The 124621-nt window shown below is 35.3% G+C and overlaps 5 protein-coding genes across 8 annotated transcripts; 2 read left to right on the top strand and 3 right to left on the bottom strand.

Annotated features, from left to right (window-relative positions):
- Window positions 1–13691: 13691 nt before the first annotated feature.
- On the top strand, window positions 13692–41838 carry LOC108995241 (peptide-N(4)-(N-acetyl-beta-glucosaminyl)asparagine amidase). Its single transcript, XM_018970765.2, is given in 18 exon segments — window positions 13692–13862; window positions 13932–13985; window positions 14071–14259; window positions 14367–14465; window positions 22246–22332; window positions 23038–23120; window positions 29285–29398; window positions 30295–30349; window positions 30427–30513; window positions 31204–31259; window positions 31330–31389; window positions 31504–31591; window positions 31743–32386; window positions 32388–32469; window positions 32581–32641; window positions 40382–40484; window positions 41292–41426; window positions 41506–41838. Coding segments are annotated over 18 exon segments (2169 nt in total). The 5' UTR covers window positions 13692–13784; the 3' UTR covers window positions 41600–41838.
- A 4651-nt stretch (window positions 41839–46489) lies between these two features.
- On the bottom strand, window positions 46490–47846 carry LOC108999587 (probable ribose-5-phosphate isomerase 3, chloroplastic). Its single transcript, XM_035695377.1, has one exon. It carries the CDS (start codon window positions 47575–47577, stop codon window positions 46726–46728), a length of 852 nt encoding a protein of 283 aa, XP_035551270.1. The 5' UTR covers window positions 47578–47846; the 3' UTR covers window positions 46490–46725.
- Window positions 47847–69950: 22104 nt separating this feature from the next.
- Window positions 69951–72641, bottom strand: LOC108995230. The gene is made up of 6 exons (XM_018970754.2): window positions 72453–72641; window positions 72039–72191; window positions 71817–71897; window positions 71574–71699; window positions 71380–71463; window positions 69951–70346 (listed from the first exon to the last, which is right to left on the bottom strand). Exons 1-6 carry the CDS (start codon window positions 72553–72555, stop codon window positions 70270–70272), a joined length of 624 nt encoding a protein of 207 aa, XP_018826299.1. The 5' UTR covers window positions 72556–72641; the 3' UTR covers window positions 69951–70269.
- A 22921-nt stretch (window positions 72642–95562) lies between these two features.
- On the top strand, window positions 95563–97285 carry LOC108995249 (protein IQ-DOMAIN 14-like). Its single transcript, XM_035695376.1, has 3 exons — window positions 95563–95974; window positions 96071–96310; window positions 96544–97285. The coding sequence occupies exons 1-3, from the start codon at window positions 95639–95641 to the stop codon at window positions 97165–97167; spliced, it is 1200 nt and encodes a 399-aa protein (XP_035551269.1). The 5' UTR covers window positions 95563–95638; the 3' UTR covers window positions 97168–97285.
- Window positions 97286–98226: 941 nt separating this feature from the next.
- Window positions 98227–108766, bottom strand: LOC108995248 (serine/threonine-protein kinase Nek2-like). 4 transcript variants are annotated; one of them, XM_035695375.1, is made up of 16 exons: window positions 108399–108766; window positions 108175–108263; window positions 107528–107639; window positions 107317–107383; window positions 106751–106816; window positions 104390–104436; window positions 104252–104297; window positions 104037–104117; window positions 103920–103962; window positions 103794–103843; window positions 103445–103526; window positions 103264–103313; window positions 102459–102532; window positions 102173–102224; window positions 99493–99918; window positions 98227–99279 (listed from the first exon to the last, which is right to left on the bottom strand). In XM_035695375.1, exons 3-16 carry the CDS (start codon window positions 107611–107613, stop codon window positions 98614–98616), a joined length of 1836 nt encoding a protein of 611 aa, XP_035551268.1. In that variant the 5' UTR covers window positions 107614–107639; window positions 108175–108263; window positions 108399–108766; the 3' UTR covers window positions 98227–98613. The 4 variants fall into 4 exon arrangements, with proteins under 4 accessions (XP_035551268.1, XP_018826316.2, XP_018826318.2 ...); XM_018970771.2 differs by lacking the exon at window positions 108175–108263 and having other exon boundaries at window positions 107528–107644; XM_018970773.2 differs by lacking the exon at window positions 108175–108263 and having other exon boundaries at window positions 98227–99264; window positions 107528–107644.
- Between the last annotated feature and the right edge of the window lie 15855 nt (window positions 108767–124621).

The following is a 124621-nucleotide window of genomic DNA, read 5'->3' as shown; positions in this document are numbered from 1 at the left end:
AAACAGTTCTCACCAATCCTATATTTCCCCATAATCAATCCAAAATGGTGTCTTTAAGTATGGATTAGACCATCAATTTCAATTACTTTGATATAATATCCATGCAGGGAATTGGACTTTAGTCTTCCATAAAAACAAGGTGGCAACATAACTAGTATAAGACCAATCCCTAATGTGCTTAAGCAGGTTTGTAGCAAAAATATAATTATTAGTACAATGCGTAACCATTATGTCATAGACCAATATGCCTTCAAAACGAAATGATAACAAAAAACAAACTTATCCTTGTTATGAAAAGCAAAATAATGTCAAGAGAGAATTATGACACTTATAAAACAACAGTAAAGTGATGTATAATTGACAACTGAGCAGTAGGACTAACTTATCATTGTTAACCTCCAACGAATTCTTAATATCAGGAATTGTAGCTTTCTTAGATGCTGGCATTGTAAACATATCAAATTCATAGCCTTGACCATGAAATACAAACCCTCAAAGGGATGCAGCGATAGCAGCCTCAATTCAACTGATAAGCCCCCAACTAATGAGCCCCAACCATGTAGGGCTGCAATAGGCATGAGAGTTTTGGGCTACGATGGCTTGAGGGGGAAGAGACTAAGGGGTGCAGCTTGAGGAGGGAGGGAAGGGGAGAGAGAGAGAGAGAGAGAGAGAGATAGAGAAGAAAGGGACACAAGTCATATGGCTTGAGAGAGGGGGGAGAAAGAGAGACGAGGGTTTGATGTGATTACCTATGACTAGTTACATTCTAATTTTCTTGGGATGGTGACGTGTCATCCAGCAATTGAAGGGTGTAAACCCCCACTTTACATACATTTAGCTTGAAGTTATTCTCTTTCTTGAAAGCCATTCAATCTTGATTATCTCTGGAAAAGTTCTATTTTGAGAGTCAACAATTTGCTTGATATTATTTTTTCCTCTCCTCTGGTTTGCACAAGTATGAAAGAACTTGATATTTCTGTCTCCAAGTTGGTACTAATTTCTTTTTGCTCTCTATCTTTTTTTTAGATATTCTTATTCAAGCATAATACCCAACTCCCCTTGGATTCTCTTTATCATTATGAGACCCCTCCATAACTTCAGTTGCTTAAGTCCTACAGTTTTTTCTCTGATATCCTTCTCACTATCCTCTAGATTTGTTTGCTCCATCTATTCAGTGCACCTCTGCATAGGCTTAGGAGATCCTACACTCATGTTAAGGGTTCATGAATTTCTATATCATTTGACCACTATGCATCTATTATCCTAACACATTCTTTTCAATAGCCCAACTTGCTTCATACTTTAATGTCTTTTCTTATACCTTGACCTTTGACTTAACTTATTGAACAAGACGATTATTGGTTTGTAATATGAACTCCTAGTTGCCAATCCTTACACCCAAAATTCTTTATACATTTCAAACCACAGTGGATTGGCTATTGTCCTGTCTAATCTTTCTTTTGTAAAGGACTCACCACCATTTTTGTTGCTCCATGTAAACTTTCCCCCTCTCCAACCAAGATCATGTAAATTGTCTTCTTCCAAAGCCTCTCTTAAATTACCTAGTTGGGTTTCAATTCTTGGTCTACCCCCTACTTTCTCTTTTTAAGAAATGAATTCATTATAATCCCCAATCATACACCAACCCTGATGATCTAGAGGTTTGAAATAAGACATGAGATCCCACACCTCTTTTGTCTTACTAACTTTAGGATGTCCATAAGATCTATTAAGTAACCATTTTATTCTTTCATCTGCATTAGTTATCCAAGCATTTATATGCTTTTGTGAATAATTTACTATTTCAATCTCCACCTCAATTCTCCATAATAAAACAAGGCCACCACTTCTCTCCATAGGTTCTACCACAAAACAACCAACAAAATCCAAAACTTTCTTCAAATAAACCAATCTCACTGATTTTATCTTAGTCTCCAAAAGGAACACTACAATGGATTTCTTTTCCTTCACTATAAACCAAAGGTCTTGAGCTGTTCAGGGGTTCACAAGTTGTTCGCTTAAAAATATAATCTGCAAGTGCACAGAATCATAACAAGTAGTAAAGTGTTTTAAAGAAAACGGTTATCGATCCCACAAGGAATAATTATGCTATTGAGTATTGAAATTGACTAAATTAATTACTATTTAGAAAACCGAAATTTGAAGAATTGTTTATTTAAATTAAACTGAATAAAAGAACATTAAAATCAAGATTTTAAAAATAATAAAATAGATATAGAGTGTTTGATTTCACCTAGCAAATCTCACACAATTTATTCTTCCTTATTATAGAATTTCAAGTATCCCAAGTTGATGATAAAAACTCCTTAACTATTCAATATTTTCTCTCGAACAATACCAAAAATATTTTTAACTAATAACTTCATATCTCTATGTGAATTTAACTAATTAGAGACTCATTAAGTTTTTTGAATTTTTTGAAAATCATACTAGCAGCGGTAAAGCACCTCTGCTTTCGCTCAACTTATGATGTTTGATCCTAGAACTTTAATTGCAAATCACCTCTCAGTCTCATTGCAATCTAAAAGATCGAACAATAGTTAGTTAGAAAATTGTAAGCATTAAGAATAAGGAATAAACACTAAATCATGGAAATATTGAAAATAAAATGACTTGGAATATAAACTGTATGTTCAATACTAGGCTATATCAAAACTCTAGAAAATAAAATTTATTCATAATGAAATTAAAAAAAAACAAGAATAAAACTAGTGTTCTTCGTTAGAGTCAGTTCATGAAATATGCAGCTCTCGCCTCTGCTCCCCAAATTTGTCTCCTTGAAAGAAACTCATTTAATAAACTCTGAACTATCAAATCCTAAACTCCAGACTCTCTAAAACTCAAAACTAAAACTAAGATTACTAACCCAGACTCCCTATTCATCCCATAAGACAGGATTAAATAGATGTCAAAACTCAAACTCGGAAACAAAATAAATGCGGCTACAATCTAGCCTAAAAATATGAAAAAAATAGTTTCTGAAGATAGATGTTAACATAAAATGAAATTATCTAAAAAATATCGGAATTATCTCAAATGGAAGATTCAGTGATATGCGGCTTGATTTGTGAAGATCAGGAGGATTTGATAGTCAGTAAATTGATTACAGAACTCAGGAAAATCCCATCAGGTAGATGTTGTGTGTGCTGAATAATACTGACGAGTGTGGAGGTCACAATGACCACACTACCCTCTCCTCGCCTATTCTAATCCCCATTGGGTCTCCTCGCCCAGATCTCATCGGCTTTCTTCAGATCTCACTGTCTCTCATGTGTCTAGATCCATAGTCTCTTCTTTTGTACTAAAATGCTCTCATTTTGCTCTAAATCTTCTCATTCCTTCAAATCCAAGAAAATAAATGAAATCAATAGTATTGAAGGGAAAATTATATTTTTCATAAATAAAATAGTGATAAAAATCACATAAAAATAACACTTATCAAATTCCTCAAACTAAAGCTTTGCTCTCTCTCGAGCAAGGAAGAAAGAAAGACAACTAAAACAAGTATTAGTTTGATTCACAAAATTTATTGCCTCAAAGATTTTCTAAAGTCTATAATTCAAGAAATCATTCAAGATCAATAAAATCTAAAAGTTAATTCAAAACTCAATTCAACCGCATTATCCATCCCCACATTCATATTTACCTATCATTCTCACTTCATCATTAACTCGTAGGATAGTTTTATGCAAACAAGTAAATAAATAATGGATATCTAAAACCTTCATAGACTTGCTTTTCAAATCACACTCCACTAATGTAGAACAGAAACTATCATCAGGGATCAATAGGTCTTTATTAAGCTTGTAATATAAGGGTAGGGTGAAGGCTACAAAGAAAACGTAGGATTCAAACAAAGCAAGAGAATTTAAGTTGAACACTAACAGAATAAATAGAGCATTCTCACAAACATCTCTTCTCAATTATTATAAATCTCTCAACATACCTCTCTTTATTGTACTTTCAAGTATCTTTCTCTTTACCCCTCTATTCGGTAGGTTAGACATCTTTTTTTTTTTAATGGAAATATTCCATACTTTTTCGACTGCCTTTTTGGATGACTCTCGTCGGCCTTTTCTTGTTGGCCACATAGTAGACGGGTTGACTCTTCATACCCTCAAACTTATGGTTTTGATAATCTAGCTATAATTAATTTACTTGTAGACATTCTACCTCTCTTGCCTTTCATGCATTTGTGAGTCTATGACTTTGTGTAAACTTAGTTCTTTTGAAAGGTAAGAATATCAATGTTTAAGCTCAAATAGGGTAGGGAATACGAAGTTTACAATAAAAGAAAATATAAAACCAAAATATATTTCAATAAAATTCAAATGGGCGACCTAGAGATAAAGATAATAAACAAGTAAGCTTGAAAGACTCAATCGGTCCAAAGAATGCCTTAATCATTTCCCTAATAATATTATGTCAATGATTTTGCCTCAAGTATAATCAAACAATTTCTAGAGTAAGTTGAGACTATATAGATTCACAAAATTCACATAAAATTTCTCTAGGTACTTAAAACAATTAATGATCATAAGAAGCATTCATTGAACATAGAAAATATCAAATTAAGTAAGATCAAGTAAAGAATTAACAACTAGACTTAAGTAATGAGAATTTTTCCTAGAAGTTATAATCAATTTCAATCATATTCTTATCATAGGCTTTTTATTCATCAAACCATACTGTTTTTATCATCATCATCATTATTATTATTATTTATTTTATTTTAGAAAATAATATCATTTCCCCCCAAACTGAAATATCACATTGTCCTCAATGGGAAAAAGGAAGAGAAACTAAAGCAGAGAATGAGAGAAGGTAAGAGATGCTCCCCTGAATTTGTCTAGTTATGTTATTTGAATATTTTCCTTGAAGGCGCAGCCGTGTACTTCTTGGAGATCTCTTCGCCTCTTTGTTCCTGCAAAATGAAAGAACATGAATAATATTAAGAAAAAAGTAAAAATTAATAAATAAATAAAACTTGGGTTGCCTCCTAAAAACGCTTTATTTAAAGTTTGTAACTAGAGATTGTCTGCTCAGCATGTATTACTGGCGAGATCGATAGAACACTTTTCCGAGTTAAAGTCTCCATCCATATAGGGTTTTAATCTCTGTCCATTTACTTTAAATGTGCCTTTTGTCTTGTGATGGACTTCAACCGCCCTATAGGGGAAGGCACAGGTTACTACAAATGGTCCCGACCACCGAGATCGCAACTTCCCTGGAAAGAGTCGAAATCTTGAGTTAAATAATAGAACTTTCTCCTCAACTTCAAATTTCTTTCTCAGAATATGCTTATCATGCCATCTTTTAGTTTTATCTTTGTAAATTCGAGCATTCTCATAAGCATCATTTCGGAACTCATCAATCTCATTAATTTGCAGTATTCTCTTCTCGCCAGTTGCTTGTAAATCAAAGTTCAATGTCCTCGTCGCCCAATAGGCTATGTGTTCTAGCTCCACTGGTAGATGACAGGCTTTTCCATAAACGAGCCGATAAGGTGACATCTCGATCGATGTTTTGAATGTTGTCTGATAGGCCCATAACTCATCATCTAACATTCTCGCCCAACCTGTCCAAGAGATACTCACGATTTTTTCCAGTATGCGCTTTAAATCCCAATTAGACACCTCGACCTGGCATGCAAAAAATTCACCACGACCTTCACATCATTGGTTGGCAAGACGATCGCTTCAACCCATTTGAAGACATAATCTACAACCACTAGAATAAATTTGTTAGAATATGAGGATGGAAAATGACCCATTAAATCTATACCCCAAGTATCAAATAATTCAATCACTAAAATATTGTTTAAAGGTATTTCATGTTTTCTAGAAATGTTGCCAACTCTTTGACAATGATCACATAGATTAACAAAATTAAAAGAGTCTTTGAAGATAGTCGGCTAATAAAAGCCGCATTGTAAAACATTTCCTGCTATTTTTGCTCCACCAAAGTGGCCACCCGCTTCCAAAGAGTGGTAGTGTTTGAGTATGCTCTTCATCTCTTCCTAGGGCACACATCTTCTGATTATCTTATCTGTACAGTGCTGATCTAGAAATGGTTCCTCCAAAAAATAGTATTTCAAGTCGGAGAAGAACTTCTTCCTTTGTTGATATGTCATCTCGGTTGGAAGAATTTTGGACACCAAATAATTAACCATATTAGCATACCATAGGACAACTTATATAGCCATTAATTGCTCGTCCGAGAAGGTCTAATTAATTGAAAAATTATCCTCATCAGCCGCCTCTTTAAGCTCAAGGCGAGATAAATGGTCAGCCACTATATTCTTAGTACCTTTCTTATTTCTTATTTTCAAATCAAACTCTCATAGTAACAGAATCCATCGTAACAGTCTTGGTTTGGCATCCCTCTTAGTCAGCAAATATTTAAGAGCTGAATGATCAGTGTAGACAACCACCTTTGAACCTATCAAATTAGAACGAAATTTGTCAAAGGCAAACACAGCTACTAACAATTCTTTTCAAGTAGTAGCATAATTCAATTGAGCTTATGTTAAGGCCCGACTTGCATAATAAATAACATGAAAAGTTTTAAGTTTTATCTTTTCTCTGCTCCAAAACAACTCCTATACCATAATCGCTAGCATCACATATTAATTCAAAAGGTAAATTCCAATCCGGTGATACAATGATAGGTGCTGAAACTAATTTCTTTTCAATGTTTCAAAAGCATGCAAACATTCATCAGAAAATTCAAACCGAGTATCTTTAATTATTAGAGTGTAGATAGGTTTAGTAATTTGGAAAAAGTCATTGATAAACTGACGATAGAACCCGGCGTGACCCAAGATGCTCCTCACGTCTTTCACATTGGTCGGTGGTGGGAGTTTGTCAATAACTTCTATCTTTACTCGGTCGACTTCAATTCCCTTGAAGGAAATGCGGTGGCCGAGCACTAATCTCTCCTCGACCATGAAGTGACATTTTTTCCAATTTAAAACAAGATTTGTCTCATTGCATCTCTACAAAACCAAAGAAAAATTATATAAGCAGTTATCAAAAGAGTGATAAAAAACTGAGAAGTCATTCATGAAGACTTCTAAAAATTTTTCCACCATGTCTGAGAAAATGGACATCATGCATTTTTGAAAAGTGGTTAGCGCATTGTAAAGATCATAAGGCATGCGCCTATATGCAAAAGTGCCATAAGAACAGGTGAAAATGGTCTTCTCTTGATCCTCAAGTGTAATGGCTATTTGATTGTACCCGGAATATCCATCTAGAAAACAGTAGTAGGCATGACCGACAAGTCTTTCTAGTATTTTATCAATAAATGGTAAGGGACAATGGTCTTTCCAAGTTGCATCACTCAGTCTTCGATAGTCTATGCATACTCTCCATCCCGTGACCGTCCTCTTCAGTGTGAGTTCATTGTTGTCATTTTTTTATCACAGTTATCCCTCTTTTCTTTGGAACGACTTGCACTAGACTTACCCATGCACTATCTGATGTTAGATAAATGATCCCGGCATCTAAAAGTTTCAATACCTCTTTATGCACCACTTCTTGTTGACAAATTTCCAGATGTCATTATTGACAAAAAAACATTACAAAGGTTTCTTGGTTCTCTTAATTATGTTGTTGAATTCTACCAAAATATGAGGAAACAATGTCGCCCTTTATTTCAACGACTACAGAAAAATCCTCCTGCTTGTTCAGAAGTTCATACTAAAATTGTTAAACAAATCAAGGCACATATCAAAACTCTTTCGTGCCTTGGCATTCCTACTACTGATTCTTTCAAAATTGTTGAAACAGATGCCTCTAACATTGGTTATGGTGGCATTCTGAAATAAATTGTTTTGCCAGACTCTTCTGAACAAATAGTTCGCTTCTATTATGGAGTTTGGAACCCTGCATAGAGCAATTATAGTACTATTAAGAAAGAAATATTATCTATAGTACTATGTATCTCTAAATTTCAAAGTGATTTACTTAATAAGAAATTTTTATTAAGAATTGATTGCAAAAGTGATAAGTATGTATTAGAAAAAGATGTTGAAAACATTGCATCAAAACATATTTTTGCACAATGGCAAACCATTTTAGGTATTTTTTATTTTGATATTGAATATATTAAAGGATCCAACAATTATATCCTTGATTTTCTTACCCGTGAATTCTTGCAGACACGTAACCATGAGTAAGAAAAAAGGAAAAGAAAAACAAACAGCTGCTCCACCCCCAATTCCTGATAGAAAACTTATCAAGAATGAACCTGTTTCACTTGTTGAAATTGCCAATAGGTTCACAACCCTTGGCAAAGTAATTTAACCTACTTCTTTTGCTTCAATTGTTTCAACCCCATATGATCCATATGCCAAAGCCATTGCTTCAAAACCAACTACTCAGTATTTGCTTCTAAAATCCAAAACTGAGTATATTAGAAAACTCTATCCTTTCAAACTATTTTACATAGAGCCTAACCGGTCTGTGTATATAGATCATTTCAAAATTGGTTCATCTTATTTTCCTCTGGCTTTCATTGGATCCCAGAGAATTCCACAAAAACACTCCAATTTTACTCCAATATTTTAGTCCAGACTGATTCTATTGTCATAAAGCCTATTTATGACAAGACTGATAAATCAAACTTGAACTATCTTTGTCCTCCTGCTTCACTTGTGGTATCAGAGCCATTTGGCTACTGATAGATCGAATTACTTCTCTTCATTTCATTTATTTTGTTATTTTTCAACTCAATCCCTGAATTCTTACTTTATCTTGTCTATCTCCTTATGGTCCATCTAGTACCTTGGTAAGACTCGTTTATCGGAGAGCGATGAGGGCAGTTAGGTTGTAGAGTCGGGATAAGGATGTTAGCTTTAGACACTGAAATGTGAAGGATTGTGTTGACTAGAAACAAAATGAGTAGAATGTTTAAATCTAATTCAACTATTAGTTCCAGCTCGTCGGTACCAATTGACATTGCTAATGAAGAAGATTGTGCTTTTGAAGGAACTGCTCCAAGTGATTTCAAGCAATGGAATATCCCAAAAATTCATTTAAACTCTATTTATCGAACCTCTTGGGTTCAATCTACTTTTAAAACTTCTTTTAATGTTAGAACAATTGAACAAACCTATGCTATTTCAAAATCTCAAGAAAAATGTTGCCTGTTTACTAAAGTCTTGATTCAAGATTTTTTGAAAAAAGTTTACAAATACTTGGATATTGGTTCTGTTCAAGTTGTTGTCAAACCATTAACAAGGAAAGGCATCAACGCACCTGTTCTACTTTGTTTACAAGATGCTAGATTCAACAAGTTTGAAACTGGTATTCTTGGTATGATTCAATGCTCTTTGTTTAGAGGACCAGTTCATTTTGATTGTTTTCCGAATTTAACTCTTGCTTTGGATGATAATAACATTATCAAAGCCTTAACATTGAATATTTTAACCTCTGGCTGTAACATGCTAGAAGGACGCAAACCACTTGCTCTTATTTATCGGATTTACTATCGTCTTTTAAAAACGAATTTAAATCCAAAAATTATTTCAAAACCAATTGCGGAAAAGACTCTCTTGATCCAGAGTTCTACCCCAGATGTGAACATTCAAGTTCCAAAAATGGTTTATTAGAAAGATATTTCTCTTCCCAATGAATGGACTTTAGAACATGAAGTTTCTCCTATTAAAACTGTTTCAGATGATTGTACTTTGGACTACATCCAACAATATTTAGATGGTACTGTAAAAATTACTTTTGATCAAGCTCCTAGCTTAAGAAGAAATTCTTTTGCCGGATCTAGATCTTCTTTTGTTGGTTCTGTTTCTGACAATCTTGTAAGAAGAGATCAAAATCTCAAAAATTTCTAGAAGATTCAGTCAAAACAGGCCAACCGGTTAATCCTAATTTAAAATTGAAAGGAATTTCAATATTCTCTCAAGTTACTTCTGCTTATTTTTCTACCAAGGATACCAAAACATCCAATGATAAGTCTGTAAAGGAAGAAGTTGATAAGGAAGAAGTTGATAAAGAAGAAGATACTTCATCTTTATCTCCTACAATTTCATATATAGCCGCTCCTGTTGCACATATTTATCACAACCTTACTGTGATAAATAGGTCTTTTGAGTTTGATTTAGTTGCTCTTGTTAACGAATACAGTTCAAAAGAAAACTGTGACAAGCGAAAGGCCTATCATGCTATTTTTTCTGCTTCTGAAAAATTACGTATTAAAAGAAAATGGAAAGAATAGATGAATGACCTCTAAATGCACATACTTTTTTTCAATTTTGTTGAAAACTATTATGTTTCAAAAAATAGTTTAAATGTTGTTAAAAATAATTTTGTCAAGGAAGAAGGCAAAATGATGATTCAATCCAGTCACCCACCTTTGGAGGCAATTTTTGTTTCATACAAAGGATCTAAAGTAACTACTGCTCCTTTTAAGATCCCTGAAACTGTATCCAAAGATCCAAAAGAAGACAAGATTTTGAAAGAAACAAGAAATATTATTCACCAGAATAATTTTGTAAATCTTGTTTTTCATACTATCGGACAACAGTTGGTTAGGATCGAAGAAAAAACAGAAAATCTATTTTCGCTCTAGTCCCTATTTCAACAACTATTAAAAATCCTTTGGTTTTCCCTAAAGATTAGTCAAAGAAAAATTCCAAAATCATTGAAAAACCTTTGATTATTTTACCACAGAGTCAGCCTAAAATTGATTTCAAAAACCCACAGGCCAAGATCCTTGATAAAATTGAACAAATGCTTGTTGATCTTAAGAAAGAACAACCTTCTACTAGTGCTCTTATCAGCAACGAAAAAGAAGTTGTTCTTGTTGAAGCTACAGAAGAATCATCTAATAGTGATTCATCTGTTGCTAAGGATATTGATCTTCTTGAAAAGAATTTTCAAGATTTTGATTTAAAACCTGAGATAGTCAAATTTTCTTTAAAATGACACAAACCAATAAGTCTGACGAAAAACTGGTATTCCAGACCTACTCCTGATTTACAATTTGAAGAAAAAGTTTTTCAAACTCAATCTTTTTACTCTGCTGACAAAATTTACGAATGAAATATTGATGGATTATTTGAACAAGAAATTCTCAATACCATGAGTAAAATATCTTTAGTTGCAAATGCTTATATTAACAATAATATCAGACAACCTAATATTGTTATTATTTTAACACAAGGTTTTTTTGGGGTACTTCGTCATTGGTGGGATAAGCATCTTACTGATGAACCTAAAGAAACCATTCAGAATGTTGTTAAGCGTAACGACGAAAGGTTACCTATATTTTATGACACTATAGGAATGACACATCCTGATGATGTTAATACTTTGATCTACACTATTCTTAAACATTTTGTTGTAACTCCCTCCTCCAACATTACTAATCCTATTAGTGATCAACTGAATAATTTACGATGCCATCAGATGTCTGATTACAAATGGTATCAAGATGTTTTTATTTCCAGAGTAATGCTTAGAGACGATAGTCATAAGCCTTACTGGAAGGAAAAGTTTATTGATGGTCTACCCTGTTTATTTGCTCATAAAGTTAAGAAGGAATTTACTGATATCTCAGGATTTCTTAATTACGAGAATTACACATATGGTGAAATTTTTAGTATAATTAAGAAATTTGGTATTAGTATGTATAACGATCAAAGAATGCTTCGTGAACAGATGAAGAATAGCAAGAAAGCCAAATACGAAATGAGAACTTTTTGCGAACAATTTGGCCTTCTTCCTATTGCTTCATCTAGAAGAATGCACAAACATTTTACAAAGTATTCCAAACCTCATGGAGGGACAAGGAGAAAATCCCATGATGAATTTTACAAGAAGTCTTCTAAAAAACATTTTTCTAAATCTTTTTCTAAGAAAAAGAATTTTTCAAAAGGAAAATGTTATAATTGTGACAAATCTGTATATTTTGCTGATGAATGTTCTCAGAAACCCAACAAACTTAAAAAGAAGTTTAATCAATTTTACAAGAAATCTTCTAAAAAACATTTTTCTAAATCTTTTCCTAAGAAAAAGAATTTTTCAAAAGGAAAATGTTATAATTGTGGCAAATCTGTATATTTTGTTGATGAATGTTTTCAGAAACCCAACAAACTTAAAAAGAAGTTTAATCAATTGAATATTGATGCCAATGATTAAGAAGAATTGTTTCGACTCCTAGACATTCATGAGTTTAGTTTTAGTGATTTAGAGTATCACTCAGAAACTGAGTCTCTTGATTCTCCTGATATTAAGCTTGGTTGCAATTGTGATAAATCTTATTGCAAATCCTTTAGTAAAACAATCAATATTTTAACCAAGGCTAAAGAATAAGAAAATCTATCATTAACCTTGATTTCTCAAATCACAAATCTTGAGCTTAAAAAAGAATATATTCTTAAACTCAAGAAGACCATGGTTCACCAAGAACTAGAAACTTTTAAACAAATGATTAGTTTTTAAGACATTTTGGAGAGATTTCAAAAGAAAAAATTCAAAGATATTTCTATTAGTGATTTGCTACATGAAATTAATTTTATTAAAAATGAAATCATTGAACTCAAATATGAGATTAATAATCTTAAATCTGAAAATGATGTTTTAAAATAAGAATTTTTATATTTTAAAATTGACAAACAATTTGATCAAGATATTCCTTCTGATAATGAACAAGATATACTATATACTATATAGTATATATAGTATATTATATATTGTATATAGTATATATACTATAGTATATAATAATATAGTGACAATATATTGTAATATATTATAATATATATTAGAAACTATAGTAATATAGTGATATATTATAGTATATTATAATATATAGCGATATAGTATTGGTATAACTACAAATACAATAAACTATAATGATAATATATAGTTATTTATATATGATTTTAAAATTTAATATTATATTAATTAGTAATTTATAATATAATAAAAAAATATTTTATATATATTATAATATATATAATTATATAAAAAATATTTTATACAATATAAAAATTTAATATATATATGAACTGGTGAAATCGAATCGATTTTAACGGATTTTGAAAAAAATAGTACTAGTATCGGAGCGGACCGAACCTAGTACCGGACCAAACCTATCGATTCGGTTTGGTTTGATCCAATTTACCAATTCACCGATATTTTTTTCACCCCTATTTACGACACCTATTGAACTTATGTAATATCTTGTTACCTACATTTTATTTAAAAATAAATAAATAAATCTTTTACTTTTCCAACTACCCAGAAGGAAGGTATAAATAAAGATAAAGGAAGGTATAAAATAAAGATGGAGATTGTTTAGATTTCACGCTTAAAATGGAAGAGAGATAATAAAATGAATCTTAAAATATTTATTTAACAATTAATATTATTAGAAAATTGACTCGACCCTCTAATCCAAAAACTCTATAAAATTGAAGAAAAGATAGAATATACGCGGAAATTTGTAAAAGTTCTTGGCCCTCTGCATACTATTTTTTTCCATGGAAAATGTTATTTTCTTCTCTAGGACCCCAGGTTTGTTTCCGGTATTTGACCATTAGTATATTTTATTTTATTTTTAAGTTTTTTAAATGTTTAAAAAAATTATTATAATAAATCTGCCCTTTTAATTTTTCTTCAAAAAGGAAGACTTTTCCTTTTTTTATCCAAGTTCTTCCCCCCCACTACAGAAAATACACGGAAAATTTTCTTTTGCTCCAAGTTATTGGCTCTCTACAGAGAATACACGGAAAGAAAATGGTTGCTCGGAAATTCCAAGTCCGCCACAACGACTCCGACTTCGTCATCGACTACGACACCGACGACGGCTTCGAGGTCACTCTCTCTCTCTCTCTCTCTCTCTCTCTCTCGCTCGCTCACTGTCTGACCTGTGATTCTTTACAGGTTTTCAAATTCCAGCTATTCTCTCTCACCTCAGTTCCCCCCGACGAGCAAAAGGTTCTTTTTGTCATCTCTTAATAAGAATGGATGGATTGAGAATTTCCGGCTCTTTTGTATTTTTTATGATGCATTTTCTTTGCAGATAATTGGCGCCCATGACGACCGTGTCGTAGTGGAAGACTCCGATCTCATTTCCATTTCGGAGAAACTTCGTTTGGTGCCGATTAACGATGAAGTCAAAGAACAGAGGCTTAGCGAATCAATCAGTAACAGTGCGCGAAACTACGCCGAATTGTTAGTGTCCGATGAGGAATTGGCTAGGATGTTGCAGGTTCGTCCTCTAATTTGGTTGACTTTAAGCTTTTCTTTTTGGTTAATGGAACTTCGGAAGTGTTTTTAATGTGCTTGAAAATGCTTGTGCTGTTTTGGTAATTTTAGGGGGAGGAGGAGGCGCTCTTGCTTCAACAGTATCTTGCGGCGGAGGATAACGGAGAGTTCGAGCAGAGAATACGGCCTTATGTTGCTCAAGTTAGCAAGGTAATTGCATTTTCTGTGCTTTCTCACTTCGGGTATGGTATACTTCAGTTCTCATTTTCATTCACATTATCTGCTAATTTGGTTGCATGAAAACATATGCTTGAGGGAAAAAAAAAAAAAACAGAATTCGAAGTCTTTAAATATTTTTTTTGATAAGAAAGAATTTTATTCATCGAAGTATACAAAAGAATTTTATGAAATAGGCCAAGCTCATGCATATATGAAGTATATAAAAGAAAACACCTAATTACATTCTACAAAGAAGAAATTAAAAATAGAAAATCATGAGCTGAAGCTCCATTAAGCACTATAGCCAAAAACCATTGAAATAAAGAGAACACAAAGAATTTCTAGATTTCCTCCATAGTGCACTCCTTATTATTAAAGCATCACTCGTTCCTTTCCCACCAAATACACCACATAAGACACAAAGGAACCATCTTGCACATAGCAGCCTGTTGAAGAAAGGTTTGAATCCCAATCCGACACGCAAGTAGATCCACTACTTTCATGGGCATCACCCAAGCCAGCCCAACTTTACTGAAAACACCATCCCACAATGCTTTTGCCACGTCGCAGTGCAGAAGTAAATGATCCACATATTCCCCACGTTTTTTACACATGAAACATCACTCTATAACAACAAAACCACACTTCTTCAAGTTATCAATCATTAAAATGTTCCCGAGTGACGCTGTCCATATGAAAAAAGCGACTTTAGATGGCACATGAGACCTCCAAATACACTGTCAAGGAAAACGAGAACAATGCTGAATAGTCAACACCTTATAGTAAGACCGTACCAAAAACTATTTACTACCCATATGCTTCCATAAAAGTCTATCCCTCTCATTACCCCCAATCCCCAGGGAGTATAAGAAGCTGAAAAAATCAGAAACATCGTCAAGTTTCCAATCTTGTGTAGCTCTAGTTAAACAAACATCCCATTGCAAGGTACCATTAGAACGGGCTAACAAATCAGAAACAATAGCGTTCCGATTGGCTGCCATACGAAAAATAACTAGAAACATACTAGAACAAGCCCGATCACCACACCAAAAATCAAGCCAAAAATGGATCCTTGAACCCTCACCAACAACAAAATTAATATGTTTAGCAAAATTCTCCCATCCCTTTCTAATAAATTTCCAAAGACTCACACCATAAGCCCCCCCTAGCCTCCTTAGAATACCAACTCCCCAATCACTCCCATATGTCCGATCTATAACCTCTCTTATTGCTAATGAATGTCTGGATAGTATGCTGAAGGTTGGTATAGCAGGAATCATCTGCAAGCTTGACATGGAGAAAGCGTATGATCACGTTAACTAGGATTTTCTTCTCTACCTCCTTGGGAGGTGCGGTTTTGGTAAGAGATGACAGACTTTAATTCACTGGTGCATATCAATGGTGAGATTTTCCGTATTGATAAATGGTAGCCCAGCTGGTTTTTCTCATAGTTCGCGAGGCTTAAGACAAGGTGATCCATTGTCGCCTCTGATGTTTGTTTTTGTGATGGAGGGTTTAAGCAGGATGACATCGGCTTTGGTTAATAATGGCTTTGTGGATGGCTTTTCGATTGGAACCCCTGATAGGGGTATCATTAATATATCTCACTTGTTATTTGCAGATGATACACTTGTTTTTTGTAAGCCAGACCAAAATTAGATTCAAGTGCTGAAGGCCTTGCTGCTTTGTTTTGAACCAATCTCCAGTTTGAAAGTGAATTTAAATAAATCAGAGATGGTTTCAATTGGAGATGTTCCTAATATACGGCAACTGGCTAGCACATTGGGGGTGTAAGATAGCCTCTCTTCCTTTGACGTACTTGGGACTTCCATTGGGGTTGGCTGCGAGAGCGTCCTCTATATGGGAGATGGTGATTAAGAAGATAGAGAAGAGATTAGCGGGATCGAAGAGAATGTACTTATTGAAAGGCGGCAGGATCACTTTGATAAAGAGTACACTTTCTAACCTGCCAACTTATTTTTTATCACTTTTTCGTATACCTGCAAGGGTGACATATCGAATTGAGAAGCTCCAACGTGACTTCTTGTGGGGTGGCATGGGAGAGGAGTTCAAATTCTATCTAGTGAAGTGAGAAACGGTATGTCGTCCTATCTCTAATGGTGGTTTGGGTATTAGAAATGTGAGAATCTTTAATCGTGCGTTATTTGGAAAATGGTTATGGAGATATAATAAGGAACTAGAAGCCTTTTGGAAGGTGGTGATTGAGCATAAATATGGAGGCATCTGGGGGGGATGGAGTACTAAAGTAGTTAGAGGAGCATATGGAGTGGGGTTGTAGAAACACATTAGAAGAGGATGAGGGTTTGTTTCTCGACAAACTCGATTCCAGTTGGGGGAGGGCTTCGGGATTAAATTCTGGAAAGATATTTGGTGTGGGGATATACCCCTACACGTTTCATTCCCGTCATTATTCCAAATTGCTAGTGATAAAGAAGTTGCAGTGGTGGATGTCATGGGGTTTTCGGGTGGACAGATCCATTGAGACATTAGTTTTAGTAGAGCAGCACAAGATTGGGAGATGAGCAGCTTTGCTGATTTTTACAGCCTCTTCCATTAAACCGAGCAATCAACAAGAAGATGGATTGTGGTGGTCACCCGCTGGGAAATGTGCTTTTTCAATTTGCTCTTTTTATAAGGTTCTCACTCAAGAGCCTAACTCTTATTTTCCTTAGAAAAGACTTTGGAGACATAAGGTACCCTCCAAAGCTACTTTTTTCGTGTGGACAACAACTTTGGGCAAAATCCTTACAACTGATAATTTGAGGTAAATGAGGATTATCATAGCAGATTGGTATTGCATGTGTAGGGGAGGGGGAGAGTCGGTGGACCATCTTCTTTTACATTGTGAGACAGCAAGGGTTTTGTGGAATGAGGTGATCGGTTGAGTAGAGCTGGCTTTGGTTATGCCAGAGACTGTAGTGACAGTGCTAGCCAGTTGGACAAATATAGGAGGCATGTAGCAGATTAAAGCGGTTTGGAAGATGATCCCTATTTGCATCATGTGGTGCTTGTGGTAAGAGCACAATGCGAGGACGTTTGAAGGTAGAGAGAGATCATTAGAGGAACTTAAAACTTTATTTTACACTACTCTATGTACCTGGGCCATTGCTGTTGATTTTAATGGCATGAACCTTCATGACTTTCTTATTTCTTTGGTGTCTTCTTAATTAGGGCACATTGTGTTTTTTCTTTATTGGGCTTTGCCTAATTCTTTGATTAATAAAATTTTGTTTACCTATATATATAAAAAAAGACTCCTATTCCAATTGATACCTCCACAATTATTTCCTCAATAAAGCCTTGTTGAAACTACTCAAATTACGAATCCCTAAGCCTCCATTTGAAATAGGAGAACAAACTCTATTCCAACTAACAAGGTGGATTTTAGTCTCCTCTCCCATTCCACCCCACAAAAAAGTACGAAATAATTTTTTAATCTGGTTTGCCACCCTTGCAGGCAATAGAAATTAGAATAGGTAATAAGTTGGGAGACTGGAAAGAGTACTTTTAATAAGAGTAATTCTACCCCGTTTTGATAAGTATAATCGCTTCCAACCCGCCAGTCTTTTCTCAATCTTCTCAACTACCTCATCCCATATAGACTTAGGGGATGTTAGGGGAATGAGATGAGATAATAAATCTGTGAATAGTAGTGAAATGATTTAGGTTATGATGTTTTATGGGGTTTTGAGAAATGAGAGAGAAAAATTTGAATAAAAATATTATAAAATTAAAATATTAATAAAATATCATTTTTTTATATTTGAAAAAGTTGAATTGTTTTTTATATTTTGTTTAAAAGTTTGAGAAAATTTTAATGTTTAGGTAATGATTTGATGAAAAAGTTGAAAATTTGAAATTGAAAAATGTTTATGTTTGAATGATGTTTGTGATGGAAATGAGAAGAAATGAGATGTGAGACCATCCCATCTTCCAAACAATCCCTTAGCCTTAAAAGTCGCCCCCAACGGAAGACCAAGATATTTCATAGGTAAAGAAGAAACTTTACAACCCAAAAGAGCGCCAAACAGTTAATATTCCGCACCTCCCCCACTGGAACCAGCTCCGACTTACTCAAATTCACCTTAAGGCCTGATACGGCTTCAAAACATAATAATACAGTCCCATTCACAAAGCTAATGGGACGATAGTCTCGAGAAAGTCAACTCATCTACTGTTGGTCTCCATGGTTGTTGTTCGGCTAGGAGATGTTCATAATATTGTACAATGTGGTTCTTGATACTTGATTGATCCGAAGAAACTGCTCCATCTACCATCAATGTATCAATAACATTGTTCCTCCGATGCGAATTAGCCACCCTATAAAAGAACTTTGTACACTTGTCTCCCTTCTTGAGCCATAATGTCCTTCATTTCTATCTCTAAGAGATCTCTTCCGTCAATAATAGTCATTCAAGTTCAGTGACTACCTGACTCTTGCGAGTTTTTTCGGATTCAGAGAGAGTTCTTGCCTCCTCCTCACCCTCCAAACCCTGTAACTTCTCCAGATGGGAATGTCGTTGTAGTAGCACATTGCCAAACACTTCTTCATAACATTGCTTCAAGTCGTGTTTCAGTGCCTTTAACTTTCTTGCCAATATGAAGCTTGAAGAGCCTTGGAAATCATAAGAGGACCACCATCGCCTGACCTTGTCTACAAAATAGTCAGATTTAAGCCACATATTTTCGAATTTAAAATACATTCTCCCTCCTTGGATGCCTCCACAGTCCAAGAGGATAGAGAAATAATCAGAGCATACTCTAGGTAGTCGTCTTTGAGTTACATCAGGAAAATAGTTACATCAGAAAAATGTGACTCCCATTCTGGAGTTAGCAAAAATCTATTAATTCTTGACCAAGATGGGAGTTCTCGAGTGGTGGACCAAGTAAACATGCCTCCCGTTAGTGGGATATCCATAGGTGCCTGTTATGAAATGAAATCAGAAAATTCTCTCGTAATGGGTCTGATGTGGGACATACCTGACCTTTCACTTAGGAAACAAGATACATTGAAATCACCCCCCTATACAACTTGGTAACTCCCACCAACTAAAAAGTCCCACCAATTCTTCCCACAATGATCTTTTTTCTGCATCAATATTAGGGTTGTAAACTCCTGCAAGTGCCTATTGGAACCCATCTTCTATATTTACAAAGGAGCAAGCCACAGTGAAATCACCCACACATTTTTTTAGGCAGGTTTGGGGGGTGAGATGAGAATTTTGTGTTTTGTTTGAAGGTTTAAAATATTGTGTTTTAGTATTATTATTGTTTTGAAATTTAAAAAAGTTGAATTGTTTATTATATTTTGTATGAGGATTTGAAAAAGGTGTAATGATGAGATGAGATGAGAATTTTGTGTCTCATCTCACCCCCCAAACCTACCCTTAATCTTTCCACCACCCTTTTATTGAACATGATAAGGACACCACCTGATGCTCCCTTAGAAGGCAGATACGACCACACGACATGATGCCCTTTCCACAAACTTTGAACTATTTGCCTTGCAATTAATTCTAACTTAGTCTCCTGTAAACATATGATATCACCTTGCCATTGTCGAACTAAGTTTTTGACTTCGAGCCGTTTGGCCTGCTCATTAGCCCCTTACGTTCCAAGGTATAATTTTTGACTTCATATCAGAACCATCGTTGTCCTTCCCTTAAGACACCCTTGGCTAGAGCTCCGCTCCCCTCCCTCATCGTTCATTGCCCATGTAAGCCTCTTGAGTTCTCTCTCTCTATTTTTATCCAAATTAAGAGAGGGATCAGCTTTGGCTTGTGCATGTCCAGCTTCAATAGTTGTGAGTAATGCCAAAAATTCATCTTCAAAACCCTAACATGTAATCCCAACACAATGTTTGATTTCCATGGCTTTTTGAATTACCCAATTTGACACCCTCGGATGAAACGAGTTCAATGGAGTAGGTTCTATCCCCTCAATAGACAACCTACCCCTCGATGCATCCTCTCCATTTGTAGACTCAAATACTACCAGAGCCCCTTCCATAGCAACTTCCTCTGAGTTACCCAGGCTTCCCGCACTGTTAGGGTCAACAGATAGGGATTTTTAGGCAACTAAAAGAGGATTCCGGTGCCTTTATTGGTTTCTGAGTAGTTAGGGAAAGTTTCGTCAGCCCAGAGGTCGCCGCTGGCATGTTATGTGACTTCTCATAGTGTTGCAAACCTCCTAGCAACGCTCCCGTCCTCTCCTCTACAAAATCCTGTGGTAACTAAACAGTCGCCGGTGTCGATGACATTGCTTTCACGGCTGTGATGGTGGGAGGCAACCCAGACAGGTCCATCACACCCTTCTGTGCCTCTCCATTGACCATTGGCCCTCTCGACGACACAAGATCTAGCTACGTAGCCCCTGAAGTTGCTGGCGATGAGCCGTTGGTGTTGGGTTGTTGTCGGCGATGGAATAGTCCCTCACTGGCTGTTGTTGGACTGCTGCCATTGTTGGGTTGACGTCTCGCTAGGCCCAGCTGAGGATGTGGAGCCCTTCTCAAAGGAAGGCCCAGTCCTTTTGAGACGCCAACTCATTTTGGGTTGGGCTTGGCGTGTTTGGCCCAAGCCCAAGCCCAAGCCCAAGCCCACGCCCATCTTTGTTTTAACTTTATCCAACCTTAATTTCGGCCTTGACCTAGACCGAAATTGGCCCAAGCCCAAGCCCAACCTAGGAATTAAATCCCAGTCCACACTGCCTATAAGTGCTTTGACAGCCTTCTTCAAACAACAAAGCTCCTCCTTCAGCCCAAAGAATACCTTCTGCCCCTTACTTTCTCCTGCATAGTCATTGGACAGACCACCTCCAACTATTTTAGGTACAGAGTTTCGACCAACCCTCCCTGCCAGAGAACACTCCCTTGCTACCCATTTCTTTTTCTCATTTTCTCCATTTTGTGACACCATAGCCTATCCCGTACCACCATGCACCACCCTTGTACTTCCTACTCTACCACCCAATGTAGCCTTAGTGTACGTCCTAGTTTGACCACCCACCTTTTTCCCATTCCCACCACTGGAACCTTGGAGAGGGAAGATAGAGCATGCTTAATCTCCATGGACAGATTTTTCCACCCCTGTCCTTTCGTCCCTGCCAAGAACACAAGCCGGCCTTGATGCCCATTACCACCGTATTCAGTGACCTCCAAGTAGCGTCCAAAGGCATTAGAATGCCGGTGAGCAGCTATTGCCAAAGACCCAACCCAAAAAGTGTCGAAAAAATCCTTCCCTCCGAAAGGGAGCATTCTTCCACTGTGTTTGCCAGCCAACGAGCGCTAGAAAGGCTGAATACCAATTCCTTGGTAACCTTCCTGCCTCTTTCAGTAATACGGAAGAAATTTCCCTCCTCTAATGATAATACAAAAACCTTGGTTTCTATTAATAAGTGCTTTAATAGCCCATCTGAAACCAGAAATATTTCAGACCCAGTAAAAGCTTATGGGATGATGATTCTAGTGTAGATCACCAGAAGGGTTCACCCATGGTAGAACTGTATGGAGAGAAAATAAAAAAATTCATGGGAATCCTTATCATTGCTCTTCCACGCTATTGGCATGGCATGATTTTATTTGTAAGGAAAATTTAAAGAATCTTGCAAATCAAATTTTTCCAGCTTTCGAGTAGGACTCTTTTTTTAAAAAAATTTCCAGTTGATTTTACTTGATAGCTTAAAGGGATATGCTATTCTTTAAGAAAAACCAATTTATTTATTTTATTCTGTATTTATACTGTTGGTGGTGTAGTACGAGGACCCAGTGCGCCAGGAAGCTGCTCGGAAGACAGTTCCTGTCGACGAGCTTGAGGAAAAAGCATTGGTTTCTCTGGCCAAGGTAAGAACAGCTACCCTTCTATATTTCAATATTAAAATGGCCGAGCCTGTTTTTAGACACATTTGGTTGCCAGACAATACTTGAGCCTATGTTAGACAATAACTAAGTGAGATCACTAGTTGAAGTCAATGATGTCACCCACGAAGCTTAGTTTTCTCTGCTTATGAATCCAAAACATGTTTCTATTACTCTGATGCGCTTGTGTTTATATGAATAATAAGATGTAGACCACCTTAAATCTTTGCCGATTTGATGCTTTAAAGTATGTAAATGTCAACTTGTTGGGAAAAGTGGTACAATGGTTTCCTTCGGAGGTGTACTTTACAAAGTACATCATACTAGTTAAATGTCAAATTGTTGGGAAAAGTGGTACAAAGGTTTCCTTCGGAGGTGTACTTCACAAAGTACATCATACTAGTTATTTCTATCATTATTACACTCCCTTTTGTTAGAAATTTCTGTAGATCCTTTGAAAGCTTTGCGCTCTCTCTCTCTCTCTCTTAATTTTTTTTTTTTTATTTCCCCTTTTTTGCTTGGATTTTCTTGGATAATTCTTATTTGCAATCTTGCTGCAGTTGCATTATTTTTGGTACAGAATAATATAGCATTTTGTTGTGAAGACTGTATTGGTCAATAGCTATATGTAATTGGTTGCACTTTGCAAAAAGGCTCTTGTATTGGTAAATTTGATAAACTTGTTTTTAGGAGGGGAACTTTAAACCATCAAAAATGGAACAAGATCATGCCTTCCTGCTGCAGCTGCTTTCCTGGTTCAAGCAATCCTTCAGGTGTTTTTCGTTTCTTTTCTTCTTATGCCATTGGATTTCCACCCAAATATATTGAACACTGCAATCATTTTCTATAGTGCAGATAAAGAAAAACACTAAAAAAAACAAAAAAAAAAACAAAAACAAAAACAAAAACAAAAGGAGAAGAGAAGAAGAAAACTGCAAAATTTTCATCAATAGTGAATCATAATTTTTTTATCTTCTCGATGTAGTAGTTTTGTTATTTCATTGTTTTGTGGAACCATCTACAACATCTATCAATAACATAAACTTTTCGATGCAGAAGTTCTGTTCCTGTCAAGCCCCATCATCCCTTGTGTTAAATGACCATAGTTTGATTATTTAAGTTTCAAATAATTAGAAAGGTCAATCAATAAATATTATGCACTTAATTTCCTCTATAACTCTGTCTTCTTTTTTCTGTATTGAATTTATTACAGTTAGTAATAGAGAAGAAGGCTGCATTCAAACTACTCTACAATCAAATTATAAAAATAAAATAACACATATTTGTGAAGCAGGAGCGTTGCTCTTGTCCAGCCACGTGATCCACTCTTCTGTCAAATGAGCTTAAGTTTAGTAATTTAAGCTTAAAATAATTTAAAAGGTTATGTCAATAAAATTTTTGCAATTTGAAATTTTAAAGGTCTGAGTCACTTACATTTCTTTCCTCTGTAACCCTTCGTCTTATTTCCTCTATATTTAATTTATTACAGTTAGTAATAAAAAAAGGTTGTGTTCAGACTACTCCACGATCAGATTATAAGAAGAATAAAAAAATAAATATAGAACATAGCTAAAAAAATTAATAATTTTTTTCCCACTTGTTACGTGGGTGCACAAGTAGTATCTTATGATATTTTAACATCACACTAGTAGTCGAGGTGGGCTAATTGTTTTCAAAACTCTATCAGACACAATTAACCTTCATTTTATTTTTATCTTCAATGGGCATGAAAATGAAAAAAGCAAGGAAAGAAAAAAGAAAAGAAAGGAATTTTATAAGATTAGTCCTTCCCCATTTAATGTAAATAGCAATGAGGGGGCATGTAGGAGTTCTCCCAGACTACATTGGAGGAGATAAATAATACAGGATGTTAGAAAAAACTAAAAGTCAGATACAAGAAGTATTCCTAGAACTGAACAAAGGGGGAAAGCATCGAATGATGGGGTTACTTTCATATCAGCAATTGAATGTTACTTCCCAGCTTCATGTCAGTCGTAGCAAAGGAGACTTTAACAGACTTGTTCGAGTAAAGTCTCCACTTTCATAAGAATAGCGTTGGTAGGATAAAACAGCAATCCCAAGAGTAGCTTTCCCGGTTTGACTTGTTATGAAAATGTTTTCTCCCTTCTGCCATATATTCCCAGTTTTGTGAATAGGGTATGGCCTAAATTTAAATAAAAAATCTTAAACCTTTCTTAGCAACAAAAAATTGCTAGACTTTAGAGAACTCAATATGAAGCCACCATCATGCACTCCTTAATATTTTTAATTTTTTGAGTAACATCCGGAAATTGTGACTCCCACCATCATGTAAGCATACCACCACTATCCACATGTTGATGTTAGATGGAGTAGTTTCTTTGGATCAGTTAATCATCAAGAACCACATTGTACATAGGGGTGTAAAAAAAAAAAAACCGGTGAACCGGTAAACTGGATTGGACCTAACCAGTGGGTTTGGTCCGATACTGAGTTTGGTTCGGTCCGGTACCAGTTTTATTTTTCTTAAAACTGGTCAAAATAGGTCCGGTTCCAGTTTTTCTTTTTCTAAAACTGGAACGGACCGGAACCGGACCGGTTCATATATATATTATAATTTTTTATATTGTATATAATTTATATATATAATATATAATTATATATAAAATAGTTTTGTATTATATGATAAATTACTAATTAATTTAATATTAAATTTTAAAATCTTATATCACTGTAGTCTATTGTATTAATAGCTATACTATATTACTTTATTTTATAATATACTACAATATATTATCACTATAGTTTACATACTATAATATACTATTATATATATTTTATAATATAGTGTATTAAAATCGGAAAACCAGACTGAATCGGTAAAACCGGAAGTATCGGTTAAGGGGGGTAATCGGTGTGGAATCGGTTCTTGAAATGTAAAACCGGTGCATACTGGTTCGGTCTCAAATTTTATCCAAAACCGGACCAAACCAGACCTGTTACACCCCTAATCGTATGGTACTAGGAACACCTCCTCCCCAAACAACACGCTTGGAGACCAAAAGTGAATGGATTAACTTTTGCATAATTAGACCAACAGTTTGCCGGGTGGCTCGAGAGGCTCTTCGAAGAAGATGAAGTGTGCAAAGTAACCATGACATGGCTAGTGACAAGGCTCTAGGCCCTGACAGTTTTACCATGGGCTTTTTCCAAACTTGTTGGGAAGTGATCAAGGGTAACCTTATAAGGGTATTTCAAGAATTTCATGCTAATGACAGATTTGAAAAAAGTTTTAATGCCCCTTTTTTAGCCCTTATTCCCAAAAAGATGGGATTCGTGGATATTAGAGACTATCGTCCCATTAGCCTTGTGAATGGGGTCTACAAGTTACTTGCTAAAGTGTCATCGAATCGATTGAGTACGGTGATGGAGAAGTTAATTTTGAAGCCCCAAAATGCATTGATCAAAGGTAAACAAATTCTAGATTCAGTTCTAATTGCAAATGAAGTTTTGGACGACTCAAATCCAGAGAACCTGGGTTACTTTGCAAATTAGACATGGAGAAAACTTATGATCACGTGAACTGGAACTTTGTACTTTATTTACTTGCAATAAGTGGCTTTAGGGAGAAGTGGTGGGTAGCGTATTGTATCTCTATAGTTTGCTTTTCTATCTTGTGAATGGTTCATTGGTGGGTTCTTAGACTCCTACCATGGTTTGAGACCAGGGGCCTGCACTCTCCATTACTTCTTATAATCATCATGGAAGCTCTCAATAAGATGATTTTAGGCCTTATGGAAGGTGGTTTTCTCTAGGGTTTCTCGGTGGAGAATGATGATTATGACTCTATTGATATTTCTCATATATTTTTTGCTGACGATACTCTCTTTGTTTTGAAGCTATCTCGGGTTTGAGAGTTAGGTTGTGTTTGGATGTTGAAGTGAGTTGAGTTGAGTTGAGTTGAGATGATAAAATATTGTTAGAATATTATTTTTTAATATTATTATTATTTTGGGATTTGAAAAAGTTAAATTGTTTATTATATTTTGTATTAGAATTTGAAAAAATTATAATGATGAGTTGAGATAAGTTGAGAAGAATTCATCAACCAAACGAAGCCTTAATCTCTCAAAGTTTGAATTGGTGCTGGTGAGGGTTGTCCCCGATGCGGTGAATGTAGCCTCTCTCTTGGATGTAAGGTATCTTCTTTACCCATGAAGTATCTTGGCTTACCACTGGGTGATTCCTTTAAAAGGTGGAGCGCAGATTGACTTCTTGGAAGAGGTTGTACTTGTCTAAAGGTGGTAGACTCACTTTGATTAAAAGTACTTTTTCTAACCTACCCACCTATTTTGTGTCCTTGTTCCCGCTCCCCACAAAGGTAGTCAACTGTATTGAGAAGCTACGACGACAATGACAACGAAATTTCTTGTGGAGTGAGCTAGGGGAAGAGTTTAAATTTCATCTGGTAAATTGGTCAATTGTTTGTACACCAATTTTTGGGAGTGGATTGGGGATCTGTAATTTGATTAAGTTCAATCAACTTTTGCTGGGCAAATGGTTGTGGCGGAACCAACACGAAAGAGGGGGGGGGGGGGGGTTTATGGAAGTCTGTTATAGATTCGAAGTTTGGGGAGGCTTGAGGAGGATGGTGCTCGAATGAGGATGGGAGATCTTTCAGAGAAATGCACACATTGTGGTGCGTGACAGTCCTCGTGTCAGATTTTGGTACAACAAATTGTGTGGTGAACAAAGCCTCCAAGACACCTTCCATACCATTTTTGAGCTTGCACGAGCAAAGGATGCAGCGATAGCTAACCTTTTGGTCTTCTCTAGTGGCTCCCTCAATGGAATGTAGACTTCATTAGGGTAACCCAAGATTGAGAGTTGGAGGCTATCACAGAGTTCTATGCGTGACTGTATTCCGTATACATGACCAAGGGTACTATAGATAAGATGAATTGGAGCCCCTCCAAGAAAGGTAGATTCACAGTCAGATTGTTTCACCAAGTTTTAGGGGAGGTTTGGGGGGTGAGATGAGAATTTTGTGTTTTGTTTTGAAGTTTAAAATATTATGTTTTAATATTATTATTGTTTTGGGATTTGAAAAATGTGTATTGGGATTTGAAAAAGTTGAATTGTTTATTATATTTTGTATGGAGATTTGAAAAAGGTGTAATAATAAGATGAGATGAGATGAGAATTTTATATTTTGTCTTGTGCCCCAAACCTACCCTTAATGAGCTCGAGAATGACTAATTTTCCATGGAAGAATATATGGCAAACGAAAGCTTAAAAGCAGCTTTTCTTGTTTGGAGAACATCCTTGGGTAACATTCTTACTACAGATAATCTGAGGAAATGTTGGGTAATTGCATTGGATTGGTGTTGCATGTGTAAGAAGAATGGTGAATCAATAGATCAGTTGCTTTTACATTGCGAGGTGACGAGGACCATGTGGGATGATTTTTTTGCGGGAATTGGACTATCATGGGTCATGCCTTTTAGGTTGGTGGATTTCTTAGTAAGCTGGAGAGGCCGCCTCCGAGGTAATCCACATGTGGTAGCAATCTTGAGAATAGCTCCCATATGTATGTGTTAGTGCATTTAGCAGGAGAGAAATGATAGAAGCTTCAAGGATTGCGAGAGAACAATGGATGAGCTTAGAGTTATCTTTTTTTAAACATTGTTTTGTGGTCGGGGCCATTGATTTTAATGGACTAAATGTCCGTGATTTTCTACTTTCGGTTGTAACCCTAGTTAGGTTTTTCATGTATACATCCTGTGTACTTGGGTTTTGCCTTCTCTTGTGAATAAAGCTTCTTGATTACCTATAAAAAAAATATTTTTAATTTCATAATCCAGCCTGTTGGATTTTTTTTCGTGCTTAGATGTTGATCTCCAACAAAAAAAATGTGCCCAATCCTTGATGTCTTTTTGGCTAACTTTATTCCCTTGATCTTTTCGTTCTAAATTGTATGCAATGACGTTACTGAATTCAATGGGTGACATCAAGGTTTTCAGTGAGTGGATATAGTTAATAGATGTGCATGTTATTTTTTATTTCCAAAAAGTGGTTGAGTTTTAAATAGTTTTAAGAGATGAGCAAATTCTAGTGGCATGTGACAATATGTAAAGTTAAATTGCTAAACTTCCATCAAAGAAGAATGAATTAAACCATTATTGAAGCTACTTCAGACTTGAGGATATTTGGAATGGCTTGGACAATTTTGTTGCTTGATAAACTTTATATGAATTGGTCTGGTGGTTGAGAATCATCTGGAATATCGGGTGCTTGGCGGAGGTGTTAAAATCAATTTGAAGTTGCTTTATAAGAGGGAAGCAAGTGGGGCATGGCCTGGCCCAATTTGAATTATTCTTAAGACTTCTTTAGCTTATTTTCACCGGTTTATTAATGGAATCACTTTATTTATGTTTAAGAAAGAAACATCATTATGACTTGGGCCCTGTTTGGATGGTGGAAGTAAGTGTTTCATCTCATCTCATCTCATCATTACAACTTTTTCATATTCTCACACAAAATATAAGAAACAATTCAATTTTTTCAAATCTCAAAACAATAATAATATTAAAAAATAATATTCTAACAATATTTTATTCAATTTTCAACTTTCATCTCAACTCACTATTCAAACCGCACCTTAGGTTTTAAACTTTGAGGTTTTATTTGCTCTAGATGCGGATATGCTGAATTCCTTTCATGTACCTTTGTGGAAGTTTATCATCATGCTACATTGGTGAAAATCATTGCTATTGGAAAATTGAAGATCCTTGAGAATGATAAATTTGTTGTGCTTATCAAATTTTCTTTGCTGCAGATTTTTTCTGTGGATATGCAGTTTATTTTACATTCAAGTTTGGCTGAATTTTGTTCTCTTTCACTGTGGATGGCTGACAGGCTAAACCTTGTGTGTTTAACATGTGTTCTGTAATTGTAGGTGGGTAAATGTGCCTCCTTGTGATGGTTGCGGCAATGAGACAGTGAGTAATGGCAATGGCTCTCCACTTCCTTCAGAAATTCAATATGGAGCATCTCGAGTTGAGCTCTTTCGGTATTTCTGGAGAATCTGCTTATTCATAATATCTACTTCTAAGTAGTCTAATGAGATCACACGTTACACTTGATTTATGTTTCCTTACACTCCAACCAGATACCAACAATTAATGGATTTCCAATCTTGGACTTAAACTTCTTATTAAGTCACTTTGTGCTTTTCTCTTGGTAATATTTTCATGTTAGCATTGGATTTCTACTTCTAGTATTTTGATGTTCTTTTTAGTGGCATCTATATGCTAATGTCACTATGGTTACCATATCGTCCGTACATATTGAGATGAATCAAGTTGAATAGTACATTAACCATTCTTGTGTGTCAATAATGAGTGAACCTATTGGCTGAGTCTCCCCCTCTTATAAGAAGAGCTGAACCAGTAGAAAGATTTTCGTTTGGAGAGATTTTTCAGATTTTTGCTACTTGTCTCGCTGATTGTTTGTGACTAATATCTTCCTTTGCATCTCATTTTTCAATTGATTTGCAGTTCCTATTCTATCAAAATTGTACTGTTGCTGTTTCTTGAAGTTCTTTAATTCATTCTCTTAGCCTGTAAATGTAATGTTAAACAAAGGGGAGTGTTTCTACATTATGTTTGTCCAAGGATTTGGAAAACTTGTGGCAAGCATTTCATTGATTTTTACTTATCAAAAAAAAAAAAAGGATTTGGAAAACTTGTGGTAAGCATTTCATTGATTGTTACTTATCAAAAAAAAAAAAAAGCATTTCATTGATTGTTTAATTCTTCTTCCCTGCTTATACAATCTTTTTAAGTTCAGTAGTTGGTAATTTGTCTATCAGAAATGGATTTCTGCCTTTTGTCTTTGCTTATGTTTTCTTCCTTTGCTAACAATTGACTTGATTGTCTACTCCATTATGTGCCACTTTTAACCCAGCTGCAAGTTTTGCTCAAGAATCACTCGTTTCCCTCGCTACAATGATCCATTGAAGGTGCTTTTTAATCTGTTGACCTGGGTAGATGCTTTGCTGTATTCATATTTTTTATTCTCTCCCTTTCCTATATGCAGCTTGTGGAAACAAGAAGGGGCCGCTGCGGGGAGTGGGCCAATTGCTTTACACTTTATTGTCGAGCTTTTGGCTATGAGTCTCGCCTGGTTAGTCATTTGTCAACATTTATTACACAATTTTCGAAGCATGTTCCTTATTTTGTTGAGCAACGTCCTCCAATTTTTATGTTTAATTTCCATAAATTTGGCAATTTAAATTTAACCTAATTTGAAAGGTCATGTTAATATACTATGCAATTTTAAAGACCTGACATTTCCACTTCTTTTATATATAAATTTTTGTGTTTTATCAAATCTATTACAATCAGTAATTGAAAAAGGTCACATTCAGTTTACTCCACAATCAACTTGGCATCGCGCAGGTGCACAACTAATGTTAATATAAGTACCTAACAACTTATTGGAATGCAACTTTGCTGTAAAAATTATGAATCCTCTTTGTGGGGAAGCAGCGGGCAAATTGGTGTCAGAGCCAAGGTTTTGTGGAATAGTGAGTTATTTCCGGAGATTAAATCATTTAATATATGATAATAGCACTCTTAATTAAGAATCTCCGAAATACGTTGTACAAGAATACGTTGTACAAATATGATACAGGACTATCTCACATCCAACACTTATCTAATCTCTAAAACGCATACAGGATTATGATATTAATCCTTCACGGACTATCAACTTGAAAAGAATGCTTCAGGGACTTTTAATTGTATTTTGTATTGAAGAATTATATTCTAGGGATACTATTAATTTCTTATGCAATGTCATTTCATTTTCCAGATCGTGGATTTTACCGATCATGTCTGGACAGAGTGCTTCTCACAATTTCTAGGAAGGTAGATTTTATTTCAAATCGGTGCTATTTATTCTCTTCTAGTGAATGGATTCTTACACATGATTATTCAGGTGGATGCATCTTGATCCTTGTGAAGGAGTATATGACAAACCATTGTTATATGAAAAGGGGTAATTTTAAATTTTCCTAACCCACGATACTTCTTTTATCTCGTGTTGTGACACTGGATGGGCTGTTATGTCCTCCTTTATTCATATTAACCGAAAACAGATGCCTTCTTGTAGGTGGAACAAGAAATTAAATTATGCAATAGCCATTGCAAAAGATGGAGTTTATGATGTTACTAAACGCTACACAAGGAAGTGGCATGAGGTAATCATAAGAGTAGTGGTGGCATTTCTCATCATCTAGATTTTCATGGATGCAACTTTTTATATTTATAAAAAGAAAAACATGATCACCACTTTCACACATCACACCATATTAGGTTGAGTGGATGAGGAAAAATTGTCTAAATTCACAGGTTCTCACCCGGCGAAATATTACTTCAGAACCTGCTTTGTCAGCTGTCCTTACAACTTTAACACAAGAATGTAGGAGAGGTTTTTCTTCTCAGGTGCTTTCTGAACTTGATGGCCGTGACAAGAAGGAAAGAGAAGCACTTGAGAGAGATATCTATTCTATCGATGATGCCTCAATCTCGTTACCTGGGAGGCAAAGTGGAGACGAAGAATGGCGCAAGTTAAGACTAGAATTTGGCTCCGATTCTCTATGTTGTTCTTCTTGCCCAGTTCGTAAATGCATAGATGAACATGTGACGAGAATTTACAATGCATTTCATCCTGTCCTTTCTCATTTTGTTAAGGAAGAACATTCCAAGTTTAAAGCTATTGAATTGCTTGAGAATTTTAAAGGAATTTTCATGGATGTCAAGAATTCCCCCTTCAAAAAGAGGAAGGCCTCTGTAGATTCAGTGTCATATGGTACACAAGCTTTTGCTGAGTTACTTAGTTCTCTTTCACTGGAGACTAAGGTGAACCCTGATGGGAGGGTTGACATTTGTCTGGCTGGTGACCCTGTTAAAACTTCATTAGCATTGCCTGTTGTATTGGATGCTTTGGATGACATGGTCCATAGTATTGAAAAGTGTGACAGCTTTGGTGAAGACTCTTTCATTTCCATTTCTGAGACTAAACAGAATGCATTCTGGTTCAGTCCTTGCAAGTGGTGAGGAACTTCCTTTAGGAATAGTGAGTTATTCTTTCCCTTCTCTTGTGTTTTTCATCTCTCTACTGATTTGAGAATATATAGAGTGTGCACCTCAAATGCATCTCCATGTGACTATCATTCATAAATTTCAGGCCACATCAGCGTTTGATGGAACTCGCACTTCCAAATGGGAAGAACCTAATGGTGCAAAAGGTATTAAATGCCAATTAAAGATTGAACCCCCTTGTTGCCTTATTACTTTAATAAACAGAAACAAAGCAACAATAGGGAGTAAATGATTATGTAAGGAGTTTCTTTTATGATTTTTAGGGGGAATGCTTAATGTCTCCTTCTGACCACCTCAGTCATTTTTATCCTGCCTTGAATCAAGTTTCTGTATTTGGCTAGTCCAAGTTGGCATTATAGACACCTGATCAATACAGTAACAACACCAGAAGTTGGTGGCTTTGACTATTATTGTTTTATAAATAAATCAATGATCTGTTGTAGTTTCCAAAAACGTTCTGTATGCCAGTCAATAGAGGCTTATGGAATCTGGAATTTATTCCAAGTTAGGGTTAAGGGCTACTTAGTATTTAATGCTATGCAAAAAAATTGAAGAGAAGAAGAAAGCTGTGTTTAAAACATATTTCTAGTGCTGCCTATTGGACTCTATTCTTTGAGATGTATCCTTTTACTCGCAAACATATACTGTAATCATGATTGGTCTATGCTGCTGGAAAACTTATTTAAAGGTTTCAAGCAGCATATAGCTTTTCGACTGCAACTCAGTGAGTTATGTTGAGACATTGGCCTCTGGTAAAAATTTCGTGGGCATATACTGGTATTGGTTTCTCTTAACAACTGTTAGGTTTGATTGATGATTGTTTGATATCAATTTAGATTTGTTAGAAGGTATGGTTGTAATTAGTGTAACCTGTGAGGGTATAAATGTCAATTGTATGTAGTGTATATATATGATGGTACATCAATGAATAGAGGAATTATTTGTCCCATGTGTTTCTATATGGTATCAGAGATCCTTATTGTCAGATAGTGGTAAGTGGTGTACGGTGGTTCACGCCAAAATTGAGCTCACTGTTGTCTGAACTCGTCGGAGTGTTTTCCAGTGTAGTATTTAACTTTTGTGGTCGGATCTAAGCTCATCACTATTTGCAACTGCTAGATCCGAGTTCGCCGTCTTCTTCCACTCATCCCAGTGGCTTCTCTCTTTGTTGTTGGTGGCTCGTAGATGTTTTAAGTTGTTTCCGGTGAGTTTCCAGTGTCGTCTCTGGTACTGGGCACAAGGGATGAACTCACTGTCATTTTCTGTGATTACCAAGAAGTTTTCCATCGTCATCGATCGCCGGAAAGGGTTTTCGTCGCCAGCAAAAAGTTGGAGCCCCGGAGTGTTTGGTTGCGGATATAAGCTATCCAATCCTTGAGTGTGAATAACCAAAGCCTGGAGTAAGATTTTATTCCTATCCAGAATAACACTTGTTCGGTAATGCGGATAAGGTAATACCCAGATCCCTTATTCTCGGTTAGGATAGCCTAATTCGTGTTCTTAAGGACAACAATAGGCTGATACCGATACAGACCCGATATGGGTCGATACCAACCGATACAAACTAATACAGGCCTGATTCCAGCCAATTCCAAGCCGGTACGTGCCTATTTCGACCGACATAGACCGATGTAGTCCAATACAGAGCCGAGATTTGGTTATTTAGGTTGATTTTTCGAGTACTTGACTTGGGTTTCTAGTTTTCCAAATTGTATTCCCCGGTTTTCATACATATTTCATATTTTGTGTGAATTTTCTATCTCCAAGTGGAATTGTGATATTTTTCTGCGTCTATAACAACTAAATTTGAGTCACAGTCACTTGCACCAAATTTTAATATGCCTATGACTTTCGTGAAGTTCGATGGAAAGAACTATATGCTATGTCAAAATTTGTTACAATATTTTTGAAAGGCAAGAGAGTTTCTAGCCACTTGGTTGATTCAAAACTTGACTCAAATAGCTCTACATTTGCTCAATGGGAGCAAGAGGATGCTCAAAATTTTTCCTTGATGTTGACCAGTATTGAGCCTAATATTTGCACTAGTTTGATACATTTTGACTATGCCCAAGAGGTGTGGAGCCATCTCAAGCATATGTATTCGGGTGCTGGGAACACAACCCATATTTATGAGCTATGTAAGCAATTCTTTGGGTTGGAACAAGGTACTTTGGGCTTGGAAGAGTATTATTCTCAAGTGATGAGCATATGTAAAAAACTCAAGATGTATCGACCTATCACTTCTGATGTTTCACGTATGCTACAACAACGTGAAGAGTTTAATGTTGTTTGGTATCTTGTTGGTTTAAAACTTGAATACGAGTCGGTGCATTCTCAAATGTTGGCGAGTCCACAACTTCCTTCATTTCCTGATGTGTTCTCCCGGCTTCAACGTGCCATGATATCTGGACACAGATCTCAGTTGTCTTCTGATCCGATTAGTGAGAGATCCACTTTGGTTGCCTCTCATGTTGCTCCTAGTGGGCGTGGAGGCCGAGGTGGTAGAGGTGCACGTGGGGGATGTAATGCTAAGGGTAATCGCATTCGAGGTCGAGAGCCCCGTAAGTGCACCCATTGTGGTCGCACTAACCATTTGGTAGACTATTGTTGAGATCTACATGGTAGACCATCAGAGTCTGCTAATCAGGCCATTTGCCAAGATGCTACATCACAGTCAACAAGCTCCAACCCAGCTCCAGATATGATTAGTATATTGAAGGATGAGTATGAGTAGCTTTTGGGTCACACACGGGCTTCATCTTCCACAGCTACTCTTGCCCACTCAGGTATAGAATCCGCATATCCTGTCTCATCCACTCAAGATCCATGGATCATTGATTTAGGAGTTAATGAATATCTAACCGGTTTGTCTTTTGCCTTGTATAAGTTAAATACCATAACATCTCTTAAAATTCACTTTCGCTAATGATTCTCTTGCTAAAGTTACAGGCATTGGATCCATTAAGCTCACTGACTCTATATCCTTGCCATCTATTCTATATGCTCTTAATTTTCCCTATAGTTTGTTGTCTATTAGTAAGATTACTCAAAATCTTCAATGTTTAGTGACCTTTTATCCCTCTTCATGTATTTTTCAAGATCTCAAGACGAGGAACAAGATTAGTATGGGGCATGAAGTTGGTAGTTTATATTATCTTTGATGTTCAACAATCACCCACTCAAGCCCTTACATCCTCATCATTTGCTTATGAATGACATTGTCGTCTTGGTCACCCCCCTCTCTCTTTTGAAGTGTCAAGTTAGGAATTTGGGAAATGTGTCTCCCTTTTCTTGTGAAGCATGTCAACTTAGTAAACATCATCATGTATTTTGTACCTCGAGTTGATAAACGAGCATCGAGTCCTTTTGAATTGGTTCACTCTGATATATGGGGATGAATCAATATTGAATCAAACAAGTTTTAGTATTTCGTGTGACATGGTTGTTTTTTATGAAGGCAAGATCTGAACATCTTTCCATATTCAAAGTGTTCCGAAAAGAAATTAAAACTCAATTTAACAAAAAGATTCAAGTTTTGCATTCTGATAATGCTAGAGAATATCAATCTAGTGCCTATGCTGGGCTGTAAGAAGGCGGCGAGAGTTTGGAAGATGATTCCTCCTTGTCTTATGTGGTGCATATGGCTTGAAAGAAATGAGAGATGCTTTGAAGATAAAGAACGCTCATTGGAAGATCTTAGGGATTTTTTCTTGAGTACTTTGAGTTCTTGGGTTAAAGCTTTTGTAATGGAGGATAATTTTCTGCATTTGTTTTAGTTTTCTGGTGTCAGTTTCTTTTCATTTTTGGAAGTTGTAGGTGTTTCCTTTGTATATGTCATGTGTACTTGGGCTTATGCCTATTTCTTTGAATAAAATTATTACTTGTAAAAAAAAAAAAAATCTAGTGCCCTTGCTAGCTACTTAAGTAATAAAGGAATTGTTCATCAAATATCATGTTCATATACATCCCAATAGAATGGGGTGGCTGAACGCAAAAATATTATTTGTTAGTTGTAACCCAAATACTTTTGCTACACATGCATTAAACAATTTTGGAGTTTCTTACTGCGTATCACCTTATTAACCGTATGCTTTCATCAGTTCTTGATAGTTCATCTCCCTTCTCCATCTTGTTTCCTTCATCTTTGTCATTTTCTCTTTCACAAAAAATCTTTGGTTGTGTTTGCTATATTCATAACCTCGGCCCAGACTTTGATAAACTTGATCCCCGTTTTACCAAGTGTCTCGTCGTTGGTTATTCCCAGACTAAAAAGGGATATTGCTGCTATAGTCCTTTTCTTATACGCTACTTCACGAGTGCTAATGTTACCTTCTTTGAGTCCATATCCTATTTTTCAAACACATCTTTGAGTGTTGAGTGTGATCCTCAACCATTACCTACTCTTACACTGTCTCCTTCACGCTCACCCAACCTTACCCAACCCTCCTCAGTCCCTACCCCAGTTCCTTTATAGGTTTACTCCCGTCGCTAGCGGCTACCTGCTCCCATGCCCCCACCAGCCGTCTCTCTATAATCAGATCCTGAATTGCCTAGTACTTCAGACTCTCCACGTATTGCTCTCCGCAAAGGTACTCGTTCTTGTGTTACTCAACATCCAATTAGCCAATATGTTTCATATCATGCTTTATCTCCTTCATTCTCATGTTTTACATCTCAACTTTTAAAACTTTATGTTTCTAAGACAATTCAGGATGCTTTATTTGACCCGGGATGGAGGACAGTAATAAAAAATGAAATGGATGCCCTTCACCATAACGGGACATGGAATCTTATTCCACTACCAACTGGTAAACAACCTGTTGACTGTAAATGGGTATATACAATAAAATTTCATCCTGATGATTCTGTGGAACGTTTGAAAGCCTGCTTGGTTGCTAAGGGCTACACTCAAACCTATGACATTTATTACGAGGAGACTTTCTCCCCAATTGCCAAAATCTCTTCTGTTCGAGTGTTGATCTCTCTTGCTGCTAATTTAGACTGGCCCTTATTTCAGCTGGACGTTAAAAATGCATTTCTACATGGCGACTTGCATGAAGATGTTTATGTGGAGCAATCACTTGGGTTTGTTGCTTAGGGAGAGTATTGAGGTACTATATGCAAGTTAAAGAAGATCTTATATGGTTTGAAACAATCTACTTGAGCATGGTTTGGGAGGTTCTTTGATGTTGGATTGGCATTTGGTCTTCATTGATGCCAAATAGACCACTCGGTATTTCACTTACATAGTGATGCAGGTAACATTTTGTTGGTTGTATATGTGGATATCATTGTAATTATTGGGAGTAACTGCTAGAATTGCTAGGCTAAAACAATTTTTATATGATCAGTTTTAGACAAAAGACTTGGGCAAGTTTAGATATTTCCTTGGAATTGAAGTCGGTAGATTTAAAAAGGGTATCCACCTATTTCAGAGGAAATATGTACTTGACCTTCTGGAAGAAACTGACATGTTGGGTGCATGACCTATTGACTCTCCTATGGACCTAAATCGTACATTCTTGAAAGAGGAATGTGAGTTGTTTGGAAATCTAGGTAGGTAGCAAAGACTTGTTGGGAAATTAAATTATCTCACTATCACGAGACCTGACATCTCTTATTCAGTGAGTGTACTGAGTCAATTTTTACAAACGCCACAGGTCTCACATTGGGATGCTGTAATTCATATTCTTCGTTACCTTAATCGAGCTCTTGACCTTGGATTGTTGTATCGATCAAATGGACATCTTAAAGTTGAAGTCTTTTCAGATGCTGATTGGGCAGGATCTCCTTCAGATAGAAGATCTACTGCTGGATATTGTACATTTGTGAGAGGTAACTTGATTACATGGAAGAGTAAGAAACAAGCAGTAGTAGCTTGGTCTAGTGCAAAAGCCGAATACTGGGCAATGCCTCACACTACTAGTGAGTTGACATGGTTGCAACACTTTCTCCAAGAGATTGGGTTTTCAGCTCCTGTTCCTCTTAAGCTATTTTGTGATAATCAAGCTACAGAACATATTGCATCTAATCCTGTGTTCCATGAGAGAACTAAACATATAGAAATTGATTATCACTACATTCGTAATAAGATACTAAGTGGTGACATTTCTACACCTTTTGTGAAGTCTATTGATCAACTTGTAGATATGTTCACCAAGTCATTGTGTTGTAGTTGGTTAAAGCTTATTTGTTTCAAGCTGGATTTATATGATATAGAAAAATGCTGAATGCAACCGACCCGCATAACTGGTGTGTAATCGCCACATCATTATAATGAAATGGTGTGTTTCATTTAAAGGAGAGATGAAAATCGAGAGATCAAATTGGGGAGGTGGGATTGAGTGAAACGGTGTATTTCAATTAGTTTTTCAAAACACACCGTTTTGATGGAGTGAAATTGAGAGGCTTCTCCCTTCTCTGTGCGTCCCCTTCTCCCTAACATTAATACCATCGACGTCCCTTCTTCCTGAAGCCAGCGACCTCTGTTCATTCACCATGCCCCAATCTTATTCTCACAGACCAAAACGAAATGGAAGGCAGCTCACACACCAAAATGAAATGGAAAGAAGCGATTTCGATTTCAAACGCGCAACAACATTCTCGTATAGCTTCCATTCCCACTTACTTCAGTCTTTAGCTACCTCCTTGACCTCCAATTTTTTTTTTCAAACCTCCATTAACTTTGCTTTATTCTTGTATTGTATTGAAGATTTGCCCCGGATTAAAAAAAAAAAAAAAAAAATCGATGCTTTATCGCCACATATATGATTGTTCCTAATCCATTTTTAAAGTCCGTGTAGCAATATTTGATACCCCCACCACCGACATTCAGCCCCCTTTCATCTTCCAACTTATTCAAATCCCTCTTAAGCCATCATTTTGGTCAAGAGTGTTCCAGCAATTAAAAAAATTCTCCTCCAAAAATTAAAATGCTTTGTAGTCAGTTGGTACATTGCATTCTTCAGTCGAAATGCTCTGCAGTCGAGCACCAGTTTGGGTGTTTTTTGGTCACTTGAAATCATTTGCAGAAATGGGTTTGGGTGTTTTTCAGCCACTCCAAATGCTTTGTAGAAATGGGTTAGTCCTTCCTTCTTTCTTTCACTCTAGGTTTCAATCCAGTCCTTGCTTCTTTCTTCAGTCGCTCTTCTTCAGATGTTGGTTCTTCTTCAGTCATTGGTTCAGATGCTGGTTCTTCTTCAGTCGAACACTTGTTTTCATTTCATTTCATTTTTTTTTAATACTGTTAGAAGCTGATGTGGCAACTCGGTTACACAGCACTTCCGCATGGCCGGTTATATGTAGAAGAACTGTTTGATATATATGCCCCAGCTTGAGGGGGAGTGTTAGAGGGCATGGTTGTAATTAGTGTAACCTGTGAGTGTATAAATGTCAATTGTATCTAGTGTATATATATGATGGTACATCAATGAATAAATGAAGTATTTGTCCCATGTGTTTCTACGAGATTGAATGCATACCATGGCTCCTGGCTAACTGATAGGATTAGATGAAGATTTATCTTTTGTCTTTTCTTTTGGTTGTGCTTTTCTTTCTTTCTGTGATCTCATCTCTGTTACTTATTATCTCCTTTTCCCAAAGGAATCAGTTTTGCTTTTTAGTCCAAAACAGAACTCTAATTCTTTGTTAAATAGAATATTCATAGAGCATCGTTATCGTTATGTTGTTTTGATAATGAATCCCAAATCCTTACTGGCTGGGGTTAAGTTCATAATGAAAGGACACCATCTTTGACTCATTCGAGCATATTATTCTTCTAAAGGCATGCAAGAGGGACTTTTTTCTATCCACAGGAGAAAAGGATTGAGCACATAAGTACATTTATCTAATTAACTGATGTATGAACGAATTATTTGATCTTATAGGTGGTTGGATTATCTATAAAGTAACAGACAACAAGATGCACGAACTTGTGGCATACGAGCTTATGTCTGCCAACGACGCACCTGAAAGGGATCCAAAAGATTGGTATGTTTTCTCAAAATCTGACCACAGATTGATACATCTTTCACGTAATTGCTGGCTTGCTTATGATGCAGTAACATCAGGCAGGTGTTTGTGCCCTAGCTTTCATGACAGGCTAGGCGCTTACTTCCATGTGTGTGCTCTCAAATATTCTTAAGCCACTAATTACACCATCTTAGACAGAAGGGTCCTCTTTCAAGTTATTTTTTCCAGTCAGAGTATTTAGATATATGAGTCCCCCTTGGCACATTATGGGACCACTATTAGTTCCTCAAGAATGTTTTCTGTGGAAGGGATCTGCTAAGGAAATCATGGGGTCCCTCCTGCCACCCTTTAGGATGGTTACTTCTAACAGTGCAATGTTTAGTTTTAAAGCCTTATTTTTGGAAAAGGCTATATATTACAATTTTATCCCATTTCTATCTTTTATGTTGATGTAACATTGCCCATAACCATTGAACTAAGATCTTGTTTGTTTAAGAAAAAAATTCAAGGGTTAATGAACAAATCTACATCAGCATAGAATGAAAGTGGGATAGAAGTCCAGTATATGACAATCCTTTTTATTTTGATTTTCTTTATTTGTATTCAAAATGAGTATAATAGAGATATAATTGAAATGTGATTAGAAAGAAAAAAAAAAACTTCCTTTCAAAGAAGGTGGTTCTTCAATTTCTACATTATAGATGTCATGTTTATTTTGCGGTGCCCATCTTTTACTAGTTGCATATAAAATTCCTTGAAGTCTACAACCCTGGTGTGCATGCAGATCTTATCAAGCATTTTGTTTTTCTTTTTTCTTTCATTTAGGGTTGTTGAGGGAAGCAATGATGGTGGATCCAGCTGGCACCTTTTGGATAAACGGACTTCCCAGACATTTGAAAGGCGTTTCCAGCGTAGATCGTTTAAGATTACATCTACAGGGCTCCTCTTCAGCGTTTTCAGGTAAATCATTTATCAGAATCTGTTAAAAAACACTTTCCTCTTCTGGTTCGTCCTTGAATTGTTGTTACATTTCATATAGGTTTAGGTTTTTGGCTGTCCAAGATGTTCAATCAACTTCACGGCTCCAAGTTGGTAGCATTGACCTATATGAAAGAAGCAGTCAAGGTATTTAGGCTGGAATTTCCCCAGCTTCCTAATTGATTTGATGCACTGCTTTTATAATTTTTCAGTGGGAAAAACTAAGCGAAGTGAATGATAAATGACATGCTTGCTAGCTGTCATCTTGTAACTTACCTGTCTGTGTCCACTTATCAGCAAATGTTTGCAAGGTCTTAAAGAGAACTATCTCCATGACCTTCGTGTGTATCTTCGATGAATAAATAATTTATAATCTTCCTTCTTTTCTTGGCCATCACAGAACTTTGAAAACAGCTTGATTATGGGTACTGTTGAAAATAAATGGAGAAAAATTGTGATACCTTATATGGTAAGAATAAGGATAGGTAGTGTATGAGATCTCTCATTGCTTGTGAATGAGAAGTTCTTGCTCTTTATAAGGTTCTAATGGGACTCCAATTGTATTATTGACTAGTTCTTTTAGAGTATAAGTCATGTAGTTTGAGCCTTCCATTAGAGCGTTACAAATGGTATCAAAGCCTATCCAACCAGAAATGTGAGACTTGAGCCATACCACTTACAACAAACAAGCCCGACGAGGACGTCCGGAATTTAAGGGGGGTAGATTGTGATATCTCATATGATAAGGATAATGGTAAGTGGTGTATGAAATCTCACATTGCTTAGAAAATAGAAGTTTTTGCTCTTTATAAGGTTCCAATGAGACTCCAATTGTATTATTGACTAGTCTTTCTGGAGTATAGGTCATGTGGTTTGGGCCTTCCATTGGGACGTTACAAAAGCAATCTTGATTTAGCCGGATTTATTGCCCTTTGCTGCTGACAACGAACATATTTGCGATTTGTTCAATTCTGGTTTTAATCCATTGAGTTAGGTTTTCTCGAGCTATAGTAGAAGTTGGAATTTTTTAATCCCACTTTTACTTGACATTTTGGTTATAGAATCCAAAAGAAAAGGAGTTTTTTAATTTTACAGCCAAAAAATTTATAAAGATTGTTGAATTTTAAAGGAAGATAAAGAGTCTTTTCTACATACTAGTCTTAATTGCTAGGTTACTTTAACATGCGAGGTAGAAACAAATTCCATTGTTAACTTGATGCTAAAAGATGGGGAATGGTCTTTGTGAAACTCAACAAAACCAGTATGCAGAATTCCACCGTGAAATTTTGCAAAACATTTTCTTGGACAACCCCTAGACCATCTGAAAATGGACGACAAAGATCCTTTTACCAGTTCGTTCATCTGATTTTTTACGAATAAAAGGAGCTTCATTAGTATTCCTGTTACATTAACAAATAAGGTCGTAAATAAATAAGACTTGTTCGATAAATTGCTTGAAATCGGATTAGTGAAACTTGAATTGGGCTAGATTTATTTATTAAATGAGTCATTTGTGAGTATAAAATTATGATTGCTTATTAAACTAAACAACTCGTATAAACTCGAATAACTTTGCACTATTATTTTTTATAATATATCTCTATATTTATAATGTGATTTTTTTAAATATTTAAAAGAAGGAAATGATGTTCCTAATACTAAACATAATACTTGAATCCGTGAATATCATCATTAATATATTTATATGAATTTTGTAACTAATCATCTTACACACCATACTTGTTTTTATTTTATTTTTATTTTATTCATGCTAAACTAATTGAGTTCTTCTACTCATCATCCCTTCATCACATACTTGTTATGAAATAAATTAAAAAAAAAAAATCATATATGGTGTGTGGTGTAGAGATGATGAGTAGATTTTTTCTACCTATAAAATTTATAAAGTTATTAGCTAAAAATCAAAAGATGTTCGTTAAAACTTACAAAATTATAAAATACAATATAGATACTTTATTTTGTCAAAATGAAACAAGTTGTGAAGAAGCTTGAATATTAACTGAGTTGTTTGTGAACAGAAAATGCAACTCCATGATAAGCTCGAGCTCAATAAAGATCAAGGCTTAACCATCTACTAATTTATTTCTTTTTTAAGAAAGAAGATAAAGTGCCAATTTTATTTTTATTAATAAGCTCTCATTTATGTCGAAAGGATACCCGAATAACAAACCAAGAGAAAACAAAAACCGTGTATATGGACAGTGTACTCTTATTCAGTCCTATCATTGACACCGTAATACAGGCAGTCTAGCTCTATCAATCCTAACAATCCCTATAATGTCTCGAGCTGACAAGCTCTCTTGTAGAGTCCCTTTTACATCCTGTTTAGCCAATACATCAGCAACTTGGTTAACTTCTCTGAAGACATGTTTAACTGAAAGAACCAAATCTTCTGATAGGCATAAGATTCTCTCCCAATCCTCCCATACATCTCAATTAACTATGCTATATCTATTCCGCCAATTTACAAGAAGCTGTGAATCAGTCTCAACCTCAACTGTGTTTAGGTTCAACCTATTGCAAACTCTGAGACCATCTAGTAGAGCACGTACCTCAGCCATTGTGTTTGTTCTCCATCCATAGCAGGCAGAAAAGCCTACGAGCAGAGCCCCTTTTGGATTATGGATTACCCTGCTCCCACCACATTCACCTGGGTTGACTATCCACTACTTGCTCAAACTCGACTTGTTTATGCCCCTGCTCACATATCAGAATCCTAGTATTTATATATCCCTGAGGGCCTAATCGATATGTGCTAGGAATGCCCAAGCAAGGACACAGGTCATGTCGAACCTCTTTCCAAAATGACCTCAACTGCTATAGCAAAAGTGGTCCAACCGACCGGACTACAGTTACTCTAATACATAGTTGTCACTACTCTTGGCTTAAGAAGAATCAAGACTGAAAGACAGTTGCCTGATCAGAGACGGCTCCGGAAAATCAGAGCATAGAAAAGCACCCCAGAACAGTTCAAGTTCAGAAGCTAAAATTAGTTCCAACATAAACTAGCAGACTGAATTGCTGTATATACCCAGGCAATCGATCAAGATGAACAGTTGCAGAGAAGCATACTAAACTGTAATTCTATGAAAAATAACAGAACCTCTACTATTGTGATTCTAACAATAAATTCAAGCCATCCGTATTAGTGTCCTGAATTTTGCATGTTAAGATATAATAAAAACCATGCCCGCAGATAATGCTTAATGAGCGAATGATGACAAATAGTTATAGACATCTTACTTTGTATCAATGTAATTATCAACTACAAAACCAAGAAGAGATAAGTTTGCAAGATGGCAAACTTTATGGGTAATTAGTGCCTGCTACTTTCTTCCAGGAACTCGAAACATCTGCCTTGTAGATATGTCACCAAGAATAAGTAAAATAATAGTAATACCATTAAGCCATACAATACAGTAAATTCCACATATACGGTGGCTCAGATTTCAGATCTCTCCCTTGCAAGTGAGAACTATCATTAAACTACAAAATCATTAGGGATAACGTCATAGTTATTAGTTAGATAGGGCAGGCTATAGGAACCTTTTGTTGAAGTTTGAAATCCTCTCAATCCACTTGACTAGCTTTGGATATTCTGTTTTAATTTTGGTATTTTTCTTCGGTTTATGCTTGGATCTATATGGTGTGTATCGGTATTTTGGAAGAAAACAAGGTTCATGAACTTCTGGTTCAGAAAACGTATTGGTCAAATAAAATCACATCTTGTCATCAAACCTTTTGTTCTACAAGTTTCTGGTTTCTTCCACAGAAGCTCAGGGTTTTTTGGAATGTCAGAATGAATAAATATAGACCAGCTGAGTGTATTAAGATTTAATACACAAACTTGTATGTTGGAGGTTCTTTTCCAATGGGGACATTGTATGGGAAATACGTGTTCAGATGACTTTCAGCTCAATAGAATCACGACTACAGGTTCAAACTTGAATATAGAGAGAACTCTGATTATTGAAACCACAAAAGCTTTTCTTTATTACTGTCACATGTAGCCTATGATATAAGGCAATGAGAAAGAGACATGCAGCAAAAACAAAGGTATTGACATATTGATGACATGATATTCTTGTGAGTAAATGTATAGGATATACAAGGAAAGTTCAGAGAGTAACATAGGACAGCGAAAAATAAGAATTCGTACTGCAAGTATATATCTGTAGAACTGGCATTCTCGATTCATACAAAGAAAAAGATTTTACAGCGAATGCCCTTAACGAAGTGCAGTCTCAAAAGCTCTTAAATGTGCTAGCACAAATACGTTAGCTATTTTTATCACTACACCCATGCTTGAGACTAATAGATTGTCATCAAGTCACCAGTTCAATATTTTCTATGTATAAAACTAAACCACCTCAGAGAGGCTCCCAACAGTATACCAAACAAAGACTCCTGAATGCCCTCACTTCTTATTTGTCTATCAAAATTTTTTCATTCATATATGTATAAACCTCATTTTTTGCATAGCCTTCATTGTTCATAAAATCTGACTGCAATTGCTTCTTCCCTATTTACCATTGACTGTGACCTTAATACCTAACAATCCTCAGTCAAAAGCACAAGCAATTAGTTGAAAATTGAAAGGATATCTGATGCCCTTAGATATCAGAGGTTTTCAACGCTAACAAAAAGCAGAGCTTTTGACAGCCTCAGTTAAGAAAAGGGTCTCTCGCCTGCCATTCCCACAAGGTTGTTACCGGTAGCAACAAAACTTTAAGATACCAACTAGTGGCCACTAAACAACTTGCAACCGCCATGCTACTTATTCAAGGAAATACAGATCAGGGTTCTGGGTATCTAACATTCAACTTTTCTTTTTTAATCTGAAAAGTGGGGGGGGGGAAGGCTTTTTAGCTACATTCATGCCTGAGTTCAAATGTATCATAGGGAACGACATACAAAAGTCAAGTAGAGATGAAACATCATTTCCTCAGACAAAAGGAGTATATAAATAGTTGACTCGTAAAAAAACAGAAACAAATAAAAAAGAACAAAAAGAATTCCCAACATTAAAAGTAAAAACCATGAAGGCATGCCCAGAAATCATATTAACATGAAAACTTACAATTTCATTTATTCCACCTTATCTCATTTCCTATCAACTAATATCTCTTCTATTGTAGTGATCCAATTTAAACATGCTCAAATCATTCCATCAAGTATCCACATTACCAGTCACAGCAATTAAGGCCGAACTCATCCAAAATAAAAAATAAAAATAAACAACAACAATCACACAAAAGCCTCACTTATTCTTCACCTCCACACCTCCCTTACCAGCAATAATGACCGCGGTAGCCATATCCAAGAACAATCCATGCTCCACAACCCCTTCAAAAGCCGAAATCTCCTTCCCGGCAGCCAAAGCATCCTTTATCGGCGTCTTGAAATACAAGTCAACTATATAATTGGAATTATCAGTCACATAGGGCTTCCCATTTTCACTCAACCTCAGCTTTGCCTCAACCCCTTCTTCCTTGAACAACTCCTGCAGCCTTATCAGGTTGTACTTCCAGCAAAACTGTACCACCTCGACTGGCATTGCCAGCCCACTTCCTCCTAGTCCCTTCACTAGTTTCGTATCGTCCACGACGACCACGAACTTGGCCGAGGCGGCTTCCACCATTTTCTCTCGCAAGAGCGCTCCTCCGCGGCCCTTGACTAGGTTCAGATCCGGGTCAACCTCGTCGGCGCCGTCGATGGCGAGGTCGAGGCTCGGGTGGTCATCGAGCACCGAGAGAGGGATACCCAATTGACGAGCTTGCTCCTCAGTGCGTTTCGAGGTGGGGACTCCGACAATGTTGGATAGTTGACCGGTCTGGAGGAGGTGGCCAAGCTTGGCGACGACAAAGGCGGCAGTGGAGCCGGTGCCGAGGCCGAGAACCATGCCGGACTTGACATAATCCACGGCCTTGTCGGCGGCGAGCTTCTTGAGGTCGTCTTGGGTGAGGGTTGGAGCGGAGAGGGCTTTGATGGAGAAGGCTTTATGGGAGTGAGCACGTAGGTGAAGGAGTTTAGGGGTGCGCAGGATAAGGGGAGTGGAGGTGTGGTGGTGAAGGGAGGAGAAGGAGAGGGATAGGGATAAGGAAGACGCCATTTTCTGGGGTGGAGACGAGGAAGAGAAGAGATGTTACTGTTTGGTTCCTCTTACTGTGCTTTGATTTGTTTCCTTGCGATTTCTTTCATTCTCTCGTTCTATCTATGTATATCATTTTTGTTGGTTGGTCGGTATTTCGAGTGGGTTGCTATTGTATCTGTGGGATTGGTGGTATTTGTAAAAGAAGACGTATAATGAAAGAGACTCTTTGTTGGGCTTGGGTAGGTGGTTGCGGTGACAGTGCTGTGATGGAGATCATTTGGTGGAGGATGGAGGATATGGCTTTCAGTTTTCTCTAACCTGATGTTGACTTTTATTGTTAACACTATTTTATATGAAAAATAATAGTTAAATTTGGTTTAGATAGTGAAATTATTTTAATTTTATTTAATTTTTATAATTTTTTTAAATTATCAAGTACAGTATAATAAATAATTTAATTTTTATTTTAATTTTGAAATAAAAATAATATTTAATAATTTATTATTTAACTTTCATTTCTAAATGATGGGTATGTGTGCCGCTTAAAGATATTAGTAGTGAATGTAATTTTTTCTAATATTTAAAAAAGTTATGGTTAATTCATTTTTATGTTTTTTTCTTTTAAGAAAAAAAAATTAAATACACTAACAATACAATTTGAGAACTGACCAGCAGCATTATATATAACGTTGGCTAAGGTGGTTTGAATACGAAAAAGGTTTTATCTCAATTTATTTTATATCATCATTATAATTTTTATAAATTTTTATATAAAATATAATAAATAATTTAATTTTTTTAAATTCAAAAATAATAATTATATTAAAAAATATTATTTTATTTAATTTTTAATTTTTATCTAAAATTATTTTATTTCATCTCACTGTTTAAACGATGTCTAATTCCAAACTCCGACCCTACACTTTTTAAGGCTGATCCACGACTTTGAAAATTAGATAGGCCCGTTTGGTGGGCTTTCATCGACCGTGTTTAGCATTCAAAAATTAACCAAACTTATTCGGTAACCTATATTTTATGAAAAGTTATTGCTCACGTTTTTGGGGTTTATACTTTTTATTTATGGTTTAAAAAGTTTAGAACAACTAGTACATTGGATTTCGAGCATAGTTTTTAATTTCATTCTATTGCGATCAGAATTTTCTGTTTTAATGTAGTATCCAGTACATTATACATCGTCATTCTGTTCCAAATTCATGATATGTTTCAGTCACTTTCGTCCATTTCGACCGAAATTTGCATTTCAGACAACATTCTATTCCAAATTGTTTAGTGGCAAATTTGTAATTTTCTTGAGTTTATATCATATGGCATTTTGTAAATTTCAAATCCACATGTCATTCATGTAATTTTATAATCTAAAATTCATTTATATAAGAGTTATTCTATTTTTAAGTTAGGTGTAAATAGCACATCATCTACATCACTTAAATAATAAGATTTAATTTATAAAATTAAAATTTTAAAATTTATTTTCCTAATTAAATTATATCACGTAAATATTTTACCAGATATGTTATTCACATGACTTATAGATAGATTTTTTTTCATTTTTTTATAAATTTAAATATGTTTCTTCATCCTCTCTTTTTTAAATCTCATTATTTTTAATAATTTTTAGGCTCTTTTATATATATATATATATATATATATATATATATATATATTTGTGTCTCACACTCTTAAGTTCTTAACTCAAATTTGTATTTTTTTAACATTATCTTTTAATATCAAAATAGTACACCAAAATAAATCAGTACCAAAATATTTTATTTCAGCGCTTAAACTGAAATGATCATCAAAATAAAATTTAAAATATTAATTTGGATCAAATTTCGAAATAGCTTGCGTAATGATTCTGTTAGTCCTTTAATAGAAAGAACTAATGTGGTAGTTAATTAACTCGTCACATACGATAAGAGAAGGACACTCGTCATTTGTATATCTAGCTAGATTTAAAAAAAGTTACAAAATGCATTATAAACATGCCACATCAGCATGAACAGTAAAAAATATTACATAAACAGATTGGTTAATTACTAAAAGAATCTATGTGTTTTGCTTCTCAGATAGATTAGTCCCTAAGTTTTAAATTTGAACTTTCTACTCTATACTTTAAACTTTGATCAAATTAATTGATCTTCTGTCACTAATTAATTAGTCAACTGTTAAAAGATATAGCTACACATGCGCATCGTATTTTAAAATTTAAAAAACACATATATAACAATAACAAAAAAAAAGATATTTAAAAATTTTATAAATAAATAAACATTTCTAAAGGCCATAGAAACCACCCTAATCTCCTTCATGCAATACCTACAAATCGAGCCAAATGACACTGGATGCTCCCAGTGGGGGATGTCTCTCATAATAAGTCATAAGTGTCATTAAGTGTATTCTCATCCGGTTCCTTATATGCCCTTTATCTCTATATTTTGAGAGAAAGTTTAAGGTTTGCACTCAAAACCTCTCTCCATCCGAATTCTTAAATTAGGGATGAGATTTTCGGATGTTATAGTGGTTCCTCATATTTGGGGAACCACTGTACATCCCCAATGGTGATTTTGATTCCTGGCCCATCGTTAGTCCCACGTCTTCTTCTCTCTTGACGGTTGGGTGGCCTCGTCTATATCGCCCCTTCTTCGTAACGCAGCCACCATCAACAACAACCTCTCAATCGGCAATTTTATAAGTCCTCATATCCCTCACTCTCGATTTCCTCTATGGCTGGATTCCCTCTTCTCTCTCCCACATTCCATTATGTTTTAGCTTCCTCCGTGGCTGGCCACCTAGCTTTTCTATCGTATTTCATTTTCGGGATGCTCCATGGCTGGACTTCATCCTTCTCTCTTGCACAAATCCAACACACACTCGAAGTAATTCATATGCTTTCATCTGAGATCTGTTCTTGGTTGTCTGTATTTGAATTTTTTTTATAAGGGTATGTATTTCGAGATTGCTATTGCTTGTTGTATGTATTTGGATTTTTTATATATTGCACTGCACTGAGATCTGTTCTTACTAACTCAAAACCCTAGCTTTTTTTGGATCTCCCATTTTATCTGCATTACCAGTTGAATATTTGAGCATATAGCAAGTTATCAATCAATCAGATAGAAAAGTAAAATATAATAGCAATAACATTGCAAATCAATAATTGAAATTTCTCTCATCAATGCACAATTTTAGAAATAGTGCAGAACCAGAAATAGTGCAACTCACAAATAGCAAATGCTACTATAGAAAAAATGCAGCTTACAAAGATCTTAGTGCAAAAAAAGCTATGGATGGCAGAGTTAATTCACAAAGAACAAAGAAACCCACAAAGATTAGAGTTAATTCAAAAATAACAAATAACAAAGAAACCCTAGCTATGGATGCAGAGTTAATTCACAAATAACAAATAAAACAAAGAAACCCTAGCTTACAAAGATCAGAAAAACCCCTAGACGATGGACATGATTGAGATTTGTTTTTGCACTAAAACTACTATTGTGCACTGAGATATGTTTTTGCACTAAAATTGCTATTGCTGTGCTGGTTGCCAAAATGACCAGGCTTGCAACTTGTGCTTTTTTGAGAGGATTACACCCTATTGTGATGACAGTTTTTTGACTTGTGTTTTTTTGCTGTTATATGGTTTTGCTTAGCATATGGTTTTGTTATATTTTGCTTTAGCATATGTTTTATGCTGATTTCCATGTCCTTTATCACCTTTATCTTTCTTTTCATTCTGATTTCCACCTTTATCATTTAGATCATGCTTCATTTATCACCTTTATCTTTCTTTTCATGCTGATTTCCATATCCTTTGCTTTGTTGTTTTAATTCTCTATACTCCAACACTCTTTTGCTTTGTTGTTTTCTTTCTCAATAATTATTGCTTCTCTCATTCCCTTGTATTTGGTTCTTCCTTTGTTGGGTCCTTTTCAGCGTTTGGTATTGATAAATAATTATTACCGTTAGATAAAAGAACAAAAATTGTTACCGTTAGACCAATACAAATCAAATATTACTATTATATATGCGGATAAAAATATATTAAAAAATATAATCACGTTGGAAATCGTACATATTAAAAAAATATTATTATTCGTAATACTGTAATAATTTAAAAAGTATTATTGTATCTGAGAAAAATTTCGTATAAAGTGTTTACAAAATTAGTAGAATGTGATATTTGAAAACAAAAGGAAAAGACAAAAGAATTTGTAGTTAAAAATGGATATGGAAGTGAGAGAAAAAACTAATAAAGAAATAATAGAAAAAATTTATTTTAATAGAATAGAGAAATGATAGGGAATGAGATGTAGGAAATTTTTGAAAGATGGGTAAAATTTAGGAAAAAGTTTTACGAATGAGATATTTTAGTTAAAATTTAGAAAATTTTATAGAAAATCGGATGAGAATGCTCTAAATGTAAGTATATATGGAGTCTAAGAGAGTTTTACGTCTTATCAGGAAGTATTTCTAGTAGATTGAACATATTTTACGTAGACCCATCTGATGATACAGTTATTTCGTTGGATGCATTCAATGTTGTACGTGACCTAATTTTTGGTACTGCTATTATCGACTTAATCATGACATTTTGCAGGTCATACTTCCGTGATTAAGTTTTGGAAAATGCTGCTCTTACATGTACTAAATCTTCCACTGACTGACCTGGCTTCTGCCACCTAGAAATAGAAATAGAAAAAAAAAAAAAAAAACAAAACAAACAAACAAACAAACAAACTGAAAATGTCCAACCCTCCTCTCCCTCAACACGCGCCCTCATCTCCCTGAAAATGTCAAACCTTAACTGAAAATTGAAAAGGAACCCTCGTCTCCCTAAAAATGTCAAACCCGATTCTCGCCAATTCCTTGTTCGTTTACTCACTCCTGATTATCGACTTCGTTTTTTTGGTCAAATTAACTATTTTTCTTTTCAAATAGATATATTTGAATTGTTAGCATTGAATGTGGTTTAGGAGGAAGCAAGACTAGTGCATAGTCTTAGGAGTGAGCGATTGGCAAATCTAATTGGATGTTGCCTGTTGCCATGCCCAATGAAACGTTGGCGAAGCATCTCTTTCACTATGAGTGTTTGAACTGATCTGGGTTTAACGAGAAAAGCTTAAGTAATTAGCAACTATATCTTTACTTCATCTCCTTACATTGAACGTTTTAGCTTCGATCCCTTGATGATTAGGATCCTTTAGACTTCTTCTAGGCCAACTCTAAAATCTACCATATATTTACTTAAAGGGTTCATATTTTGATGGTTAAGTATGAAACTTCAAAAAACAATGGTTAGGAATTTAAGAATCTAAAGATCTCGATCCTCTGACCACCTGTAGTAGCAGAACTAAGGTACCTAGCATTTGGTTATTTTTTCTTGGTAACCTGTTGCTAAAAGTGGTCCGTTCTGTTTGCTTCGAGTAAAAATGGAGAAAAAGATGGAGGAAAAACTATCGCTCGAGAGAAGGGGTAGTTTTGGCTGGCGAGAAGCATTCAAGACCCCGATGATGGCGCCAAAACTCGAGGTTTGCCAATGAGGACTTTTCAAGACGGTAGGTGTAACACATCGCTCATTCCTTCTGACGTACGTTCTTTCTTTCTAACATAAGACTTCTTCTTTCTGACTTTAGCAAATTTCGAGGGCGGAAATTATGCAACAATCCGCCCCTTCTCTCTAACTACTGTGAGCCTTGTTAGGTGTGCTGAACCTCAATGGCATTTTTTAAATAGACTATGTGATTTCTAAAGCTAGCTTTGTGTTTTGAAGTTATGTGTATTTTAAATGGAATATTCTCATCGTTATTTTAAATAACTCAATTATAATATCTTTGAAGAGCTAAAAAAATATTATAATTGTGGGGAATCATTTTATATAAATGATTCCAGTTATTTAAAATATTATGAGATTTAAATTATGTTTAAAACTCTAATTAAATTAAATATTTTTATTCTTTTAAAGATGTTAAACAAGACTTCATCATTTTATTAATAATGAAGGAATATTATTTTATTAACTAAAGTTTAGTTTAAATAATATTCTACCTTAATTCTTCTAAGTGCTTTTAATTAAGTTAATGTTTATGCATTTTCAAATCAATATTTTAATCCCCCACCGTTAGATCGTTTTGAAGATCCCAAAACGAAGGGACTGGGTTAAATACCCAGACCCCTATTCCTTCTCCCTCACTTTTCCTTCCCCTCTATCTTTCCTCCCTCAGCTCAAGCGTATTCGGTATGCTACCCCTCTCCAAGCCGATTCTTCCTCTGCCCAGCCAGGTGCAGCCTTGTGCTGGTGAGCCTCACCGCCCCTTCCACTAGCACCACCTCACTCCGGCGAGTCCCCCCACACCGGTCTCCCTCTCTCACGCTCTCTCTTCCTCTCTCTCGGCAGTGCACAACTCGAATGGGCTTGATGCTGCTGCGCTGCCGTGCACCATCCTCCAGCACCACAACCTCCATAGTAGCCTCCCCTCTCACCAGCCATCCTCCTCCAGCAAGCTCGGCCTCCATCTCCTTGCCGTTTGCCCCCACGAATCCCACCTCCCTCTTGCATGGGTTCTCCACACCCACGGCGAAGCTCTACCTCCTCTAGCCACCGCACCACCACCAGGACCTCCACCGACCACCTCTCCTAGCCATCCCCACGTCCAGCCGAGCCACCATGCATGCTCACCTTCACTCACTCTCTCACGAACACCCACTTCCCCTTAGGTGACCTCCACCACCGTACGCCACCACCCACGGCGTGTGACCACCCTCTCCGGCATCCTCAGGTCACCACCGACCCATCCCAACCACCCATGGCCCTGATCTGCCACCCATGCATACACACTCTCCCTCATTCTCTCTCACGGCATCTCTCCCTCTCACATGGCCATTCCTCTCTCCACCACCACGGACCGTCGTGCCACTACCACCGAGCATTTACGGCTCCACCAACAGCCTCCAATCACCTCCCTTAGCCGAACCCTAGGTCCAAACCACCACTTTATGTGGTGGGTAGCCACTACGCGTGATGAACAGCCACTACGCATGGCTGACAGCCACTGTACAAGACTAGATCCGTCGTGTTACGCTCCTTGCCACCATCCCAAGGCCACCATGAGCCCTTCCAAGACCACACTTAGCTATCTAAATGCCCAAACAGCCACCATACATGGGTTAGCCGCCACGTACGACCATTCCGACATCATCGGCTGTGACGGTCAACGAGCAATGCATGGGTTATCCCGTCGATGGTATAACCCTCTATCCCTCGTTATTTATGTTATCTGTTGATTGGTTGGTTGGTTAGGTTATGGACTATGCTGTTAGTAATTGTGATATGCCGTGTAGTGAAGTGTTGGACATTCTGTGTAGTGAAGTGTTGGGCGTAGTTGGAAAGTGTGTTGTATAGTGTTGTGGACTGTGCTGTAATGGTGGCATGACATTGTGTGGAACGGGAAGATTACATGTAAAGTGTACTCTGTGTGCCGTAGAATGTGTGAAGGAAGTGCAAGCGGAGTGTACTCCATGTAGTGGAGTGATGCACCATACGACGGGTATGCTGTAGTGGTGATATGGCATAACATGTGTGAAGGGAGTACATAAGGAGTGTACTCCATGTAGTGGAGCAATGCACAATGTGGCGAGTATGCCGTAATGGTGATGGGTCACAGCGTGTGAGAATGAGTATACGTGGAGTGTACTCCACGAGGCAGCGATACTCCTTGTGGCGTGTCGCAGAGATAATGATGGTTGTGTGATTGATGGGCGTGAAACGTGATGAGTAGTGTCGGGAATTATGGAACAGTGTCCCGAAGTAGCTATGATATGGCCTGTTGTCTGAGGTGACAAGTGTCACCGTAATTGACTTATGGCTGGGAGTATGGGTGAAGTAGTAGAACAAGTATAAGAGTGCGCAGTGGAAACATGACTGGGGAATGTCACGAAGTGACATGGTTACCAACAGTCGTGCTTATGATGGGTGAGGAGTTAGCGTAAGAATAGTGCAGCGGGATTGTGACGAGATGTCACGATGTGTTAGGAGTATGTGAGGAATCGTACTCATGATGAGTTAGAAGTTGGCGTAAGAATGGCAAAGTGGGATGTCAGGTGATGTGACAAGGTCACGGTGTAGCTTGGGAGTAGTCTCGAGCTATATGACGTGACGTAAGGCGTGCTTATGAATGAAGTCTTGTCGTGTTAAGTGTTGGGATGAACTGTCAAAAGGGACGGGTAGCATGAAAAGTCATGCTAGCCGGGTTAACAAAATGTTGGTATCGGAGTATGGGCCTTGTCCCTACTAGCAGGTGATCAACATATTATATGTTGGTCTTAGGTGATAAAGGGGTAAGGTACGTGTGTAATCTGGTGAGACACGTGTACCGGACGGATTCACCATATGTATTGATTAATCTGTCCTAAGCATAAGTTACATGGTGCTTAAACCTCAAAGTTGGCTTAGAGCCATGTGGCTTGTATGGATGTGAATAAGGATTAGTGTGAGCTAAGATGCACAAAGGCAGTTACGGGTGTATTGTCTAGAATTGGGATGCGTGATTCTGTAAGTCGGAATCATGCGTCAGAATGTGGTCAATAGGAAGAGTAAGACGAAGGTCTTAGTATCTTAATCCTAAGGTGAATCATGGGTTCACATTAGGGGATGAGCACTCGAAGTAAAATGTCGAGTTTGGAAGAGATAATGATCGTAAGTGGTCCCCGAAGGTCTTAGCATAGTAAAGGGCACGTATGAGCACGGGATAGAAGGAAAGTGTTCCAAGTGAAGTGTAGCTTATGTCTTTTAAGTTTAAGTTGCTTATGTACTAGATAGAGAATGATGCTAAGGTTATGTATATGCATGTAGGTTGCCATCTGACACGCACATGAATGGACTGCATTATATGAAAGTAGCATGGAGTCCAGGAAAGTATTGCATTCATACCCTTCTAGAGTTTTCTAAAATAAAGAAACAAAAACAAAACGGTTTTCCTTCAAGATGCTTTACGAAAAGACACGAAAGACGTCTTACGAAAGAAAATGCTAAGTGTTCAAAGGTATAAGTATGTACGGCCCCTCCTTGGCAACCCCTTTTTACGCAACCAAAAGTATTAAGTGTACGCATGTGAATCGATGGTTATACGCTGTATCTATTGTAGGTATTTTCTAAGAAAAGAAAAGAAACGTCGAGGCCTGTGCCTCTAGCTTTTGACTGATGCTTTGACTGACGTGAAGAAAGTGTTTTAAAACAATCCCTTTGAACTGATGTTAAAATGTCCCTACGAATTGATACTTTTATGGATGCCATGAAAAACGATATTTAAGCTCATGCTTTTAAAAGATGTTTTTCCATGAATGAACTGTCAAATGAAAAGGACTGAAAATGAAAGGACTAAACTGAAAGAAAGGATTGAAATGAAATGAACGTTTACTGTATGAAGATACGTAACGACCACATGAATGAATGAAAAGGGTACCAATGAATGGGCAGATTGCAATGCCGGATAAGTAATACTGGAAGTGCACCTAGTGCTGCCCCTGACTGAAAAGGGATTCACAACCCGTGGCCACGGGCGGAGTCCGGGTCCAAAGGAAGACCGCTAACCCCAACACACGGGGCGTAACAGTGTGTACTGGCCTATGAAAGTGATAATAACGAATGCATGAATGCATCGAACACTTGAAGAAGTGAAGGCACTGACAGGAGAAACGTTTTACAAAAAGAAAGCCCATTTCAAAAGAAAAATCTCGTCCAGTGATGTTTGCAAAAGAATGCACGTATGCATGTACATATAATATGTATTGAATGATGAATGCATGAATAAAAACCTATGTTATTCATGTGCATATTTGTGCATTGTGCATATTTGTGAGATGCAGAATATCAGTGATGTATTTGGACTGACTTAGATACAAGCCATGACTATCTTGAGAAACTTCTATACCCAGAAAAAAATGTAGCTGACCAAGGTCCTTAACAGGAAAATGATTACTCATGGTTGTGATAAAATCTGAAATTAACAAAGGGTGTGAGCCAGTAACAATTATATCAACAACATAGACTAAAGCAAAGACAACATGACTAGCTTGTTTAAACATAAATAAAGATGAATCAGACCTAGATTTTGAAAATCCAAGAGAAAGAAGTTGAGAACTTAACTTGGAGAACCAAGCCCGAGGGGTCTGTTTAAGGCCATAGATGGCCTTTTTCAGTTTGCAAATGTACGTCGGATAATTGGGACTGACAAAACCAAGAGGTTGATGCATATACACTGCTTCTTCTTAAGTCACCATGCAGGAAGGCATTTTGGATATCTAGTTGGTGAAAGGGCCATTTACACGAGACAACAATGGAAAGTAATAATCGAATAGTAACAAGTTTCACAACAGGAGAAAATGTTTCAGTATAATCTATCCCAGGTTATTGATGAGATCCCTTGGCAACAAGACGTGCCTTGAGCAGTTCGATAGAGCCATCAGCACGCCTCTTTGTTTTCAGGACCCATTTCGAACCCAAGACATTGAGAGAGGGAGAAGGTGGAACTAAATCCCATGTTGAGTTTTGAAGAAGAGCATGAAACTCAAGTTGCATGGCTTGACACCATTCCAGGTACCTAGAGGCATCTGTGTAAGATATGAGTTCTTCAAGAACCTCAAATGAAGAAGAAATAGTAAGAAAGGCAGAGTGTTGGGAATCGGCCATGGAAAGATTCCATCATTACGCACTTTGGGACAACGCACATTGGCTTTCAACCTCATTACCATTGGGAGTATTTTCAGAAGGGAGAGCCATTGATGTTGGCGACACAGAGATAAGGGTAGGTTTTGAAGGTTCTCAGGATGAAGATAGATTTCTAGGAGATGCTGGACTCTACGATGAAGCGCATGTAAGTGAAGAAGTTGGGTTGGATGAAGGTTGTGGGTGCGTAGAGATATGTGAGGGTGAGTGCGAATTGGAAATGGGAACCAACTGATTTGGTGGGCTCGGGACATCCAATAGTGGACTTGAGAGATTGGACAATGAGACCAATTGATCTAAAGAAGGCAGAATGGGTGCTGAATGTGGAGCACGAGTGGAATTTTGAATTTTATCATAGGGCTCAGATGCAAAAGGAAACTGATTTTTGTGAAATTGAGCATCATGTGGAACATATGTGCGACCATATGGGACATGTAAACAATAATAGCCACAATAATAGCCCTTATGATAAGGACTATATCCCATAAAAATACACAGTTTAGAGCGTAGGTACATTTTATGTTTATTGAAAGGTTGCAAGTTAGGCCAACAAGCAGCGCCAAACGTTATGAGAAAATTATAATCTGGAGAACGACTAAAAAGTATTTGAAAAGGGGATTTATTTTTTAAAATGGAAGTAGGCATCCTATTGATTAAATAAACTGAGGTTTGAAAAGCAGCAGACCAATATTTAAAGGGCATTGAGGTCTGGGCAAGAAAAGTAAGTCCCGTCTCAATGATGTGGCGATGTCGTCACTCAACACTGCCATTTTGTGCATGAGAATAAGGACAGGTGAGGCGATGACTTATGCCATTTGATTGTAGTACTTTTTGAAGAGGGCAAAATTCTCTACCCCCATCCATTTGCACAGATTTAACATTTTTTGAAAAACAATTCTTAACATAATGCAAAAATGCAGTAAAACTAGAAGTGACATCAGATTCTGTTTGAAGCAGAAAAAACCAAATATATATTTAGTAAAGTCATTAACAATTGACAAGTAAAACTAACATCCAACATATGACAATACTGGTACCGGTCCCCAAACATCTATGAACAATAATTCAAAAGGCTGAAGAGAACGAGATGAAGAAGGGGGTGGGGTAGTGCATGGGCTTTGGCTTGTGGACAAGCCGAACATGGAGATGTCGGGTTACTTGAATTTGTGGGAAGCTTAAAATGACTAATAATAAAATAGGTAACTCTAGAAGATGGATGACCAAGGCGCATATCCCAATTGAAAGCCGATGTGCACTCTCCAATAAGTGCTTGAGGATTTGGTGAGTTGAAGGTGGGGAGAACATATCATCCATTCCTAACAGTGCCTTGAAGAAGAACCTCTCGGGTTTGTAAATCCTTCACAAGAAAACAAGAGCAATAAAACTCAAAATCAACAAAATTATCAAGATAGAATTGACGAACAGACAAAAGCTTTTTTGATATAGAAGGAACATACAAAAGCTTAGATAAGAGGAAATTGAAAGTGGAAGTATGGAAATGTCTGGAACCAGTATGCTGAATAGGAATAGTGGAGCCATCTTCGATATTGACTTCTTGATCTGAGCCCTGATAAGAGATGGAGTCCATTTGTAAAATGATTCGTTGCCGCAATATCTGGGAACCAAGCATGAGTTTGAGTAGACGGCATTTGAGGTGCAGTTGTGGTGAGATTGGCTGAGAGGTTCAATGGAGGAAGGAGTTGATAGTTCTAATCAAACCGAAAATAACAACGTAAGGCTGTGTGCCCAGCTTTGTGACAGACTTGGCAAGTAGGTCTATTGTCATGTCTGTTGGTAAACGGACTATTGCAACCCCCATGGCCTCTGCGTGGGCCACATCCCCGACCTCTAAGACTTGGTGAAAAGTTAGAGCCAGGAGATGGTTTGGTTTGAGTCAGATTTGCAGACATGGGATTGCCAGAGAGAAGAGTATGTGTTTGATGGGCCAAGCGAGACTCATGATTGAGTAAATAGTTGTATATTTGCTGAGGACTAAGAGGGTCATTTCTAGCAGTGAGGGAAGTCACCAAGGAATCATAATCAATGCCTAGACTGGCTATCAAATACACTAAAAATTCAGTATGAGACAAGGGCTTACCCGCGGCAACCATGGAAGCTACTAGGGACTTCACCTTATGGAAATAGTCCGTAATGGACCCTTTTTTAGGGTAGCAAGTTGCAGCTGGGTCTGCATCAGATGCGCAGATGATTGTGCTCCAAAAAGGTTCTCCAACATAGTCCATATTTCACTAGTAGTGGTACACTCAAGGACTTGTGCAAGAACATTTTCAGATAGAGAGGAATTCAAGGCTGAAATGATTAATTGATCAAGTTGAGACCATTTGAGGTACTCTGGATTTGGAGTGTTATCGATCAAGGGCGGGGGCACATCTGAAGAGCCATCCACGTGATGATACAATCTATAACCCTTGAGGAAAGGCACAACTTGAGCCTTCCACAAGAGATAGTTTTCAACCATAAATTTTATAGTGATAAAATGGCTAGCTGAGTTGAGAAGGGAGGTGTTTATGGTGGAATTGGAATGTGGGACAGTGTCCTCGAAAAAAATGGAGGAAGCCATCTGTTGTTAGGATTGATGAAGGGTGACAGATGTCATTGGTCTCTTGATACCATAAAGAGGTAAACGAAAACAAAGCACACTCAATGATCACTGAAATGCCTTAAAGGGCTACTGCACTATACCAAAAATTCCTTAATACTTTTTCTGCTATTACATATACAATATTTATACTACTAAATTCATAACAACCTATCCTCTAATATTAGGACACATGTATTTCAAATTCTTTATTCTGTTTTGACAGGAATATTTCCAGACTGCATTATGATACTTTCTTGATCAAGGCCATGTGCTCTGCTTTTGGTGCCAGCTGCTGCCTTCTTTCCATGGGTACAATCAATTGTTGGCTCACCTTGAGTGCGTGGTGTTGTGATTACTTTATCAAATGTTGTTATAGATTGTTTGATATTCATTTTATTGAGCTTGAAATGAGTACTCTACCTGTGGCATTCTTGCAAGTACGGTAGTTGTTGCCTCAAGGCCGCTGCCTCCCTTTGCCAAAACTATCATGCATGCATTAGATATTAGTCTATGGAATATGGATCATAATGATCGTTTGATTTTTAAGTCATGTATACTTAAGACCGCATGACAAAATATATCTTTTCTTTTATTCTTTATTTAGAAGACCAGATGATATTTATTCTAAAGTTATGGGCCTAGAACGGCCTGAACGTATGCGCGGTTTGGGGTTTGGGCCAACCCCTACAAGGCAAACTTGTCAACATTCACTATCAACTTCTATGCAAGAAGATGGTATATTCAAGAAAGAGTTTGATAAAATGCTTAACGAATTAACTGAATTGTGAAACTTAGTAATCACATTCGTGCATGCACAAGTGAGCACCCCACATATGTTTAGTTGATATCAATCAACCCTATTTTTAAATTTTTGGACTCTCATTTGAATTTATATTTAGACTTCAGGATAAAATCAAATAAAGAATGAAGACAAAGAGGAAGATGAAAAAGAGGAAGAGAAGGACGAGGACGATGATTGATAGGATTATAAGTGAAGAATCTCAAATTATATTAATATTTTAGTTTAATAGTATTTGCAACTTTCCTTAATTGAGATAATATTTATGGTTATGTCATATATCGACATTTACTCCGTTTGGCTAAGTTGGAATTGGAATGGATTATAAAAGTTTTGAAGTCAAGTGTTAGGTGAAGTGGTGGATTATGCATTAGTTTTACTACTCTTTTTGAAAATTGTGAATCCTAGTAAGATGTTCTTTACTAATTGGGTTCATGATCCATTCTATGAATAATCTCTAGAATTCGGTATAGCATTTCATCTACTCGTGATACAAAGGTGAAAACTGAATAGCTACTCAAAGAATGATGTATGAAGACAACCATGATTTGATAGGTATTAGTTTGTATAATATTCAGACACTTTTGACACTTCGGTAACTTTGTACAATATATTTGTAGTACTTTTTGTTTTTGTATGTTCAATTGGTTTAGCAACTAGGAAGCTCTCTCATATTGGTAAAATTAGTAATTTAAAAAGAAAAATTATTATTCATGTCCCTTGAATTTATATATTTTTCTCAAACCAATCATTAGAATTCAAAAGGTTCCCAATATATTTTAACATATTTTGTCATAAAAGTTTGCATGCACCACATTCTTTTTAAAAAAGAATAAATATGAGATCCATATTAAAAGATTAAATTTTTAATAATAGATTCTATTTTTTTTTAAAATGAATATACGACACTTGCACAATTTTTAAAAGGAATGCACAATACTTACATTATTGTAGTTAACATTACTTATTAAATATTGAAGGAAATAAATTAAACAGCATCGCATTGAGATCTCGACACGCAAACTCTCTTCTATAGTTCTATTAAACCTCCCTCCCTCTGGAACTAGAATGCGCTATACCATTACCGATAGGGCACCCTAGAAATTCAACTAAAATTTTGGAGGTATTTTGGTAACATGGCAAATATATATATATATATATATATATATATATATATATAGCACACTTTACCCTCTCTTTCAAAGTGCGAAAAAAGACCGAGTGGAGTAGAGGCGTTTCCGCCCGGGCGGACTACCCCGTCCTCCAGATCGCGATGGTCACCCACCGGCTATCTGGCTGGGGATGGGGGTCACACCTGCATATACCCCACCATGTGGTGTTTATATATATATATATAAACGTACAACGACGTGCGATCAAGGTTCAGTTGAACATGAAGCAGCACGTTATTAGCCCTCCCGATTCCCTCCTGCGCTCACTCTCAGATTCTCACTTCTCTCATCTCTGTCTCTCCGCTCAACCTCCCTCTCTCTGAGTCTGAGTTTCCGGCGCCGCACCCAGCTACCAGCGGTGGCTTCAACGTCGCCGTGCGCATCCGCCATCCGGTCCCTTTCTCTGCATCTCACCGAAGATCCGAATCCCGAACTCGAAGGTAAGAAACTCAAACCCTATCATATTTTATTTTGTTGTGATTTATATTTTTAATGGAGATTGGAGGAAGGATGGGGTTTATCGGAGATGGAGGATGGGATTTTTGTGAATTGTGTGCTGTGGAGCTTAGATTGTGCATGTGTTTTGGTTTGAAATTTGAATGAGTCCGTGAAATGCATGTGAATTGTGTTTGTTTTCTTATTTCTGTAATTATTTCGGTTTGGATTGAAATTAATTGTGTAATTAATTTGGATTGGAACCCCTAAATTAATTTAGGGCTCAAATCCGAAACCCTAAATTAATTTAGGGTTTCGAAATACCCTAAATTAATTTAGGGGATTCAAAGATTGAAACCCCTAAATTAATTTAGGGCTCAAATCCGAAACCCTAAATTAATTTAGGGGTTTCAATCTTTGAAACCCCTAAATTAATTTAGGGTTTCGAAAACCCTAAATTACAGAATGAGAAATCATTTTATTTTACAGTCTGTCTCTAAAATAATATTAATATATTATATATATTAGGATTATTAATATGACTAATAATTAACTAATTAACTAATATATTATATATATTAGGATTATTAAAATATACTATTCTTCATCTTTAATTTTAATGATTCTCAATAATACAGTTGTATTGATATATTTAAATTATTGAATTATGAAACTACTAAAAAGTAAAAACGTGTGATATCAATTGGTGTGACCATGTGATCACTGATAACGAGTAACGTTACCCTTTTTTTTCTTTATTTTTATTTTTTTCATTCATTTTGATATATACATCATATATGCTTCAGAAAAAAAGCTTAGGATTTGGACAGATTTGATAACTAGCAAGACTCTTTAGGACAAGTGTTTTAGATATTGAATTATGTGAGATGATTCCTATATATCTTTCTTTATTTATTCCCTACCCATATATGATGCATAAAAATAAAATATTAAAAATAAAGGTAATATTTGATTTTAGATGTTATTTTATGAAAGTTTCTGAACAAGGAAATTAAAAAGCTTATTTTTGCTGTACATGATTTAACTAATTTATACTTTAGGTCGGATAAAGAATATTGGGGACTTTCTAGCTTGTTTCAAAAGATATGTTTATAAAAAGCATACATATAGATATTGCCTATATATAATTAAGCATACATCTCAATATCCCAAAAGATATGTTTATAAAAAGAAAAAGAAAAAAAGAAGAAGATAAGAGTCCAAAAATTCAATATTATTTTTTTATTTCTCATTTCTTTGTTAATATTTTTTAATTTGTTGGATGTGGACTTTTCCACCTTACTTAAATAAAGGAAACATCCATATTTTCTTGCCTCATATAGTGTATTTATTAATATACTTTATTAACAACATATAGTGTATTTGTTGTTAATATACTTTATTACATTTTATAACCAAAGTACACAATATATATATATATATATGAATGTAAAGTGATAGTGTGATACTTTTTGTTATTCTACTTTTCTTTTATGTTCATTATATAGTTGTTATGTTTTCTATTATTTCAGATTTCTTGTTTGCTTTAGTTCATGGATATTCCAGCGGATTCGAGTGCGAACTCTCATTTTCAGGCCGAGGGCACCCCTACCCCTACACCTACACCTACACCTACCCCTCCTACTCATACCCCTACCCCTAGCCCTACGGCACCTTGCCCCGCCCCCAAGCCCAGCAAGAAACCTGCTTCAATAGTTTGGACTCATTTCAGCAAATTAGAGGGTGGTGACTCAAGTAACCCCCAAGCCAAGTGTAACCATTGTGGCAAAATTTATGGATGCCACTATAGGAAACATGGCACCTCTCAATTAAAGGTGCACTTAGAAGAGCAATGCAAAAAAAGTCCAATATTAAGATCATTACAAGATAAAAGCCAATCTAGGCTAGAAGTTGGACTTCAAAAAATGGCGGATGGGACTAGTGGGGGTACAAGTTTGAGGGGGTATACTAAGTATGATCCCGATGAGTGTAGAAGACATCTAGCTCGTATGGTCATAATGGACGAGCTACCTTTTCAAATTGTAGACGGGAAAGGGTTCCAGGCGTATTCTCACTACTTGGAACTAAGGTTTAATATTCCCTCTCGCCACACGGTGGCAAAGGATGTAAAAAAATATTTTTACATTGAAAATGAGAAGTTGAGGGGTCAATTGGCGGATCAATTTGTTTGTCTCACCACTGACACTTGGACATCGATCCAAAATTTTAATTATTTGTCTTTGACTGTGCATTTTATTGATTGCCATTGAACATTACACAAGAAAATTATAAAATTTTGTAAAATCACTGATCATAAGGGTGAGACAGTTGGGAAGGCCTTGGAGGCTTCAATAAAAGAGTGGGGTTTGAGCCGAGTTGTTACAGTCACAGTCGATAATGCCTCTTCTAACGATGTTGCATTAGGACATTTGAGAACTTATCTTAGAGAGGCAAATAAGACACTTATGGGTGGTGAGTGTCTGCATGTGAGATGTGCAGCACATATTCTGAATTTGATTGTCAGTGATGGTTTGAGAGATCTTCATGACTCGATTGCTCGAGTTAGGACTGCTGTGAGATGGGTGAGATCTTCTCCTTCAAGGTTGGAGAAATTCAAGGTTGCTGCGAGATCTGCGGGTCTAACATCTAATAAGGGTCTTTGTACTGATATGCCTACACGATGGAACTCAACATTTCTGATGTTAGAGGCGGCCCAAGAATATAGGCTGGCATTTGCATTATTGGGTGATGAAGACATCCAATATGTAAAATATTTTGATGATCACGGGGGATTGGGGAAACCCGTAACTGATGATTAGGAAGTTGTAACTATTTTTGTAGACTTTTTGAGGCTTTTTTACGATATCACCACGAGGCTATCTGGAACTTTGTACCCTACATCCAATGTTGTATGCTAGCAAATATGTAGGGTAAAAGAAGAATTAGATGACATGGTCGCGGGTGGTCACATTAGGCTACGGGAGATGACATTGATTATGAGGTCAAAGTACGACAAGTATTGGGGAGATTTAACTAGGGCTAATATTTTGTTATATGTAGCTGTCGTCTTTGACCCGAGGTATAAGTTGGATGGCATGATATTTGGATTGGGCCTTGCGTACGGGCAAGTATGGGCGGAGCTTATTGCAGCAAGGGTTCGGGAAACCCTTACTAGATTATTTGATGAGTTTTCCACCCTGCGGGGTGGTAATATTGCGGCACCTACATCTACCCCCTCAGCCTCAGGCTCACAGTTTCCTGAAGTCGAGAGTGGGAAAAGGCGTAGATTGGAGTGGGGTGAGAGGTATGAGCAGGCCCCCTTCCTCCGGACTTCTGTAGAGGCTCAGTCAGAGATAGACAGATACTTAGCAGCAGAGATGCTATCATTTTCACGAGATTTCGATATATTAAGTTGATGGAAGGTGAATGCTGTGAAGTATCCCATCCTTGGAGAGATAGCCCGCACACTTTTGGCCATCCCTGTTAGCACAGTAGCCTCAGAGTCTGCCTTTAGCACCGGAGGACGTGTATTAGATTCATTTCGGAGTTCATTAGCTCCTGCCACTGTGGAGGCTTTGATTTGCACGCAGAATTGGATCAAGGGAACTCCAATTCATGTTCCGGATGTTCTTGAGTATGAGGAGGCCGACGTCGAGGAGGAGGGTGATGATCAGTCTGGATCTGGTATTTATTCTAATTTCTTATTTTCATTTATTTATTTTCATTTATTTATTTTCATTTAATTGGTATTCATTAATTTCATTTCAAATTTAATACTTATAGTGATACATGAGACGGCGTCTACGGCTACCTCCGATGCAGTATGACTTTTGTATTGGACTCACCATTGCCATGGTTTGCATAATTTCTTCCCTAATTGTTTTTTGCATTTAAAACTTTGTTTCATTTTTATAACTTTTTAATTCTAATTTGTTTTATTTTTAACTTATTAATATTTCAGGTTTTTTGACTTATTAACTTTTATTTTTAACTTATTGATTTTCAGTCTCACAGCAATCGACATTCGACACAACTCAGTGAACTCACAACTACGGCTCCACCCCCAAAATTAATTTTCTTAATTTACAATTATTGTAATGTTGCTACAATAGTTAATTATATAATTTGTAATATTTATTTTTTTTAGAAGAGTTTGTAATAGTGTAATAGTTTATTAGTTCTCTTAATTTGTATAATTGTAAACTATTTATTGTAAGCTTGTAGCATAGTGTCTTACTGCCTTAGTGATGAATATTACTTAATTATTTAATAGTTAAAACTTAATATCTACTTATCAAAAAAAAATATTTCTTTTCTGTTTTTAAATTTATATTTTTTTAATATAAATAATGGGCCCAACGTGGCCCAAAACGAATTATGGGCCCAAAGGGGCCCAAAAACTGATTCTGGGCCATTTAGGGCCCAGAAAAAAGTACTGGGCCGGAGGCCCAGTACCATGTGCGGGGGTGCGGACGGGTGGGGGTCCACCCCCACACCCCGGGCAGTGGACGGGGGACCCCGCCCCCGCCCATGCGGGGGCGGGGTCCGGGGGAAAAAAATCCCCCCCCACATATGCGGGGGCGGGTGGCGGGGGAGGGGTGGCCCCGCCCTGTAGGGGGCGGGTATCACCCCTACCGTTATCCACATATAAATTTGGGTATTGGTATTAGAGATGGTTAAGTTCTTGGTTTTATTTATTGAGCAAGAGAGGTGGTGGTAGTGACACATTATGATTATTTTTTTTCATTTTTTTTTTGTGGCAAGAACTTAAGTATTTTTTTTATTTGTATCATTTAAATAAGTTTTTTTATTCTTTTTAATTACCGGCATAAAATTGATCAATTCTCAGCATTTTTTTAAATGCCGCCAAAGCTATATATTATTACTAGCGTAACAATATAAACGTCCGAAAGCTACTAATTTTTCGGCATAAAAATAATCAATTGTAGGCATTTTTTTGAACAATATAAATGCCGAAAAAATAAATAATTTATCAGCGTAAAATTAAACAAGTGCTGCCATTTTGTTAAACACATAAAAAGCTATATATTATTTCCGACGTAACAATATAAATGCCAAAAAACTCAATAATTTACGGGCATAAACTTGATCAATTTTTGACCTTTCTTTAAATACTACCAAAGCTATATATTATTACCGGTGTAATAATATAAATATCGGGAAACGACTCATTTATTAGCGTATAATTGATATATTTTCAGCATTTTCTTAAACACCGCCAAAGCTATATATATATATATATATATATATTTATTATTACTACCGTAATAATATAAATATCGTAAAATTTTATTATTTAATGGTGTAAAAATTAAGTGTCGATAATAATATATTTTTATTGACACATAAACAATTGTCGATAATATAAACGTACGCTGGCAAATCTGTCTTTTCTGTCTTTTTTTGTAGTGATTTATACGTACGACCGCACTTTCTTTCTTTTCTTTTTGTATTCTCTCTCGTACTCCATGCACATGGTGCACACTTTACTTATGAATACAACAACAAAAAATCTACATATTTGGAAATTACCAAATTGTCACCAAGTGACTTAAATGGATCACTTCCCTCGCATGGAGGGACCCACCCAACAAGTTTCGAGTTTGTGGGATCGAGTTTTCGACCCAATCCTCGTCATGTACACGAAAAGTATTGGTCTTCTTCAAAGAAAATGGAAGCAAGAGAAGATTGATCAAGTGAAGAGTACGATTCACAGTGTTTTACTAAAATGGACTTTCCAAGGTTTTCTAGAGATGATCCGACAGAGTGGCTTAATCGTACGTGTGGGGGGCAATCATGAGTGCTTGGAAAGAAATTAAAAGCAAACAATAGGCTTGAAAAATACGAAGCTAGCTAGGTTGGTATTGAAATGGTTTACTCAATGAGAATGTAGAGTTTGTGGGTACATTATACATAGACTTAGAATGGGTTCTTATAACTAATTTGCGGCTAGATTTGATTGGGGACATAGCATCATGATATCCATTGTTGCAAAATTAGAAATAGAATTGTATCAAGTAGATCATGTCAAGACTAGGTTTTGTTAATGTTGAAACATGATGCAGCAGGCTACTGATCATCCTACGTACCTCAAAATATATTAATAGGTTTTCTTCTTGTTAATTAAAAAATGAGTATATATAATAACAGGATTTCAAACTCAGAAATTGAGTGATCGATGATGATCAGTATGAACACATTGACCTCTTGGGTTTTTTTTTTTTTTTTTTTTCCTTTGATGAATTCAACTTTTTCCCAAGCATAATGCGGGCGTGCGACTAGTTCTCTTAATTTGGTAGGCCCCGGAGAAAATTGATAGATTTTCAACGAGAAAATATTTCTACCAAATATATATATATGTTATTGAGAAGAAAATGTCATAGTTTTGTAGTAGTTGGAACTTCTCTTTCAACTTCAAATTAAACTCGAACCTAATATATATATATTTTCTCCAAGAGGGAATAAAATAAAAGCTAAGGCAGGTTTCATGATATTTTAATTTGGTTTGGCCTGTTGCTTTCATTATATATAGATCGATCAGTGTAATTATCTAAATTCCCAATAAATAAATCAATAACAATGTATACATGATATATCAGTAGTCGCGATGAAAAGACGAAATTAGGTACCACTGCAATAAGCTGCCCATATAACTCAATAAATTTTATTCTACAATAATGTTCCACACACAACAGTGATGATGACTGCTAATTTGACCTATTCAAACAAACTTTGTACACGAAAAAAGTAAAAATAAAATAAAAGAAAATTAAAAGAAAAACAGGGGATCGAATATTAATCATGTAAACAAACGAAGGGCCAAATGAATATTTATTAATCTGTCTATATAATATGTATATATGTATGTATCTCAAAATCAGGTCTAATGAAATAATTAGCCGTAAGCAGTTATGTGGAAGTAGGCAGTTATATTAACGGCCTACTTCCACATAACTATACCCAAGATCACCATCAGTGTAGCCATCCAATGGAACTTTCCTGGTAGAAACGAGGTACCTGGCCGAGACCAAACAACAAATTAAGGATAAACATGATCATGATCATATATATATATATATATATACATAATTTGTGTCTCTTTATTAATATTAATTTTACTAACTAATTATCATGTTGTTAATTGTGTCGATCATGGTATCATGGCATGGGTGGATAAGTACCATCTTGTGTAAAGGAACTAAATTTCTAGCTTATTGCTAGTCATGAAGTTCTAATTTCTAATCTTCGAGTTTTTATTCGAAGTCAATAATTTCGAGTATTGGTGTATAGTATTTATTAATCATTTAATATAGTCTCTTTATTTTTTTATTTTTGAATAAAATCATTTAATATAGTCTCAAAAGTTCATACAAACAGTAATACATGTTGTAAGACATACTTTATATTTTTATCTCTCTATTATTAATAATAGAGAGATAAAAATATTTGGGGTCCTGATCAAGTTTGAGTAAGATCATGAATAGGAGGGAATTCTTTTTCTATGAAGTAATATAAATATATATATATATATGTATATAAATATTTCGATTAACATCATGTCATGATTTGGGAAGGACATTTTTAATTTGTTCAAATGACGTATTAATATTATTTATTTTGGCACCCCTTTTTTGACAAACATGCATGCATGCATGCATGGCACGCTAGCTTCTTCAATTGAACTACCTCTAAATATCAGGATATATATGGTCTAAACCAAGCCTGACGTAAATATCACATAAAGCTATAATATCATTCGAAGTCTTCCATAAATATTACACAATCATAATCCTTTAATAACACGAAATCTACAATAAAATGAGATTACTACTACGTGCTTATAGTCATGGAGGGCTAAATAATTACTCATCAAAATATTATGAAATGCTTCTTCATTGGATGATTTGTGATCGATCGATATAGCATGATGGGGAGCTTAGAAAGGGTATTTTTATAAATTAATTGTTTAGAAAGGGTATATTAAAAAATTAAATTAAAAAACCAAAGGGAGGGGAGAGAGAGAGAGAGAGAGAGAGAGAGAGAGAGTCACCTTGACCAGTACTCCCCCCAGATCCATCCGCAGAAGTTTTTGCAACTGTAATCCCAAGCCTTGAACAATCAGATCCAAGTGTACCTGAAAATTAATACAAAACAGCATACCTCAAATCACTTGTTATCAATCTTTTGTTTTAACTCTTGGATTAAGATAATAGTTTTTAAGGTTTTTACATGAAGTCTACATACATTCACTATAGCATGGGAAGGCTGAGACGTTTAGAAGATTAAAGAAACCCGATTTGCATTCACATCTGTGTGTATGCGTCTTGTTCTTCGTGCATGTCCCTTCTCCGCAATATGCCCAGTAGCAGGCTATATAAAAAAATCAAATAAATAAATTCAAACAAGAAATTACTTAGTCGAAACATCTAGAAATTAATAAAATGATAATAATATTAATCAAGATAATATATATTAATTAGTGATTACGGTCAAAGGCTGAGAGATTGCGAGGAATCTCCTTTTCTGGAACTGGAGGAGGGGCTGGCTGGCAGCCGTAGTCAAGAGTACCTGCAAAAAATTGTAAAAGAAAAAAGGCTTAGATCAAACAGTAAACCAGCAGCCCCATTTGCATGCAGATATATATATGTTCATGGAAACATAAAGAAAATGATCAAAGAGAAGGGATCATCAGAGGCGCTTCTTACGTACAGTTAGGTATCACACAGGGAAGAAAAGTGAGATCGTCATCTTCGTCACGGGTTCGCTTCCAGCCAGTATTACATTCACACTTGAAGCCAAGTGGGTAGCTTAAATCAGCTGAGCAATTTCCCTTTCCACATTCCACATCTTCACACACCCTTCCTGCAATTGATCAAACCCATGAAGAACAAAATAAAGCAAATTAAAGAAAAAAAACAATAATATGTACGCACGTACGTGTTTAATTCGGGTCTTTAATTTTCTAGCTTGTGTTTACGCTATTTAATTCTATCAAAGTGTGATTTTGTATATGTTTGTGCTAATTATTGCGTGTTAGAGAAGGGTGTTGATGAGTGTTAGAAAATCCAAAAGCTAATTATGTCAAAACTAATACAAATTAGAAGAGGATTCATGAGTGCGTACCCAAAAAATCATCAAGAGGAGATGTGTCACTTGACCCTAGTGAAGTCATGGATAGCAATACCAGAAGCACAGCTACAAAAGCCACCATACTAGAGGAACCCATTTTCTTCAACACAGGAAGAGAGAGAGAGAGAGAGAGAGAGAGAGAGAGATAGAGAGGTAGAGATGGTGAGGACTGAGGAAGGCTGCGTGATTGCCATCACAATCTGGGTATATATATATATATATATAAAGATAATTATAAGAACTTGTTTGTATTTTCTTAATGGAAGATTCTGCAGACTTTTTAGACTGTCAGATATTGGCAGGTCATTTGGTCTAATATTACCTTGTTTTAAATTCTACGAAGTAGATCTAACTCGAAGTTTTGATGTTTTTTCTTGTCCTAATATTTTAGGTAAGTTTCCTCTGAAATAATGATCAATTCCTACATCAATTGTTTATATATAATTTTACTGTACGTTTTGACCACCGGCCATTTTCATCATAGATATGCTTTTGAAATTGTATTACATGATCAGGAGCCCTTCAAAAATGCATGTTTGTTCTTTTTTCCTTGGTTTTTCATAATGTCAAGTTTTATCGGCCACACTTCGTCTGGAAATCACTTCATTTTCAATGGTAGTTTAGGTGTTAATCTTGAGAAGTCAGCGGAGAGGTAGTTAGCGGTCCAAATACTCAGCCTTATCGATCTTATCATAGAGCTAATTAGGACTCGTATACAAATCATGATCATATTGCATTTTATTAAATTATTATAATTTTTTTTAAATTTTCATATAAAATATAATTAATAAACAATTTAATTTTTTAAATTTTAAAATAAAATAATATTAAAAAATAATATTTTATTTTATTTTTATCTCATCTCATCTTATCATTAAAAAATAATATTTTATTTTATTTTCATCTCATCTCATCTCATCTCATGTCATATATATATATGTATAAGCATAAGCAAACGAGTCCTAAATTATTCACGTAAGAACGTGAAGAGATGTAGCGGATCGAGTGGGAACGGTGCAATCATCCTCAAATATGCTAGCTTGAAATTCCATTAATTCGTGGATCCCACCCTCCACAGAGATCTAGATCACCTCATATATATATATATACTAAAAAAAAAATTACTTATTTACAATTAATTAATTCTAACGAAATGATTATTTATAATTAAAATTAATTATAAAAAATCTTTTAATTGCAATAAATTAGTCACAAAATACCATTTTTCTTGTAGGGACGTGCAACATGATCAGTAGTTTTCCTTTCTTTTTTCCTTTTATTTTTTTTAAATATAGTTTTAATTAAATAACTTGGAAAACATTGGTTTATTATCATATTTAATATAGAATATATCGGCCAAGATCTCACTTCATGATCATCCACATCAATTAACAGCCTGCACAAAACAATATTTCGGGCCTTCCAAATATTCCATTCTTTCAATTATAATCGATTTTATTTAATCTGTTCGAAATAAAAAATCATGTCATGTAGATTGTACAAAGAATGTTCGATAATATAGTTTTAAGTTAGAGTATTTCTAATGAGCTAGCCATCTAAATTTTACGGTTCAAATTGTCCTCTAGACGTGGTAGACCACGTGGTTTATTATTAAAAAATAAATTAATAATATATTCAAAACAAAAAAGATATTCAAAAATACATAAAAGGAAGATTGAAACTCTAAATCCCTTTCTCTTTTGTATTTATGATTTTTTTTTTTTAATAAACCAGGTAGTGGTGTCATATCAAGAGAGTTATCTAAGCAGTAAGTTTCAGACGACCTACTAGCATTATTCTTTAAGTTAATTTTTCCTTCTATATATAAGTTGTAAGTTAATATATATTTTAAGGCTGCGTTTGGATGTTGAGCTGAATTGAGTTCTTTATAAATAATAGTGAGTTTAGATGATAGAGTGAGTTTTGTGGGATCCACCTAAGATAAGTTTAAATATGTTTGGATGTTAAAATGAGTTATATGTATTTATGAGAAGTTCAAAAGATTGTGGGTCTCACGTGTAAAGAGGTTTTGAGTTGAAATAAGTTTAGTAATTTGAGAGTTTGATGTTTAGATGTTAGACTTAACTTAAAGTTTGACTAAATTGAAATGAACTCAGATGAGTTTAACAAACAAACGGGGCCTAAGTGTTTCATTCTTGTGTCTCTAACTCTAAGCTAGCCTCGTTTGGCTACGCATATAAGATGTGATAAGATGATATGAAAAATTTGTAAATAGTAATGAAATGGTTTGAGTTAAAATTTTTATGAGATTTTATAAAATGAGAGAGAAAAAATTGAATTCAAAATTATAAAGTTAAAAGAGGGTTAGAATATAATATTTTAATATTATTTTTATTTTAGGATTTGAAAAAATTAAATTATTTTTTGTGTTTTGTTTAAAAGTTTGGGAAAGTTGTAAAATTAGATGAAAATTTTAGAAAATTAGAATTGAAAAGTGTTTGTGTTTGAATAGCATTTAGATGTTGAGATGAGATGAGATGAGATTGGTTTCAAAGGCTTGTGAAACCAAATCATGCCTAAATCAAAATGTAGTTTTCATCATCATTTCTATCTTATATTTAAAACATCCAACTGATCTTTAAGGTTGTGTTTGAATGTTGAGGTAATTTCATATTATCTACATTGATCTGTGAATAGTAGTATTTTGTAGGTCTCATTGAGATGTTTTTAAATGTAAATAGATTGATATATGTGTTTGAATAGGTTGAGATGAATTTAACTTTTTTATAGGAAGTTGAAAAAGTAGTGAGTCCCATCAATAATTAGTTTGATATGAGTTGAGCTCAATCAAATAAACAAACACAACCTAAACCTTTATAAATTGAATTCCTAATTTCTTCTATGGTTTTAAACATCTAATTTGGATTACGATGCAAATCCAAATTAACATGGGGTATCTAGGTCTAGATTCTATATTGATTGCATTCAAGCACTACTTTAAAAAGATGAATCTATACAAATATGGAAGGAAAAATTTAATATCTTCTTTGGACTAAGGGCAACATTAGTTATTTTCTCTCAATTCATATATTTATGCTCATTCTTTCATTGTTAGTAAATATTTGGTTTCAAATTTAGAAGTTATTCTGATTTTGATTTTGACCAAATTCTTGGTAGGATTCTTGTTTATTTATGTATTAATTTCTTATACAATAATTTGGATTTTTTCATTTTTAGAAAAATCTTCATAATTTCAAGTTTTGTAGCTATTTAAGTCCGGCTTCTAGGCTTCATAAAATAATTTTAAGTTTTACTATTAATCAATATTATTTAGAGTTATTTTTTCTGTGTTTGGGCAAATCTCTTATCTTTTCTTTTTTGATTATTTGTTGAAACTAGCCTTCAAAATTTAATCTCTATACTATCAGGCGTCAGTTGACATAAGAGCTTAAGCATCTTTCTTGGGGTTATATATCATCAATTTACATAGCTGGTGGTCGTGGTCATCGTGGGTAGGTTCCGAATGAGGAAGTCCAGCACTGTAATCGTAGTTTTCAGGATGTGATGATTGAGGATTTGTAGCTATTTAAGTTTGGCTTGTGGGCTTCATAAAATAATTTCGAATTTTATTATTAATTAGTTGTTTTCTCTGTGTTTGAGCGAATTTCTTGTCTTCTCGATTTTCATTATTTGTTGAAACTAGCTTTCAGAATTTAATCTCTATTCTGTGAGGCGTCAATTGGCATCAGAGCTTCAGCATCTTTCTTAGGGTTATATCTCATCAGTTTACATGGCTGGTGGTCGTGATCGTGATTTTGGTGGGTAAGTTCCGAACGAGGAAGTCCATGACAACTTGATCGTAGCGTTAGGAATGTGATGATTGAGGATTTGCAGAGACAGGTTGCAGAGTTAACCCAGTGTCTAACGGTGCAAGATATCAGTGATCGTGAGATGGAAGACCATGATTCCGATTCTAGTTTTTAGAACTCGTATTATAAACGCGCTCTATTTTGGGAGTACCGTGGTCGGGAGAAGCATAATGGGGATCTTGGTTTTAGAGTTGATTTACTAGAATTTTTTGGTACTCTTCAAGCTGAAGGTTTCATTGATTTATTGTATGAGGTTGAGTGAATTTACTACTCTGAGTAAGAATGGTTTGAGGATGAACATTCTTCCATAGGGTGGAACTCTATACCAATCTATGATACCTATCTTGATGAACATAAGCTAGTGGATGGGGTAAGTATTTTTATTGAAAATGTAGAAAAATTGGAAAAAGAAAATGGTGGCAAAGTTTCAAAACGTGAAGATTATGAAATAACTTTTGAGACAATCAACTTTGTTGATTTTCTTGGAGTTGAGGATTTTTTTTCAAATTCTCCTATGCAAAATAATTTTTTTGGATTTTAGATGTGGGAAAAAAACTCAACATTATTTAATATAAGATGTTTAATATTATTTTATTTCAAGTCGATCAAATCAATTTTAATTTTTTCATGATCATTGGGACGATATAACAAAGGAAAAGAAAGATTGGTTTAATTGGACATCCAAAATATCAATGTAAGAAAATTTAGAATTTGATGACGAATTCTCCCCAACCCGGTGAAAATGATGCAAACCCAAATTTATATGAGATATGTAGGTTTAGATTTTACCTTGATTGCATTAAAGTACTACCTTAAGAAGATCATGAATCTGTATAAATATGGAAGGAAAAACTTAATATCTTCCTTGGACTAAGGGCAATATTAGTTATTTTTCCTCAAATCATATATTTATGCTCATTTTTGCTTTGTTAGTAAATATTTAGTTTCAAGTTTTGGAAGTGATTCTTATTTTGATTTTGACCAAATTTTTGGTAGGATTCTTATTTATTTATGTATTAGTTTCTCAAACAATAATTTAAATTTTTTCATTTTTGAAAAAATCTTTATAATTTCAAATTTTATAGCTATATAAGTCCAGCTTGTGGGCTTCATAAAATAATTTCAAATTTTACTATTAATTAATATTATTCAGCATAGTTTTGTCTGTATTTTGGATGAATTTTTTGTCTATTATGTTTAGATTATCTGTGGATATAAAAACACCAAAATCATAAGGCTAATATTATTTAATTAATACAAATCTCATATATATATATATATATATATATCCCCAAAACTAAAGATTTATTATTATTATTGTCATTAGGTACGCTAATTGATCATGTCTCAGCGCGTGATCGTGCCAAATGAATTTGAAAATCTATATAACTCTATGTACATGTGAAAGAAATGTATATGAATATCTAATTCCTTTCAAATAAGACTAGAAATAATTCCCAATATAAAAATTAGAAAATAAGAATCTGACTTTAGGCCTTTAATTACTACAATTGGTTTTAGTCGTGAGATGTATGTTTTTTAATTTTAAAAAGAAAAACATGTTTTTTTCTGAATAAAACGTTTTCTAGAATCTCGTGAAACTGATCTCTTTATCTTATCACAAAAATATTATTACATAATTAAAGTATTTATATAAATAGTAATTTTAAATGAAATGTCAATCATGTATATATAATTGAATGAGAGTTCCACGTGTACATATTACAACACTATCTAACAATTACTCCATCGTAATTAAGAAGATAAAATAAAATAAGGATCGTATTGATCATCTTAGAAGCAATCTAAATCTTTAAAGTGGCATGCCAACATTTGCAGATTATATATTAATTAATTAAAGGGACGGCAATATATATATATATATATATAATCAATCTGATTGCACCAAGTTTTCTATTTTTTGTGTGGAAGAGAAGATATATGCTGCATGAAAGTCAGAGATTCTAGAGAAGTTCCAAGAAAGCTGGTCGGCTTTTAAAAGTCAAAACTCCACCAAAGTGGGCCAATGAATTCAACAAACAATAGCTACAAAACAAAATAAAATGGAATTATAAGACAATTATGGAGGAAAAGAGTCAGATCAAGAGATGGACATATGAAAGTAAAACTAAAAGACAAAGAAATTTAAGTTCTTAATATATATATATATATATGTATGTATGTATGTATGTGTATCATGAATCATTTCTGCCCCCATTTTCTCATGTAGCTTAATTTCATTCCACTTGTCTTTGTGCCATTTTTTTCAATGCCTTTGTTGAATTAATGCCCTTTGAGGTTACAGCTAATTAAGTCTTTTGAAAGTGAATGCAGGCTCCAAGAAGCTTCATATATATATATATATATATATATATATATATATATATATATATACATATCTATATATATACACACATATAGACACACACTTTTTTTTTTTTTTTTCTCTTCATGTATCTTCAATTTGAAGGATCAAAATTACACATGTTTAAGATCATTACGGTCAGTTTTAAAGGAAATTTTTCATTTTGCAGCCAGACAATCATAAATTAACAATTTACAACGTAGCCTCTCACATTTTTTCAATTTGCAAATTTTTTGGGTTTGATAGTTTATGGTATAATTTGAAAAAATGATAAAGAAACATGAAATTGTCTCTACATTTATGATCATATGCTTAGTACGAATGTCAAATAGGCTCCTAGAGTGTGTATATATATATATATATATAATAGCTATTCCAACGTACAGATCAATCACTATTCCTTTTCACTACAGCGGAAGTGGTTTCCGTTCCAAAATATTTCTTGGCACTTAAAAAAATCGTCCTAAGGTCGTTTCAATAACAGTATCCCAAAAGGTATTTTGGGACAAAATTGAGCAAAACTGTTTGATCACGTTCTAACAAAACATTTTTTTTAGATGATTGAATTTCGTCCCAGAATCACGTTCAAACGGTACAAACATTACGTTCGATCGTCAATTATATCCAAATGCGTCTTTCGTGAGTGGTCGATCGATACCAATTCCTTCGACCAAATTGGCATGGGAAAATGTTCTAACACAATATTTGATGGTTGAACAGCAAAATATGTTTGAACGTATTGAGTAAAACATTCGAGCGGACTATGATACGATCGAACGATTTGCTATGAGATGAAGTTCGAACGTTGATTTCATGTTCGATATTATCGTTCGAACAGTTCCTAGTGTTGTTTGAATATTTAATAGCGATTACATTCGAATGTTTTGTATCAATATTCGAATGGTTTTACTGATTTTGTTCGAATGGTTTTAAGTCGTTTGAATGGTAACTATTTTATTTACCCAATAATGAAAAATTAAATAGACATACATAATATCTAAAAAATACATTATAATTTGTTCAGTACCCATAAAAGAAGTCTCATAAGTGCGAACTAAATAAATAAAACAGAAGTACTAGCGTTATTCGTGCATAAATAGATTCCAAAATCTGTACATATAATATGAATCAGTTACTTGGAGGTCTAAAATGTTGCATAAGTATCTACATTTAGAGTTGCATCTCTCTCCTGAACTCCTCTTATTGTTTCATATTCATCTTCAAGTTTATTTATTTCACCAATTGAGTCTCTAACTCATGCTGCCTTATACTCAATTCATCGATCTTACAATTCGCTTCCTCTAACGCTTTAGAGGTGTTGGAGGCATATCTAGACAATAGGAAGAGCTAGAAGGCTTTACACAGTCACCCAAACCTCTCAAATATCCTAAACGCGGATCTAGAACTTGTGTAAAAGTTTCAATATCATTTGTTGAAAAATTTTGATTTGATGCAGATTTAGCACATAGGGCAACCATTGTATCTCACACACAAGAGAAAGAATTAATATCACTACAAATATTCAAATATATTTAATTAAAACAGATAATAATACTTACATAAGTTTCACGGGTATCGGAATGAGTCCACTCTCCACTATGACCAGTATGTGATGTAGTATATAATTTTGTCATATCATAATTAGTATCTGATTCTTGCTACAATATACATATTTTTTGAGGTATAAAGTCATTACAATAAATCCAAACAACAAATCATATATAATAAAAAATATATAAAATAGCATTACCAATTTCTTAGAGAGACGATGGAAAGATCTTGAGTCTGCATGATGATGAATCTTCAATTTTGATCTATTTATTTTTTTTTATAGAATTTCACTCTTGCATAGAAGTTGTAAATATTAGGAAGTAAAAATTATAAAATAGGACACGTAAAAAAATTCATTTAATTTACCTTATATGATGGATCTTCAAACATGTCACAAAATTTTTTCCAATTGGAATGTCAGACATCCTGAAAATAGTGTTGGTGTGTGTAACAGCCCGCTAGAAATTTATTGGTGGAATTTCTATTGACTTTAGGAATCTCGTGAAAACCCCATAAGTTTTTATGAATCAACCAATCGCACAGGTTTTAGTCTCTCAACATAATCAGTGTTATCACTCACTATGTTGCTAGAAATATGAGTTTAATTATTTGAGGTAGTTAGAAGTGTCAGAATGCGTTATGGTCTATGCCATTAGACTCAGTGGATTATTTAGGATTTTATGGCGCACTAGCCTATTTTCATAATTCCGGACGAAACGTCTGTTGAAAATTGTGAAATTTGTTTTAGGGGCACTTCGGGGTTGAGTTTCATTGAGCGATTTTCATTATAGGTTAATATGAATATTTATAATTTTTCAGTTTTAAGTTTATTATGAATTTGTTTGAGTGAATAGTAACCTCGATAAGAGCACCCAGTGCAGTATTTTCAAAATCACAGTGTGAAATGTTGAAATTAGGTTGGAGGAGTTTTATTTGGACACTTGGCAAGATCTTAGCCACACATAGTGAATAATATTAGAGACTTGGTACAAAGAGAAACCATTAAATGGATTTGTGAAGGAAGTCAAGGTGTGACATCATGTCACCTAAGTAAAACTTTGTTTCATCTGATCAACCAAATTGTGCCAAACCAAAGAGGGTTTCAACCCTAGCAAAACCCTAAATGGTTGGAATCCAATTGAAACTTCAAAAGCTAGGTTGAAACTGAAATCCTAAACAGTTTCCCCAAACCCAAAAGTTGGTCTCCAAACCCTTTTTAATCAGATTTCTAGCATTGTGTTTAATCAATTGATTAAATCACTTCCACATGCTATTAATTAATCAAATCCTTGTTATGATATCATTATCCAACCTTTTAAACCTTGAAAATTTGATTGGGCCAAAAAAAATTGGTTTTGGGCTCGATAGCATCTCAAACCCTAACCAAACCCCCTTTAAACCTCAAATTGAAGCCCACTTGGTGGGGCCCACCAAGGCTCACGAAATTGGCCACCTTGGCAAAGCTTCTTGGAGAAGTTTCCTCCCCCACATGGAAAACCATCCACTGCCATTGGCTGCCCCCAATAATGCCTTGATGTAAAGGAGAAATCTACTCCATCAACCTCCATCTTTCACAGCTGTTGCAAGCAGTCTTTGCCCCTCACTATTCTCCACTTTATGTCACATAGTCACCTCCAATCAAGGGTCATTCCAGCCCACAACTTCCCCCTCCAGAAGTCTAAAGTCGTGCAAGGCACACTTTTTTTCATTTTATCACTTCTTTCTCCCCGTTCTTAGAGAGTAATCCAAAAGAGCTCTCTCGAGAAGATTTCTGGGTCTTTTTGCATGGCTATTTACGACTCTTTTAGGTATTTTTGCATGATGATTCCTTCACATAAGTTGTTCGTCTCTGAGTGTAGTTTTCGTGGATATCTTATTAGTCTCATTCCATACTTATTTGATTGGTTAAAAGTATTTTTAACCATGGAAAGGTCATTCTGGGGTTAAAACTGGAAAGTATGATATGTTTTGGAATTTTTGACCAAGCTAATGGACTTATCTTGGTCTGAACATTTTATGGAGTGTTGTTAGCATGTGTTTATGAATGTTCATTGAGGTTTTGTAGCATGGATAAAGCTTTCTTAGAGTTAGAAACTTGAAAACTGGAAGTTGATAAACAGTTTTTGTTTTGTGAAACTTGGAATATTTCGGGGTTTGATCTTATTTCAAAGGTTTTGATATTTTTATATGATGATCCTAAGCCTCTTATATACATGTTAGGATGTTATTTTGAAGATATTTAGTATTAGTTTTAAATGTATGATTTTTCTATGCAAGAGGATTTCGGTTAGGCCTAAGATTTGATTTTTTTGGGTTAGATCCATGTTTTAATGAGTTTTGGCCATGTGATTTTAATTTTGATGGTTGGATCTTCTTTAGGACACATTTGTAAACCATGAGATGTTTTAGTTTGAATATCACATGTGTTTAAGCCATGGATCAAGAGATTGATCAAAGTTAGTGGAGAGAAAAGTTTATGTTTTTGACTAAGTTTAAAACCAAAAATTTCAAGTGTTGTTTTGTGATTTTTGGTGGCTTTTGTTTGATGATTTAAAGCATGGTTGATCTTAGGATGATGTTATGAATATGTTAGAAGTAAGATTTAATTTTTTGGAATTCTTAGAGATTTTTTATTAAGGTCAAAACTTGTAATTTAAGAGTTTACTTTTTGTTAAAAAGTTTGGGTCTTTTTACAAAAAGTTTGGTGTTGATGATTAGATTTTCTTAATTGATATTTTAAGTGTATTTTTTTAAACTTAGGATAGGAAGATTCTTGTTACAAAATTTTGGTTTAATCATGTGGTTTGAAGATGGAAGAAATTACAACCAAAATCAAGAGAAATGGTCTATGAATGTTTCAGCCATTGTGAGTTTTCCATAATTGTGATTGGTTTTAAATTGTTTTGAGTTGTTATGTGAATCTAGGACAAAATTTATATGATGAATGTAAATTTTGGTAATTTTTGGAGTTAGAATGTGAAATCCTTAAGTTAGGAGTAAAATAGTCATTTTTTCATGCATAGAGGGTAAAATGATAATTTTAATCTAAGTTGTCTCTTTTCACATTTCTAATTGTTAGTAATTAAAGTTCTAACTTTTAGAATATCCTCTTATAGTTCCTCGTGTTTTGCGCTTATTTTCGTAGAACACGACGATCGAGGTAAGTTAGCTTTTAACTTACTATCAGTTTAATGTGTATGAGTGATAAGTAAGGGAACTAAATTGTATGTATGCATGTTATCATATGTGTCATGCCAAGTCATTACATATTTATCTGTTACACATAATTTATTCTGTCATGAATTATTCATCTGTTACACAAGATATTCTGTTACGTATTCCTATACATTGCAAGTATGTCATGTTAAGTTAAGTATGCCATCTGTACATGTATTTCATGTCACATAATATTCACTGTCACATGTTACACCATGTTAAGAAATGTTGTTCGTTATATGGTATGCCATGTTATGAAATGTTGCATGTTACATGTATGCCATATTATGAAATGTACTCTGTTAGATTTATGTCTTGAAGTATGCCATGTCTGTCATCTTACGTTTATGTCACGTTATGTTACGTTAGGACTTTTGTCTTTTATGTCACGTTCATGTTACGTCACGTTACGAAATGTTATGTATGTCAGTTAAGTTATTCATGTCAATCACGACCCTAAGCGTTAGGATGGGGTAATATTCTAGTGAAACTCCTTTATTTATGCTGAAGTGTCTAAATATGTGTGAAATTCCCTGAGTTGACGAAGTACAGTCAATAGGTTGCGAATGCGGCCTAATTAGCTGGTCACCAGAGCGCGCCAGGCACTAACCCCGATGGTGCCACACATTATGTTACGTGTGTCCACAGCAAGTGTGGCACAAACAAATAAGTCATGGGGCCACAACAACTGTGGAGCACGAAGTATGGGGCCACAACAACTGTGGAGCATACACTACGTGAGACACAGCAATTGTGACACGTAGAATACGTGGAGCCACAACAACTGTAGAGTACGTATTAACGCACTCACAGTTGGTATAGAAATCTATGATGTGATGCGGTAATCGGCATAGACACACGACTCAAGAGGACCTATGTAGCACCCATATGGTCACTTTAATGATTAAGTCTATTGAATAAGATTTTAAGTTCATGTATTTCACATTCAAGTCATGTTTCAAGTTCATGTTATGTTATGTTCAAGTTTACGTTCACGCAATCATGGTAATCCCATGAGACAAAAATATGTTTTAAGTTCATGTTATGTTATGTTCACGTTTACGTTATGTTCCAAGTTCATATTTATGTTATGTCATGCTCAAGTTTCATGTTCAAATTATGCATGTTCACGTTCATGTTATGTTTCAAGTCTATGCATATTTCAAGTTCATGTTCAAGCTATGTTTCAAGTCCATGTTATGTTTCAAGTCACGTTCATGCTAAACTTCAGTTTCAGTTTAAGTTATGCTAGTTATGTTATGTTGTATGTCAAGTTATGCTATGATTACTTATGATTTGATTATGCATTTATACTTTTACTGCCATGCATGCATCATTAACCTGTGTGGAAATTTTCCATTAACTTGCTGAGATTTGTAATCAAATCTCACTGTGTTAGTCCCAACTACCATTCCCCCCGAATGGTAGATTTTGTTATAGGATTTGAAGGAGAACCGGGAATCGACCAACTGGAAACGACCGACTAAGCGACGGTGCGATATAGATGGTATTACAATAGTTACCTCAGATTACTACTTGTATTTGTGGAGTTCAATCTCTAGCACTCTTTTGATCACAACCTTATGGACTATTATTGTGATCTTAGTTGTTTAGTATGTCGTTAAGTATGGATTATGTTTTAAGTATTTGGGACATTTTAGTTTGGTGCATAGTATTGCTAAAGAAAAAAAATTATCCGCTGCGAATATTGCATAATGCTATATGCATGTTAGAGATATTGCATCTTATATGTCATGAACGGGGGCAGGTAACCTTGTGTTGCATGTCTCGACGCTTCAAATGTCTGTCCGATCCTAAGCGGAATCTGGAGGCGTCACAGTGTGCCTCTTCCTTGTTCTTGAACTTATTATAATGCTCATGACACCTTGACTTATATTTACAGAATGCATTACACATAAGCTCATCGACAGTCTTACGCTCATATTCCCAACCAAAATTTAGTTCGAAGTTATCCTTGAAAAAATATATACAAAAAGAAATTATCACTTGCATATTTTATATTTTGCATATATATTAAATAATATTATAAATCAATTATTTAAACATTACCAAACAACACTTCTTAATAAGTTTTTTCACATCTTGAGGGACTTTCTGCATTGAACTTATAGCCAAAGGTGTATAAGTTCGTGTAAAAGTATCCACATACGATGCAAGCCAAGCTGTTGGTTGTCCTTCACCTCTGGTATGTTTGTTAGGAATGTTAACCTTAATCTTACCTACTTTTTGATATTTTTCTAACATCACGGCTCTAGTAGTGCCTTGATCTTGACGAGATTGTACTGTTAACTCTAAAGAATATAATATTCGTTGTAGAAATGAAGTAAATGATGGTTATAAACGATGTAATATATATGAATTATCTTAATTGAAACAAAATGACTATCAGGTTTTTACCTTCTTCTGTAGAGTTAATCTCTAATAGTGGGTCAGATGGAGACCTAGGAACAGGCAGAAATGGGACGTGAAGCCTGTTGACATGGGTGGTAGCCCCATCTGTCACAGGCAAGTAGCCTGCCACACCAAGCTTGCTGAGGAATCAGTTGGAGTTTAAGATTAGAAAGTGAGGGCAATTAGAGTGCTTATCACATAACAACAATTCAAAGTAATGCTACTCACCGGGTACCCACGCCCAAGCCCCACCTATCATGGGCGGGTAGCCTGCCACACCAAGCCTGCTGACAAATGGGTTGGCGTTTAAGATTAGAAAGTGAGGGCAGGTGTCAAGTGTCACTCCCCTCCCGCCCACCCACCTGCTTATATGTTTATTGTAAATACATGAACTTAGTAAAATAAACTTTATATATTTGATGGATGATCATTAGAATTCTTACACATTCATGTATTCTTATTTCTCTTGTTCATGTATCCTCTCGATTCGTGTATTGTTATTCCCTAAGTTCATATATTCATTTAATATTATGTATCATCTCATGCCTATAAAATGATATCTTGAGGAACATTTGTTATAGACACACAACAATGAAGTTGAGAGAAATAATATATAGTTCCCGAAGAACTAGTTTCAGATATTGTGGTCTTTCAATTCTCTTGTTACTTTTCTTTAATTTTCCAGCACATTATCAGCACGAGACTCTAGCCAATTGTCGTGTTCTTTTGATTTTTGACGTTGAAAACTATATGTGATATTTCTCTCATCATTGTAAGTCTTTCTACAATTTTATAAGGTCACTTTCTAATCATCGTATCAGCATGATGTGTTTATAAATATTGATATCATTATGAATGATGTTATAACATATGTTCTATGCAATAGTCTTTGAAGTAAAATATTATAGTATCAATGCAATTAATATGACTTCATAGAGTTTATAAGTCTTGTATATTTTATTCTTAATCTCATAATATCTACTTATCTACTTTTGATATTTTTTGTAACAATTACTTATCTTGGATCTTGGATTTGAAATCCATTTTAATGCAATGAACCTTGGAAATACTATCCAATAAGATAATGAAACGTCCGTGCATGATCGTGCCAAAACAATGATTTTTCTTCGCTATCATTTACATGAAGAATTGAAAATTGAATACCTCACTATAAAAGATCATTTGATTTTATGGAATAGTTTGAAGGAGAGATACGAGCACCAGAAGATTATGATCCTTCCAAAGACTCGCTATCATTGGATGCACTTGAAGTTGCAAGATTTTAAAATATTGTCTGAATAGAACTCTGTATTTTTCAAAATAAGCTCAAAGTTAAAATTATATGGAGAGAAAGTCACTGATAAGGATATATTAGAAAATACATATACCACATTTCATACCTCGAATGTGCTCCTATAGCAGCAATATGGAGATAAAAAATTCACAAAATATTCTAAACTAATATCTTGTCTATTAGTGTCTGAACAAAACAATGAGTTTTTAATAAAAAAATCATCAATATGGTTATGGTTGCAACAATTAATTTTCATTCTTTGCTTTGTAATTAAATTATATATGTTTTGCTTTTATAGGGAAGTATGAATTTTACTGATGAATTGATCAATTTGAAGACAAGTGGTGGAGATGTAAGTCTCGTAGACAGTTGTACCACATATACAATTCTTAAAAATAAGAAATATTTTCAATATTTAAAATTGAATAAAGTCAATGTCAATACTATATTCGGTTCTTTGAAACTAATTGAAAACTCCAGAAGAGCAAATATAATGTTATTAGAAGAAACAAAATGTTATATTGACGATACTTTGTATTCCTCAAAATCTAGAAGATATTTACTAAGTTTTAAAGATATTCGTCGTAATGATTATCATGTTGAAACCATCAATGAAAGCAGTAATGAATATCTTTATATTACTTCTATGATTTCGGGCAAAAAATTCCTATTGAAAATTTGTCAGCTTTCTCTTCGGGGTTATATTATACAACTATGAGTATAATTAAATCAAATATTTTAATGCATCGAAAGTGCTCTAATCCAAATATCTTTATACTTTGGCATGATCACCTTGAACATTCGGGCTCAATTATGATACATCAAATAATTCAGAATTCACGTAGACATCAATCAGAAGATTCTTTTACCAAGTGATTATCCTTATGCATCATATTCTCAAGGTAAGCTAATTATCAGACCATCTCTTTCTAAAATAGTAATTGAATCCTCGTCAATTTTAGAAATAATTCATTGAGACATATGTGGGCCAATACATCTATCACGTGGACCATTTAGATATTTTATGATCTTAATATATGCATTAACTAGGTGGTCACATGTTTGTCTACTCTCTACTCGTAATGTTTCGTTTGCTAGACTTCTTGCACAAATAATTAAATTACGAGCTCAATTTCCTGATTGCACCTCCCAAACGCACCAAGATGGGCTCAAAATGAAGACTTGAAATTTATATTGGTTTTTATTCTCCTTCTATTATCAGATATCTTGAATCTTTAACTGATGATATTTCTAAGGCACATTTTAAAGATTTTCATTTTCATTCTTATATAAATCAATGTGAATTAGAAGTTTAGAGGATTATTCATTTGCAAGGTATTGTGAATCAATTACCACTTGCAATTACAAATAATAAGAAAATAATAAAATCTAATATTCCAGCTACTAATATCTCTGCGAGGATTAAAGTCACTGTAGGACAATCAATGAACAAATGAATCTAAGACATGTCTGAAGTGTGGAAGACCTATTGGTGTAAACGATAAGATTTCCCAAAAAGGAAGATTAAAAGAAAAAGAAATTGATGTTCCTAAAGAAGCCATACCCACAAAACAGACAACAAAACCAATTGATTCATCCAAATTTTTAATATCAAATTTTCCTTAAAAGAATCCCCTAAAGAGGAATCTCCTGAAGAGATATCTCTTGAAGAGGAACAGGTACCTGAAAATAACATGATTTCGATATATTATGTAAGTACAGGAGAATTGTGAGATAGAAATAAAATTGTTGTCCACAACATATTTTCATTTAAAGTTACTCTTGACATACAAGAAGTAATGATAAAATTGAATCACAAACCGTCATAGAATGCCGACGTAGAAATGATTGGCCAAAATTAAAAAAAAAATGCAATTCAAGCAAAATTGAATTCACTTGCAAAATGTGAAGTATTTGGACCTGTAGTCCAAACACCTAAAAGTGTGACGTCTGCTGGATATAAGTGCGTATTTGTACGTAAACGTAAGGAGAAAAGTGAAATCGTGAGATATAAAGCATGACTTGTTGTATAAGATTTCTTGCAAAAATCTGGTATTGATTATCAAAAAACATATTCTCCTATAATGGATTTAATTACATTCAGATTTTTTATTAGCTTGGTAGTCATAGAAAGTTTGGATATGTGTTTAATGGATATGGTTACTGCATATTTATATAGATTATTAGATAACGATATATACATAAAATTCCCTAGAGGATATAAAATGCTTGAAGCATATAATTCAAAATCCGATAGTATTTATTATATCAAGCTACAAAAAACATTACATGGTCTAAAGCAATCCAGACACATGTGGTACAATCGTTTTTATGAATATCTATTGAAGGAATGATTTGAGAATAATCAAATTTGTTCATGTGTTTTCATTTAGAAGTTAGAGTCTGAATTTACAATTATTGTAATATTTGTAGACGAGTTAGATCTTATTAGGACCCCAGAAGAACTCACAAAAACTGCAACTTATTTAAAAAAATGAGTTTGAAATGAAGATCTTGGAAAAACAGAAGTTTGTTTTAGTCTGCAACTTGAACATTTTTCAGATGAAATTTTAGTTAATCATCCTACATATACAAAAAAAGTATTGAAGCACTTTTATATGGATATAGCTCACCCTTTGAACACTCTAATAGTTGTTCGATCACTTAATGTAGAGAATTATTATACCTTAGTGCAATCGGTATTTTAATATATCTTGCAAATTGTACAATACCTAATATTGTATTTTTAGTCAACTTATTAGCTAGATATAGTTTTTTACCAAGTCAAAGGCATTGAAATGAGGTCAAACATGTTCTACATTACATTCGTGGTACGATTGAGATGAGATTATTTTATTCAAAAGAATCGAGCTCACAATTAATTGGATATATAGATGCAGGTTATTTATTTGATCCTCATGAAGGACATTCTCAAACATGATACCTATTTACATATGCATGTACAACTATTTCATGGAAGTCTATCAAACAAACAATATTTATTACTTTTTCTAATCACTCAGAAATTATTGCAATTTATAAAGCAAGTTGTGAATGCATTTGATTAAGATCAGTAATTCAACATATTAAAAAAAATGTAATTTACCCACAATCAAAGGTAGCCCAACAATATTATATGAAGATAATACAGCATGTATTTATGTAATAAGAGGACGTTACATCAAATGTGATAGGACTAAGCATATTTTACCAAAATTCTTTTATATACGAGCTTTAAAAGGGTGGCGACATTGATGTCAAGAAAATACATTTAATTGATAATTTGACAGGCTTATTTACTAAAACTTTACCAACTGTAATAGTTAAAAAGCTGGTACACAATATTGGAATGCGACGACTCAATGATTATTCATCATGAACAATTGAAGATTTGCATACTTATGAGAAGAGTCAATTATTATCCGAATTGTACTCTTTTTCTTTCGCTAAGGTTTTTCCTATAGGGTTTTCCTTTGCAAGGTTTTTTTAATGAGGCAATCCTAAGTCATTCAAAGATACATTAGAATGTTGTATTCTTTTTCCTACTCTATAAGTTTTTCCCACTGAATTTTTTTTGGCAAAGTGTTAATAAAACATATTCTTTATGTATGGTCATTCAAGGAGAGGTGTTGTAAATACATGATATAGTAAAATACATTTCATGTATTTGATGGATGACCATTAGAATTCTTACACATTTATGTATTCCTATTTCCCATGTTTATGTATCACCTTGATTCATGTATTGTCATTCCCTAAGTTCATGTATTTATTTAATATCATGTATCCTCTCATGCTTATAAAAAGGGTGTCTTGAGGAAAATTTGTTGTAGACACACAATAAGGAAGTTGAGAAATAATATTTAGTTCCTAAAGAACTAGTTTCAGATATTGTGATATTTCAATTCTCTTGTTACAATCCTTTAATTTTACAACAATGCTACATATATTTTTAAAGAAATATTTAAACTTCTTAAAATGACATCATTTTATAACTTTTGTAACATTCATTCTCACCACACGGTAGTGGAAGATGTTTTCAAAACATATGAGCTTGAGAAGGGTTTGTAGAATAATTTATTAGAATGTTAAAGAGTTTGTTTCACCACCAATACATGGATATCAATCCAAAATTTGAACTATATATATATATATATATATATATATATATCTTACGACACATTTTTATAAATAGATATTAGAATTTGCACGAAAATATTCTTAAATCTTGTCTACTTGCTAATCACAAAGGTGATACGATTGAGAATGTGGTGGAGTCTAGAATAAACGAGTGTGGTTCGGAGCTAGTTTTATCAATTATGATGGATATTGCCTCTTCTAATAGAGAAAAACTTGTAGCAGTATAAATTCATTTTTCACACCAGCCAATCACAGTATGACACGTAAGACATCCAACAAAAGCAAACCTGAATCTCAAAACACTCGATGTCCTCTACTTCATTTCTCCACATGAAAAAGTCTCCCCCTCCCTCATGTTCTTTCCCTCCCACTACACCAAACTTGGTCTTGCACCAAAGAATCGACCACATCTCCCTCATCCTTCCTCTCCCACGGAACGCTACCAACTCAGAAAATAATCTGTAAAAAACATCTCCCTTCCTCAAGCCTTCCAACCCATACGCATCACCGGTTCTCTCCCTCTGCCTTCCTCAAGCCGACGAAAGCCCTACTAGATGCGACACCGACGGAAACCCTCACTTCGACGAGCCCCACCTATACTCCACTTCAAAACTGACGGAAAGTAAAAAAAATTTGAAACCCATTTTTTGTACAATTTTTTGAAACCCGACGAGCCTTCATTGCAATTTCCTTTATTACGATTTTGAAACCCATTTCTTGTACAATGTTGCATGGTCCTTTGACAAATTCGATGTACATTATGTCTCATTTTGGGTCTGTGTTAATGATCTTCCTCTAGGTAGCATTGATTGTAATGCAGTTCAAAAAATTAGAGACTTTGTAGGGCTAGTTGAAGATATGGAGTTTGGTATTTGAATTTGATAGCTTAGATTTTGTATGTGATTTGCTGAGGTTGATGGAGTCATTTTTATTGCACCTCAATGCTTTGGTTACTTACAGAGTGAAGAAAGGAGAGGGAGATGTGGTCGATGATTTGGTGCAGGACCAAGTTTGCTGCAACGAGATAGAAAGAACAGGAGAGAGGGAGGGTGTTTACGTGTGGAGAAAGGAAGTTGAAGAGTGGATCGGGTGTTTTGAGATGCAGATTTACTTTTGTTGGATGCCTTACGTGTCGTGCTGTGATTGGTTGGTGTGAAAAATGGATTTATACCCATCCGGCTGCAAGTTTTTCTCCTTCTAATAATGCCACACTTGACTATTTGAAGAATAAAATTAGAGAGCAATATTATCCATCTGGGTGATGAGTTTTTATATGTGCGGTGTTGTGCACATGTCCTTAATCTTATTGTGATGGACATTTTAAAAGGTGTTCATGAGTCAATTGCAAAAGTAAGACATCCAGTGAGGTTTGTGAGGACTTCACCAGCTAGGCTTGAGAAATTCAAGATTCTTATTTATACTATGGGTTGTGATTATAAGAAAATATTATGTTTTGATGTTTCTACAAGATAGAACCCAACTTTTTTTTATATTTAAAATGACTGAACAATATATAAGACCTTTGATGCCATAGGAGATGACAACATGTAATATGTCCATCACTTTGATGAATACGAAATGAATGGACAAGAAATGAATATTGTCAGTTAATTTGTCAGTAAATGTGCAATTGGACAAAATGTGTGAAAGATTGGGAGATTTGAGTAAGATCAATATTTTGCTATATATTGCCATTACTGTTGACTCACGCTACAAAATTGATGAAATTGTATATGGGTTGATTAGCAGGAAGGGATGAATGAATCAACTTATGTTAAGGGTTAAGGATACCCGCAATAGGTTGTATGATAAGTTCGTCTATTCAAGGGAGTTAATATCGAGGTCCCATCATCCACCTCTTCCCCTCCTACTAATGTTAGGAAGATAAAAAAGCGTAAGTGGTATATGCGGTTTGGCAATATACATAAACAAAAGAAGAATTTAGACAATGAAATATACCTAGAAAGATACTTGTCGGCAGATTACACCCATATGTGAAAGATTTTGATATTTTAAGTTGGTTGAAAATAATGCTGTCAAATATCCTATCATATCGAAGAGATAGCCTGTAGTATTTCGGTTCTCCCTATTTCTACAATAGCCTTAGAGTCCACATTTAGCACTTGATGTGAATATTAGATCCATGCATGAGTTCATTGTCACATAGCATAGTAGAAGCTTTGATTTGCACTCAAAATTGGATTAAAGAGAAACCGATTGATATTTGGGAGGTGATAGATTTTGTAAAGAGTTACGAGCAGGAGGACAATCAAGATGGAAGTGGTAATTGCTCTTAATTTAGTTCTTGTTATAAATTGTTTAATAATTCTTATCAAAAAATAATTTTGATGTACACTCAAATTCATGAAAAGTGGCTCAATATCAATCTACTTCGTGCACAGATTGATACATATATGATTTGTTAATACTTATCTTCTTTTTTCTAATTGAATTTCCTTTATTTTTGAGACATCGTATTGTCATTTTTATCAGGTTTTTTTTTTCTTTTCCAGGTTTTCTATGGTTATGGCATCTTAGACTTTACAAATATCAAGTTATCAACATTTGGGTTTTTTAAAGTATTTTTTATCATAACAATTTTGTGATGTAAATTTGTTATTCTTAGATTAGTCAAACTAGTTGTAATTTAATGGTTTTAGATTAAGTTATGATGTAAAAATGAGGTAGAAATTATATCAGAGAGGGGTTGGAAGCCATAATGAGATGTAAAATGCACATATAGGCTTATAAAATTTTTAGACTTAGTGGACGTATAACCCATTGAGGCTCACGGGTGACTGGACAGCCCGTAGGCTAATCAACCTACCCGAAAACCAGTCGGGGCCACTTGCATATGGAGGACGAGGCCTTTTCGGCCATAAAGGCCTAGAAAAGTAATAAATCTTGAACAAGCTTGCGGTGATGAATAATTTCAAGAATGAAGTGCTTGGCTTTGAGAAGATGACTAATGTAAGTTAATATATAAAATTAATAATCCAATTCAGTTTTTCGTATTCACTAGGAGTGCTTGGGCGAGGAATCAATTTTCCCCCCACACCCCGTCCCCTCCCCCATATACTCCTTAGCCCCGTTTGACAGGCAGATAGGTGGCTCAGTCCACCGTTTCGATCCCCGCCCCTACTGCCACCATATCAAAACCAAAAACATATTGTCAGCCACCGTCTCACAACCAACAAAGCTAAAAGCATACGAGGAAAACCACTAGAATTGAGCTCTAAAGGCAAAGACACCCGAGACTAAAAGTCGAGTGATCAGTGGCCATGGTCGCGGGTCTCTGGCTCGAGAGACCTACGACCACGATCACAAGTCTTGCACTAACAAGGAAGGAGGAGGAAGAAGAGGGGGAGGAGGAGGAGAGCAGTAGAAAAAGACAAGAAAAAAAAAAAGAGGAGCATGGGAAGAAGACGTCGAGACAAGAAGCAGAAGAAGATTGGCTGGGATAAGAGAAGAGAGAGAGAGAGAAAATTTGTGGAATGGAGATAGGAGAGGATGGTGGTTTGGAGGAGAAAATGAGAGGACAGAAAAATATGTATAGTGTTTTTAAGTTAGAAACCCACCCGCACCCAAGGCAGGCAAGTTGCTCACCGATTCCCTAGCAGGATGAGCAGATTGGGCAAATGAATCAGGTTGCAGAGGCCGCCACCCAACCCTAATATTCACTAAGTTTTTATGATACTAGTTGCATGCCGGCCCATCTACATGATGCGTGGAAATTTTCTTAAATTATTTATATATATATATTATGTTTAATGTTTGATTATGAGTTGTTTAAATGCCATCTTTTTCGATTACTAATTTATATAAATTAAATATAAAAGAAATATTGATCGACATGATGACCTTTGAATATTATTTTAAATTTAAATAACCAAAATTATGATCGTTTAATGTTAGAATGGATTGCATGGCTCAACTGAAATAAAGTTTTTCCTTCAAAATTATATATGTATCGTGGTGAAGACTTTTTTTTTATTAGTTGAATTCTTAAGATAATTGGTGATTTGACAAAACAAATCGATGGACTAAGCTGATTACTCCAAGAGCTACACTTTGATTATACGGCTCTTGCCTCTTGGAGATGAGCGGTTGACAAAGCTCAACACAGAAAAAAGAATCTTTGATATAAATGTTCATCAAAGTGGCAAATGGCTTAACCATGGATATTGCAGGCCAAAGTCAATAACAAATGACATAATACCATAGATACACGACAGAGACTCAAGTTAAACAAGCTAGCTTCCATATTAAATATGGATTTTCAAGTCAACAGGTCTTAACTGATTATATAAAAACAAGGAATTCACTCACAACTTTTGTTAGAAACATGGGACTTAAGAAGATGTGACAAAAGATGGGAAAGGCAAGCAAATGGATCAGAAACTTTTTGATAGGGAAAAGGGAGCAGAAATACAAGAAAATTGATGCAACTTTTCCTGCTGAGAATGTACATAACAAAACAGATTGCCAGCCGGGGACTCCTAAAACAAGGCGAAGATGGAGTTTTGGAAGAGCATCTGGCAAAAAGACATCTCCTAAATATTCTAAATCATTTGATTCATTTGACACCACCAAGCTTCCAGTGCAGGCCAGTGCAGAAAATGAAGTTCTGCAGAATCATGCTGTGTTAATTGCAGGTGTTGAATATGCAGCTGCCACAAAGATTCAAGCTGTCTTCCGTTCTTATTTGGTATCAACTTTCATCTGAACATTCACATGTTAATTCCAACAAACTTTCATTACTAAGTTATTTCAATGATCTGATCTGCCTATGTTGTTGTGTCAGGCAAGGAAAGCGTTGTCTGCTTTAAGGGGACTAGTCAAGTTACAAGCACTTGTAAGGGGTCATCAGGTAAGGAAACAAACAAATGCTACTCTACGGCGCATGCATGCATTGATATCTATTCAAGTTAGAGCAAGGGTTCAGAGAATCCAGATGGCCGAGGAAGCACATCTTCATGTCAAAAAGCAACAATCGATTCATAGGAATTTTACTCTGGAAAATGAGCTCAGAAGAATGCGCAGAGTAAACCTCATTTTGTTTGCATTTTATCCTACTCACAATATTTTATTTATCTACATCTGTATTATGTATATCAGAGTTTCATTTATTTCATTTTCTTTTCGTCTTCTGTCATTTCTAACAAACCAAACAAGTGTCAAGGTCCTAGAAAGGTCCATTACCTGCTGCGACATACGTAAATGCCATGATCTGAATTTTTTCAGTTGCTTACTTACAGCTTGGCCTTCTTTATGCAGGAGAAAATGGATATGACTCTCCAAGATTCCCAGGGAGTCTCAAAGTGCAAAAGTGGCTATCTGAATCATTTACAAATCGAAAAGACTGAGGATGATTTTCCATCATATTATTCGGAAGATCTTTCGAGCAGAAGGCGAGAAAATCCATATGAGGAATACTCATTTACTGCAAATAACAGCCCCCAACATTATATACCCACATCTGAATTAAACACAAGAAGAGCCCCTTCCCCTTCTCGGCAACTTGATTGTGCAAACCACATATCTCATGGCCATGATCCATTCATACCAAATTATATGGCCAAGACAGAATCCTCTAGAGCTAAAGTCAGGTCACAGAGTGAACCAAAGCAACGTCCCAACGGTAGCATTAGGCAGAAAAATAGGCGAAGGGAATCAACAGATGGAACAAGCGTCCCACTGGATAATCAAATGCGAGGACGTTCATCTTCACACTCCAAACGTGTTGGCCATGCAAACCATGATCCCTGGTTTGTCAAGCTGTATCGATCAACAAGATCCTCCAACAAGTTTGATTCAGTTACACCAACAAGTAGTCATTCCAACCACCACACATCTCTTGATGTATACGAGGTAAGAAATCAATGGAGACAGATTTATTAAACTGGTATAAAGGGCACACCCTTCACATGATTTAATTTGAAAAAAAATTCAAAATGTGTCCTAAACCCCAACTTGCAAATATAGTTTTTCTATCTTGCACTCTTACACCCTTTTAACTATGAGAAATAATAGTTGCAGTCGTGAGTTCACAAATGCCGCGCAATCACTCTGAAAAAAGTGCGCATGAAAAAAAAAATTAATTTTTTAATAGTGGATCTCACTCTTTCTCAAAATGATTGCACAACATTTGCACACTTTACGACTGCATATAATATTACTCTTTTACCATTGCTGTCTAATTCCTTTCATTAATGAATGGTGCAGCCCCATTTGACAATGTACTAGCAAGTCATCATCACTGTTCATCACCAATTGAGGAACTTATAAGAAGAGAAGGTACAAAAGATAGTGTAAGCTTCAACCAGAGAAGATGAATAAATGCACTGTAACTACAAGGGAGGGTGGGAATTCAACCTTGTGTGGATTTACATACAGTTCTTTTCTCTCTTGGTGCATCGCACTTGCACTTGAAGGTGTTTCTGTAGTATGATGAAGAACTGAAAAGCTGCAGACATACGTGCTTAAGAAAGATACAAAAGGTCGAAACCATACGAATTATAAGAGACTAATTTTGTATGAGGATATATGTTCAGTTACATATTACTTCCAACTAGTCGTCATTAACATCCTATCATTGTCTTCTCTTCTTCTATCATACTTCCAACATAGGTAATAATTCGTGTAAAGAGAAAAAATCTATTTACAAACTCTTTTTCTAACACAGCAAACATGTGGAAGCTCGAAACCATACGAATTATAAGAGACTAATTTTGTATGAGGATATATGTTCAGTTACATATTACTTCCAACTAGTCGTCATTAACATCCTATCATTGTCTTCTCTTCTTCTATCATACTTCCAACATAGGTAATAATTCGTGTAAAGAGAAAAAATCTATTTACAAACTCTTTTTCTAACACAGCGAACATCTTACATGTAGTGTGCTACACATGTAAGCCGAACTCCTACATAAATGCAACCTCCGAGTGAGAAAAATAGGTAATAAAAATGCAATTTGATTACAAAAAAATAAAGGCACCCAAAGGATGTGAATTAGAGCTTAGCCCAGTTGCTGGATACTCTTCACTTGAGCTCAACTACAGAGGATCCTTGCACTAATCGGAAACAGTTGTACATATCACAACAATTCTATTTTGTCAAGCTAAATACTTACCATGATATCGTACCTAATTACCCATCTTAATGAAAATCATGAAACAGAAGCATGGAGAACATAGAAGAGTCGCGTAAATCTAACAAAAAACTGCTATGTCAGCATATCTGCCTAAGCTCCTAGTACCTCGACATGTCAAAAACAAATAGAGCGGGCCCTATAAGATTGTTACAGCTAAATTTATAGTACATGTGGTGGCAGTTGATTGGTGCTAATCTTCCTGCTTCAGAGGGTTCTCCTTGATGCTCTTAGTCAACCAGATAGCAGTTTCCCTGGGGGAGACCTTCCCAGGACCAAATGGCTTTAACAACACCCCAAGCTCATCATATCTTTCCTGTTGCAGCAACCTTGCACTAAATTCAAGCAACCCTTCCAAAGCTTCAGCTCTTTGCTGGAATGATGATGTGTCAAACCGGCGGTGACGAGAGTCTGATGAAGTGCGGCTTGATGCCCCAGCAGCTGCATTTTGATCAGAGCACTCATCACTTTCTTCCCGTCCATCTGCTTGAAACATGCTGCGACGAAGTCCCTTCCATGCATCAGGCAAACTAGGTTTGGCAGAAACTCTATTGGTCTGGACAGTGCATTTATCTTTGGTGAGGGAACGATCATTGTCCTGTGGGGAGCCAGAGGAACCTTGCACCGAGGTTGAAGTTTTACCAATGCAGAATAATGGGTCATCATAAGAGGCTATTGGAAAATCAGCTATCCTGTCAATTCGAGGAGAATTGACAGAAACATCGGGGGATTTTATAGGGTTGAGGATACCAATATTGTGCTTGCAGGGGGACTGTTGAATTGCAGCTCTTGTTGACAAAGGCAAAGATGTCCTTCGAGCCATAGTGACAGATTTTCTTGGAGTCTGTGAAACAAGAAACTGCAAAAAATGAAATTCAAGAACTCAGACAAGCAAAATTACCGTCCAAAAACTTCCAACAATTGTTCAATGCACAAAAGTCACCACAAAGAAGTGAAGTTTGAGCTTCTTAGTTGGATAAACTTGGCATGTCAAAGGTTGTCACATGCGTGTGTATGTAGAGAGAGAGAGAGAGAGAGAGAGAGAGCTCAAAGACTTGTCTCGAAGACTTACTGATTCACATCTTTTAGGAGGACCAGAAGCTTTTGCTGGAATATGTCTCGAAGACTTGGTAATATCTGAAGCTTTGGCAAGAACAGTCTTAGAAATGGCAGTCTGTTCATGGATGCTTCCAACAGACAGCTCTTGTAACCTTCGATTTAAGAAACTCGGGTTATCATGAATATCTAGTGTAGAACATAGGGAATCTTGTTCAGCCCCAGAAATACTTGGATTCAAAGTCCTATCATTGCTGAATGAATGGCGCTTCTCCCTGTACGTAACAAGAGGAACATCCTTTGTCTCTGAAAATCTGGTTTTCTTCATATAAGTTGGTTCAGGCCAGGGGACTGGTAAACTACCACGTCTTGGGCTATTGATCTTGAGATGAACCTTAAGAACATAAGGCTGAAGGTGTGGGTGCCCAAGCAGCTCTGCAGCCTGCCATGGTAGGTTGACTCCAAATGAGAGGAAAATCTTCAATGCCATTAACACACTTTGAATACAAAGATTCAAGCAACTGTATACCCAAAATATCTCAAAACTGGTAGTCACGTCATGTCAATGTGGCAGATTTCATGGGTCCATTTATATGCCTTTCCTAAATCTACTTCCATGGCAGAGTTTAAGGCATTATTTGGATTTCCTTTTATGAAATACTTATCAGGCAGGAAAAATAACTTTTCTGTCTCTTTTTAAAAACTTAATTTTATTTTCTAGCTTCAAAGCAGGAATAGAAAACCAATTTTAGCAAATGGCCAAGCAATGGGATTTTGTCAAGGAAGCAAGCCACATTTGATGAAATGAGGGGACGGTGACAATAATAAAAGTGATCATGAGAAAATGGGTGATCAGGTTCTGGCTCCACATTAGATAGAGTGGTGACTATGAGACTGAAGGAATTGGTTGGAGTTGTGCCAGTGTTGCTTTAACAGTGGTACAATTTTACAGTAGATGGTTGTCAACAGCAAGGTATGTATAGTAAGGAGATAACAAGTCCAATGACCAGGGCAGTACTCTACAGATAATAGAAAAGGGTTTCATGAGAACAGGAAAAGTTTTGCTTTCAAGAATATAGCTTTCTTCTATGCAAAGACATACAGAAAACCATAAATTTTCAACCATTATTACTTATCACCCTGTACTTTATTTTTCGAACAAAAAAACCTCCAAATTTAACACAGTAAATTTTTTCCCTTGAGAAAAATAGCAGTATATGCCCCACTTCTGTCCACCTGCCATCAAGGAAAGAATCAAGTGTCTCGCGTTATTCTTTAAGCAACTTCTTTGTAATGCTTTCCCCTTGCATGGAAAACTCATTCTTCTTGTATTCTGAAAGACTTTTAGGCAGATATGAAAATAGAAAGGGGTTGAAAGTCCTAATACACGGACAATTGTCATGGGAAATTACTGAGCCAGAGCATGTGATTCTCTTGATGGTGGCTTAGCAGGAGGTGAAATGCCACAACTTCAAACTTCATCGTTCTTTTTGTAGTAATTAATACCTCAAAGAGGTAAACTGAAATTTAGACTTCAAGCAAGAGTGCTTAACTTATCCCTATAATGTTCTTTGCTTCCAAGATAAAACTTTTAAGACAAAAAAAGTGCATTATGGAAAACAACTACCTGCATTTTTTACCTGCATTTTTTACCCTTTGCTTTTAAGATAGTTTCAAAATGCTATCCAAATAACACATTTTAGCATTCTGAAAGTATGAACCTGACTCATAAAGCAAATATATAAAGTAACTTTCACCCATGGGAGCAAGAAAAAAGGGGAAAATATGCTTTCCAGCTCTAACTAACATGTGTTTTACAATGTGCATCATATACTATGAAAACTAACACATTGCACTTCCAAACTATCACCGAATCTCAAATAGCACCCTCATCCAATTTTGAATGTTAAAATGTATGAAAATAGGTGAAACTAGGTGATGTGGCACAATCTTGATAACTGGATCTTAGGGAATAGTACACATTGAAAACAGTGTGTTAGTTGGAGGGTCAAAAACCTAATAATCCATATATATATATTGCATCTTGTAGATACCATCTAATCTTTAAGGTACAAAATGATGTGTTTCATGATTTGGCAGAACCACTACTGTTATTAACAGGTAACATCATGACATACCATCAAGGAAACATGGGGGGTCATGGGGTGCAATGGCAGTATAAGTCAGAGTAGTTGACAAAATATTACGTGAATTGTCCCCAAAAACCTAAATGTTGTATGATCAGCTTACCATAAAGGTAAATAAAGTAGCACACCCTCCACCAATGCATGGCAATTTGAACATAACATGTTAAACTTAGGATCAATGATTTGGAAAATTAGGGCAGGATGACCAAATGCTTTGTGATGAACTTTGTAGATTATCTATAATGTTTGTTTTTTTTTTTTTAAATGACAGGGGAACCGCCCCACGGCAGAGCCCTTAGGACTCACCCATGGAACCTAAAAGCCCGGGAAGACTAGCACAACAACCCACCGCCATGGCCTCCCACTTAAATTGCAGTTTGATCCTGGGGGAAATCGAAGCTGTGACATGGGGCTCATGCACACCAGTTCGCCATTACCACTTGAGCTACCCATGGGTGGGTTTATCTATAATGTGTCCAGTATCAAGTACTTTTATAGATGCAGTTCACATTTTATCTAAAATTCAGATTAGTGAAGAACTATACATACACTTGGCCTAAACTCTGGGTTTTTCCGCAGCATGCTTTTGACAAGACCTCGACTGAAAACAGAAACAAGTGATTAGATCAACAAAGCGAACTAACTAGAAGCTAAGATACATATACAAATAGAATTCATTTGAACTTTCAAAATCCAGCTATCCAACTATCCATCCAGCATTATGCTACTTCCACTTAACCTACCTAACTGCCAAATGTCCATCTTGGATGGTTTTAGGAACTAGGCTTGTAAAGTAATACATTTACTTTAACCACCAATACAGTTAAAAACTTACAATGCACCAGAATACTTCGTTGGAAGAGGAGCCACTATAGACTTATTAATTTTGTTGATCAGTGCTTGAATGTCCTGGCACAAGAATAAGAGTGTAAACTGAAAATTAATCCAATGCAATCACTAAATGGACAGGACAAAGCTTAAAAGCATAGAAGTTGCAGCGAAGCCTTCCAACATTAATCATGAAGAACAAGTTACAAGATAAAAACAAGTTATATCAAAGGGACTACACAATCATACACCCAGATTTGTTGCATTTACTGATTTTTAACATACTTGGGATTCCAAATCCAAGCAATGTAAACACAAACACACTCAGGACCCAGAGGAGAGATTATGACAATGCAATGCAAAAAAGAACTTCAAATATTTGAAACTTCTTAAAAATCTCAAACTAAGTTCATAACAAGTGGATATTCTAAATTCTAGAAATGCTAAACATAGATAGAACTGCACAACTAATAAAAGTTTTGTTTTAGATGATTTTCTTGAAGTATGAAATAAATTTAAATTATCTAGAGAGGGTAAGCATGTATGCATATGCATGCATTTGAATAATCATACTCATTATCTTAATATGGCTGTTGTTAGTAGTCTAACTAAAATAAAATTATTATGATCCAAGAAATTTCTAAGTATCAGAGAGGTCTATTTATGCGCATGAGCCATTAGCAAATATAAAACATGTGATGTCTACAGATTCCCTCAGGTTATTCCATGAATCTCACAAAGGGAAGCAAAAAGTGAATCAACAATCTAACTCTGAATGTCTTCAAATGGAAAGAAAAGGTCCAAATTCTTACAAATGCTTTAAATGCAGGCTTGTGAGCTGTCATCTCATATATGCAGCATCCTGGATGACAGAATTTCAAGATACACAACAACATTCAGCTAAAGAATTAACAATTCTTTTTTTTTTCTTTGATAAGTAACTCAAGAACAACAAAATTAATCCAGGCCAAATAGCTTACACACAATGCTTACCCAAAGACCAAATATCCGACTTTGAACCATAAGGTATATCAGCAAGAAGTTCTGGACACATATAGCTTGGAGTTCCCACAACCTGAGTGTTACAAGGCAATACTCACCACTGACAATTATTCTAACAAGAGAAATGCTACTTATCATCCCAACACCACACATCAACATGTGATTTTTCATTTTTTTCCTTCTATTTAAACATACATATTTACACAACAATATGTGTGTTTAAAAAGAATGGCAAAAATGACAAATCACATATTGGTGTGTGGTGTAGGGGATGACAAGTAGAATTATTCTTATAACAAATCGTTCATAAGCTTGTCAATGTATGGATCACATTACTTACAGAGGAAGCAAGATCATCGGAGGTCAACATTTTGGCAAGTCCAAAATCTCCTGCTCCATCATTGATCTCTTGTTAGCAACAAAATATATCCTCCAGGAGAAAATATAGCAATCATAAGATACTTACCGAGACGTATGTCTTGATCTTTTGTCAAGAATATATTCGAACACTGATGGAATCATAGAAGACTATCAGTACAGTACAGACTCAGAGAACATGGATGGAGACAGAAAGACTACTGACCTTCACATCACGATGAAGAATATGATTCATGTGCAAGTAGTCGAGTGCCATCAGAAGTTGAACTAGCCACTTACAAAGCCTCTGATACATGTAGATATTTTAGTAATCAAAGAATCTCAGAACAATAAAATACTAAGCACATGAGAGTTGAAAAATATGCAATGAATGTAAAAATAAAATCAAAGGTGGAAAAAAAGAACAAAATCAATAAAAACCTCTTCAGGGAAAAGAATGCCGTTGACTTTTTTTATAGCTTGTGCCCTGTGTCACACAAAGTAGCATTGATGGTCTGAGTCTTTGCAAGCAAAATACTTGGTTTCTCAAGGTTTGATTTAACAAGAAAGAACACTCACATGTCACCTCCAGCACAATAACCAATAATAATGCACACATAGCAGCCCTGAGAAGAGAAGGAGAGGCATCAATATGATGCAGTGCTAGGCTATACAAAGTAGTTAGGTTGCCGTATTTGATAAGCAAAACAGAATAAATTGGGATAACAGCTCTTTTGTACTTGGGCTATGCCTACTCATACCAATATAATCGTTTTCTTATCAAAAATAAAAAATAAATTGGGATAACAGAGACAAAGTTATAAACAAACAAAATAATGATTTGGAATGAGGTAATGAGGATGCCATGGAGGAAAAAACGCACAAGTAAAGAATTCTTTGTTGGTTTAAATGTGTTCATTGCTGACTTGACACTACCCATCAAAGCAGAAGAAAAGGGAATACAAAATAATAGAAACATTTTCCTGATTTTGGGGCAGGTCAAATTGCAATTCTTAGATGGCTACTGATTTTGAATAAAACTCATGAAATAATTCACATCACCAACTCAATTCAACTCCATTTTCCATTGCCTGGCTCTAGTGACAGTTGAAACGGACAAACAAGAAAAACCTAACATATATATATATTATATATATATATATATCAATAGGGTTGAACATGTTATTTTCAGTTACCAGTCATTAAACAAAGAAAGTTAAGAAGTTTATCTAAGTTAAAAAAAAAACATCTCATTTTCAGGATTTAAATTTCTGAAAGTGGCAATATTGTTATTTCCATACACCCTAGATTCAATACTCCGCATTTATACTCTTGGGCCCATCAGACTGGCTCTTAAATTACTTGAGGTGCGCTTGCAAGAAACTCCTTCCCAAGAGCCTGTGCAACCCCGGGATTAGTAGGGACTTTTTCCCGGATACCTGGTGCCAATAAAAAAAACTTTACTCGTCTGAGGGAGGTTGGATGGCATTTTACAGAGTACTTTGTCAAGCTTACCAACTTACTATATATCTTCGTTCCCTATCCCTGCTGGAATGCTAATAGGTTGGAGAAGTTCCAAAGAGATTTTTAGTTGGTTGTTTTGACGGTGCATTAGGGAAGATTCTCACTTTGGATAATCTAAGGAAGGGGCATATTTTAGTGATTGACTAATGTTTTACGTGCAAAAAAGGTGGATAAATAGTTGATCATCTTTTACTTCATTGCGAGGTTCCTTGTCCTTTATGGAACTGTGTTTAAGTAGGTTTGGGCTACAGTGGGTAACGCCTCAACAGGTAGGTTGTCTGTTGGCATGCTAGAAAGGCCTGACCAATAATTTGTATAGTGCAACTTAGTGGGAGATGATTATGTGATGTTTGATGTGATGCATTTAGGAGTAATGCTAGATTCAATCCTAGGGTGTGCAAGTCCAATGCAGTCCCTTTGCAAAAAAAAAAGTAAGGTTTACCATGAAAAATGGATTTTTTTTTTCTTGTGGGTCCTAGGCTTGTCCCACTTCTTTTCAAATGGACTGCACGGGACTTGCACATTCTAAGACTGTACAAATCATTTTTCTGCATTTAGAGAGAGAAATTATCCTCCCAAGAATTGCTAGAGGACTATAAAAAATCTTAGTGCTTTTTTTTTTCCTTAATACTCTCTCTTTAGATGAATGCCATGCTTCTTCTCCTTCTAGTTTTCAGGATTTTCTTGCAGTTTCCTTTCTTGCTTAGGTGCCTCTCATATATTCTCCTTGTATGCATGAATAGCACCCTTATAGCTTTTCTTAAATAAGACTATTAACTTATATATACAAAAAAAAAAAAGGTTCTACTATCATGTCTTTTTGTTTTATTAACAGGTCTTTTTGGTTTAGTAACCTATGGATCATAAAGGTTATTAAATTTCAGAGGAGGTTAAAGAGCCTATAAATTATGACTCTTGATGGTCAGGGTTACTCTGGCATGCAATATAAACAACTTTTGGTCCCTCTCTCCACACAAGCGAAATTTGTAAAGTTTCTCATAACTAAAATAGAAACAAATGAGAGTAAGGAGAAAGAAGATCAAGGTGCTCAACTAAATTTTGGATATCAAGATGATAAAATTGGGAATTTTTTAAGCGTTAAATTTATTTTTCAAGTCTACGTATATAATTGCCTAACTTAGTCAAATACAGTTTTCTTTATTTAATAGATTTACATATTCCTGTGCAGCGTGCATGTATGCAACTATAAATAAAGATTTTAAATGAAACTTCTTGTAATAAACTTTAACCAGAGAGCCTCTTAACACATTTTCACACCAGGCAAAAAAGAAAAATTTGCCAGATTAAAAACAAGTGCTTATTCATCATCCAACCAATGAAGTAGAAATCATCGGAAAAGGATACCACCACATCATGTGCAAAGACACATGATAGATAATGGCAAGCATAACACACCTTCTCTACCCAGGAATCCTTGTACTCCACAATAAACGGATTTCGTAGTTTAGAAATAAGCTCCATCTGCACAAACCAGGAAAGTGGTCAATCTCCATATAACTCAAAATATGCATTTAGAATAATTCAACATCAGAGGTTCAATAGTAGCCCAGCAACCAGCAAGTTAATATGAGTTCTACCACAATCCAGCCCAGCATTCAGTTCCTAAAATGTCATGCAGCCATGTAACATCCATTTCAAGGATTGAAATATCTTAATTTCAGCTACTTCCACATGCACAACAGCTGTTTTAATATATTTTGCAGTCTTGATATCAGGATAAACACCATTCCTTACAATCTATAAGAAGCAAATATCCAGAATTTCTAAGTTTCTTTAATTTCCCCTTAATTTTTTCCTTTGATAAAGTCCACAATTGTAATCCTCAAGAACCACAAACAGAAGTAACCAGGATTGATGTGGCATGAAATATATTGATAAAGATTATATAAAAGGAAAACTGATTATGCCAAAACGAAATTCAGATAATTTATCAAGGCATCCCAAAATAAAAGAGCACCGACCTCTTGGTGTGCAGATCTACGAGACCTATCAGTCTGTCGGGCAAGACGAATCTTTTTCAACACATACCTTTAAAACAAATAGTAGGCAAAGCAAAATCACTTAGTACATTATATATTCTCAGTCACAGTTTTAAATAGCAAGCAGACACAGATTTGTTTTCTTTAAAAAAAAAAGAAAAGGAATTCAAAAAAAAAGAAAAGGAATTCTCACTTCTTCTTTTCATGCTTATGCCTCACAAGAAGTGCAGAACCAAAAGCTCCTTTACCAATTTGCTCCAGAACTTCGTATTGCTCCATTTGATTAAATTAGGCTATTAATTCACCTGTTCTGAGTATATACCAAAACTAGTTCAATTACCATGGATATTCATGAAACAATGAATCATGCTTCAAAAGTTTAAGTTCTAGAACGTACTGAAGTATGAAAGTGATTATAGAAAAGTAACAACAAAGGTAAGTTACACTATCTGTGAAGTTACTCCAGAATCGCGTGTACTAGAAAAGTAATTTTTTTTTTTCATTGGGAAACAAACAACGACATATTGTAATAACTAATAAAATAGATGCTTCTCACTTCATATTAATAACGAAACTAAAGGGACCCTAGAAAGCCCAACTTAATATTAAAAACAAAGAAAAAAAAGAAAAGAGTATTGCCCAGATTTTGTGATCAGAAGGGCAAAAGATTTGGATTGTAAAGCCCAATATGATACTACATTGGCGTAAATATTTTGAGGAATAGAGGGTACTTATCAAGATAGAATGTACATTTTCTTCGTTTGTTAATTTCTAAGAGATCAAAAATTTTAAAAACAAAACAAAAGGTGGTAAAACATGAATTTTAAGTAGAAACCCAACCTTGCAAGCCATATAGTCTGTATTGGTCTTAAAAATATATATTTAACTTGGTCTATTTTCCCTTCTTAAACTTTCTCAGCAACCAAACACTGTTCTACATCAGAAAAGCAAGAGAGACATACATAGAAACAGGGAAAGAAAAATGAGAAGAAAAAAAAAAAGAATGAAGAAAATTTTAAATATAGAAAAAGAAAACGATATAAATGAAATATGAGAAGAAGAACCTGATCGTGGAAGACAAGACGGATCGGCGAGGTCACAATGTGCGTGCAGAAGTCAAAGAAAAGAAGAACGCGAGTTCGGACATTGACAGAGAGCAACTTCAACAAAACGACACAGCTACAGAAGAAGAAAAAGCAGGAGGAGAGGAGAAAGTTGCAGCGGCACTTTCGCCATTGTCGTTCAGACGAACAAACTCAAAGTAAGGCAGAGGGAGACATTATATCTCATAAACAGTTGTAAAAGAAAAAGAAGAAGAAGAAGATGCAGAGAGAGAGAGAGAGAGGATTCAGGAATGATGGGTCAAACTGAGAATGAAAAGGAGAGAAGTGAGATTGTTGGAAGACCACTTCTGTTAGTTAATCAAGACTGAGCAAAGAGGAGGAAAAAGAAGTTTAGTGAGAGCCTTTTCATTATTTCTTATTCATTTATTGCTTTATCTTCTTCTTCTTTTTTTTTTTCACCTCTCTTCTAGAAATGTACTTTATCTTCTTAAATTATTAGTCGTTTAATATCTTGTCTGCTAAATAATATTATTTTTAATTAATAAATTTTTTTCATTAATTATTATTTATTTTCACATTTTGTAATTACAAATTTATTTTTCACAAGATATAAAAGTGTTTTTCATAAAATATGAAGAGTGAAATAGTGATTGATAAGAAATTTTTTTTTTTTAATTTAAAATTTATTCTTTTAATTTAGATCAAAAAGATCTTTTAAAGTTTTTGTATTAATCAAATTTAAAAACTCAAATAAAAACAAAATAGAGATAGATATACAAAAATAGACAGCACCACGACGTTCACAAGATAATAATATTGTAGACTTACTATCTATATCAATATTTATCCGTTTAGACCTTTAAATAGTAAACTAGGATTTTAATCTTTAAAATTCGTAGCATAAACAAAAATGTGGCTATTTTATTGTAAAGATCTAAATGGTAATACTAAGACAAAATCTTAATTCTTTCAAATTCGTGACATTAAATAATTGGACTAGTTAAAATTTGTCACATCAATACTTGTAACTATGCTAGTAAATGGTAATATTTTTTTAATAAGAGAAATATTTTTAGTCACAAAATATTTTATAAAATAAATCTACAAATTGACGTTGTTTGTTATGGTACGTTAAATTATAAATCTAATTATTATAAAATAGATTTAATGTATAGTAAGAAGTCGTATCAATTTATAGATTTATTTTTACGAATTCTCTTTGCAACTATAATATTTTTTTTAATAATTATCTATGATATTTATATCAAAATAATTCTAATTTTTTTTAACACTCAAATCAAATGGTACTAAGAAAAGGCAATATTATGTTCACTAGATAAAGATGAAAATATGTCGTCATGTATAATGGGAATCAAGTACAGTTTAATCCAATGGTTCTAAAAAGGCAATTATTAATTTTCTTCCTATTTATTTATTTAGTTTTTTTTTCTGGGCTATTTATTTGTTTGTTTGTATTATCATCTCATTTATTTAATTATATGTTTATTTATTAAAATATAGTAAATAGGGGTCGAGCCGTGAAGGGTGGAAAGGGCGACAGGAGAAACGTAAAGGAGTGTGGACCCCCACGCCAATATCCCTACTTTCTTCCTTCTTGATTGGCAAAACCAACTGTCTTCAATCACGAGGCTTATTATCCGGCCACCTTTTATTTAAATGGAAAGACCAAAAGGGCCTCGTCATTTTTCCAATTGCCCGAAAAGAACCTTGTAATTGAACAATTTTTGTCAGCTGCGGAGTGGACGTGCTATGTCGTCTTAGGCTGTGGGTCCCGCGGAAGAATATGGGTGTTTGGTAGATAATATATATATATATATTTTTTTTTTAAGGATGAAGCTATTCTGCCGTCCTAACTTTATCGCGTACTGTTCAGTATTTTTTTTTAAAATAATAAAAAAATATATCAATATATTTAAAATTATTTTCTTAATTATTAAATAAAAAAAAAAGTCAAGAGATCACTTTGAATTGTCAAAATGGGAGGTAAAATAGTATTTTCTTTTTTTTTTAACTCCTTCCGAATTAAATCAAAAAATAAAGAAAAAAACAAATTTTATTTTCTAAAAATAAAAAATAATAATAATAATTCGTGCAGTACTACAATATGTAAATCTTGTATACTCTTTTAAAAAAAATAAACAAATCTAAAATCCAGATACATTCTTTAAAAAAAATATGTAAAACTTGTAAATATATCATTCCACGCTAATGACGTTTGGCCTCGTTTGTATTCGTAATCCATCTCAATCGATTTCAATTTATCTCATCTCATCATTATAACTTTTTTAAATTCCCACACAAAATATAATAAACAATTCAACTTTTCAAATTTCAAAATAACTTTTTCAAATTCTACACAAAATATAATAAGTTTTCAACTTTAATTTTACTATTTATAAACTATCTCAACTCATCTATAAATTCAAATCACTCCTTAGTCCAATTGATAGAATCCTAGTCTCTCGGTCCACCTTCCTTCTCAATTATCTCTCAAATTTATCAGGCACATGATGAACTACACACATCACCGCCAAAACATATATATAGTTCATACGTATCGTCATTATAAAAAATAGATATTTATAATAAATTATTTACGATAAGAATGATTATTTATTACAAAAATAAAATCAGAAAATAGTCATTCTATCAACCAATAAAAGATTTGTTATGGTGTGTCACGCTCCATGCTACCATATCAGTGGCCTTTAATTCAGGTATCATTCTTCTTTTCAAGAGCTTCATGACGTTTGTTTTAACTAGAATGCATATATATATATATATATATATTGATTGATGGAAATAAACGAGGTTGGTGCCAAAGCCCCACCAATAGAGATGGTCTTTCTCCAAAAAAGAAAAGGAATTAATTTACCACAGGAAAAGTTCAATCATGACTGCCTTACAAAAGCCAAACATCAGACAAGTCAAAACAGGTAGGAATCAAGGGCCACAAACTTGGCAAATTATAGCATTGTTATAATAATCAATTACTATGTTGATCTTGTCGATACAGATTCATCTAATTCCTTTATGCCCATAACTGAAGAAACAAGCTCCTTTTGCAGGATTAATGGTACTTTTGTTTCCTTAATAATTAACAGCAATTTGATTATAATTATTACCTGCGCATGCATGGTCAGCCATAAACGTAACAGTTTTTGTTTAGCTTTATTATCTATAGATATATGCCACACACGACTTCATCATGTATTCTATTACATATCTTTGCTCAATGCTAATCTTTGAATAGAACTTCGTAACTTTTTCATTGACAACAACGTAACGTGACAAGTGGAGTGCAAGAATGTCGGCACCGCTCACCTTGTATGCTATGATGCCAAAAAAATATTCTCAAGTTCTTGTCCTACCTTAAGGACTATAGGTAGGAGAGAGATTTGTAGATAAAATGGGCTCTATTGATCATGTGAGAGCTATTCATAAAACATTAAATAATATTTAATAAATATTATAGATCTCTTACCGGAGATCTTTTAGTTTGGATATGAACTTGACGTGATTATGATCCATTACGATGCAATCTGATCTTGATCACCACAGACATTAGGGGTGTAAAAAAAAAAAAACTTGAAAATTGATTGAACGGACTGATTTGAATCGATGGGTTCATCACTTGAAATGAATTTGGTATCGATTTTCCATATTTTAAAAGTCAGTTTGAATCGAATCGGATCGGTATATATATATATATATTAGTTTTTTATATTATACATAATTTTTTTCTATTATCAATTCTTAAATTTTTAAAATTGGTATCTATTAATTCGATTATAAAATTTGTCCAAAATCCGGTCGGGTATGCCCCAACCACAACACCTATCTTATAGGCCAATCATTTAATTTATAGAGAGAGCTCGGGGCAAATCAGTAAATCTCTGCAGAAAAGTTCCAATTTCTCTACAGGTTCCATATTGCATATTAAAAGAAAATGCTTGAAATTGTATATCAATATATAACAAAAGAATACAATATTATTATTATTATTATTATTATTATTATTATTATCTAATTTTCTGGTTTTCGGTGGTTGCCGGTCGTACGTGCATGTTGTTATGGTTCAATATTTGAAGTGGGTGTACATATGGTATCAATGTTCGTTTTGTATTTAGGAAGACGCGTTTTTGGTAGTTCAGATATCAGCTGTGTTCATGATCTAATGGTTATTGATGATATCACCCATGCATTGTCTGAACCAAGAGTCAACTGCCTTGCATATTGCACGCTTTCTTCATCCAGACCAAATGCACTAAAGAGTTCAGAATAAACGTACCAGATCAGATTAATGGTTTGGCCAGATCTAGCTGCAATGTATTACAAACCATAACAATCTTACCTATTGCCATCTTTTGACATTCCTAGTTTGGGTGTCAATCTATTCTCAGGTATTATGAGAATATCTCACTACTATTCATTACTTTTTATTAATTTTTATCTATTTTTTTTATTACTATTCAATATTCTATTATTATTTTTTTATTACTTTTCATTACTATTCACAGAAGTGGACTGCTACATATCTACAAATAAATTATACAAAAACAATCATACAAATTGATGTGGCTTCATCTGATCTGTTAGATCTATTTTATAATTAAAATAACTTTACAATCTGACGAATCATATCAAATCATATCAGTTTGTAGAATTATTTTTGTGTAATCACTTTGTGACTAGAGTATTTTCATTCATAAAATACCTCACTACCCAAACGCAATCTAACTCTCAAATATTTCAACTACTTCTTATGGTTGATTCAGTTTGTTTATATTTCATAGAGGCCACCTAGCTCACAACATGTCAATTTTAGATTATTAGTCTATTTTTTAATTAACGATGACAAAGCAATAGCACTTGTTAATTTCGTTTTCTAGACACGGCGATTAACGGTGACTGGATGGCTTGAAGAAGATGGACATTTATAGTTGTGTTAATAATGCTTCCAAACAAACCCTTTGTAATTTACATTAAAAAAAAAAAAAAAGCTTTTTTTGTTATGATGCTTTTATTACCACGAAAATTATGTCACTTTTGACCTAATAAAAAGGTGTATAAGGCATCAAAAACCTTTTTCATTCATGTTTAACACCAAACTGATTTGGATCCAACACCAAAACTTCATGCATGCAAAAGTTCATCACCCATTAAGAGGAACGTGTGGCTCTGTGAAGAAGTCACACAGAAGGACAGCCCATCTTTCTCCTTAAAAAGAGAACCTCAGCTAATTTTGACCACTCATCAAGTGTTAATTAACACCCCAACTTTGGTTAGCTTACCAAAGGGTTACTAAAACTGCATATATGTACATAGCAACAACATTAAATAAGTTAGGACAATCGAATTCATGTATTTTTCATGTACTCATGTTTTATATAGTAAGACATGACGTGACATGACAATCTTAATCAATAGTGTAAATTAGTGTCAATTATCAGTTTGTGATAACTTAACGTGCACAAAAAAATATTCATTCGGGAATGCAGACAAAAACAAGCAGGAAAGGCACATTTCAGTCCTCAGTTTTTTTTTTTTTTTCATTTCAAAATTCCTTATTTGTGATAGGCAGACCTGGCTAGCAAAAATAACATGGTGGGACTACTGGTAGCCTGCAAAGCTAAGGAAGAGCAATGGCAATGAATGAATGGTGGAGATCAGCAGAGAAAGTGCTACCCATTTTCACCTGTCACTGTCCGCGCCAGTCTCAACTTGATATTCTGAGTACTTCTGAATGGGCTTTGCTAGATACAAGTGACTTCGGCATATCCCGTATCAATGATTTTTTTTATTTAAAAAAAATAAAAATAAAAATTTTAAGAGAAGAAAAAAATCTCATATATCATAAAAATTATTTTCATCTTTAATTCATATCATTTCATTTAATATATGTATTACATATCAATATTGATATACAAATTGATGCACAAACTTACTTGCAATAAGATTTTTCCCTTCTGAATTTCGATCCAGTTGTTGCCTCAGTTGAAGATTCAGAAGCACGAATTGATACAAATAGAACAAACAGGCCGGCTTTCTCGATCTGAGATATTTTAAGCAGAATAATGTACTTTGGTTTACACGAAAAATTAGTACAAGTTAATATAAATATATATATATATATATATATATATATATAAATACATATATATTGTTAGGAACTAAATTGTTTGAGTCAAACACTTTGGAAACTTATCACTGAGGAAAGAAATAAAACTAAGAAATAAGACAGCAAATAGATAAGACAGAAGTTAGCTCAGACTTCTAAAAAGAAAAGATATCAAAAGTCAAGTTGGATTTTATCACTCTAAAGAAATAACCTATATATAAGGAGCAGCTTCCCCACAAATCAAAGGGGACTCTGGACAGATTCTCTCCAGGCTCTCTAGGCACTCTTCACCAATTCTCTAGAGGGACTTGCCTGAGACTAAATTCTCCTATTGTATTGAGGGATATGTGAGGTCATGAGACATTATAAAATTATCACTTGATATAGTGGATTTTGCTCCCAACAACCTGTGGACGTAAACTTTTATATCAAACCACGTAAATTCTTGTATCTCTTTTTTATTTACTTTTATTCACTATTTATTATTTATATTATGAATGAATGCAACGAGTACCATATCGAAACCCGAATCATCAACGTGGGTCTGGGATGACTTTTTCTTCCTGTCCGATCTGTTGTGCAATTTTTGGCATTAACAATTAGTGTTGTCTGTGGGATCGGCTTTTTCTCTATACCGGGATTGGGAGAAGGATATTTTCCAACTCACAGGATCATCTACAAAAGTTCGGATTCCTTGATTCGTTAGATCGTCTCCAAAAAATAAATAGACATATATATATATATATATATATATACTTATTATATGATATCCGCCACACCCTTCTGCAATGTGAATTTTACACTCACAATATCGTCACTGAAACATCAAAGAGTGTGTTAGTGCTCCTCACCACAAAATTGCATGGAAACCTCCTCGCAGTACCAATGCTGCTACGGAAGCTTCTCGCCATCGATTCTCGCCACTAAGAGTTGCTTTTATACACAGTTCCTCAGCACAAGATGCTTCTTGCCACTTACTCACTGCAAAGTCCCTCGCCACAGGTACTCGCTTCCATAACTCCACTGAAGCTTCTCGGCAGCAATTCTCGCCTCTACGAGTTGCTGCTAGTTATGTGTTTCCTCGCCACAGTAGGTTTACTTGCCACAGGGACTTCAATCCATGCATGGTTTGCTCGTTGAGATGTGTTTTCTCGCCATAATGGATTTACTCGCCATAGGGATTAATTCAGTCCATGCATGGTTTGCTCATCTGGAGGTTTTACTCGCAGATTGCTTAACAACAGGATACTCCTCGCTAGTTCAGTCCACACAAAATGCCCCTCGCCATACACAATATTTTCCACATCATTCACATGAATTTTACTTAGCGATAGTCCAGCAAAAAAAAAAAAATCGAGCTAGTTGACTCGAAATTGAACTTGCCAAAGACAAAAAAATTTCATTGCTACAAAAGTGCTCAAGGATAAACAATTTCCCCATGCAAAAATCATTTAGCTGCAAATGATCTTAATCGGGACAAATTACTCTGACCATTCGGTATCACGGGCATCCCATGTCCTCATCATTACAAAAACATGGTGGCCACACTTTAGCGGGATGACTCAGGTTCACAAATCTCAAACTTATAATTTGTTTTACACTTACATATTTTGTTTTAGTGAAAATATCTCAAGACGCAGTACAATTAAGAAGGGCGTGGAGGTCAAAGAACTCCACGACCTACTCAGCAATCAAGAAGAGCGTGGAGGTCAAAGAACCTCATAGCCCACTTAGCAATCAAGAAGGGGGTGGAGGTTAAAAAACCCCACGACCCACTCAGCAACCAGAAGAGGACCCACGCCCCTTGATGAGCAGCAAGACCACCGCCTTAGGCAAGTAAGTAGACCAACGCCTCTCAGCAAGCAACAAAACCAACATCTCCACCATGCAACCACACCAAGGTCTCCATGGAAAGTATTGTGCAGGCCGTGCACAGGGTGCTCCTCACCAATGTAGGTCGCTCATATGTCACCAGCCTTTACCACTCAAGTGAGATGGACCAGGTTTTGAAACTTCAAACTTGTGATTTGGATTATTTAACCTAACATGTTTGTTTTTGTTGGTACGATCGATCTCTAGCTCTCTCCAAAAGGTGAGGTGGTCGAGGTGATATCTCACTAGCCTCAAATTTACAAGGGAAAATGGTCGAGGTGATCTCCGGTTAACTCCTTCTCGCCAAAGGTGACATAGTCGAGGTGATCTCCCACTAGTCTCAAATTTATAAGGTAAAACGGTCGAGGTGATCTTCCGTTTAACTCCTTCTCTCCAAAGGTGACGTGGTCAAGGTGATCTCCCACTAGCCTCAAGTTTACAAGGTAAAACGGTCAAGGTGATTTCCCGTTAACTCCTTCTCGCAAAAGGTGACGTGGTCGAGGGATCTCCCACTAGCCTCAAATTTACAAGGTAAAACAGTCGAGGTGATCTCCCGTTAACTAATTCTCACCAAAGGTGGCGTGGTAGAGGTGATCTCCCACCAATCTCATATTTACAAGGTAAAACGGTCGAGGTCATCTCCCGTTAACTCCTTCTCGTCAAAGGTGACGTGGTCGAAATGATCTCCCACTAGCCTTATATTTACAAGGTATAACAGTCGAGGTGATCTCCCATTGACTCCTTCTCGCCAAAGGTGACATGGTTGATGTGATCTCCCACTAGCCTCATATTTACAAGGTAAAACGATTGAAGTGATCTTCAGTTAACTCTTTCTCGCCAAATGTGTCGTGGTCAAGGGATCTCCCACTAGCCTCAAATTTAAAGGTAAAATGGTTGAGAGATCTCCCATTAACACCTACATCCGAGTGTCTCCACTCACTATAGCTGCCGCCAGCGGGTTACCTTCGGGAACGAGCTTCTAAGCTCTATAACCGCCTCGCGCGAGTGTCCTTTAGGAACGAGTCGACGAGCTCAGAAACCGCATAAGATGGATCTGGAGAGGTCGACAGGTACCCTAACCACTTAAGCGCGGGTTACCACGAACAAATTCTTACATACACATCAAAATAGAAAAACACAAACAAAAAATCACAGCACGAGGCAGAATCCACTGGGGCTACTGAAGACCCAAAAACGATCACCGAGCACGGAAATATATGCATTATATTAACGATAAACATTCACATACAATCACTATACAAACATTCTTACAAACAAACTTCAAAGAGCCCATCCTTGAATGCCCTTACTACAAATTTTACAAATTCTTCTTGAGGATCACTCATGGAGATCTCCATAGCATAACAGTGAAAAACTACGAACCAACTACCAAAATTTCTTTTTCTGTAGGTTACCTCCACTCCAGTTGACTTGAAAATTCTCAAGACCTTCTTGATAAACAAGTTGACCTTAAGAATCGAGGGCATCTGTTAGGGACTAAATTGACTGGGTCAAACCCTTTGGAAACCTATCACTAAGAGAAGTAATAAAGCCAAGAGATAAGGCAGGAAAGAGATAAGGCAAAGAAGTTGGCTCAGAGTCCTAAAAGGAAAAGATATCACAAATCAAGTTGGACTCTATTATTCCAAGAAAATAACCTCTATATAAGAAGTAGCTCCCCCACAAATCAGAGGGGACTCTGGACAGGTTCTCTACAGGCTCTCCAGACACTCTTCACCAATTCTCTAGCGGGACTCGCCTGAGACTAAGGGCTTGTTCGGATTCGCAAGTCATCTCAGCTCATCTCAACTCATCTCACTACTATTCATTACTATTCAGCAACTTTAACTCACAAATCTCACTACTATTCACAACTCATCTCATTATTATTCACAATCCATCTCAACTCATCTCAGCTAATCTCAAGTCATCTCAAGTCATCTTCGAATCCAAACATCTCCTAAATTCTCTCATTGTATTGAGGGATATGTTAGACTATGAAACATTGTAAAATCATCACCTGATATAGTGGATTTTACCCCCAACAACCCGTGGACGTAGGCTTTTAAGCCTAACCATGTAAATTCCTGTACCTTTCTTTTATTCGCTTATTTATTATTTATGTTATGGAAGAATACGACGAGCATCGTATCGAAGCCCGAATCACCAACGTGGGTTGGAAATGACTCTTTCTTCCTTTCCGATTTGTTGTGTAATTTTTAGCATTAACATATATATATATATATATATATATATGTTGGTGTGGTGGCTACAAAATACAACTCAAATTATGCATAGCTCCTATGACAGAGACAAGCCTTCGTCTTTAGGGTTCAAGCGGGTTTGGCTCTTCTTCCTTGAGCATCATTCCTAATTCTAAATCTATATCAAAGTCTATGGTTCCAAAGATGAAACCATAAGCAGGTTATGACAAATACTGCAAATAAGAGATAATAATCTTAAAGATGCAATGAACAACTTCATGTAAATAAGAAGAGACACACATACATATGCTCGGTAAGGGTGAAAACGAACTGGTGAACCAGTAAATCGGACCGGTAGGTTTGGTCCGGAACTGGATTTGGTCCGGAATTGGATTTGGTCTGATCCGGTATCGGTTCCATTTTTCTCAAAATCGGTCTGGTTTTGATTTTCCTTTTTCTAACACCGGACCGAACTGGTTCATATATATATTTTAAGTTTTTATGTTGTATAAAATATTTTTTATATGATTTGTTATATAATATATAATTTTTATATATAATTATATATAAAAGAATTTTCAATTATATGATAAATTACTAATTAATATAATATTAAATTTGAAAATCCTATAAAAAATAACTATATATTATCACTATAATCTATTGTATTAGTAGTTATACTAATACTATATCACTATATATTATAATATATCACTATAGTCTGTAATACAATTATAATATATATTATAATATACTACAATATATTATCACTATATTATTATATACTATATAATATATCAGGAAAATCAGACCGAACTGGACCAGAACTGGAAAAACCGGAAGTATCGATTTACAGGTATAATTGGTGTGGTATCGGTTCTTCAAATCTCAAAACTAGTATATACTGGTGCAGTTCTAAAATATGTCCAAAACCGGACCAAACCGGACCCGTTACACCCCTAATGCTCGGAGAGGAATCACCCTCTATGGCAAACAGAAAAAAAAGGTCCATGAACATGGCGAGGAATCACCCTCTTAGTGAAATGCATAATATACATAAGCACGACCATGAATCACACTCGTATGCAAACTATTATTTAAACTTATCGTGTCAAAATCTCAAACTCTAACACGACCCATTAACATAACAGGTCGTGTCGTATAAACTTGTTTTGACCCATTTATGTAAATAGGTTGAACAGACTCAAAATTAACTCGTTTGACCTAATTAAGTTTAGCATAATTTTATATAAATGTTAAAATTACAATATCTATAAAACATATAAAACTAACTACAAGTCCAAAATTACAATCCAAACAATAAAAATATCGCAATTAAAATCTCAACAATTTTATTTTTAGGTATAAGGATATAAATGTAATTTTAACTTTCTTAATGTGTCATAACGGGTTGACACATTATCAACCCGTTAAGCAATCGTGTCTTAACGGGTTAACCCGTTTTGACCCGAACCTGTTAAGGTTAAACCCTAACTCACTTTTATCGTGTCGTATTCGTTTTGGGTTAACAAGTACTATCACATATTGCCACCTCTAATTTAAATCGCAAGTATTAATAGGGCAAGGAATCACCCTTTGCTCCACTAAATCAAATCCACCACATTATATCGGTTTCAAAGGAACAATCATCATTACATAAATGCTTATCACATAGATGTTCATCACACAGACATTCATCACCTGATGGGCAAATACAGGAAGAATGCTCCACCGTCAGACCTGGGGAAACCCCTTATACTCTTCCAACCTGGTGCAAGTTAGTTTACCTAGACCCCAACACAAGTCGACTTAGGCACAAAGACCACATTTTGTACTGGACAAACGTCTATCCAACCAACCAACTCGAAGACATCATCATGTGACACACCGGGGGATTCTACTTCCTGACTATCATACGAGGCCAAGCACGATACTTTCCTACCCTAATCACTCACAGAGAATCCCTCTGCTTATTTGAACCTCATGGTGATGTCTCACAGGAATGGTCGGGGGAACTCCGTCCTATCCTCTAATTATTGAAGCACAATACACTTATTCACATAGAGATATAGAGACTCACACCAGGATCATAGTTTAGTAAAAACAACAAATGCATTCAAAGTCTTGAAAACAAAAAAATGAACATAAGATAAACATAATGATAAGAAACATATTTATTTATGTACAGAACGGGGAAGGTTACAGAATATGAAAATACCTCCTACATACAACATTCACCCACTGTCTTAAAAGCTAACATACTTCACAATGTCCAGTTCGCTAAATCGTTGTGTTGCTCCTTCCTTGCCTCTTTCGCAAAATCTGGCTCAGCAAAATCTTAGGTGAGTAGAATCTCAAAAGTGAGATTTTTTTCCATGTCCAATCCCTTTATCTCCACGTTGCGCCATGGTGGTGTCGTCGTGCAGCATCTCTGTCATTAAGGCTATGGTCCTCCGAGTACTCTCTTTATCATGGCGACGCTCATCCTCTACTATTATTTGTTCCGTCTCTAATCTCTCCCTCTCATGTCCTTCCTCTAGAAATCGAAACATTATTTCGGGTGGCATTACTGCCTTCCATGCAGTTTTATTTTCTTGCACCATATTTGTATTTTTTAGGATTCTGTGTGATGTGCTCCAAGTAAGTTGAAGGCTTATTTATAGACGTGCATTCACCTCAAGACTGTCCAAATTACCCTCGCATCATGCATTACAACTAAATACATAAATTACTCCAGTATGGCCTGCGAACAGTCCCAAGTGAACTCCTCGTTTCCCATTCAGTTTCTGCTCCTTCCAATCTACAATTCATATTGAATTTTCCTTGTAAGTGAGATTCTGTGGTAATGGAACTAGATTCGGTTCGATTACTCGAGGTTGTTGGATCTCGAAACTTCTCCTTAATGAGGAAACGTGGAACACGTTGTATCTTGGGCTGGTAACGCTACTTGATACGCTGCTGGGCCGACCCTTGCCATTACTTGGTATGGCCCAATGTATCTTGGGCTTAATTTCCCCTTTATCCCAAACCCTTTAACACTCTTCATAGGTGTCACCTTGAAGTCTACTCAGTCACCATCCTCAAACGTCAACTCTCTCCTCCTATTATCTGTGTAGGTCTTTTACCTATTGAATGGTGGTCATCCTTACTCGAATGAGCTTGACCTGCTTAGTTATCTCCCGGATTATTTTTGGTCCAATTACCTTGGCTTTTCCTGCTTTGTCCCAACATATAGGTGATCTACACTTCCTCCCATATGGCGCCTCATAAGGGACCATTTGGATGGTCGCGTGGTAACTATTAGTGTATGCGGATTCGATGAGTGGGAAGTGACCTTTCAAAGATCCCTTGAAATCCAACACACAAGCCCTCAACATGACTTCCAACGTTTGGATAGTCCTTTTCGATTGACCGTCAGTTTGGGAATGGTAAGCACTACTGAGCGTCAATTTGATTCCCATCGCTTTTTGTAAACTCTTCCAAAAGTGGGAGGTAAATCTTGGATCTCGATTTTATACTATAGCCTTAGGAACTCCGTACAGTTTAACTATCTTTGTTATGTATAGTCGGGTGAGTTTACTTAGGGTGTCCGTAGTAGTGATTGGTAAGAAATGAACACTCTTGGTCAACTGATCTACTATTACCCATATGGCATACGTCCCCCCCCCGACAGCCCTGCACCATGCTGGTAGTAGCCCTAGTTAGAACAAGGGTTGTAGTCAATCTCCTCTTCAGTTCGTCAAAACCCCGTTCACATTTGTCGATCCAAACGAACTTAACGTTCTTCCTAGTTAATGTCGTGAGTGGACTCGACAGTTTAGAGAATATTTCCACAAACCTCCTATAGTAATCAGCCAACCCTAGGAAACATCTCACTTCTTGCATAGAGGTTGGTCAACTGTGACTCCATCCCTAGATATCACTTGATTGAGGAACTTTACTCCATCTAGCCAAAACTCACACTTACTAAGTTTGGCGAACAACTAATGGTCCTTGAGTGCCTCCAATGCCAATCTTAGGTAACTCTCCTGATCCTCAACTTCTTGAATACACTCAGATTTCATCTATGAAGACTATCACGAATAAGTCTAAGAATGGTTGAAATACTCTATTCATGATGTCCATAAAAGCTATTGGGACATTAGCTAATCCGAAAGGCATCACTGCAGACTCGTAATGGCAGTATCTGGTCTGAAAGGTCGTATTTGGTATGTCACCCTCCTTAATCCTCAATTGGCGATATCCTGACCTAAGGTCAATCTTAGAAAATGTCGATGCTCCTTACATCTGGTCGTATAAGTCATCTATCCTTTGTAAGAGGTACCTATTCTTGATGATCACTTTAACAAACTCTCAGTAGTCGATGCACATCCTCATCTTTCCTCTTTACAAATAGTAGCAGTTCTCCCCAAAGTGAAATGCTAGGCTTGATAAGTCATTTCGTCATTAACTCTTGTAGTTGGCATTTCAACTCTTTCAACTTTATTGGAGCCATCCTGTAGGGTTCCCTGGGAATCAAGCTGCTCCTGGTTTCATTTCAATTGAAAATTCAACTTCTCAAGGAGGGCATAACCCTTGTCATTCCACAAAAATCTCTGGAAACTCCTTTACTATTGGCATGTTTTCGATTTCCTTGGGCTCTTTCTCCTTGAGCGCCAAGTGCACTAAATAGGCCTCGGCCCCATTCGCCAAATCCTTCTTCGAATGCAATAAGGTAATTACTTTTGGCATCGACCTCACTTTGCTTCCTCAGAAGATCCTGTCTTCCATTCCTGGCACACAGAATGTTACGGTCCTTGACCGGCAATCTATACTCACGAAATGCCTAATCAACCAGTTTGTCCCTAATATGACATCAAATCCCAACAAATCGAATGCTACAATTTGCTTCCAAAGAAATTTCATCTATCTCCAAAGGACACTTGTTAACTTCCTTTGTGCAAAACACTACTCGTCTGTTGGGTAGTGCTAACGAAACACCTTGATGCATTGGTTTTACTTGGAGACCAACCTTTAGGAGTGTAATCAATCCAGTTCAATCCGGTTTTGAACATATTTTATAACCAAACCGGTATACACCGGTTTTAAGATTTGAAAAACCAATACCGCATTGATTATATTCCAAAACCGAAACTTTTGGTATATAATAATATAGTGGTATATTATAATATATTATAATATAGTATATATATACATATATAATATAGTGATATAGTATAATTAGTATAACTACTAATACTATAGTGATTTATATAATTATTTATATATAGTAGATTACTAATAGTATTAGTATTAGCATTAGTGTTTGTATATATATATATATATATATATATATATACGTAATAGTATCATATAATGATATAGTATTTGATTATGTATGTTAGTGATAATATGCTAGTGATAATATGTTGGTGTCTAACTTATTTATATATTTGATTATATATGTTAGTAACAATATGTTTGGTTACATATATGTTAGTGATAATATGATGGTTAAATACACTTCTTATATGAGTGTATATGATCAAATGTATAGAAATGTATTTATCAAAAAGAATATATATTATAATTTATTAAGCCATAAAATGTATTTATCCTTGATATATATATATTATATTAATAACATGTGATCAAATGTTCATGTTTAACATTAAAATTCTTATGTTATATTAATTTTAAGTTATAAAATTAAAACTTTTACTGTTAATGTTATATCAAATGTTATATTAAGACTTATAACTTATAAGATTAATTTTATGTTATATCAAATGTTATATTAATTTTATGTTATTAGATTATTATTATACATGAATAATAAGATTTTAAAATTTAATATTACATGAATTAGCAATTTAATATTATATTATATCCTAACTCGCCTTGTACAATCAACTACAATTTACTACTCACACTTGACGCCTATGTACATGGTCAATTAATAGTAAACTAAGGTTTCATACCAGTGATGATGCCTGCTTCCTAAATCTCTAGGGCATCCTCGTCGA

The sequence above is a fragment of the Juglans regia genome, chromosome 11 (assembly GCF_001411555.2).
Source record: "Juglans regia cultivar Chandler chromosome 11, Walnut 2.0, whole genome shotgun sequence".
In the NCBI taxonomy this organism is placed as follows: Eukaryota; Viridiplantae; Streptophyta; class Magnoliopsida; order Fagales; family Juglandaceae; genus Juglans; species Juglans regia.
This window is presented reverse-complemented; position numbering and strand designations above follow the sequence as displayed.

Excerpts from the sequence above, each read along its gene's own strand:
- LOC108995249 (XM_035695376.1), top strand. The coding sequence starts at position 95,639 with ATGGGAAAGGCAAGCAAATGGATCAGAAACTTTTTGATAGGGAAAAGG. Across the intron at positions 95,975-96,070 it reads CTGTCTTCCGTTCTTATTTG|GCAAGGAAAGCGTTGTCTGC; the intron begins GTATCAACTTTC and ends TTGTTGTGTCAG. Across the intron at positions 96,311-96,543 it reads AGCTCAGAAGAATGCGCAGA|GAGAAAATGGATATGACTCT; the intron begins GTAAACCTCATT and ends TTCTTTATGCAG.
- LOC108999587 (XM_035695377.1), bottom strand. The coding sequence starts at position 47,577 with ATGGCGTCTTCCTTATCCCTATCCCTCTCCTTCTCCTCCCTTCACCAC.
- LOC108995248 (XM_035695375.1), bottom strand. The coding sequence starts at position 107,613 with ATGGAGCAATACGAAGTTCTGGAGCAAATTGGTAAAGGAGCTTTTGGT. Across the intron at positions 103,314-103,444 it reads GTCGGATATTTGGTCTTTGG|GATGCTGCATATATGAGATG; the intron begins GTAAGCATTGTG and ends TCTGTCATCCAG. Across the intron at positions 99,280-99,492 it reads CTCCTAAAAGATGTGAATCA|TTTCTTGTTTCACAGACTCC; the intron begins GTAAGTCTTCGA and ends CATTTTTTGCAG.
- LOC108995230 (XM_018970754.2), bottom strand. The coding sequence starts at position 72,555 with ATGGGTTCCTCTAGTATGGTGGCTTTTGTAGCTGTGCTTCTGGTATTG. Across the intron at positions 71,464-71,573 it reads CTTCCCATGCTATAGTGAAT|GTACACTTGGATCTGATTGT; the intron begins GTATGTAGACTT and ends ATTAATTTTCAG. Across the intron at positions 70,347-71,379 it reads TGGGGGGAGTACTGGTCAAG|GTACCTCGTTTCTACCAGGA; the intron begins GTGACTCTCTCT and ends GGTCTCGGCCAG.